Source organism: Trichosurus vulpecula, chromosome 5, assembly GCF_011100635.1.
Source record: "Trichosurus vulpecula isolate mTriVul1 chromosome 5, mTriVul1.pri, whole genome shotgun sequence".
Taxonomy (NCBI): Eukaryota; Metazoa; Chordata; class Mammalia; order Diprotodontia; family Phalangeridae; genus Trichosurus; species Trichosurus vulpecula.
The window spans coordinates 308334502-308476025 of NC_050577.1; the positions used below are offsets into that span (position 1 = coordinate 308334502).

The 141524-nt window shown below is 53.4% G+C and overlaps 1 protein-coding gene across 5 annotated transcripts; it reads right to left on the reverse strand.

Moving 5' to 3' along the window:
* Nucleotides 1–18031: 18031 nt before the first annotated feature.
* On the reverse strand, nt 18032–106007 carry GRAMD4 (GRAM domain containing 4). 5 transcript variants are annotated; one of them, XM_036760854.1, is made up of 19 exons: nt 105935–106007; nt 64062–64272; nt 57650–57770; nt 41504–41624; nt 37502–37575; nt 36564–36696; nt 35781–35806; nt 34903–34994; nt 31902–31993; nt 30576–30624; nt 29762–29833; nt 28936–28979; nt 28633–28742; nt 27876–28030; nt 25805–25952; nt 25048–25141; nt 23460–23544; nt 22498–22566; nt 18032–21319 (listed from the first exon to the last, which is right to left on the reverse strand). In XM_036760854.1, the coding sequence occupies exons 1-19, from the start codon at nt 105961–105963 to the stop codon at nt 21215–21217; spliced, it is 1830 nt and encodes a 609-aa protein (XP_036616749.1). In that variant the 5' UTR covers nt 105964–106007; the 3' UTR covers nt 18032–21214. The 5 variants fall into 5 exon arrangements, with proteins under 5 accessions (XP_036616749.1, XP_036616752.1, XP_036616747.1 ...); XM_036760857.1 differs by lacking the exon at nt 105935–106007 and adding an exon at nt 96005–96046; XM_036760852.1 differs by lacking the exon at nt 105935–106007 and adding an exon at nt 94375–94441.
* Between the last annotated feature and the right edge of the window lie 35517 nt (nt 106008–141524).

Genomic DNA, 141524 nt, shown 5'->3' on the forward strand with positions numbered 1-141524 from the left:
AGTTATTAGACCATAGTGGGGATAAAAGCAACATCAATAAGCCTTTGAAGAAAAAGACAAAGCAGATGAACAATGCATAGTGCCCAAACTATGCAATACAGTAGGAGAGGAAACCCATTAATATGTGGATCTTGGACAGGCCCTCCAGGTGCCCTTATGGTTTGAAAGAAGTTTTCCTTACAACCCTGTGATAGAGATAGTGTGGGAGTGGTCCAGATTGGAGAGAGCCAAGGGGAAGGGAAGCCCAGAGAAGGAGGGGGCTGGTCATCAGCAGTGAGGAAAAGGAGAAAGCCTAAAGTAGAGGTCAATGATCTTGACCTTGATTCTTGGCCAGATTATAGGATTTATTATTAGGTGGATGTTTACATGGAAGCATTTAGAAAAGAAAGAAGTCTTCCCAGAGAGTTAGCATGGCTTCACCCAGAACAGGTCTTGCCAGACTAGCATCGTGTCCTTTTTTAAAAAACAGATATGCTAGTTTCCTAACCCCAGCAGGTGGGGAGGGCAAGGATTTCCCCATGACCTGCTGAGATCCTTCTGTGTTGACAGGTCTGCTGGTAAACTGCCACACCACCAATATGTATGCAAAGTTTGTGCTGGCTTCCATTCTGGAGGAGGGAAGTATCTTGACTCACTAGAGTCTGTGGGAGAGTCTTCCTTAAAGGAGTGTCAGCAATGTGTTAAGGAGAAGCAAGAAAAAAGGAATGGAGGGAGCAGAGGGGACTCCAAGCACCTGCCTTTGTGTCACCCTATCGCACTGAAGTATTCAGAAGAGTTGGGACTGAGTTAGTGTTTGAGAATGGGATTAGGTTTCTGAGCTATGGCCCCAAGCACAGCAGTGATGGGTCGTTGGCCAGGGTTAGAGTGAACCTGCCTCAGGTCAGCAAAAATATGTTTGCGTAGCAGCATCTACTCAAAAGGGTTTGAAATGAAAATGAAGGCAAGGTGGAGAGGGAGGAATGCTGGAAGGCTGGTACCATGGAGAGCGGCTGAACGGACCAGGAATTTATGCGAGAGGAGGTCCAGCAGTAAAGTCAGGGCCTCTGGTGTCTGCAGAGCAAGGCACCAGGTGTGGCTCACGGGCAGACGGACCCAGGCATCCTACCGGCGCAGGCGTGTGGCGGTTCTGGAAGGGTTGGGACAGGAGACAGGATGGGGACACAGTGTATGTCTAATGAGAGGAGGGGACACGAGAGCCTCCTCTTTGGAGGGTTTCAAGCAGAGCCTGGATGACTGACCACTTGTTGGAAATGTCCCCTTTCAACTCTGGGATTCTGTGTTACCTCCTGGTCTTGTCCTTCGAGGATTTCACAGTCTAATTAAAGACGAATTGAACTGGGCAGAAATAAATTGATTGGCATGGCTCTATAGCAAAATGATTCGAATTGAACCAAATTAATGAAAATGCAAAAGGATGTCACGGGGAAATGAGATTAGCCCCAGTCTGCTCAGCCCCAGAAGGCAGAAGTGCTGACAATGGGCACACGCCAGGGTTTAATATTAAGAGGAATGAAATCAAGTGAACCGAGTGCCTCGGCTCAGCAGGAACACTCCTCCAAGGAAGGAGCAGTGGTACTGAGGTTTCTGACGGCTCACAATCTGCAAGTCCTCTGAAACAGGGGAAGCGGGAGTAGATTCCTTTACAACCTGTTGCAGCGCTGAATTCTGATCCTATGAAGTGCTTTCCCTAAAACACCCTGGAGAAGGGAGGTTATGCAGGTCGAGGCGCTTTTGTTTGTTTTCATTTTTGTTATTCCGAACTAGAAAAACACCAACAAACGCAAACATTTCCACATTAGAAAAAGGATTGTTTATGACACCACAAATTTCTTTTACCCTGTTACTTTTTTTAAAGGCATGTAGTCAATTCGTTAGGTTGGATGAGCGAACGAAGAAACTTTGTGTTAAGGACAACGCTAAGTGCTGAGGGTTCACATAGGGTAAAGAAAAAAAAAAAGAAATCCCTGCCCTCCCACACCTTACTACCTTCGAACAGGGAAGACAAGACGTGTGGGGCATAGTGGCCGGTGAAGGGTTTTTGGGTGAAGGTGGAAGGCAGGAGTGTGCTGGGTGGATGTCGGTGCAGAATGGGAAGCCGGTGGAGGGTCTGGTGTCTAGGGGCAGCCAGTAGATTCAGTGGGCTAAGTGGTTAGTTTGAATCCCTGCTGGGCTGAGCTGAGCCCCTAGGATGGAAACCCCAAAGGTGAGTGTTAAACCTGGCTTGGACTCTGGTTTGTACTCAGGGAGGCCAAGGGGAGGTCCGGTGTCCAGGTAGAGAAGAGCAAGGCGGTGGCAGCAGGCCGATGGTGGAACGGCCAGGGAGGAGGAGGGCTGAGGGGGATGTGAGGCCCCAGAGACAATCTGCTTCACGTCCCCCTTCTGTGCACCTTGGCCATGTTAGGGGAATCTCTCTGGGCTGTACCGAGTCCCTTGCTTCTCCTGAGTCGGGAAGTGGGCAGCCTGCGTCCTCCTCCGTCCTGGTCAATGTGTTGTCCGGCTGTGCAGACGTTGTTAGCCCTTTGTAGAGTAGGAAACCGAGTCCGAAAAGAGCTGAAGTGACCTACCCACAGTCATTCAGCTAGCTTTGGAGCGAGGACGCGATCCCTCTTCCCACTGCACCCCCCTCCTCCGGTAATGGAGAACAGAATGAAGGCCTTCTCTTAGGAGTGGGTGGGCTCTGTCCTTGGGCTGCTATGTCCCCCATCCATGAGGCGCCCCCTGGTCCATCAGGTCCTCTCACAGCCCTCCGTGGAGCTGCCAGATTGGGCCAGTGCGTAGCTGGTCAGCCCGGATAGAGCAGCCTCACTGCTTCCCTTCTCATTCCTCCCTCCTTTTCTCCAAACTGTCTGACATCTCGTTCCCTTTCTTCCTCTTAAATCACGGCTGCACATTAGGTGTCTTCCTTAAACTGTCCACAATGATTCCTAAATCTTCTTAAGTTACAGCAGCGCACATGGGAGTGGTGAGTTCTTCCTCTCAGAGGAGCATTGGCCCAGATTTCCTCAGCCTTGAAGTCATTTGGTGTTATTCAGTGTAATGATGGCGGCTCCTCCCGCGGTCAGCTTCCCCCTCAGCACCACCCTGCTGTGGAGGGGACCCGGGACCTCGGAAGGTTCTGCCGGCCCGAGGTCTTGCGCAGGTACTTCAGCAAGGAACGGAACCGTGTGTGGGGGCTGGAGCCGGCCTGGTGAAATTCACCGTCTGTCTTCAGACGGCCGCCGCTTCTCGAAGATGATGTCCTCTGTCTACGGTGGAGGCCACCAACACAGAGCGCAACCCACCTCCTTGAAGGGCTGAATACTGAGCCCTGCTTGAGGCCTGCCCGAGCTCACACTGGTGGAGGGCACGGCAGAGTCACGGAGAGCTGTGGTATGAAGCATCACACGGGAAGGACATGGGTTGAGCCCGGGAGGATGAATCCACCCACCCTGCTGCCGAGGGTGCCCAGTGATGGGCCGTGGGATCTCGCCAGGAGCCCCAGCTCCCTCATTGGGTGCCCCTCTTCCTCCAGTCCCTGCGCTGGGGGTTGGGGCTGCAGCCGTCTCCCTCCTCCTCCCAGCATCCAGCTCCAGGCTCCTAAATCAAGCAGCCTCAGCAGCTGCTGAATCGTCCCCTCACTCTATTTACACAACTCCGACCTGTTTTAGGCCCTCCCCCCTCCCTCCAGATTATTCAAAGAGCCCCTTAATTGGTCTTGATGCCTCCAGTCTCTGCCCACTGGCCACTGCCAAAGCCATCTTCCGTACATGCAGATCTAAAGGTCACCCTGGGCTCCCCAACTCCCCTGTTCTCAGGCCCCTCCCAGCCCTGACATCCCCTGTTCTAAGGCCCCTCTCGGATGTTATAAGCTTCCTTCTAGCTCCACCATTTTATTGTTTTCTGGAAGGTTCTCTATGCAGAAAAATCACTAGGCTAGAGAACCAGAGATGGGCCCCTGGAGGAAGCACCTCCCAGTACAGAGGAGGGTGCTGGATTTTAAGTCTGGTGACCCTGGACGAGTCACTGAGGCTGCCTGCACTTCCTCATCTGTAAAATGACTGTGTGTCTTCTCTGCTCTAAATCTATCCCTTTCCCCTCTGCTCTGCCTCACTTTCCTTTTCTGTGAGGTGAGGCACATGGAAGAGGAAGACCCCATCACCCTCCAGTCCGGAGGAGTCGCGGTGGGTGTTGGGAGGCTCCCAGGGTCTGTCCTGGAACACCCTCTGCTGAGAGCAGCTCAGGTCTCTGCATCTCCTGGGTCCAGACTGGAGGAGGGGGCTGGTCTGGGCCCGAGTGCACCTTACTTCCCTGAGGGACTTTGTGTCCAGGCTCAGTCACTTCAGCTGGGATGGGGGGGGAGGGGGTAGGTCTTCCTCTCTGTCACGCCCTTCTGGACTTTCTGAAGCCTCTGATGTTAGGGCTGGAAGGACCCTGGAATCATCCGTGCAGAAGGGAGGGAGTGGCGGCCTGGAGGACCAGACCCTCCTCCTCACTGACCCTCCACCCCAGGCACACAAGCCCGCCTCAGGAGATGGCCCAACCCTATGGGTGAATCTGATGCATCAGAAGTTTGATTCTGAGCAAGGGTCCCTGAGCTCCCCCATAATGTTTGTGTCACACTTGGCGGATCCTTACAATGGCCCTGGAAAGTCCGTGCTGTTAATGTCCTCATTTTACAGAGGAGGAAACTGAGGAAACGGGCTTAAGTGATCCCATACAATGAGTAAGCGCTTGAGGCTGGGTTTGAACTCAGGCTTTCCTGACTCCAGGGCTAGCGCTCTGACCTCTGCACTAGCCGCTGCCCATTCTAGGGAGAGCACAGAGGCCCCCTCTGGCTGACCAAGTGACAAAGTGGGGCTCCACGCGCCTCTTCCCTCCCAGGGCCATGGTGAGGGTGGGGTGAGGCCATCAAGGTGAGATGCTTTGCCAGTAGAAACCTTGGCCACGGTTGTATTGGCAGAGATTGGGGCCAGCCTTGAGCTGGGGCCCATGTGAGAGTCTCGGAGCACCACCTGGTGGCCGTGGCTGAGACTGCAGCCTGAGCGGCCTTCCCGACCAGGCCTCCTGGGGGGCCTCCCTGTTAGGGGCAGGTGCCTCCAGCAGGAGAAAAAGTGGCTTGTAACCACGGCAACCCGTGTTTCCAGGAAGCGAAGCAATCATGCTAACGATGCTCTGAGCCCCTCAAATTTCTGTCCTTTGGGCAAAGACATGAGAAGCGCTGGGGGTCCTGGAGCCCCCTCAGAGCCCCCTCCCGAGCTCTAAGACAGGTCCTTGTGCCCCCTCATCATGAGGCTCCAAGTGGAGGGTCTTGGATCGCCCTGAGTCTGGAGGGGGCAGCCACCTCCCTAGCTGTAAAAGGGGTCCTTGTGCCACCCGTCAGGAGGCTCCAGGCCGTTGTGGACAGCCTTCTGCCTTCCCAGTTTGTGGCTGACCATAAATCAGCGGGAGCTCTGCTGCTGTTCCCCCGGCGTGGCCCAGGCTGGTCCTCTCCCCTCCGCGCAGGGGCATTTCCAAGAATGCTGCCATGGCCACTTGGCCGGGGAGCAGGCGATCTCCCGGGGCTGGACTCTCCCGGGGGCAGGGAGAGGCTTGGGGAGGCGTTCTGTCTGCTATCGATCAGGGAGGTCCCGTAACCTACGTGTCTGATCGCGGCCAGGACCCCTCTAGCCCTGCTCTCTGTGCTCCCCCGCGTGCCTGAGGCTCCCGTGTGTATCAGGCACCCTGCCGCCCCCCTCCTTTACCTGCCGCTGTAAGGAGACCCTCCTTCACGTCTTCAGCGTCTTATGGGTTTGAGGTCTCACCTCAAATCCAGCTTCAGACACTCCCTCCCTCTGTGATCCTAGGAAAGTTATTCAACCTCTCTCTGACTCAGTTTCCTCAACTGTACAATGGAGGCTTTCTGCTAGGATCAAGTGAGATAATAATTGTAAAGTGCCTGGCATGTAGAAGGCCCTTAAACGTTTGTTGACCGACTATAAATACCGATCTTTATCTGTCACCTCTCTTCTGTCTTTGACCTCCACACCTATGCGTCTCGTAGTCAAGCGCTAGGTACAGTTCAGCGACTTTTCTAAATCTATTTCCAAATCATTTTCCCGAATGGTCGGACTAATCCACAGCTCCACCAGCAGGGTATGAGTGCTCCTGCCTTGCACCGCCCCTCCACCATTGGCCCTTTTCGTGGTCATTTCTGCAACCTTGGGGGGTGGGAGGCGGACCCTCCGAGTTGCTTTGGTTTGCGTCTCTCACAGTCCGTGGTTGGGAGCATTCTTCCCGATAGCTGTCTTGAAGGTTTGTAAGCCTCGTTAGAATTGTTCATTCCTTTCCTGTGACCACTTAGGAAGGGGGCGCGGCTCTTTTTCCCATTTCATGGTTACCTGGGCAGCATCTGGGCCGTCCACCTGCTGCTCCTGCTCTCCATCCGGGAGCTGCCCACCTCTTCCCCTGGTCATCCGTTTTCCCAGCCCTCTCTCACCTCCCAGCAGCACCCTTTGGGCCACCGATAACCTCCTTTTCTTCAGAGATCGTGACCGCACAGAATCGTCTCGAGCACAAATGTTCGACTGAGAAGGAGGGGCTTATGCTGGGGAGCAGCTTGGGGTCATTAAGAGGCCGGCGAGTTCCTCGGGGGAGCGGGCGGCTTCCATCCGCCTGTGGAGTCCCAGACCCAACTGCCGGGCCATCTGCAATGCCTGTCCCAGCGCCGCGTCCAGATGGACCAGTTCAGCCAGCTGACTCCTCGGTTGAGTGTCGTAATGGGGACAAAATCGGCATTTTCCATCCCTCTCTCGTCTTCTCTATGAAGTAGGATGAACGTGTGGTACTCTGGAAAGAGTATTGGACTCAGAGCACCCGAGTTCCAATTCTGACAGCACTGTGAGTGTGACGTGGACAAGTCACTTCGCTTCCCCCAGCCCCCTTTTCCATCCGTAAAATGGGAGGAAAGGGATATTGGCTGTCCGAAGTCCCTGCTAGCTAGTGATTCAGCGATGGTTGTGCTGATCTCGTTCCGGTCCACCCAGCTGAGGACGGGCAGTGCTCTGGGACCTGAGACCGTCCACATTCAGGGATCAAACACCCCTCTCCTATTCTGAGCCTCCTCCAGGATGGGGCGAGAGAAGCGCCGACGAATGAACGAATGAGAAGCGGGCACCTCGCTGCCTGATGCATTGTCTGGTCGTTGAACAAAGCTGGGCATCTACCGATGCGTGGGCTCTTCACGTACGCGAGGCTGGTTAAACATGGGGGTTCTTGCCACGGGCCTGGCTCTGCTCTTGTGAACCCCGGCATGCTCAATGAAATGGTCCTGCCAGTGTATGCCTGGAAAGGGACCTGGCCGGACAAAGCCTCCCCCACTGTCAGAGGCCAATGGCACGGAAGTATTTTCTGTGCCCAAGACCTCGGGCAGCAAACAGCCCAGCCCGATGCCCAAGCCAGGCACTCGGGGGAGAGCCAGCTGGTCAGGGAATGAAGTCACTGGGCCCCAACGCCGTTTCACAACATGGACGGCTTCACGCCAACGCAGGGGCCCGGCTTCTTTCTGCTGCCTCAAGTAGCTGGCGAATGGACAAGAGGCCGGTGCCTGCCTCGCTCCCCCTCCCACAATGCTCTGCCTTCCTGACTGTTCTAACGGGGGTGACTTGGGGGAGGCCCGGAACCTGCGAGCTGCCCTTTCCTCATCGGCAAAACGAGACCATCGGACTCAAGCATCTCTAGTCTCCTTCCCATTTCTCAGTCCCATGGGCGACTTATGACTCAACTTCAGAGTTTCTTAGGAGGTCATTAGCATCCATTCTGTTCCAACTAGCGCACCTTCAGGTGTGACCCAATTAGAGTTACTAAAAAAGCCGACCTCCCATCTAGGATAACGCTCCCTGGGGAATCTGTCCCCTACACTCTCCTCCTCCCCGATAAACCTTCCTGCCAGTGGCCGCCCAAGGGCTGCCCTCGTGTGCCCTCTGGCTGCAGCGGGTCTCCTCTCCTGCTCTTCAAGTTGGTGGGGGCTCGTTGAAATGTCCTATTTGAATGTTGGGTCAATTAAAAATTAGGTATCAATACAAGAACTGGCCGAAGTTGGACCAGCTTCCTTGGGAGATCTGTTTTCACAGGCAAATTGAGCTGCGAGATTTAATAATATTAGGATATTAAGATATTAAGGTGCTGGGGGAGGAGTTTTTAAAATGGAAAAATCTGAATTGAATAAATTCCAAGTAAAATGAGCATTTTTGTATACACAGTGGAATAGAAAAGAGGATTATATACAAAATAGAGTTCTCCATTATATACTGCTTGCTTTTCTGTTATGATACATAATACATTCATCATGTAACTTTCCAAGCTATCTAGCTTGTCTCTGATTCTTTTTGTCCTTCTTTCTGTTCTTTTCTATGAATTTTTAAAAAGTGCCTCAATGGCATTCTTCTTTCCCTTCCTTCCTCCTTCTCTTGCTTTCTTTCTGCCTTCCTTCCCCTTCCCCTTCCTCCCTCCCTCCCTCTTTCTTTTCTTTCTCTTCCTTCCTTATCTTCCTTCTTCCTTCTCTTTCTTTCTTTCCCTATCCCTAGTTCTCTTCTCCTCACCCTCTCAAATATAAAAAAAAAACCCTTGTAACAAACACCCACCTTAGCCACGTCCAGAAATGTCTGCCTCATTCTGACCCCTGAGCCCATCCTCTCTCAGGAGGGGGTCACTCCCTTCATCCTGAGTCCCCTGGCATTGTGCTTGGTCACTGCACTGATCAGACTTCTTGAGCTTATCTGTCTGATTCTGTTTTTGCGGTGGCCGTTATTTTCCTGATTCTGTTCCCTTCCTCTGCCTCTGTTCATATGCATCTCCTGGGCTTCTCTTCAGCCAACCCGTCCATCAGTTTTCACCGCACAAGAATAATTCATTCATTTGGGGGAGGATTTTAAGTGCCCCACTTTTTCTTCCTGTTGGCTATCACTTTGAGGCTCTGTTGATATTAATCGGCAGATGGAATCATTTTGTCTGTTTCTTCCCAGGGCCCATTCCTCTCCATCCTTTCTTCAGATCATTGATGTGAGAAAGGTGAACTTGGGGGAAGCCATTCAGCTCTTCAGAGCCCAGCTCTGGAGGAAGAAGCAGTGAACAGGATAGGACATGCTGTTTCCTCCCACTAGACCAGAAGCTGATTAAGGGCAGGACTGTCTCACTTTTGTCTTTGTGTCCCCAGCGCCTTGACTAGCCCTTGGCACAATAGTTAAGTGCTTAATGAATGCTTCTTCATTCATTTGTTCCAATTACATATAATGAATACATGTTCATACATAATATATAAACATTTGTAAAACAGAATCCTAGATTTTCCTGGGAGAGGACTCGGAGGTCACTTAAACAGATGGCCTAATTTTAAAGAGAAGGAAACCATGGCCCAGAGAACTAATTTACAAGGTCCTCAAACAGCTAGTAAGAGGCAGAGCTGGGATTGTGACTTTAGATTCTGAGGAAGGATGCGGCTTGCCCAAGGTCACCCTAAGTGATGAGGCTGAAAAATGAACCCCAGGCAGGCTGGGCTTTGTCCAGTGCAGCCCCCGGGGCGTCTGAGCTGAGAAGGAGACTGGCTGAGCCAGAGGAGCTCTCTGTGTCCTCTCTGTTGCACCGCCCCCCCCCCCCCCCCCCCTCCCGCCAGTCCTACCCACCTGCCTTCCTATTCATGTATCTACCAAGATGGTGACCTTTGTGTCCCAACCATCAGGAATGTATTAGGCTGCAATTAGCACCGACATCTGGTCAATTAAGGAAAGATGAAGAATTAATTAGTTCTAGGATTTTGACTTCATGGCCACCTTCCACCGAGTTGCTGTTCCCTGGCCATTCCTGGTAAGCATTTGCTCTGCGTCCTTCTGGGGGTAAAAATGTGACTGCTGTGATTTCTATGATCGTCATTAGAAGCCGTCTCCCAGCGGGACTGTTCAGAGCCTTTTCACGAATGTCATCCTAGCTAGGAGAAGGAGGCGGGCGACGTGAAAATGTCCTGGATTGGGAGCCAGAATCCCCGGGTCGTTGTGTGACCTTGAGAAGGTCATTTCCTTCTGGGACTCTCACTTTATCCACATACAAAATGAAGGAGTCGACTCCAGTCGAAGGAAGAGGAAAAGGATCCATAGGGACAGAAATATCAATAGCGGCTCTTTTTGTGGTGACAAAAAACTGTTAGATGAGGGGGTGCTTGCCCATTGGGGAGCGAATGTGCTGGAACGCCAAGCCTGGGGCTGCACGAGAAGCCTGAGAAGATGCATATGAAACAACACGGGGGAGGGCGAGGGACCAGGAGGACAACAGAGGCTAGCCATGTTGGAAAGACAAGCGTGACGGAGGGGAGGACTCAGGGCACATGACGACAGATTGCTTGGATGTGCTTGAGACTCGGCTGTTGATACTAAAGAGAAGAGTTTGAGGTTCTCCAGGGTCCCTTCCGAGTCCAAATCTGACCATCCTATGGTCATTATCCTTGTCTGAGACCCTGACAGATGAAGTACATGCAAGTCTGGGACTGAGCCATGACAGGACTAAGTCTCCGGTGACAACTAGTCCTCCTCACGGCAGGAAAGGCTAGCCTGGAGACCTGGCAGTCTGACAGATGGTGGGAGGAGGCAGAGGCGGCAGCCCTGCTGGGGGGGGCGGAGATGCAGGTGGTCATCTGACCCCTGCCTGAGACTCCGCCTCAAGACCTCTGACCCACAGGTAACACCAGGCTGCTCTCAGTGCTACCGGGTTGGGTTCCTCATCTGATGGGCGAGAGTAAAGAAAGGCCTGGCTGTCTATTAATTCTGCCCTTAGGAGTGGTAGTCATGAAACCTCAGAGCGACTTATGGTTGTGCTCCCAGTGAGAGAGAGACAGAGACCCCGCAGGTGGGGGCCAGAGATGGAAGGGAGATATGATGGAGGAGAGACAGAGACCCCAGAGGTGGGGGACAGAGACGGAGGGGAGAGATGATAGAGGAGAGACAGAGACCCCGCAGGTGGGGGACAGAGACGGAGGGGAGAGATGATAGAGGAGAGACAGAGACCCTGCAGGTGGGGGACAGAGACGGAGGGGAGAGATGATAGAGGAGAGACAGAGACCCCGGAGGTGGGGGACAGAGACGGAGGGGAGAGATGATAGAAGAGAGACAGAGACCCCGGAGGTGGGGACCAGAGATGGAGGGGAGAGATGATAGAGGAGAGACAGAAACCCCGGAGGTGGGGGCCAGAGATGGAAGGGAGATATGATAGAGGAGAGACAGAAACCCCAGAGGTGGGGGCCAGAGATGGAAGGGAGATATGATAGAGGAGAGACAGAGACCCCACAGGTGGGGGCCAGAGATGGAGGGGAGAGATGTGATAGAGGAGAGACAGAGACCCCACAGGTGGGGGCCAGAGATGGAAGGGAGAGATGATAGAGGAGAGACAGAGACCCTGGAGGTGAGGGACAGAGACGGAAGGGAGATGTGATAGAGGAGAGACAGAGGGACAGAGGCAGAAGAGGAGAGAGAAAGGAAGAAGAGTCATGCCACTGGCCTGGGGCTGGGCTTGCTGCCTTCTCTGCTGGCTGTCACCCTCATTCCTCCCACAAAGAGATGTGAGGACACTCGCAGTGGAGTCAACCACAGGCTGTCGATTTGTGTAATAATCCACATTAAACGTAAAAATAGTAAAAGAGAAAGAGCATAACAGCAACTTGTCCTCAGGTTATTTCTGTCTAAAAAGGAAGGAAGGAAGGAAGGAAGGGAGGGAGGAAGGAAGAAAGAAAGAAAGAAAGAAAGAGAGAAAGAAAGAGAGAAAGAAAGACAAAAAGAAAGGAAGGAAGGGAGGGAGGGAGGAAGGAAGGGAGGAAGGAAGGAAGGAAAGGAGGAAGGAAGAAAGGAAGGAAGGAAGGAAAGGAGGAAGGAAGGAAGGAAGGAAGGAAGGAAGGAAGGAAGGAAGGAAGGAAGGAAGGAAGGAAGGTAGGAAGGAAGGAAGGAAGGGAGGAAGGAAGGAAGGAAAGGAGGAAGGAAGGAAGGAGGAAGGAGGGAAGGAAGGAAGGAAGGAAGAAGGAAGGAAGGAGGAAGGAAAGAGGAAGGAAGGAGGAAGGAAAGGAGGAAGGAAGGAAGGAAGGAAGGAAGGAAGGAAGGAAGGAAGGAAGGAAGGAAGGAAGGAAAGAGGAAGGAAGGAAGGAAGGAAGGAAGGAAGGGAGGAAGGAAAGGAGGAAGGGAGGAAGGAAAGGAGGAAGGAAGGCAAAAAGAAGGGAAGGAAGGAAAGAAGAAAGGAAGGAAGGAAGGAAGGAAGGAAGAAGGAAGGAAGGAAGGAAGGAAGGAAGGAAGGAAGGAAAGGAGGAAGGAAGGAAGGAAGGAAGGAAGGAAGGAAGGAAGGAAGGAAGGAAGGAAAGGAGGAAGGAAGGAAGGAAGGAAAAGAGGAAGGAAGGAAGGAAGGGAGGAAGGAAAGGAGGAAGGAAGGATGCACGAGACCACGTAGCAATAATGATAGCAAACATGCCACTTTCATGTTTGGAAAACCCCACAGAAACAGCCCTTTCCATCCCCGGGCACTCTGGCACAGTCTTTGCCCCAGCCTGGGTGCTTGGGGCATTGTGCTGCCCAAGGGGGAAGGGCCTGGGACCACCAGCCCTTCCACCCCTCCCATGTCTCACACCTGCCATCCTCTCCCTCTCCAGACTCCCTGGAGGCTGGTCAGGGTTTGAAGCAGGAGCTGCTCAGTGCCTGCGACCAGCTTTGCTCTGTCAGTGGCTGGGGGACCTGCTGCGGCTGACCTGGATCTACCTCTTCTCTCTTTTCCTGGGCTTTTTAGCCCCGACCCAGACCTAAACCATGCAAACTCCAAATCCCAGAAGTCTCTGAGGGTCCAGGCTCTCATGACAAAGTTTCACCCGGGACAGGGAGCTCCATCCTTCAGGGCCTGGTCCCTTAGGAGACCCAGAGAGGGAAACTCAGGGAAGATTTCCTGGAGGAGGCAGGCTGGAGGCCCATGCGGAGGCTCTGAGCATTCAGAGAACTCATCCCGGGAGGCTCACAGGGCAGTCTTGGTGGGCAGAGGGGAGGGAGGCCAAGCTTTAACACTATTTCGCAGGCTCAGACACATCTAAGCTTCAGTTCCTGGTCAGGGTAGCCTGGCTTTAATTGGGCTGCAAAGGCTGTCCCTGGGGCTGTGCTCCCACTGCCCTGACTGGTGAGGACCAACCAATCCTCCTGCTCTGGAACCCTAATCCAATCCTCATGAGGCTCAGGCAGCTCTGCTCGGCTTCCCCTTCCCTCCCCATTGAGCTGTGAGGCCATGGAGTCCAGCCCCAGAGGTGGGGATTTGCCCAGGGCATTCGGCTAGTATCTGAGGAAAGATTCTCACTCAGGTCTTTCTCTACACTCTGTTGACTCAAAGATGTCTCTGAGGTCTCTTCTGGCTTGTGTCTCTGAGTCTTCCCACAACGCCTGGGTCCAGCCTTCCAGACAACAAACAGTTCAAGTCCCCAGCTCCGAGTTGTTAGAAGGAGCAGTCCTGGGAGTCCTTTGAGTCCACACACGAGTCAGGTAGTCCCAGAGGGGGCTGTAGAGCCTAAGACCCTGGCCCACTCTGGCCAGGCTGGCAAGGGGATGGAACCTCCTTCAGCCTAACCCGGCTCAGGACAGCAGAGGCTCAGCTGTGCTCACAGCATCCTGGCCCAGGTACAGAGGTAGGACAAGGGAGCCCCTTGGGGCTCTCCCTCTGGGCTGGTCAGCTCCGTGCCAGCCCCTCCCCAGCTGCTGGTGAGTCCATAGGTGTTTGCCTGGAGTCTTGCCCTTAGATGGTGAGCCCCTTGAGGGCAGAGAACAGCTTTACCTTTCTGGAATCCCCAGTGCCTGGCACACAGTGGGTGCCTCATAAATGCTCTGTCCTTCATTATTCTTTACCTGCTCTGAATAACCTTCTCCCACTAAGACGAAGTAAACCACCTTTCATTAATAGTCAGACTTGCCTCAACTGCCTCACTTCATTCCAGCAAGAATTGTGATTGTTTACACATGGAGTCTTCCTATCATTAAAGCAGGGCTAGAAAGCTCCCTGGCTGGCTGCCCTGCCTCCTCCTTGGGCACCCAGAGGACCTCGGCCACTCCTGGGCTCTCTGGCGGCATCCCAGCCCAGACAGGCCATAGCCAGGTGAAAGGTTGGCCATCTGCTGGGCACCCAGAGGACCCTGGTCACTCCTGGGCTCTCCGGCAGTGCCACAGCCCAGACAAGCCATAGCTGGGCGAGGGGTTGGCTGTCTGGTGTCTGGACTCCAGAGTGGCTCCTTGCATGGGCCCGGCCTCCAGGGCAGATTGTGAGCCCCCACTGATGAAGTCCCAGCACCAAGCAAACACCACCATCCTCCCGGCTTCCAAGTGATGTACAGAGCACGGCAGTTATCTAAAAACTGATTGAGAGCTGAGTGATGGGCTTCCGGTGCCACCTCATTAGCTGCCCCCACGAGCAAACATCATTTGTCATTTGGCAATTGAGAACAGCTGGGGCTTCCTGATTCCTGGGCCTCCTCTGCAGCCCCTCCATGGCCTTCCTCCTCAGGGAGGCCTAGAATGGGAAGCCCCCGGAACCAAGGGAAGGTCCCTGAGCACCCAGGACTGCTGCTGGGAAGGCGGGTGGACCCTTGCTGACAGCCCCTGCGATTCTCCCCAGCCTTGGCCCGTCTTCCCAAGTGGAAGGGAGCTCCCTCATCGGGCCTGCACTCTCACTTTACAGTGGCCTCTGCCCACGTCTTGTAGCTCTGACACTCTACAGAAGAGGAAATGGACTCGGGTGAAGTGACCAGGATTTAAGGGCTGGGTCTTGCCTGTCCTGTCTGTCACAGGGTGGTGGCCCAATGGCCATCTAGCTTCCTTAGCCCCTGATCCTCAAGGTCACACCTTTGGGTCTCTCATTCCCAACCTCCAGCCACCCTGAGCTCTGAGCCTATCCCACCTCCTACCTGCACCTCCCACCCCCCCCAGCTCTGCCCTTGGGGCCAAGTGGAGCCCCATGGTCTGGTCCCTTTGGAGACTACACCATGGCCCCCCAACTCTTCTCTCCCTCAGCAGATCCTGGGAGCTTCCCGAGGGCAGGGAGGGCTTCTCTTTGGCCTCAAGCATCCTCAGGGCTTAGCACAGTGCCTGGCACATAGTAGGTGCTCCATGCGTGCTTGTCTATATGACTTTGTCTTGGGTCCCCCTCCTCTGCAGGCATTTTGTCTTATTGCCATCTTTCTGAAAATGTGAGGTCAAGAAACGAACAAATCAATCCTCTGTCTGCAGGGTCTGGCCAGGCCATGGACAGCAGAAACATGGTAGCAGAGCAGGCCCATCACCCTTACGACACAAGCCAGCCCCCAGCCTGGCAGCCCCCCTGGGAGGCCTGATTCAAGGCAGCGGAAGTACCAAACCCCAGGTTGGCTCAGCCCCGGCCTCCCCAGCCCTGGCACCGGCTGGCACCATGGTGGCCGGGCCTGGGGCAGCCCAGGGCAGTGGGGGGAGAGGAGGGTCTGGAGGCAGGGGACCCGGCTCTAGAGCCTTAAATGCTTGTTGACTGGTTTTCCCTGAGCCTCGGTCCAGCCCCTCTCAACTGGAAGTCATTAGAAACCTTGTAAAGTGATTGGCCTCAAGGCTCCAGAACCCTTAGCTAAGGGCCTGGGGAGATTCCCAACTGTCGGTGGTACACTGGATGGAGGGGCCCAGAGTCAAAAAAACCTGGGTTCAAATCTGGCCCGACACACACCGGTTGTGTGGCCCTGGCCATGTCACTTAACCGCTGCTTGCCCCAGTTTCCTCGTCTGTAGAATGGGGACAATAGAAGGCCCTCCTTCCCAGGGTTGGTTGTTGTGAGGATCAGACGAGGTTGTTGTAAAAGGCCCGGCACATAGTAAGCACCAGATGAGTCCTGGCTATTATTTTTGTCTCTAAGGTTACCTCTCCCATGAAGCCTTCCATGATTTCCCTGGTTGGTAACAACGTTCACCCCCGATCTCCCAGCATCTTCTGTTGCTCTTCTCTGGCACATTTTGTGTGTCCCTGGCCCTCCCCTCCTCCCCGGGCCTGCTCAGGTACCAACACCTACATCCATCCGCTCCCCCAGGAGGGGATAGGCTGCCTCCCCCAATCTGCCTAGAGCACTGCCTGGCCCTCTCCTTCCTTCTCCCCACCTCTTCCGTCTTGTGGCGATTCCTCTTGTGGTGTGCCCTCGTATCTTCTCTATTAGACTGGAAAGCTCCTTGAGGGCAGGGGCTGCCTTCAAAACAATAGACACTTCCTTGTCTTTGTAACTGAGGACACAGTGGGTGCTTAATGTTTGCTGAATCACTTGGAACCCTGCTGGCAGCTCACCTGCCTCTCTACTTCAAGACTGCCCAAGGGCAGAGGTGGCAGCAGCCCGAGTCACACCTTCCCAGGGGGGTCAGAGGCCTCTCTGCCCTCTAACGGCTTTTGCTGTTTGCCACCACAACATGGGGCAGCCCAGACTCGGGCACAGGGCCGGGCAGTCTCTGGGAAGGTTGGGGCATTGAAGGGATCCCGTTCTGAGGTTTTGGGGTGGGGGTGCTACCCAGGCCAGTGTGGGCACTCAGTGGAGGGCAGTGACAAGCATTTACCTCCTCCTAACACAGCCAGGGCAGTGCCCAGGACTGTGCCTTCACCATGGCTCTCCAGGGGCAAGATGCATGGAGGTGGCCAGGGCAGGGTTAGCAGGACAGGCCTGGGAAACAGCAGACCGGGCCCTGGGACTGGCTGGGCTCCTAACTTGCTGTGCCAGAAGGACCCCTAGACTCCACCCTGTCCAACCCTCTCCTTTTAGACAAGAAAACAGGTCCTGGGCCTTGGCCAAGGTCACACAGGTGGGAGCAAGCATCAGAGAAGGATGTGAACCCAGGTCCTCTGATTTCGGGGGCATTTGTCCAGTTGTCCCCCTCACTGCGTCTGTGCCTGTGCCTCCTCCTGAATTGTTGAGACCAGGTGTTTCCCGATGCCCCTTTCAGCTAGGCTGAAACTCCAAAGGCTCTGTCTCTCCAAGATCACTAAAGATGCAATCCCGTCTGGGGCTCAAAGCCCTTCTGAGCCTGGCAGCCCAGCCACGCTGCTCACCTCTTCTCACCCCCCACATAGCTTGGGAGCAGGGACACTGGTCTCCCAGCTGCCGCTGGCACCCAACACTCCATCTCCTGGCCCTGACAATCTTCTCTGACGGTCCCCATGCCTAGAATCCCTCCTCCTCTTCATCTCATGACGTCCTGGCTCCCCTCTAAAGTCCCATCCTCCCCATGAAGCCCTTCCCGACCCTCCTTAGTGCCACAGCCTCCCCTGGCTGGATTATTTCCTGTTTATCCTGTCGCTCGCTTGTACACAGTTGTTTGCATGTTGTCCACACACACACACACACACACACACACACACACACACACACACACACACGGCATCCCCAGTTATTAATAAATGCTTCTTGACTGACTGGGCTCCAGTGACATTGCCCAGCAGGGGACAATTAGGAGGTTAAGGGCTTTGAGATCATGCCATATGAGGGTGGGTCGAAGGAGCTGGGAATGCCTATTCTGGGGAGGGAGGGGGAGAGTCTCTGATTAGACTCTAGAACCAGGCCTGGTTTGGGAGATTAGAACGCCATCTATTCCAAATCCCTCCATCCAAAGATGAGGGACTCTCCCAAAGCCACCCAGATGCCACATGTCAGAGAAGGGACATAGGCCCAGGTTCGGGCTCCAAAGTCCTGTGTTTGGCCTCAAGGAGCTCCCTAGGAGTATTGCGGGGGCACCAAGATGTCTTAGAGTGAGGGTCTGTCCACCCATGGAAGGATCTGCTGTGGTGGAAGGGAAGAGATAGGGGTTTGGAAGAGCCCCTTGGTTGGGTCCCTGGCTCTGCGCATCGGTGCTTCTGTGAGCCTGAACTGCTCCCCACCTTGGGAAGACTGAGCAGATACAAATGCAAATCAGTCATTCCCACTCTTTGCACCAAGGGAGCATCATGTGCCAAGAGACTCTGGCCTTGCCGATACTGCCCACTGGAGGGAGCTGCGTCACCCCATATAGCAGCACAATGAAAGCTTTGGGCCGGGCTTGTTAGCACAAAGCATTTTAAGTTTATTTAAATAAAAATTATAATTTATACAAGACTTTTTCTTTAAACAAACAAGGTTTTCTTAAAAAATGTCACAGGGCAATTTCGTTTCCATCAGTTCTTCATACAATTGCTTCGTTGAACAAAGCGACTTCAGGAACGATTATTTACAGGTTCAGAATCGACTCCGACTTCAGCTGTGAAACGTGAGCGGCCGACTCGGCCTCAGGGATGAGCCACAGACACCAGGCGCCTGCCCCGGCTCACCGAGTCGGCAAGAGCGATGAGATGCCAGGAGGAGTCCATGCCTCATCTTTTGCTCATGGTCTTCACGGACGTGGACAGTAGGTTTGGCTGCTGGCTAATTGTGCGGCCGGGGCCCTGGAGAGGCAAATGGCTCCCCTCCCAGCGGGGCAGAAACAGAAGAGGAGGGAAGAGACCGCAGCTTCATGGGCATTGAATATCAAAGCCAATCCACCGGGCATCAGCGTGGTCAGTTTTCATCTCCCTTGCTCCTTAGAAGGAATTCCAACTCAACCACCCCACTTCTCTTAAAGAAGCAGAATCCAACGCTGCCGGGAATGTCTCAGCAGCCGGCCCCACCAGGCCTGGGCTTTATGAGGTTGGACAGCAGCAAATACCACAGCCAATGGTCACGTCCGTCTCTGGCTGTTGGGGCCTGAGGTCCCCCACTATTTCCTGACAATACCCTACCAAAGCCAGCAGGAAAAGATCTGGAGTGGTCACGTGCTGGTGTCTTAGCCACAGGAACCCCCCCCCCCAACATCTGAAGTCCTTCTGCTTCCAGGCACGTCTTTGCAGCGAGGGTCAGGTTGAGGCCAGAAGAGCATCGAGAGAAGACAAGGGATTCACCGCAGGTCCTAAGGCCAGCGAGAAGCACAACTGGGATTCTTAGCCCCAAGGATGGGGAGGCCTTTGAAAAAGAAGACCAGAGGAATGAGTGCCAGCTGTGGTGAGGCCCCTAAGAAATCCAGCCCCCGGTGCTGATGGACTGTGGGTAAGTCTAGGTCACCGGTCACTAGTGGTCGTGGGCGTTTCTGGCTGGCACATCATCGGGCAGTGCCAAGGAGCCCTGTTCTGTGGACGAGTGCTTGTTCCCCTAATCCAGTAACCAGCCAAGCCTGGGGGAGCCCAGGTGCCCCGTACCACCTGGGCTGGCTCTGGGTGCAAAATGAACCAGACTCAAAGCTTCTTTCCCTTTCCGAATCCCCAGAGGAGATGGCAACACCACAGAGGATCAGTGGGGCTGGGAAAGGGAGGTAAGGAGGGCTGCTTTCCGATTCCTTCTCCAAACCAGCAAATGCTGATCAGAGCAAAGATAAAAATGCCATCTGAAAATGATACAAAAATAAGAAAAAGCAGCTTGCTCTCTGTAAAAAATAGAATCTGTTTCTTCAAAAGACAACTCTCACAAACATCCAGGGGACCCAGGGCGAGCTGGATGGGCTGGGGTTGGGGCCGGAGCCTTGGTGGGACGTGAAGGTGGCGTGTTTCTTGGTCTGTCGCTGCTTCCTGAGACTCCCCCTGACGTGGAAGGCCAAGAAGGCGACTTCAGAGCAACGTTTCATGCATCCTCCTCGCCCGGAGCACACTGGCTCACGTCCTTGTGTTCTAAACCATTCACACTGGCCAGGACTGCTCCTACCGAGGGAGAAGCTTCCCACCAGCCAGACCCAACTCTTGGCCGAGGTCTTCACCGACTAAAGGTGTGTCCTGGTCCTCTGAGCTTCTCTCCACCCCTACTTTCTTGTGCTGTGTGGACAAACACAGCACTTGAATGTGCATGGGGAAGAGGGACCAAGAGGAGGTGGGGGGGCAGGTCAAGGGGACGCCGGCTCTATCGGGTCCCTGGGCCTAATCACATACTAGTCAAACACTGCAAACATGACCTAGGAACACTGTCAAAGTGAGAGGGCTCTGCCCAATGCCACCACACTCCAAAAGCAGGTGTGCCCTGGGGGCATGGACTGGCATGATGGGTTTGCCAGTGAGTGTGTCTAGAGAACCCCGAAGAGCTCGGCCACCCCAGCTTGCTGATCAAGCTGTTGTCAGACTAATTTTAACTACCCTATACTAACTACCCAGCACTTTCAGTGTTGCCATAGGAACCAAGGAGCCCAGAAGGCCCCTCCGCCCCTCTGTGGCATCTTCTGATGGGGGCTGACAGAGGTGGGCTGGGGCACTGGGACGATTCCCAGTCCTGACTTGGGCAAATTCCATCGGCCCAGCCCTCAAGCCAGGCTTCCTGGGGCGAGCCCCAGCACAGGCACTGAAGAGAAGGCCAACATGGAGCTGGGGTAAGGGGGAGGGGGAAGCAAGGAGAGGCCAGAGAAGGGGGCGCTTTTCAGGGGTCACACCCCTGCAGGGCCTTCCACGAAATGCCCCTTCAAGGCACCCCAGCACAGAAGGAGGCAGCAGCTGCAACTAAGTCAGGAGGAAATGCTTCTGTGTCTCCTGGACCGGATCCACACGTAACCCCAAAGCCAAGGAGTGGGAGGAGACCCTCAAGTGGCATTTCAGACTCATCCCTCACCCACATCTTCTCCTCCATCGACCTCAGTGAAGGAGAACCAAAAAGGATCTGTATTCCATGGTTATGCCCTGAACCAGTGGAAGGGGCCTTTCAGCATCACAGACACCAGCTCCTGAGGGCCCCATGGGCCGGGAGCCAGCCAAGGCGAGCAGAGGACCGGGCCATCAGGCCTCCAGCTGCTCTGTGCAAGTGGGACCTGATGGAGCCACGTGCGGTGACTGAGACAACATGCCCCATTCATCCTGAGTGGGCGCCGGCGACCTTCCTGCTCTGTTCATCCCAAGTGGGCGCTGGCAACTTTCCTGTCCCATTCATCCCGAGCGGGCACCGGCGACCCCCTTGCCCCATCCACCCCGAGTGGGCCACCAGGGACCTCCCTGCCTTTTCACATCCCATGAGTAAACATGAAGAGTGTTCACTGTCCAAGGGTGTGGCCAACGTGCCTTCACTGCCTCTCAAAGAATCACCGCAGCAAACATGGAGGCCTAGAGGAAAGAGGGTTGGGATGTGGAACCCAACCCACGGGACCAGGTGTGTTATTGCCAAGGAGATCATGAGATGACCGATTGTTTTCACTGCCAGAGTCGTTTAGAAAAGAGAGAAGGTCCCGGCGGCCCGGGGGTCACTACTAGCTGTCACTGCTGGACGCTGCTGCTGACGTGATCTTCACGTACTGGCTGAAGATGGTCTCGAACGCTTCATCCCTGTGGACCATGGCACCAAACACAAGAGGCTGGCAAGAAAAGCAACCAGTCAGAACAAGTGGCCACCAGCCCCCAGCCAGAGGGGAAATGTCTCCATCATGCTGGGAGGCCCAGGCCTAGATCTGTCCTAAGCCAGGCTCCACCCGGCCCCTGCCCCCCTCCCCACCATCCCACCCTGAGCCTGGGAGAATAGAAGAGCAAGAGGAAAACCCGCTTTCCGAGGTCTCCCCCGTCTTGGCCCAGCTGGGCCGTTCTCATTCAAATGCTCCTCAGAGGCCTTGGAGCGAGCACTCCATTGTCAGCTGTGGGAAGCAGGTCTCAGAGACCCTGGGCGCTGGCTGGGAGTCAGGAGGGCTGGGCCTGGTCCTGCCTCTCTCACAGACTCAGGGCCTCGGGGGCTCCTCCTCAGTACAAAGGAAGGGCCTGGACCAGGAGGCTGCTGGCCATCCTCTGGCAACGACGTAGCCTAGCTGCTAATAACTATGGCGAGTGTTCCCACGGTGCCCTGGACTGTGCAAAGCACTTCCCAAATGGGACCTCACTGGATCCTCACGACAACCCTGGGGGGATGTTGAGGTTATCCCCATTTCACAGATAAAACAGAGGGAGAGGAAGGTGAAGTGACCTAGCCAGGGTCATCCAGTTAGGAAGGGTCTCAGCTCCTCTGGTCTATTTCTGAGCTCCTCGTTCTCAGGCCCCTCCCAGCTCTGACATCCCCTGTCCTAAGGCCCCTCCCAGCCCTGACATCTGTTGTTCTAGGTTCCCTCCCAGCCCTGACATCCCCTGTCCTAAGGCCCCTCCAGCCCTGACATCTGTTGTTCTAGGTTCCCTCCCAGCCCTGACATCCCCTGTCCTAAGGCCCCTCCAGCCCTGACATCTGTTGTTCTAGGTTCCCTCCCAGCCCTGACATCCCCTGTTCTAAGCTCCCTCCCAACCCTGACATCCCCTGTTCTAAGGCCCCTCCCAGCTCTCACATTCCCTGTTCTAGGTTCCCTCAGAGCCCTGCTGCTCTAGGAGTCTACCATCTGAGGAACTTGGAGGGCTTATCAAATTCTCTTTCCTGAGCCTGAGTCTGCTGGGTCATGGGAGCTTAAGCTTCTGGATTGTGACAGAAATGGTGATTAGAAGGGCCCTTTCTAATCCAAGGAATCCAGAACCCAAGAAGGAGAAGGGGCCATCATCACAGCTGCCCAGGCCGGGTCCTCACCTTCTGGGTGGATGGCGTCGATACTGCAATCCCCATGCCCGATCCCGGGAGGACAGAGAGGACTTTGTACTGTAAGACACAGAGCGTCTCATGAGGGGCTGCACCCAGATACACAGGCTTGTGCGCTGACATCACAGGAGAAGCTCCTCAGGGGCAGGAACAGCAGAGATGGGGATGTTAGAGGGGGCCTTGGATATGTCCAGGTGGAGGGCCAGAAAGGCACTGGGCAATGGGGTGCCCAGGGGGAGAGCTCAGGGCTGAAAGGTGCCTGCATCGCCGTGGGAAGCTGGCCCTTGGGAGCTTGGAGGTGTCCCCGAGAGAGAGCACATAGGGAGAGCAGGGGGCTGTGGATAGGGCCAGGAAGCACCCAGAGAAGCGGAGCATGTGACATGGGGGAGCACTCAGCAAAGCAGACTGAGATGGGGCCTGGAGGATGGAAGACGAGCCGCAGGGAGGCCGAGCATCATTCTGAAGGAGAGGAGCTGAATGAGCAATGGGGGCAGAAGCCGGGGTGCAAAGAGCTAAGAAAGAAGTGAGAGGGGAAACTGAGGCAGTGAGGACAGAGGACGGGGAAAGAAAAGGGAGCAGAGATGAAGGCCAGTCATTGGAGAGGATGGTGGGCTGCCGGTTGTGGGGAAGGAGCCCCAGATGGGGAAGGAGGACACTAGAGGTTGGGGGGACACCCTCATGACAAACAGCTTCCACCTTCTCAGCGAGCTTTTGAAAGCCATTTCAGGAGAGCAGGTGGGTGAAGAGCCAGCCCCCCAAGGGCTGGGTGGGGCATGGGAGAAAGAGAGAATGACTATGATCCTCCCCCCCAGCCAAGCATGGGGCATCCTCCCCACTGCCACCCCTGCCTTCCTCCTCACAGCCTCACAGCAGAAGGAGACCTCCTGCCAATGGCCAAGCCTTGGCCTGGCCCCCAATGCCCACAGAGAAACCCCAAGGACAGATGGACAGACCTTTTGAATATCTGTGATGTCCATTAGCTTGATGACCTTGTTCCTCTTGGAGGAGCCAGACTTGGAGCTCTCAAAGCATAAATAACTGAAAGGGAAGAAGGAAGGTAGAGGAGACCCCCGGAAGATGGGGAGTAGAAGCTCCTCCACTCTGAGTGGGGCCAAGTTCCTTCCCCCGCACAGCTTCCTCATGTTGGCCTCTACCTTGTCCCCTCAGACTCGCAGCCTCTTCCTGGAAGCCCCCTTGGATTCCCCTCATCCTAGAAAGGTCCAGACCCTACTGCCATGGGTGTTTTTGTTTTCTCCTTCCAGGGCTCACGAGCAGCCAGAAATCCTAGCTCTGTGACCTTGGGCCTGGCTCTTTCCCTCTCTGAGACTCGATTTTCTCATCTGTGAAATGGGGCTAATGATGCCTGCTTCAGCTCTATAGTCAGAAGACCTGGGTTCAAAGACCACTGAAGACATTCACTAGCTGTCTGACCCTGGCTGAGTCAATTAACCTCTGTCTGCCTCCATTTCCTTATCTGTTAAACGGGGGATCGTAAGAGCGCTGCCCCCAGGGTGGTGGTGAGGGCTCGGTAAGACCTGCAGCTCTATGGAGAGAAGATTCATTATCACTCCGCTTCCCTTTGCTCATTCCCTGGGACCCTGGGCCTCTGGCTCTAAGCCTACACAGTGAGGTGACAGACCTTGTGCCCGCTCTGGGCAGGGGGCTTAGCCTGGGCCAGGGGAGCATCTGAGAGGTTTCACACGCTCTGCCTCCCCACACCTGGCTTCCTGCGCCAGCCTTTGCAAACCCTGCTTCTGAGAAGTGCCTGGGGCAGGGGGGGTCCTGGGCTTGGCTCCCTGGCCCGCTGACCTCATGGGCTTGAGTGGAGCCTAGGACCATGCCCTCCTCAGTCCCTCCCCCAGGGATTGGCACAACAAAGGCGCCCAAAGAAAGGAGTCTCCTCTTGCCTCAAACCTCCAGCCCTTGGGTCCCCATCTCAGAAACACCAGAGGCTGCATGGCTGGCAACCCACCCAAGCGAGTGAGCATAGGCTGGCAGCCCCAGCTGGGCCAGTCCTTGCTCTGTGGTCCTTCCCCCAAGCCCATTCCGTGCTCTCCCCATGCCCACTCAGCAGGGGCAGGGAAGCTGGGCTGGGTGGGGGGGTGCACATGCATGGTGGGGGGAGCCGTCTGCACTGTGCCCATGCCGCCTCGGCCGTCTCCAGCAGCACCCTGGCTCTCCCTGCTCCAATGCTGACACGCTGCCATGTGTCTCCTCTGCCAGAGATCCCAACTGACCGGGAACATCAGGCTCAAAGGCCACCTTCTCCATCCCTCCCTGTCCGCGCCATGGTCTGCCCACGTCACGCGGTACATCAGCCAGCTCTCTGGGGAGGCCTCACCCCCAGGGGCTGGCAGAGCAAGGCTGGCACCAGCCCGGTGCCCAGCCTCACGTTTTCACAGCAGGCATGTGCATCAGACCCATGGCCGAGGGCATGAGGATACGGAGATGCCTGTGCCCAGGGCCATGGCGGTACCCTGCTGCCTGGGCCAGGCTATGCCCAGGGGAGCTTCCCAGAGGTGGCTGAACAGGGCTACTCACTTCTCTGTCACGTAGAGGACCCCATTCCGGATGTAGTCTGTTGGCATCTTCCGATCTCTGTTGATCAGGCAGCATCGCCAGCCATTCTCACACACTGACCAGGAAACAGAGCCCATTCATTAGGCCCCTACTATGTGCCAAGCACCCTACTTAGTGCCGGGAAGATCCCTGCCCTTGGGAGCCTCAAGGAAGAGCCGCTCTGGCTCCACTTTAAGATGAGGCAGAATTCGTATTTCCTCTCTGGCCTCAGTTTCCTCATTGGCCCAATGAGGACATTGGACTAGATCACTCTGAGTCCTCCTTCTGCCCCCTAGAGTCGTTAGGGCGCCTTGGGAGTGGAGCCCTGAGACCAGGCCATGGCTGTGCGGTTACCGCTAAGGGCCTCATGGGCACAGAGGGAGGGTGCAAACGTGGGCACCTGCAGTGTTGGGGGGATGGAGATACTTGTGTAGGAGGGGCCCTTGGCCTCTGTGGCACAGCTAAGTCCCCAGACAGGCCTCCTTCTGGACTGGCCTCCTCCCCGCACTGGCCTCCTCCCCACCCTGGCCTCCTCCCCGCACTGGCCTCCTCCCCACCCTGGCCTCCTCTCCACCCTGGCCTCCTCCCCACCCTGGCCTCCTCCCCGCCCTGGCCTCCTCCCCGCCCTGGCCTCCTCCCTGCACTGGCCTCCTCCCTGGAAGGGCCCTGTCTAGCCATGTCTGCACCCACTGATGCCCAAACTGTTCTTTCGGAAGATGAATGACAAAGAGGGAAGTACCTGCCAGTGGCCGCTCGTTTTCTGTCAAGTTAAAGATTTCATGGAAGTTTCCCTTTTTAGTGCCATGAAAGCGCCCAGTGTCTTCATCTCTGCTCACACCAGCTGGAGTGCTGGCACCCACGTAGCTCCTGGAGGACGTGGTCTGGAGCTGTAAAGGAGGCAGGCGGGCACTCCATCAGTGAGACAGTCACTCCCCCGGTCACAGCCTCTCTCCCACTGCATGCTTCTGCCCACAAGGCTCTTCCGGAGGGGACCCCAGAGTCTCAAAGGCTGTGCTCACATGGGGCCCAAAAGGCCACCAGGATGGCCAGCGATGGAAGCTCTGCCTGTGCCAGGCACTGGCCTGGAAGAAGGCCATAGGCATCTGCCCCCAAGGGGCTGGCCGCTTCCCAAGATCACACAGGGTCCCCTCTGGCCGCAGGTCAGAGTGGCCAAAACGTTGTGGGCAGGACGAGGCCGGGTCCTCCCTGCCCCAGCCCTGGCTGGAGATGTCTCTGAGCCTGTCTGTCCTGGCCCTGCCCAGCAGGGAGGGAGGAGCCAGAGTCAGCTCCGTCTTGTCCGGCACAGACACAGCCCAAGACTGGCCCCCGGCGGCATCTGCCAGGGGCAGGGGAGCGTCCAGTTCAGCTCTGGGGTGTCAAATGCCGGCTGTGCAGTGACGGACAAGCTGCAAGCAGCTTTTAGGGGGAAAGAGGAGAGGAGGGGGCACAGGGAGCCAGCCCAGGAGGAGAGAACGGCCAAGGCCCACACTCAGGTCCCTACCTTGTCATGCCCTGATAGCTGGCGGGAAGGAAACAGACACATGGTGACACTGACGAACACAAAGGAAAGGATGTCACTGATTTTGGGGCCACCGGGACCACGGACGCACAGGGGGCCCCAGGACCACGGACACATGGTGGGCCCCAGGACCACAGCAGCCCCACGGGCCCCAGGACTGCGGACGCACAGCGGGCAAGCGGCTTTGTGGGGCTGAGTGGCTGCTGAGCCTGCCCCCTAACTCTGGGCAAAGGGTGTCTGGGCGGCCGACGGCCCACCCTGGGAACTCCCACAGATCTTCGTTCTCAGTTAGAACAGCGGTCTGCTCCAGGGCACCCCCACGACATTGATGCAGGGTGCCCGGCCCCCTGATGCCTCTGGCTCTGTGACACGGAAGCCCCAGATCTCTGAGAAGGCAGTCGGAGAGTGGGGGTCCAAGACTTAGGTCCAACTCATGGATCAGATTTAGAGAAAGAGCTGAGGCCTAGAGATCCTACATGGCCCCTGCACTCCATAAAGGAGACTCCAGCATTTTACAGATGAAGAAACTGAGGCAATCCTTGTACCTCCCACCTGGCCATGGGAGGAGACATGAGGTAAGGAATGAGGGCTCTGGGCCACGCATAGCCCAAGGTCTCCAAGGCAGCCCCTGCTGCTGCTAAGGACACTCACAAGGCCCCAGGAAGCGGGGCTGTGCCTCCTCCTCCTGCACGGGGCCTTTGGGGTGGCACCAGAGGGGAGGCTGACTGACTGCCCCCTGGCCCAGGCCGCTGGGAGGCTGGAGAAGGCCTGGCTCCCTTTCCCTTGGGACTTTCTGTCTTCAGTGGAGGCCCCTCAGACTAGACCGGGGGTGAGGAGCCTGTGGCCCCCTGGGTCCTCAAGTACAGCCCTCTGACTGAATCCAAACTCAACAGAACAAATACCCTCCATAAGAGAATTTGTTCCGCAAAATGTGGGCTCAGTCAAAAGGCCACACCCGAGGACCTAGAGGCCCACATGTGGCCTTGAGTTGTCCACCCCTGGACTGGACTGACAAAGTCTTAGCCCCTGCATTGCTCTAAAGGCTATCTCTACATCCTTGGGCAAATCGCCTCAGCTCCCCAGCCTTAGTTTCCACTCATGTACAACAGGGAGAATGCTCCTCGCCCTGCCACCCTGCCAGGGAGGCCACCTGTTGTCTGCATAAGCCATAAGTGTAGGGCGATGTGGGCGCTGGCCGTCGGTCCTGGGGCCCGAGCTGGGTCACCTCCCAGGCTACCAGCCTGACTCCCGAGGGGAGGGGGGCTCCCCCAGACCACCCGTACTCACGCACCCTCCTGGTCACGGTGGCAGCCGAGCGCTCCTTGAGCTGGGGATCTGTGGGCAGGTTGGTCCAGATGATGTAGGGGGTGTCGTACTTGGCTCGGAGACGGGGGCAGCGTTTGAAGATAAAGTCGATGAGGAAAAACTTGATGCCAGCATAGAGGCCTGGAAAGGTCAGAGAGGCAGCGGTCAGCGGTGGGCCTGGGCGGAGTCCAGCCTGTGTGGCAGGGCTCCCCTCCTCAGGGCCTCACGGTAGCCTTCAGGAGGAATGGAGTCGGCCAGGTCCAGAGGCCTGTCTGGCTGAGGCCACCAGGCATTGTGGAGCGAGGTCGCATGTTTAGGGTTGTGTGTGTGAGCATATGAGTGCACGCCAGTGTACATGTCTGAGTGTGTACATGTGCACGAGCACACACATGTATTGTGTGAGTAATCCAGGGCTTAGCATGATGCCTGGCATCTTTATTGATTGGCCCAAAAGGAAAAGAAAAAGCCCTTGGCATCACCCCCATGAGCGGGCTGTGACAGCCAACTTCCTCATCTGAGAAATGGGGCCAGTGGCCGCTACAGTGTCCCGGGGGGAGGGAGGGGCAGCATGTGCCCTTCCACCTGCTGCTGTCCCAGCTGGCGACAAAGAAGTTGGGCAGAGCCTGGGAACCCCAGCTGTTCCCTGCAGCTCTGACGAGGGCCCTGACAGCAGTGACCCCCAGCTGTGGCTGGTCCCGCCTCCATTCTAATGGCCCTCGAGGGCAGAGGGAGCCTTGACTTACCCATCATGAGCCCCACAATCCTGTAGGGGAAGAAGCAGGAGGCAAGAAACGCTGCCCAGAGTGCGATGTAGAGCTTCTGGGTGATCTCGGGCTGGACCCACATGAACAAGCTAGAGGAAGGAGGAGAGGGAGGCGTCTGGATGGCCTTTCTCCCTCTATGTCCTCCCTCCTCCTCCTTGGACCTCCCTCCCCCATCCTCTTGTCTTCCCATCCTCCGTCTGTCCTCATCCCTCCTCCTTCTATGGTCCTCCCCCCTCCCCCTCCCTCCTTCGTCCTCCCTCTCCCATCCTCCATCGCACTCACTTCTTAATCTTCTCCAAGATGTCCGCCATCTTCCCAAACAGATTCTAAAAATAAAGAACAGGAAGGAGTCACATGTGGATGGCCTCTGGGAGGACCTGGTGTGAGCACCCGGGGCTCCTGAGCCGTTGGTACCATCGGCCGCCGCCGTTATGGCCGTCACCAAACTCTCCCAGGATCCTGGAAAGATGCCCCTCGACCCAGACTCTGCCCCAGAAATGGTCTGGTGAGTTCAGAATTACTTGTGGTGACTGATCAGATGTCCCGGGAGCCTCCCCACCATGAGGGGTGCCTCCGGAGATGAAGGAGGAGCTCAACATACGAATGCTGCCAAGGGAGGCCTGTCCTAAGTGGGTCACAGATGTGGGTCCAAGAGCACGGGAAGGGCCCTCGCCCTTTGGTGGTCTGGGGGTCCCTTCCAGGGCAGGGCAATTTCCCCTGGGACTCTGCGTCCCCAGCGCCCAGCACGTGGCAGGTGCGGAGAGTGATGGCGGCGTCAATATGGCGCTTTTGTGTATTTCCACCCGCCATCTCACGGGAGCCCCAGGCCGGCCCATGTACGATCAGGGAGCCTACTTGTGCCACCAGAGAGAAGCCACCTACAGGCCGCAAACGACCAGCCCCTGGACGTGAGGGATGGCGGTCAGTGAAAGCTGCCCTGGACCGTTCCTGTTCACATCTGCTCTTGGGCTGCCATTGTCATCTGAAGGAAGGGCTCCCAGAGGAGGCCGTGAGGCCAGGGTGGACAAGGAGGTCGGAGGCACCCAGCCAATCCTACCACCTTCCTGTCCTTAGCAGCAAAGAGACAAAGCGAGGGAGGGAGCGGTACCTGGGCCTTCTGGGCCACATCCAGCACAAGCTGAAACTTTTCTGATACTGTCAAGTCTTCCTTTGGAGGCTCCTGAGGGTGCAATGGGGGTGATGGAAGGGGAGGGGACAGAGACGGGAGGGAAAGGGGGGGAGGGAGAGAGAGGAGAGAGAAGGAAGAGGGGGGGAGAGGGGGAAGAGGGAGAGGGGGGGGAGAGAGAGAGAGAGAGAGAGAGAGAGAGAGAGAGAGAGAGAGAGAGAGAGAGAGAGAGAGAGAACGGGGCAGGTGAGTCCACGACCTTCCAGGATGAGAAGGCTACCCCGCTGGGTCACCACTGCCCTCATGACTCTGAACTCTCCCTCAGAGAAAGCCAGTCATGTTACTCTGCTGCTCACAGATTTCCAGGGGCACATTACTGCTCGCTGAGAAGAGGCTGAGCTCTGACCATCTCTGCTCTAAGGCCCCTCCCAACTTGGACATCCCCTGTTCCCAGGCCCCTCCTAGGTCTGATCATCTCTACTCTAAGCCCCTCTCAGCTCTGCCATCACCTGTTCTAAGGCCCCTCCCAGCCCTGATCTTCCATGACCCTTCCCACAGTTACAGGGGAGCTGAATGTGTGATTCCCCAAGACAGAGGAGAGTGCCCATGTCTGAGGGAACAGAGGAAGGACCCTCCCCCCCACCATCCCATCCTCTGCAGTGGCTGGGCAGGGCTGAGCCCAGTCGAGGCCTGGGGATGAGCTAAGCCACGGCAGGGGTAAACTAGCCTGGGCCCGGAGTGGGCCCTGGCCGAGCAGCGGACAGGCAGAGCCAGCCCGTAGCCATAGGAAACTTACCACAACCTCGGAGACTTCAGGCACAATGCTCCACTGGATCCGCCAGCCCCTTTCAAGACACAAAGAGGAGGAAAAGCCCATTAGCGTCAGAGCCTTCACAACCCCAGGCAACTGGGGTAAGAACCAACAGACTGACTGTGCCTGGTCTCTAATCTGGAAGACAGGAAACCCTGGTGGAGGCCCTGATGGGCAAGGTCCTCGCCTGGTCCTGCCTCAGGCTTGTCATCTGTGGAATGGCCCTCTCAGGTCGATCCCGGGTGGTCTCTCTGGCCCCTTCCATGATGTTCCATGTTCTAAGCCCTCTTCCAGCTCTGAGGGTCTCTGTTCTAAGGCCTCTCATCTCTCATATGCTATATTTGAAGGCTCCTCCTGGCTCTGACATTAAAGGCTTCTTGGAATCCGTGGACCCTGGCAAGAACAAAGCTTCCCTTCTGGACTCTAGAAATCCAGACTCCTGATGTACTGGGCAGGTTGGATGGCGTGGTCTGGGCCGTCCCTCTCAGCCCCGAAAATGCTGAGATTCTGTTCTAAGACCCAAGATTCCCCCACAGCTTTCTCTGCCAGAAGCTCTGAGCCGCCTCCCACCCCATCACAGGAACCAAGGTCATTCCTGTCCTTCCCCAAGGTCAAGGAGCCCTGGGCTGGCTCAGAAAGAGCCTGGGGAACTGGGAGAAGCCTGAGAGTGGAACACAGGCCTCAGGACTTCCACAGCCAGCCTCTCAACTTCAGTATTGTCAGCAGTTCGGCCCTGGACGGGCACAGCTGGCAGCCTCATCCCCAAGCCTAGGGAGGCCTCCTCCCTCCCCCAGGCCTGTCCCCTCCCCTCTCCTCATCACAAAATCCCCGTGTGGCTGGGAGAGGACAGAGGGGCAGGACCCAGTGTCCGGGACTCTGCTGCTGCCCAAACAGACCCTCACCCTCTGATCCGAGGGAAGGGACAAAGTCACAGAGCCACAAACCAAGTGAGTGTCAGAGCCTTAAGCTGTAGGATGGGAAGTGGGGAAGCCCAGCCCCAACCCCCTCTCTGGCCCTGGGCTAAGTCACAGGCCTCTGGGTCTCCATTTCCTCATCACGACCCTCCCACAGGCCACCTTGGTAGAGCCACTGAAAGCTGAGGGGGCCCCACGGAGGAGGGAGGGGCTGGTCGGATGAGCCTCCCAGAGCACGGCAATGGGGTCCCCAGGAGGCCTTTATGTGGGGCCCTGGGCCTGGGGGAGTTTGTGGGCTGGATGCCTCTTCCACTCGGCTTAATGCTGGCACAATTCACCGGCTTTGGACAACTAGGCTGGGGATGGGACCTGGGGAAATGAGCCATGGCGGGAGTACCTGGCGATGAGGTAATTGAGTGACAGCCTCAGGATGGCTAAAAACAAGAACATGGGGATGGCCCAGCCATGCCACACGGCATTCATGTAGACCTGTGGAGAGAGCACAGAAGACACAGTGGTCATGGACCTGCCGGGGGCTCCTGGGCCTCAGGCCAGGGGTCAACACAGGGGACCTAACTGCAGCCCACTGCCCAAGTGTCAGGGCAGAGAGGGGTCCATGGCCTCAGGCTAGGGGTCAGCATGGGGGGCCCACCCCGAGTGTCAGGGCAGAGGGGGCAGGGGCCAGGGGTCAGCATGGGGATGTGCAGCCAAAGCCCTCCTCAACCTGCTCCAGTGCCCTGGCAAAACCAGAGCCCCCAGCTAGGGATAAGATGAACCAGGAATCAGAGAAGGACTGATGGACTGTCCACTACTTCCCAGGCCTCCATAAGATGCTACCCCAAAGACACACAAGAAGCAGACCCTGCCTGTCCTGAAGGAGCTGATAGGGAAGCAAGATGAAGATACTCAGTCCAGGACAATGACCAAATGTGAGAGCTGAGAGGGGACCTAGCACCGGGAGTGTCAGAGGTAGGAGGGAACCTAGAATAGAGAATGTCAGAGCCTGGAGGGGACCTAGCACCAGGACTGTCAGAGCTAGGAGGGAACCTAGAACAGGAGGTATCAGAGCTGGGACGGAACCTGGAACAAGGAATGTCAGACGTGGGAGGGAACCTAGAACAGTGAGTGTCAGAGCTGGAAGGGAGTTTAGAACAGGGAATGTCCAGTGGGGAGGGGCCTTAGAACAGGGAATGTCAAAGTTGGGAGGCAACCAAGAACAGAAAAGTTCAGAGAGCTGGGAGGGGCCTAGAACAGGGAATATCCAATGGGGAAGGGTCTTAGGACAGAGAAGGTTAGCCCTGGGCAGGTCCTTAGAACGCAGAATGTCAGAGCCGGGAGGGAACCTAGAACAGGGACTGTCAAAGGAGAGGGAACCTAGAACAAGGAATGTCAGAACTGGGAGGGAACCTAGAACAAGGACTGTCAGAGCTGGGAAGAGCCTCAGAACACTGAACATTAGCGCCGGAAGAGAGAACACAGAATTCCTAGCTGGCTGGATCCTCAGGCCAGAGAACGCCTCCAGGGAAAGTACTGCTTAGTCTTCCTCTCTGAATCCCCTAAGAAATACTTCCTAATGCAACAGTGTTGATCCAGGTGGGCCCATGTGCAGGGTCTGCCACCCAACATGTCCCTGGCCTCCTTGGTGCATCCCCCTTGCAGGCAGCACTAGGGACCCCTTGTGCTCTGCACAGACATTAGCTCAGTAAACAGCAGAGCCTCTAAGGTCACGTTCTCATTAAGGAACGTGATCCCTTTGAGAAGATTACATGCTTGTGTTCCTCATATAGTTTCTAGTTTTCCCGAAATGCAGACCAGGAAGGCCAGGGAGTGGCCTGCCAAGAGTCTCGGCTGCCTTTCTGGTCTGTGGGCCCCCTCACCCCCTGGACTGGGGCAGTGGCCATTAGCCAAGGGCTGTCAGTGGGAGGTGGGTGCCCCCCTACTCCTGCCATGCTGCTTCGAGGGGGCCCCCAGTGAGCCTGGGGACGGACCCCAGCCTTGTTTCCAAGTGTCCCCATTGTGAAGGCCTGTTGGGGAGGGGAGGGCTCAAACTTCTGCAGAGCACAAGTACCGGGGGTGAACCAAGAACATTGGGGTGAGGTCTCCATCTCTGCCAGCCTTTAGCCAGAAGCCCGGGGATCACCCATCAGAGAAAACAGAGGAGTTTCCTGCATGAAAGGAGATCTCCGGTGGAGTGCCCCCGGACCCTGCCTCGGCCCTGATGGATACTTTAGTCTATGCCTTGGACGTCATGAAGTTGGGAGGGCCAGCCAACTTATCAGATGACAGTCAGGACGCCAGCACAGCCCAGAACCAGAGACCCAGCTGGCAAGAGAGAGGGGATGAATCCAGTGAAATTAAGTTGAATAGCAATACATGGAGAGTTCTAACTTGTGATTAAAAAAAGAAGCCTAGGATGAGGAGAAGTGGGGAGGCGTGGGGAGGCCCAGTCCACGGAGAGATGGCTTCCACTGGCAGAAGAGATCAAGCCAGGAGCTAGAAGAGGAGGCCGACGTCAGCAGAGTGCAGCATCTGGGCCCGGGGAGGTGACCGTCCTGCTGTCTGCAGTGGTGCAGGGCATCAGCTGAGGAAAGACGGGGAAGCTGGCAGGCAGTGAGGGGACCATGGCGGCCACAGTGGCAGGGCCCAAGAGGATGTCTTCTGCAGACTGGCTGATGGCCACAAGAACTTGGAATGCTGTCCAGCGGAAGAGGGAAGAGATGCTCCTGCTGGGCCCCAGTGAGCAGAATGAGGAGTAGGAGCAGGGGGAGCTCCAGGGAAGCTGACTTCTGCTCCGTGAGGAAGAGCTTCCCAGAACTGAGAGTGGTCCCAATGTGGAACGCCTCGGAGCCTGAAAGGTGCCAAGCAGGGGCCACACATGCATTTCTGGAGAGGCTGGAGAGGGCCAGGCTGGCTCTTGCCTCTGAGGCCCCTCAGAGCTCAGGGATCCTGGCTACAGACTCAGCTCTAAGTTATAAACCATGGTGTGGAACCCTCGGAAGAAATGCTAGAGATACGGGGAATATAAAAGAACCAAGCCACCCCCACAGTGTCTGATCAGTGTTAGGCACACGTTCAAGAAACGCCGGTGAAATGATGAGACGGACGGACAGACGAACAAATGGTGGGACAGATGAATCGATGGATGGATGGATGGAGGGAGGATCGGATGGACAGATGGAGGACTAGAGGACTGGCTGGATGGCATGGGTAACTCAACGTATGGATCGGTGAATCGGCAGGAATAAAAAAATTAACAAAGGAATGATCCTTGCTCCATGCCCGAAGGCCCTGGCCTATGGAAGTTCCCTGGATGACCCCAAATGGAATTGGTAAGGCACCCCAAATACTTCGAGGATGGTGACATCCCCTAGGGTACCTCCCCCAGAAAACCCACTTACGATGAAGGCAATGGCAGAGGTGTACACAGAATACCAATCAGATAAGGCAGAGAGATTCTTCACAAAGCTTGTGACAGGCTTGGCACCACGTTCTGGAAAGAAAGCACAAGTGCCCTCCCCTGTCAGGCTGGCGGCTCCCCGTCCCCCACTTCCCACAGAAGCTTGTCAAAGGACACAGTCAGCTTTGGTCAAAGATCCCCAGCCTTAGCAGCTGAGGGATGGAAAAGAACGTCAGGCTGGGCTTGGGACCTCCTCCCACTGCCACCCCGTGGGGCCTGGTCTGGTGCCCAGGGGCTGCCCCTTCTCTTTCCTTCCCCATGTGCATGGAGATGGGGCTCTGCTGGAGGCTCCCAGCTCTGCCACTGCCCCCCAGCTCTGGTCAGTAATCAGTAATGTTCAGGGGGGATGGTAGCATGATGCTGCACTGACCAGAGTGTGGAACTGAGGATCAGAACCCGGGGTTCTAGTCCAGGCCCTGGCCCTCCAGTTGTGTGGCATTGGGCAAGTCATAAAAAAAAACCTCTGTGCCTCAGTTCCCCCCTTTAAGTGGGTGAGGGATGGTTAATCCCCCAGGAAAGCTCGGAGGAAAGTGCCCTTGTGATTCACAGAAATGGGCTCTTCCTGGTGTCACCCAGGCAGTGGGGGAGCCCCTGAGGGGCTCGGATCCCAGAAGCAGCACTCTTGGCCCCTCCCGATCTGGGCAGGGCCCTGGGGGGGGCTGGAGCCTGCAGAGAACGCCAGGGCCTTGGCCACATACGCAGCTCAGTTCCCAGCTGTGAAGAGCTGGCCCGAGGCCGCCGTGGGACCCGCTCATTCTCAGAAGCTACAAGGGGGGAGGGGCTCGCTTTTGGTCAGGAAGAGAGTGGCCCGGCACTTACTCAGCCTCCTCATGTTTTCAGTTAACCTAGAAGAGAGAGAACGCTATTCAGTCCAGGCAGGGTACCCAGGAACTACTCACTGAGGGCTCCAGGCCCCTGCCCTCAGCCAGCAGGGCCAAGCAGCTTTCTGGATTCAGACGGGGGCGAGGCTAGGGCTGGAAGGGCGCCCCCAGCACACACCACAGCCCACTCCTCAGGAGGCTGACACAGCCCTTGGTGGTTCATTCCTAGTAGAGGCTGCATGCTGTAGTGGAGGGAGCCAGGAGACCTGGGTTCGAGTCCCACATCTGACCTGTCCTGGCTGGATGACCAGGTGAACCTTGGACCCTCCCCATGCCTCAGGATGAAGCCAAGCTGCAGGGGAGGGGGCGACTGACACAGGGGAGGGCTACCCCGCTCCAAGTCCTAGGAGGCCACGAAGCTGCTCTCAGCCATCGAATAGCCGTCTTCGGGGAAGAGAGCCCTGGAGGATGCCGGGAAGCCTGAGGGAGGGGCAGGGCAGCCTCTGGAGAAGCCCTAGACTGGCACTTAGGGCCCTGAGCTCAAACCCCAGGCTTGCCACTCTACTTCTGCCTTCTCACTCACTCTAGGCCTCAGTTTCCTCACCTATAAAAAGAGGGGATTGGCCTAGAGGGTCCTGAAAGACCCTTCCAGCTCTAGCCCTATGACCCCTCAATAGAGAAAAAGTAGAGGATTCCTCCTGAGGTCCAAGGGGCTCCAGCAGCGCCAGGGGAGGCCGCCCACTGCAGCACCCATGGCAGCACGGGTGTAGGGGTGGGGTACCTCCGGGCACTCAGAGGCTCCTCGGTCTCCACTGTGCTTTCTTCAGGCTGAAACCGGAAATCTTCCACGTATTCCCCAAATCTATCATAGAACCACTTCTGAACTCGAGAGCACATCGTGTGGCTGCGTTTATCTGGGAGGAAGACAGGAAAATAATGAAGGGCAAAGGTGGGGCCAAACCAGGGTGGGGCAGCTCTCTCTAGGGACCAAGGCACAAATATGTGCTGGGGTGAGGGAGAGAGTGTGTGTGTGTGTGTGTGTGTGTGTGTGTGTGTGTGTGTGTGTGTAAGAGGGGAAAGAGGAGAGGGAGAGAGAGGGAGAGGGAGGGGGAGAGGGAAGGGGGAGGAGAGAGACAGAGAGCGCAGATAGGAAAGGGGAACGTGGCAGAAGAATGAAAGGTGGGCAGCTAAGAAGCCGGCATTTCGAGCACTGGCAGAGCCTCATGGGGGAACCTTCCTGAAGTGTAGCACCCCCAGGGAACCAGAATGCGATTTTAAGGGCCTACCCAGAGACGCTCAGACTCAGGGGAACAGATGCATGCTAAGCAGACTCACAAGACTAAAGGATCAACCAGAATGGTGAATTATTAATTTACAGAGAGGCTCTCTCCTTTGTAAAACCAGGCAGTTGGACTAGATAATGAGGGGCCTTCCCATCTCTCCTATCTTTCCTGTTTAGCTCTGACATTCCCTGTTCTGAGGCCCCTCCCTGCTCTGAGATTCTTCAAAGCTCCAATCTTCTGTGGTTAGGTGCCACTCGGTCAATGAGGAAGCCTGAGGGATGGTGCTTTGGCTTATCTGGGTCACACCCCTGGCTATGGGGGAGGGGAGGGAGAGGTGCCCTGGGCCTGGGCATGAACCCTGAAGCCCACCAGCCCTGTGTACTGACACAGGTACAGACAGGATGTCTGTTCGGGGAAGGGCCAGGCCGACACGCACCTGAGCCGTGGTTGGCTTGTGTTGTCGCCGCCGCCTGTCCCTTGGGAGGCTGCTGGGGGGGTGGCTCCTCGGCCCTGTTGTGGGGGGGAGAGAAAGAGCGCTTAGTAGGAGGCTGCAGCAGCTTCTCATCACTTGAAGGCTAACACCACGACCACCCACCGACGAACACTGCGGGCAAGGTCCCTTCCCTGGGGGCGCTTCCTCATCGGTAGAAAGAGCAGGTGGCCTCAGTGCCCTTCCCACTTCCATCTCTGATCCATGCCCTGCTCAGACCCAGTGGGGACAGCAGCGTCTTTGTTACACAGAGATTTTGCGGTAAAGGCAGCAGTGCCTAGCAGCCGTCACTTAATGAGGAGTCAGCTCTCAATCAGAACTTGAGAGGCAGTGAGGGTGTGGCAGCGGGGGCAAAGGCATTTATTGAGCACCTACTAGGTGCCAAGGCACTGTGCTAAGCATTTAACAGACTGCCAGGACTGCGGTCACAGTCCTGGGGTCAAGACTGGTCAGTGGCAAGGCGGTGGACGGGTCTCTGAACCCCAGGACCCTTAGTTCCCCAAACCCACTTACAAACAAGGGGCCGGGGGAATCTCCCCTGCCCTGCCCCACCTGAGGGGAAAGGGATTCCTGGACCACCGGGGCCATGGAAAGAAACCCCTCCCCCACCCTCACCCCTCATCTCTCCTTCCCCCCAGGGCTTTCCCTGCCTTTCACTTCTGCCTTATTAACAAGGCTCAATATGTGGGAAAGGAAGTGGTAGGACTGAGGGTCACTGCCAGCTGGCACCACTGCCCGGGCACATTCACCCCCCAAGACCCTGAGCCCACCAGGGGAGGGGAGCCAGAGGAGTCCACTGGGGGAGGGAGCCAGAGGGGACCCACTACAGGAGGGAAGCTGGAGGACCCCACCAGGGGAGGGGAGCCAGAGGAACCCACTGGGGAGCAACTGAAACCCCAGCCAATCAGCAGGGCCTCCTCATTCCTGGGCACAGAATATGAGCTGCATCCAGGTCAGCCCAGATCAGAGCAAGGACCCCTTCAAGAACATCCGTGGCCTTTGCAAAAACACAGCAACCAAACAAGCACCAAACAGACGCCGGGTGCCTACTGTGTGCCAGGCTGGTCTAAGCACCAGGGATACAAAGAAAAGCACAACCTTGGACCCTGCCCTCCAGGAGCTTCCGATCTGACAGAGGACACGGTCAATTGAAGTCCCACAAGGCCTAGATGCCAGGTCACCTTAGAGCATTAGCAGCTGGGGAATGGAAAGGGACTTTCCTATGGTCACAGAGCATAAGAAAGGAGCAAGGCCAGGATCTGAACCCAGCTCTTCAGAGTCACCCAGGCTCTTACCCAGGCAAGGCTGCTTCCTTAGGCCAGGACCTTTAGCTGCTTTCCTCACCCCTCACCCAAACTACCCACCAGGCCATGGGAGAAGGCAGAATTTCAGTCTGTTAGGATGTGTTCTGGGTGGCCACTGCACCAGCCCAGATAGCCACTCCTGCTAATGAGGCAGCTTGGGCTGAAGCCCAGCATTGTCCTCAGCCTCTTTGAGCCTAACAAGGTGGGTCCTCAGGCTCCTCTCTTTTCTAAGTTCTCCACTCCCAGTGGGAGGCAGCTGTGGGAAAACCCGAAAAGGGCCCCCCCACTCCCGACCTTGGACTGGTGGTCAGCATCCTCTGAGCTCATCTCGGTCCCACCCACTGAACCCGGAGATAAACAAAGGCCAAGCCTGCTTCAGGGCTGTTGGGGAGGGGGCATGCTGAGAGCTTCCCCCTGCTAATGAGCACCTAGCTCCATATCCATAAAACATGAGCTGTGCCTTCGGGGAGGCCTGGCAGCTGGCCAGGAGATTTTCTCCTTAAACAGAAAAGATTCTGTAAAAATATAATTACTGGGTTTATCTCCCCCTCTGCCATGGCAGGAATGCTTAGGGCTCTGCCCCAGCACTGGGGATGGGGGCCACTGTGGGGGGGGGGGTCCCACATGTGACCCCCACCCTAAGGCCTCCATCCGTTCCCAGAGCAGCTCAGTGCAGATGGCAGAATGCTGGGCTCAGGGGCAGAGGCTCCGGCCCAGCTGTTCCTTGTCTAGGCCTCAGTTTCTCTCCCGGGTTGGGCAACATGATCCAGCCCCACCATTCCATGAACAGAGCAAGCCTTTACTAAACACTTCGAGTGGGAGACAAAGCCAGGAGATTCGGCCCTTGTCCTCAGGGGGATTCTAGGTTAACACAGGCGGACAGAGCCCAGAGAGGTTCTTGGCTGTGGATCTGTGGCCTTGGTTTGGCAGTGACTGTACTGGGCATCTCTCACAATAGCTACTTTCCTTCAGAATCCGGGCAGGGTTCCCTGGACCCTGTCAGGCTGCCACCCAAAGCGGGCCAGGACTCTGAATTAAAGCAGAATGCAATGTTTCCCTCCCTACCTTTCCTCTCCCACTGCCAAAAAAGAACAACTCTTGTAAGAAATCTGCACAGTCAAGCAAAGTCCTTCAAACAGCGTCTCATTTGGGGGCAGCCTGGCAGTGTGGTGAGTTCAAATCTGGCCTCAGACACTTCCTAACTGTGTGACCCTGGCCAAGTCACTTCCCCTCTGTCTGCCCAGAAAGTGGGGATAACAACAACACCCCACCCAGGGTTGTTGTGAGGATCCAACTAGGTACTACTGGGAGGCGCTTGGCCCAATGCCTGGCACACAGTAGGTGCTGCGTGATGATTGTATCCCTGCATCGATGCAGGAGCGTGAACGCTGGACCTGGACTGAGGAGGCCGGCCCAGCCCACCTCCTCTCAGCCCTCTGGGCCACGCTCAGCAAAGGGCCCACAAACAAGGCCATCAGGTCCCAGCCTGTGCATGTGTGGACGCACAAACGTACAGACAAAGGGCACAAACGTTTGGGGCCGGAAGGCCCTGCCTGCACAGATTTTTGAGGCTGTTCCTTTTATTCTTCTTTTAGATGTGGGCACCAAAACACTTTTTTAAAAGTGAAAATTAAGCCACCTGTGAAATGTCTCCTTAGCAAATGTGAAGAAAAGGAGCCAGATTAATCTGGCAGAAGCAGCCCCGGACTCAGATGGCACCACTGCCCCCAGAGCTCTGGTTCAGTTAAGCCTCTGGCCAGTGTCTCTTGCTCCGCAACAGGCCCAAAGGGAAGGGGCTTCCCACCCAATGCCAACTCTACAGGAATTTCTGGATGGTTTCTAGTGTGCCCGCCTCCCACAGGATGGTGATGGAGGCAGAGGTTCAGGGCAGGGCAGGTGCCTGGGCCAGGTCTGACTGCAAAGCCGGGGTTATCCCCTCTGTCACTGGGCACACAGCATCCAGGGTTTTCTAAAATGAAAGCAACAGACCGGGGGTGCTGGGCTTTGGGTCTGAGCTTCCTTGGGAGCTGTTGTGTCCAAGTCTGGGCCCAGGCTAGGGCAAACAAGTGTGAGCTGAGTCAGCACCAGTGCCGGGGACAGTGCCAGGTGGTGGCCACTGAGCTGGCCCGGGCTGCTATGAAGGCTGCCTTGGGCTGCGCTGGGGCTGGGCTGAGGATTGAAGGGAAAGCACTGAGCTAAGCTTTTATAAAGCCCCTACTATGTGCTAGGCTCTGTGCTGAGCACTTTTTACAAACATATCTCATTGGCTCCTCCCCTCCTGCCAGGTAGGCGCTGGTATCTCCTTTTGGCAGTTGAGGGAGCTGAGCTTAAATGACTGGGCCAGGGTCACACAGACAGTGTCTGGGGCTGGATTTGTTCAGGTCTTCCTGACTGTAGGCCCGGCACTTTACCCACTAAGGAAGAAGGGTGGCTCTCAACACTGGAGAAATGCCCAGGTTGCTTCTGTAGGGGAGGAGCGGCTCCTTCCCAGGCAGGTCTGGGGAAGACTGGGGGAGTCGTCTGGACGTCCGAGGGGCCTCCTTCCGTGTTTCCAAGGCTGCTCATCCCTGGGGGCCTCTAGCTCCTGCTCCCAGTGTCCCCCACACCTTCCTGGCCCTCCCTCAGCTCCTCGCTGGGCCCTTGCCTGGTTTTCAGGATCTCCTGGAACTTCTGCTCCAGCTCTAGTCGACGCTGTCGCTCCTTCTCCAGCTCCTGCTTCAGCATCTCGGCGTTGGTCTCCTCCCTCAACTTCCGCAGCTCCTCTTCTGTTGGCAGAGAGGGAGAGAGTGAGCTCCCGCTGGCCTGCAGAACCTCCCCTTCCCCCAGGAGCATCCTGGGACTGGGGCAGCGCCCCCCATACAGGACCCCCAAATGTGATCTGGGAGCCCCTGTCATTTCATGTGCCCCAATACTCTGGGGAGCCCAGAGTGCATTCACTAAATATTCCAATGTGCCAACATGAACCCATCACCACCCTACCAGACAGACAATGGCATCCCTAAAAACCCCCTCCCTTGTCCCATGCGGTCCTGTGCCTTTCTGACACTAGGGGCTGGGCTTCCTAGAACAGACATGGAGCAGGCTCTGGCTTCCTGGCCCCTGGGGCTGGGACCTGCCAGGGTTACACTCACTGAGCAAACCCTCTCTGAGCCCTGCTACTCACACCCGTGGTGAGTTCCCTGTACACGGTGGAAGGACTGAAGACCACAGAGGCCATCGAGTCCTTCATTTATGCTTTCCCACACTCGCTAAGGGCCAGTGGGCCAGGCAGGTGTTTGTGGGGGTGGAAGCTGGGGGTAGGCCATGGGGAGCCCAAGGCTTTCACCCAGTGGCCACAGTCATTGGACAAGTGCAAGAGGGCACAACAACAGAAAGTGTTTGGAACTGGAGGGCCTGGGTTTGAGGCTCGCCTCAGAAGCTGACACCCTGCCCTCCTTGGACCTTGGTTCCCCTCTGTTGGACTCAAAATTCCCTCTGAGCACTTGTGATCAAAGTGTCTGCTCTGGGTCAAGGAGGGAGAGTGACTGAAACATGGCAGTACAACCTGATGAGGGTGGCCCACCTACCAGGAGCCCTGGCACTGCCTCTGAGCCCAGCTGGGATTTGAACCTGGGTCTTCTGGCTTCTCTCTCTCCCCTAGGGCAAAGGGCCAAGAGCTGGACTCAAGCCATGGAGCCCTGCTACTATGAGCATCAGTTTTCTCATCTGCAAAATGGAACAGCAGTCTCTAGGCCAGGGATAGGCCATATTGGCAGAGCTGGCCAGTGCTGCCCTGGGAGCAGCCCCCCTACACTGGCAGGCCTCAGTCCCCAAGGGCCCCCCCCCCCGTCTGCCTGCACAGCCATGCTGTGGCCTCTCTCTTCCCTGACCAGGGACCTACGAGGGAATGCTCTCCCTTGCAGAGCCCCAGCAAGCAACTGGGACATGGACCGTTTCTCCCCAAGCTGGGTGGGCCTGGATCTGGATGCCATGGGCTGGTGCACAAGGGGAAACGGGACCTTCTCTCAGAGTTGATACTGAGGACAGGAGGCCCTTCCTGGTCCCCAGCCCAACCATCACTGGCTCTCCAGATGGTAGAACTCAAAACCAAATCCCCAGCAAGTACTGGGGTGCAGCCAAGCCAGCGTGGGGAGGCAGCTGGGCCAAGGCTGAGCTGGGGGTGGGGGGGACGGCAGGGGCTTAGGATGGCCTGAGGACCCCTCTGTCGAGGGGCTGTGGTGAGGAAGGTGCTTTACAAACGTCTGCTCTGAATAACAAGATAACGTGAAAAATAAACTAGGCCAAGGCTGGCTGGGGAGGCCTCACGTCTATCTCACGTGTAGTTCTGCTCTTTTGAAATCCTCGTCCAGAATGCCTGGGTGAGCCTGGGCATGGTACCCTACCCCGTGCCTCAGTCTCCCCAGGTAAGGAAGCAGAGGCCCAGCCCAGGGGTGGTGAAGGGGATGTCCTGGGTTTCCATTCTCCCTTCCTCATTCACATCTAGGCTTCCCAAGATGAGCTAGCCATTGGGAATGGTACAACCTCCAGAGTGAGCAAGCTGGGAAATGGAGATTATTTTCAGAGTAAACAGGCCTCCCTCCCAGCCCCCAATGAGTAAGCACCAACTGCTCCAGCTACTCAGGCCTGTCAGGATCCACATGAGTGAACCAAGGAAACCAGCCCATAAGCCTTTGGACTTCATGCCAGGGCTGCCAGCAGCGTTCCCAGGGAGCCCCAGCCCCCCTGGGCACCCAGGGGTCAGGGCAGCAAGCCAGGTTTCCACATCAGCATCCGAGAAAGCCCTGCCTGGGAAAATAAGCCCCATTGGCTTCCAGGAGACAGGAGCTCAGGGAACAATGTTCTCTGACACAATTGTGGAAGCAGAGGTTAGAACAGGCCAAGCCCCTCTCTGGCAGTGGAGGATGCTGAGACCCAGGCCAGGTCACCCATCTCAGAAGCGCTGGCACTGCCAGGTCTTCTGCTCCCCAACCCAGGGATTCTTCCTTGGCCTGCGTGCCCCCCCAATAGTGATACCCCTGAATCCTGCTTCTGCAGAGCCCTCATTCCTGGGCTGCTCCTCCTGACTCACTGTCCTTGCCTGCATCACCCCACATTCCTGGGCCACACTGAGGCACCAGCTGTAAATGTCTCTCTTAGGCCTCCTCTTCCCCCAGCCCCTCTGCCCATGTCTCCTCCCCCTGTGCCTGTGCCCCTCACTCTCATGGGGGCAGGAAGGCACGGCCCCTCTGCCCCCTCGGTGGGTGGTCTGTGGCCTGGGTCTCAGAGGGCCTTCCCTCCACACTTGGGGCAGTGAATGAGGTCTTGGTGCCTAAATTCAGCACCCCAGGTTTTCAGGACAGCTCCTAGCCTCCTTCGATGGCCAGCCCCTCAGGAAGCCAAGCCTTCCCGTTCCCCAATGACTCTGCTGTAATGGTTTTAAACCCGGGTTTTGATTGACATCTCTGGTGTCCATGTGCTGTCCTACCCCACACGGGAGACTCCCTTTCAATGTTGTTCTCCAGTTAAGTGGCAAAGGGGCCTCCCTGGGTCTGACCCCGTGGTTCTCTGCCCCTCCCCCCATCCCAGATCACAGGCAGGGTATCTGCCTGCCCCTTCTGTTTGAATGAAAACAGGTTGGGGGGAGGGGCAACCCTGAGCTGGGGAAAGGCAGGATGGGGGAGGGTCAGGGCTAAGGTATCGGTACAGATCGGACTAGATCCCCTTGGAGGCCCTTCCAGGTCTGACTTTCTGTGATAGCAGCCAAAGTGGACTGATGTGGGGGAGGTTTTTATGAAGGTGATGAGAAGATTTTAGGAAATACATCTCCCTAAAATTATAGGTTGTCTGAGCTGGGAGGGGTTTTAGGACAGGGAATGTTAGGATGGGGGAGGGGGGCTCAGAACTGAGAAGGTGAGCCGTAGGGGCCAGCAGGTGTGGGATGCTGAATATGCTGTGCAGTGGCTGCTTCTGCCTTTCCCCTCTTTTTAGGTCTGTTACAAGGGATGGCTCACTGTAGGGGGTGTGTGCTGTGTCTGCAAATGACGGGATTTAAAAAGATAAGTTGTCAATACAAACCAGGAAAGACTCAGCTTCTGGCCTGGCTGGGCCACTCTCACTGGGGCCTCCACAGGACTCCCCGGGGTGGGGGGGGGGGGGGCACTGACTTTCCCAGCCCTCCTCCAGCTCGGCTCCATCCCACTTCTCCATTCCACTCCCTGCCCCCATCATCCCAGGGACTCTTGGACAGCCAGGATCATTGGAAAAGGGAATGAGACTCAGGAAGAAGACCGGCTCCCTGCAGAGCCATGTTGGGGGTGGGGGGCTCCACAGCCACAATCAGACCTTAATGGCTGTAAAGTGCCCTGTGAACCCCAAAGCCTGGCCAGGCAGGGACTCTCAGGCCCCCCTCCCCCATGCCAGCCTGCCCCACACAGGGCATGTGCAGAAGCAGAACAGAGACCCCTTGGGGTAGCAGCTGCGAGGCTTGTCAGCACATTTTACAGATAGGAAACTGAGGCTCCAATAGGCTGTGACTTTCCTAAGGTTGCGGCTCATAAGTGGCAGAGCCAGGCCATGAACCCGGGACTCCTGGTGTATGCAGCCAAAAAGCTGTGTGACCAGGCCCCATCCCAGCCTCCCCTGAGAGAGAAGAAAAGGATCCCAGGTCCCCCAGTGGCTCCTGCTCAGGCCACAGTCAAGTCCAAGATCATTAGCCACCACCCAGGCCTTTGTTTGGGCCCCTGCAATGGGCTCCCCCGCCCCCAGCCCCACCAGGCCACCCACAGTGCTGTGCTCCCACCCGGAACAAAGCTCCAAGCTCAGCCCCCTGCCCCCATCCCCTGTCCACAGGGTACCAGGCAGCCTCAGGAGGAACGGGAGCTTCCCAGTCCTGGACACACTGGGGCGCCTCCTAGCTTGCCCACTTGTCCCCTTCCCCAGCAGAATGTCAGCTCCTTGAAGGCAGGGCTGTTCTCATCTTTCCTTGGATTCTGAACACTAGCCCAGGCCCTGACCCACAGCAGGTGCTTAAGAGATGACTGATGTAATAAGGGAGGAACCTCCCTGCAATTTCTCACCCACTAAAAGAATCCCATTAAATCAGGCTCATCCAGCCCCTGCTTGAACACTTTTCACAACAGGGATCTCACTACCTCAGATCTAGCATTAGGAAGTTTTCCCTTAAATTGTGATACCTGAGTAGCCAGCTATTGCTAGAAAAATCCTGCCCCCCAGCCCCTAACTGCAAACCCCAGTCTGCATAAAAAAAAAAAAAACAGACTGAGTTCCTGCCGTTTGGTGAGTGTCCTGGGCCCCTAAGACATTTCCAAGGAATGTAAGCTAATTACCAGGAAAGCCTAACGATCTTCCTTTGTCTAACTGAGTGGGCTGAGAGACAACTCTATCTCTTGTCTCAACAAACCCAGCTGGAGCATCATTCGGTCTGCCTATGGCCTTGAAGGATGAAAGCCTCAGCCCCAGATATTCTTTTGAATTATATGACTTCTGCCTTATCTTGAGCCTTCCTTGTTGTGGGAGTTATGGCAAGATGGACACAGGGATCCTGGGCTGTAATTCCAATTGACACTTTGTCAGCTATCTGATGTGTTGTATTCACAATCTATTCAGGAGGTTCATAAAAAGTGAAATAACACAGGCTTGCTGAGTCTGCAAAGTAACATACGTAAACTTCAAGAGATAATTAAGCACTGAATCCTGTACTGTCTATATAAACTACCCTCTCGCTTCAAACGTGCTCATTTGATTTGGGATAATTTCCCCGAATGACCGCCGGCTAATAAACTTCTCCATTCAAACTTCTACTCTGTGGCGTGTCTCCCTGGCTTCTGGTAGAACAGAATGGAGCTGAGACCGTTGCTGCTCTCCCCCCACCCCACCATTCTGGTGTCTGTCTTGGGCCAAACAATACAGATCTGCTCCCTCTCCCCATCGCACACTTGAAGACGTGTGTTCAGCCCAAGTCAGCCACAAGCCCCCTCCTCCCCATTCCTGTCCCCCTGCACTGGACCCCCCATTTGTAAGCGCCCCTCTTATGGCTTGCCCCCTCAGGGAGCTCTGGCTGGTGCAGAGGCTGGGCACTGGGCCTCTCCAAGCCCCCTCCTCCCCATTCCTGTCCCCCTGCACTGGACCCCCCATTTCTAAGCGCCCCTCTTATGGCTTGCCCCCTCAGGGAGCTCTGGCTGGTGCAGAGGCTGGGCACTAGGCCCCTCCAAGCCCCCTCCTCCCCATTCCTGTCCCCCTGCACTGGACCCCCCATTTCTAAGCGCCCCTCTTATGGCTTGCCCCCTCAGGGAGCTCTGGCTGGTGCACAGGCTGGGCACTGGGCCCCTCCAAGCCCCTCCCTCCTCCCCATGGGGGTCTGACAGCCCAGCCCCGCAGCAGCAGATGGGGCTCCCCTGGAGGCTGGCCCTGGCTCCAGCTCTGCCTGGAGGGATGATTACACCCCCATCCCCATCCCCATCACTGCTGAGATGGGCCATTAACAGCTTCTCTCCTCCCCCCCAGTGACAGATTGAGGTCAATTACAGCCCCAAGCGCATCCCCTGCTTTGCACAGGACAAAGGCAGCCAAAGTCCCCAGTCATCGACTTCCCTCTCTCCCATCACGGGAGGGAAAGAGATGGGGCGGCCAATTTTCAGACAATTGGAGAGAAGAGAAGTGGGTGTTTCCAATGAAAACCTTATCTCTCCAGGCCCCAGCCTGAGCCCAGGGATGACTATCGGCATGCAGAACGTGTCTCCCTCCAGACTCTGCAGGACCGCCAGTGTCCCTCCCGCCCCTGGTCCTCGAATGCCACTCTGAACTTAAGCCTGCCCCCACCCGCTGCCCCCTCCTCCCCTTCCAGGCTGCTCTGCCAACGCTGCCCCCCCAGCTCCAGTAGGTCATGTCTGCCCCTGAGCTGGGCCACTACTAGCAAGGAATTTCAAATCTGTCCTGTTAACCCCCGGCTCTGGCTTGGACCTGGCTGTTTGCATCTTGTTTTCCTCGTCATAACGGGCTGTATTCAGACTTCAGGAAATTGCCCTCGGCTCCTCTGACTTCATTTCTCTTAGCTCACCACTAAGCTTGGACAGCAGCTCCCGGAAGGTGGTCCTTGAGGTTGAGACCATTTGCATAACAATATAAAGATGTTTTAATTTCTGATCTAGTAAATACCAGCAGATAGAACTCCCATAAATAGAAGCTCCTTAATAATTTTAAAGTGTTTAACAGGGTCCCAAGACAAAGTCAGAGCACCCAGGTACTGCAGAGCTTGGTTAGACACTCCCTAAGTGCTTGAGATCTTTGCTACCAGAAAAGCGGGGCTCTCACTATTTGGGGGTGTGGAGCTGTGAAAATATTTTGTTTTGACCTCCTTGGGGTCTGTATCTAGCAGTGGAATCTCCAGACAGAGGGACACAGACATTTTTGTCATTTGATTTGCCTAATTACAAACTATTTTCCAAAACGCTCACCTTGCAGCTCCACTAATAATGCATCGGCGTGCCTAGCTTTCCACAACCTGTCCAGCATTGACAGCATACCTGTCTTTTGTCATCTCTGCTAATTTTCAAGGGAAAGCCTCAGGCTTGTTTGGATGTGCACTTCTCTTCTATTATTAGTGCTGGGGAGCATTCTTGTTTATAATTTTTGTGCACACTTTTCTGGATCCTTTGAGGACTCCCCTACTCAGCTTTACCTACTGCTCTGGGCATGAGAGTTTCTGCTAGTTGCCCATGTAGCACGGATGTCGGCTGAGCAGAGATCCTCACGAGGAGGACTTCTTTCTCTCTGGCTCCAATCTCAGCTTCAGGGTCCACCCTGACAACGCTTCTCTCCTCGGTGTCTCCAGCTGTCTCTGAGACCACTCTGCCTTCTGAGTACAAAGCAGACACCTTCTAGCTCACCACCTCCTTCCTGTGAGGCTTAGCTAAGGGGCTGGAAGCATTCTCTTGATGGGGAGCCAAGGAAGCCTCAGGCCTTACACTGTCTGATTGTCTCTGAGGCTTGGCGGGTAATGTTGCACAGTAGCATGATCTATGTTGGTGTCACGGCCCTCTCGTGGGGCCAGGGATCCGAGGATCCCGGAGCTCTGGAGCTCAGAAGCCAAGACTAAAGCCTGGGAAGGAGAAGGGATCTGCCCTGGGTCCCACAGGCCGTAAGATGATTTGAACCCAGGCCCAACTGCCTGCAGCCAGCTCCATCTCTAGAACCTACCCCCCTCCCCAAACTGGCCTTGTGCTGGGAAGTCTGAGGCCATGGGGTCTCTGAGGCCTCCTTCCCCTCTTCATTCCCCGCAATGATGCTGCCTTGATAAGAGAGTAATTGGGAGTGAATGGAGATAGAGCTCCTGGCTATTTTTAAAGCCGTTAAAGGCAGACTCTCCCGAAGGAATCCTCTTGGCGCAGGACTCAACATGCCCAGCTCCAGCCAAAAATAAAAGTCAAGTGATAAATTCTGAAACAAAATGCCTTTCTTCTAGGCCCACAGGGGAGCTGGGGTGGGGCTCAGTCTGGCGGTCCAAGGGCCCATCCAGGGCAGGTGAGGGAGCCCCGGGCAGGTGAGGGAGCCCCTGCCAGGTGCCTCCCCTGTCCTCCGGAGCCCTGCCCCAGTGCCCAGCCTGATCACCTCCCCCCAGCAAAAGGTCTGCTGATTCTAGGGGGAACAAGCCTTGTTTCCTCCCATGGGCCCAGTGCTGCTATCTCCCACAAGAGAATGGATGGAAACTCTCAGAGGGTGGAGACAGGAGCACCCACCTATTCTGCCAAAGCAGGTGACTAAGAAGTGCTTGCAGTCACTGACTGAGAAGGGCACTCGCTGACACCCCAGCCTGCCCTTGTGGGGAGAGCCAAGGCTTCTAATCCAGCTTTCCCAACCAGTAGGGCTTTGGCCAAACTGGACACCTCTCTGCCCCTATGTCCTCTCCATGCTTGGCATGCCTGCCCACCCCACACCTGGCACGCCCGCCCATTCCATGCCTGGCACGCCAGCCTACCCCGCATCTGGTCTACCTGCCTACCCCATGCCTGGCACCCCAGGGTCAGCCACCAAGGAATGCCCCAGGGAGAGCAGAGAAGAATGTGGGGCACAAGGTGACTTTAGAACAAAGAAAGTCCCCTGTGGGAGGGACCTTACAAACAGGGAATGTCAGCTGGGAGGGGCCTTAGAACTGGGGATGGCAGAGCTGGGAGGGGCCTTAGAACTCGGGATGGCAGAGCTGAGAGGGGCCTGATAATTCATCCAGGCAATCTTCCCCATCTGATCACCCAGATTACAGATCTGGAAGCTGAGTGGGGAATCACCTTGGCCACAGTCAGGTAATTCTATTCAATGGGCATCTGGTAACTGATCCCTAAAGGGAGGGTAACCCAAATCTCCAGCTCTTCCTGCACCCCCACCAAATGGTGGCTGCCTGAGGCAGGCTGGCACCTGAAGCATGGTGGCAGGCAGGTTTTTGGGGCCAGCCTGCCCAGCTCCTAGCACTGGGTGATCCCAGGGACAAAGTCTGAGCAGGTTTATTAATACAGGCCAGTGACCCAGGCCCAGGAATCCCAACACCTATGCTCTGCCTGATATTCTCTTGAGGACCACTGCATCAGGAAGCTTTGCTTCTTTTCTCCCCCAAGAGAAATTAATGCTTTACTCCCAATCTGGCCACCATTTGGGTTTCCATGTTCTTGTAAAGGCCAGTCACAGGAAGCCAGTGCCCCGAGGCTACATGCATAGAAAATTGAGGCATATAGTCTCAGGTTCCTACTGGCCTCCATGGACCCTGAGCTTCCTTTGGTGACCCTACTCCATGTCCATACCCTGCCCCGGCCCTCTCCCTCACTTTCCCTCCCCTTCTCTTTCTTCTTCTTTCCCTACATCAGCTTCTATGCACATGATTCCTAGATCTACATATCATCGGCCCCAACCTCTGCCCAGAGCTCCAGGCCTCCTTACCAAAGGAACACTGAACATCTCAGGATGTCCAAAACAGAATTCATTATCGTTTCTCCAAAACCCTCCCCCATTCCCAACTTTCCTATATCCTGTGGAGGATCCTCAGGCTTGAGGCCTCGGTGTCACTGCTACCTCCCCTTTCCTGCCCCCAACAAATCTATCTCCAAGTCAGGCAAATTCCCCCTTCAGCCTGTGACCCTGCCCTGACTCCACCTGGATTACTACATGCCTGCCCCGCCCCCAACCCATTTCCCCATTCAGCTCTTCCTTAGGCGCAGGTATGACCCTGTCCTTCCCCCTCCTCCAGTGACCAAATCCTGGACCCAGCATTCACACTGTAGAGCTCCAGATGGCTGCTCCAGGCCCACTACAGACCATGACTCTCCCTCACAGGTACAACCTCCCAGCCCGTGGGCCGACCTGCTCTTTCTCTTCCACCGAGTTCTATCCCCACCTTTTCTCCCATAGGCACCAATTATAAATCTCGGCTTTGGCCTTTAACCTTCATAAGCGGTGGACAGGGGCTGCGGAGTGACATCAAGAACATGAGGTTTTCTGGGAAGATTTGTATGAACTGATGCAACATGGAGTGAGCAGGACCAAGAGCACAGCGTACACGGTAACAGCAACATTGTAACAATGATCAGCTGGGAATGACTTAGCTCTTCTAATTGAGACAATGATCCTGATGGGGCGCCTGCGCTCGGACCCTAATTCTAACATCACATTTCCCCTTAGCCTCTGCTTGGGTGCCTGTGCCTGGACCCCAGTTCTAAAATCACATCTCTCCCTAGCTTCAAAGCATTGGCCCTAACAGTCTCTCTCCAGTTCATGGGCAGTACGCCTTAGCAAAACACTTATCTCTCCTCCCGATCCTGCGGCCAGCTGCACACATAGAATTTATTAGTTTGGACTCCCTGTGTATTGCTAATTGGCAGTGCCCTGGGACGTAACAATATTTAATACTTATTGACCTTCCTGATATGTATCCTAGACGTAGTCAAATGTATCCTCCCTTACACTCATCTTATCTAACAAGACATTTGATGGAAGCAACCTGGATATTCCCAGTCAGCCCTGACCTTTGGTTGACTAAGTGATATTTCACAGTCAAAACCACATCTCCAGGTAGCCCCCCTTGGGCTATTTCCCAGTGAACTCTGGGTAAGATAGCTGTGCAGTAGATACAAAAAGTACATATTCTTTTAAGAACTGACCACCCCTTAACCACTCCCTAATCCCACCCCAAAACACCTAATTGAAAGGTTTCACCCCCAAATCTCATATTTAAACTTTCCCTGTAGCCCTGTAAGGTTTTAGGTTCCCTAAGAACTCTTGTCCACTATAAAGCGTAATGAATCTTTGCCACCTTGACTTAAAGAATGTTTGAGATCGTGAATTCATTCCAGAGGGCTCAACCCTCTCTAGTACTCAGGTCTTTGAGGGACACTCCCTCTCAATGACCCTGTCTGGGAACTCCAGTCTTGGGGCTCCTGGACCTCGTCTCCCTCAACCCTCAACAATCCTAAGGACCCACGATGAAAAATGTTCTCCCCCTCCAGAGTCTGAACACAGCTCAAAGCAGACTGTTTTTACTTTCTTTTTTTTTTTTTTGGTCTGCATTTTCTTCCACAACATGGCTAATAGGGAAAACTGTTTTGCCTGATGTCAGACCAAAAACTTGTATCAAATTGCTTGCCTTTTCAAGGAAGGGGAAGGCAGAGAGGGAGGGAGAGAATTTGGAACTCAAAATTTTTAAAAATGAATGTTAAATTTTTTTACAAGCAATTGAGAAAAATTAAAATTAAAAAACCAACAACAGTGGGTTATGAATCCGGGGACCTGGTTTCAGATCTCAGCACTGCCATTTCTTATGTGTATAACCACAGCTGAATCTCTCTGGCCTCAGTCTCGAGGCTGGGCTTCATCTCCAAGGTCCCTTCTGGCTCCAAACCCAGGAGGCCAGTAGCTTTGGGGGCTCAGGCCCATCAGGACACCTGGAAGCCTGTTTCACTGGGGGATGGCTCTCATGGCCAGCAAGCTGCTCCTTACCCAGATCTGAGACCATCTGTAGCAAGTTCTGCTGAATGCTTCTCATTCTGCCCTCTGAAGCCAAGCAGAGGGGAATGGGCTGGTTGAGGGCCACCGCCGCCCCCCATCACTCTTGGGCATTTTAAAACCCAACAGCCCTGGCTGCCTTTCCCGATGCACTTGAACCTGCCAAGAATTATCCCTGCTTTAGATCCTGGAAGAACCACACACCGAATATGGAGGCAATTCAAAGGGTGACAACCTGGTGATCTCAACATCCATGATCTCCAGCACACACTGTTCCCAATGAGATAGCAATGGTGTGCAGATAACAGCCACTGCCATGCCTGACCTCCTGCCTGCTCCAGCTTGGGGAGGGATGGCCTGTCTGCCCATCAGATACAAAGAAGGATGAGATGTTGAATGACCTTCCCTGTTCTGAGGCCCCTCCCAGCCCTGACATTCCCTGTTCTAAGGTCCTTCCCAGCTCTGACATCCCCTGTTCTCAGGCCCCTCCCAGCTCTGACCTTCCCTGTTCTCATCTGGTCACTCCCACCCTCATCTGTGGCACTATCCCCTATGGCTTGCACTGTCCCTCCCCCAACTCCATGCCCACTCACACACATTCTCTACCTCTAGCCTGCCAGCCTTGTCCAGAACATTACTGACTGGTTTCAGGCCCAGTGAGGTTCTAAGCTTGTTCTGTATCTCCCCTGCCCCACCACTGTCACCATCATGAGTCTTTCACTGAATGGAGCTTCTGATGTAATAAATAAATGGACCAAGTCACAGCCAAGTCCCCGAGCTCACCTGCTAGAACTGGGGCAGAAGCAGAGGGCAGCTGAGTGGCACAGTGGATACAGCCTGAGTTCTAATCCATCCTCAGGCACCCTGAGAAAGTCACTTCACTGCCCTCTGCCTCAGTTTCTTCATCTGTATAATGGGGACAGTCACAGCCCGTATTTCCCAGGTTGTGAGATTGCGCATGTACACAAAGTGCTCTAGGAATGTCAGCCGAATGTCAAGTGACTCTTCCCCAAGGCTGCTGCTCAAAGCTCCTGATGGAGGAAAGGGGCAAAGTAGGATGGCTGGCGGGGAGGGATCCGTCTCAGTGGGCTGGCTCCAGGGGACCTGGCTCCTCCAAAGGAAGACCCTCATGAGCCCAAGCAGGACCTCAGGTCCTGGGTGCTGAGCTGTGGAGCCAGGCTGCTTGCTGGGAATTCTGGGGAGTGGGATTTGAGAGGCCAAAGTGCCTTCCCACATCCACCTGATTCTCCCAGCACTCTGGTGAAGCAGATGGCGATCTGCTTATTCTCGAGGGAGCTGGTGGTGTTTGCTGAGCAGGGGAGAGATGTGGTCAGCCCCACCTTTAGGAAAGGCCATAACAGATTTTGGGAGGGTGGATTGGGAGGAAGACTCTGGGGCCAGACAGACTCATTGGGAAGTCAGGGCGGTAAGGGAGTCAGCACCCACTGCCTCTCAGCCTCACTTCACAGATGGGGCCCTGAGGGTCCAAGGGTAGTCCCATGGCTGTGATGTGTGGGAGGGAGGGTTCACTCATTCAATGATCTTTTAGGATCATAGGGGCCTGGGTAGGAGCCTTCTGATGGGGGAGTGGAAGGAGATGCCTAGGCCAAGGAGATTTGGCCAAACCCAGGACAGTGAGGAGTGGCGTGACACAGCCCGGGAGATGGGGGCGGGGGCAGGCAACAGGCCTGGGACAGCAGGTATGGGACATCGGATAAGCCCCCACCTGGCTTCTCTCCTCTGTCACATGAGGAAGTTGGAATAGGTGCCTTCCAAGGTTAGACCCTGCTCTGCAAAGTTCTCTGGGTCTATGAAATTGGACAGAAAGCCCACCCTGAGCCTCTCTCCTGGGGCCTCACCCTGGGCCACCAAAGCCCATGTCCTGGCACATAATGCCAAAACAGCACAGCCTGGGAGGGACGTGGCTCTTCCCTTCGCAAGCAGCCCAGCCAGGGCTGGGCCAGGGGGAGAACCCGATTCAGCCTGTGCTAGACGGTAAGAGGAGCCCACCTTCCGACATCATCCCAAGCCAAGGGTGGGGGGGGTCTCAAGACAAATGTGGCGCTCACAATCGAGACAGGGGGACAGCCTCTGGGCCCTGGGAGGGGGCCACGGGCCTGATGACTTCACCGGAATATTCCTGAGCCCCCGTCACCTGCTTAGGGGACCATTTGTACTCTTAAATATTTAATAAGAGAAGAAAAAGCATCTTCAGGCCTGTAAGCTATTATCTCTTCTCCCTGAAAGGCAGTGAGCTAATCGACTTCCTGAAGGAGGGGTGGGGGACATGACAGAAGAGAACATCAGAGGCCTGAGAACAGGGAGCATCAGGAACAGAAGGAGAGAACCTTGGAACAGGGAAGGTCAGAGCTGGGAGGGGCCAAGAGCCTGCTGAGCCTCAAAGCCCCCTGGGGGACGGGTTTTATTAAGTGGGTCTTAATCCTGGGGTTCCCTTTAAACAGCTCTGGCTCCCAGCCACAGCCGCTCTTGGGGAAACTGAGTCACACATCCCTGAAATGTCTGTGCTCAGCTCTTCTCCTCCCCATGTGCTGCCCTCACATCCTCCTTACTAGAGCCCCCAGGTGGGCACAACTCTGCCCAGCTGATGACTGAGGAAGGGGTGAGCTGTGAACTCACACCCCCTGTGGATTACGCCCTCCAGGGCTGCGAAAGAGAAACACCTTCCAGCTTCTCCCATCCCAGTCCAACCCTGGTCCATCAAAGAGGAAGACAGAGACCCTGAGCCAACCTGCTGAGCTCACGGTGGCAACCACCTCCGCCTGCACCTTGCCCACAGCCAAATACACACTCAGGTCCTGAGCCCCAGGAGTATGGACCAGACCATGGCAGGCCGGAGCTTCCCAGCTGGCCCTGCTGCCCTGGCCCCACTGCCCTGGCCCTCACCAGGCTGCCCTGGCCCCACTGCCCTGGCCCTAGGTGCTGCTTAGATAGAGACAAAAACAAAGAGGTGCTTATGCTCTGCTGGAGAATATGCCTAGAGACCAGGCCCTGTGAGGGCCACCAGAGGCCCTGGGACATCCTGTATACGGGGGCAGGGATGCCCACCCGGGGAGAGGGGGAGCAGACTAACTTCGTCTGGTCTCAAGGCAGAACTACAAGTCACAGAGAGGGCCACTGAGGCAGTCCCAGCAAGGGGTGCCTAAAGTCTTTATAATAACTTCTAGAATGTGTTAAGGTTTGCAAAGCGCTTTACACACATTCTCTCATGTGATCCTTACAACCACCCTGGGAGGTGGGGGGCTGTTACTAGGCCCATTTTACAGGTTCAGTGACCTGGGTCCAGCGTTGCAGAGATGGTAAACGTCTGAGGCAGGCCTCCACCCACTGAGCCACCCAGCCGCCTCTGGGGAGAGAGGAGGCGTGGGTGCACCCACACTGGCCTGGTAGCCCAGGGCCGGGCTCTGTCCCTGCTTGGTCATCAGCCTAGCTGCATCTGACCCCACTTGTGAAGGGCGGGGGAACTGAGGAGTGTGATCACTGCAGGCCCTGAGGTGTCTGCTCCGAGCCCCCTCCCTTCTGCTTACACTTCTGTCTACACCACAGACACAGACTCAGCCTAGGGCGGCCCCTCCAGGGAACCAGGCTCCCGTCCTTGCTTCCTAATCAAAGGTAGGGGTGACTTGGTCTGAATGAGGCGGCATGACCACCCCTCGAGGCCAGCCCACCCACCAATGGGGACTGCCTGACTGCCAGTGTCAGGCCCGTCACAGGGAAGACACAGCTAGATCGGAAAGGCCCTGTTGGACCTCGCTTTGGGTCATGGAGAGAGGCCAATGACCCCATCTGTCGGTTCCTTCCAGCCTAACCAATAAATTGATTGGTTGTGCTCAGAACTTTGTCTCTCAGAACCCCTATCAGGATGCCCTTCCTTTGTTATTGTGTAACATGCCTCTATTAAGAAATGATCTTGTGTGTGGAGAAATGCCTCAGTTTACCCTTTTGATAAACTTCATTCACTATAATTTCCAAAGTGTGTCCCCCCAACTCTGCTGTTGGACAGCTCTTCCATGTGAGATAGTGAGCTGTGCAAGCAGAAGGCAGGGATCTTATGGAGAGGATTCTTATTTCTGGAAGCAGTTGATCCAAATGACTTGGGGGGGTGTCCCCTGTTATGGAATCCTTTGGTTGTACAGTTCCATCACTGTGTCACCAGTAGGAGCGGACCTCCCACTGTGTGCCTAGGCCTGGCATTTATGAGACATTCAGACAGGCCAAGCTCTGGGCTTAGCCAGTCAGTGAGGCCTGAGGCCTGGCAGGCCCTCCCTGGCTGTCCTGGATCAGCCTGCAGAGGACAGAGAGACTCAGAATAGACTTGGGCTAAACCTTGGGGCCAGGATTTGCTCACCCCCTTGGAGAAGGGAGGCCAGAATCCCAGCATCCCAGGGTCCCAGACCCTGAAGGGAGGCCTCTGCCCGAGGCCAGGACACCTGAAGAATGCTGCCCTCCAAGGTTCTGAAGCTGCTCATGCCTGGCTGCAGGATCCCCCTAGGGCCAGCTTCTTGAGGACCAGACACAGACTTGCAACAGATACCTGCCAGCCTCCCCTGCCTGCCATCTGTCTTGAGCTGTCTCAGTGGGACTAGAAGCTTTCTCCTTAAGCAGCCCCTCCTCTGAGCTGAAGCCCTGGAGGCCCCGGAGAGTACTCGCACTAAGGGGCTCCTCACCCAAAGAGGGCCTGCTCTCTCCCAGCTATGGCAGGCTCCATGTCACCACTGATGGGCACCCCCAGCACGCAGCTCCAGCTTAAAGCCCCTGCCCCACCCACCCCAGGCCCTTTTCTGAGACTTACGCAAGAAGTGTTTTTCCAGTAAGGCAATTTCCAGGTGCCCTTTGATTTCATTTAGTCGATCAAATTCTGTCCGGTTATAATCCTGGACCCCAGCAGCCATGATGAGAGTGCCCGGGCCAGCCTGGAGGAACAAAGGCAGTGCAGAGTTTGAGGAGGAGGCCTTCTCCCCCAACCAGGCTCCCCCTCCCAAGCTGGGCCACCACAGAGGACCAGCCTCTGGGTAGTGGGCTTCTGGAACCCACCAGGCTAGGGTCCCCCTGCCCCCAGCCCAGGCTTCTCCTGACAGCTCTGCTGCCCTCAGAGGCTCCGCCACAGCCCACTGGGTTCAAAGCCCCGGAGCCCAGGCCAGGGAAGGGAAGAACCAGCTGAAGACAGCCTGCCGAGCCCTCCCGGCCTTCCTGGTGGGAAGCAGCAAAATCCTTCCAATGGAGCCAAGGCCTACTCCCAGCTGCTGACTGGCAGGCAGGGCTCAGCGAACCACCCGGAGCGAGAGGAGGGTGGAGAGGCTGGGCCAGACCCAGCGGACCCAGCGAGCCCACCTCCTGGCCCTCTCCAGCCTCGGGCAGATCATGTGTGCTCCCTGGGGGAGCTGCGGGGGAGGCCAATGGGGAAGGCTGCCAGGGGGGCCCAGAAAAAGCCCCTAAGGAAACAGATGACAGCCTGTGGGAGAGCCCGGCACTGGCCCAGGAGGAACGGGTGCTCTGATCCCAGGAGACACCAAGGCCTGCAGACAGCCACTTAAAAATATCTTCTGCTGTCAGGGCGGGGGAAGGGGCAGGCTGGAGCCACAACAGAGGCTGCCACCAACGGCCGCCAGGTTGGGGCTGCCCTACTTTCTAGAGGCTGGCCAAGGGGAGAAGGCGCCTCTTAGCACATCCCAGGCGTTTCTGCATACGGGGTGTAAGTGAGAAGTCAGGCTACAACAGGAGCAATGAGTCTGTTTGACCTGGAGAAATCCAACCCCACGGCGCCTGGCACGAGCGGCACCTGGCACAAGCGGTCTGAGAGGCTGCGGGAAATGATGGAGGAAAGAGGGACGCCCTGCCCTCACTGGGCTTATATTCTGGGCAGGAGCGGGGGCAGGGGAACACCAAGAAAGACCTGGAATACACAGACAGTCAGGAGGAGGAAGAGGAGACAGGGTCTTAGGGCCAGGTCTAGAGCTGGATGGGACCTTCAAGGCCCCGCCAGCTCCCCCACCCCCCTCCCCCGGCCATGTTTAAAGAGGAAGAAATTAAGGCCCAGGTTGGTGATTGTGCCTTGTTCTTAACCAGGGGCCAAAGACTCCCAGGGGCCTGAATCTCCATTTATTCTATCTCATAATTGGTCACACTCTTCATCACCGTCACTCAGTGCAGTGCTTGGCACACAGTGGGCGCTTTCTCAGACAGCTCACACTCTTCACCACCATCACTCAGTGCAGTGCTTGGCACACAGTGGGTGCTTTCTCAGACAGCTCACACTCTTTATCACCATCACTTCGCACACTGCCTGGCACACAGTAGGCACTTTCTCAGCAGCTCATGCTCTTCGTCACTGTCACTTAGCCCAGTGCCTGGCACATGGTCTCCTCTCATCCTCCACACAGCGGCCAAACTGTCTGACCACATCACCGCCACCCTACCTCTAAAACCTTCAATGGCTCGCTACTGCCTCCAGGAGCAAACAGCCAAACCTCAGCCTGGCATTTACAGACTGCCACAATCTGCCTCCGCCCACCTCCCTTTCCGGCTTTCTCTCTGGGGACTCCCTTTTCCCCACTTTCCATGCCAGGCATACTGGCCTGGCACCTGTTTCTCACGAGCACTTCTCGCTCCCTTTCTCTGTCTCTGTCTCTCCCGCGCCCTCCTGCCCTTCTCTCTGCCTTTGGACACACGGTAATATATTTAACTGGCATTTACTGGTGCCTGATACATGCTGGTGACAGAGCTGGGTTCTGAGGATACTGAGGCCAAAACAAAACAGTCCCTGCCCTCAGAGGGTTTACATTTGACCAAGGGGAAACACCAAAAATTAACTGTATGAAGTACGAAGCCATTTCAAAGTACAAAATTGTATTAAATACAAAGTCACGTCAACAGGGAGAGGCCCTGTGATATGACGGAGAGAGAGCTAGCCTCAGATTATGTGAAAGGTCATGGAAAGCAGGAGAAGGACCGAGAGCTTGGAAAAAGGCAAATGTCCTGTTTAAAAAAGAGAAGGGAACGGAGCGTCAGAAGTCGAGGCCAACGAGCCTGCCTCTGATTCCTGAAGAGACAGCTGGCATGCGTGGAAAAAGCCAAGTAGCCGGTCCAAAGAGCCAGCCTAGCTGCATCAAGCACAGGTCTTGCCAGACTAACCTAATTTTCTCCGTTGACAGGACTAGTGAATTAGGAGATGAGGGGACGGCTACACACAGCTAAATCTTAGCAAAGCTTCTGATAAAATATCCTTATGGATTTTGTGGAAAAGATGGAAGAGCTGGATTCAAGAGGATTCAGTAAAACGAGTTCAGAACAGGCCGGCTAGTCGGCTTCAGAACTGCGGGGCGGCCTTCTGAACAGAAGCAGGGGGAGCCCCTCCCTATATCATGTGGTTTGGAGCTGGCTGGAGAAGGGGGTCTACTTGGCACAGCAGGCAGGGAACAAGGACACAGGGACTTATGAATGGCCTACTGCGTGCCAGGCACATGTTTACAAAACACCTTCCTTGCCAACTGTCAAAGTACTATTCCACTTTACAGCTGAGGCAACTGATGCTCTGAGCCACTGAGGGCCTTGTCCACAATCGTCTCAGGGCTTGAGGCAGAATGTAGGACCCGGTAGCCTGGCCTCTCAGCCCAATATTCCTCCTGATGCCCTACCCTGGTCAGACCCAGGCACTAGAAAGCTCATTTTGGCAGGTGAGGGAAAGGCAGACTGGAGAGGGGAAAAACTGAAGGTATTAGTGTGTACTTGTGTGTGGGGGGGGAGGTGGGATTGAGATGAGAAAGCCACTACAATAAAGGACAGGGATGTGGGCCCGCACCAGGGGAGTGGCCACATTCGTGCGGGAGAGGCCCTAGAGGACTCCACGACTCCACCGGACACGTCCATGCCACCGGAGGGGAGTTTTCAAGGTCGAAGGGATGGAAGGCTGGTGGTACCAGGGAAACCGGGAGGCGGGCTGGGTTTGTTGGGGAAGGCGATGAGGTTAGTCTTGGCCGTGCTGACTTTGAGTTTTGGCAAGACGGCCAGATGGCGATGTATAGCGGGCAGGACAGGAGCTGGGATGTAGATCAACTGGGGAATCACCTGCAGAAAAGTGGAAATTGGAACTACAGAGAGGCTTTGGGGGGAGAGGAGGAGAGAGCCTTGGGAGATGGCCACATGTGGGAGCAGAGGCAGCACCACCAAGAAAGAACGATCCCACATGCAGAAGGCGCTGAGAAGCAAGAAAGAGAGTGGACGAGAGGGAGACGGCCCTCAGGCCTGGGCTCGGGGTCGCCATCTCTGCTCTGACAAGGACGTCCCCCACCTCAGCCTGGACCTGACCCTTCCCTTGGTTCCCCCAGCCCAAGCCCCGAGGTCTCTCCTCCTGTACAGGCTGAGCCCCAGAAGGAAGACGTCCCAGCCTAGCTTTCCAGACTCACTTGGCCATTCTTGGATCCAGTCAAATCGGACTTCTCTCTGTTCTTCTCCCACCTCTATGCTTTTGCCCTGGTCATGCCCTCATGCCTACAATGCACTCCCTCCTCCCCTCAGTCTCACAGATTCCCCCCTTTCCTTCAAGATCCCAATCAGGCACCATCTTCTGCACAAAGCCTTTCCTAACACCTCCCCCCCACACACACCCTCCCAGAATCCCTGGGTCTGTGGACCTCCTCAGGCCAGAGGCAGCATTGCTCCTCCCCTTCAGCCCCAAAGCTGCCCCAGCTTCCCCTGCTCTCTCCCCCTGAGACTAATGGGATTGGTGGACAAGAGCCAGCAAGCTGAAGCCATGTCTAGCTTTTACTAAAAATCCCAAGTAAATTATTAATTACAGCCAGAAGCAAATGTGCAGACACTGTCCCATTATAAAAGATTAACATTATCAAAAAACTGCTCCCAGAAAATTACCAGTGCCTGCCACGTGGAGCCTGCTTGGAGCACACCTGCCTAGCAGGAGTGACGAGCAAACGCCCAGGGGAGGCATCCCAGCCGCTCATCTGCCTTGAGGAGAGCAGTCTCCCGTTCGGCCTCTTGCTCAGGTTGTCTTTATCCAAAGGCACGTGGGCCTCAGCCCGGCTAGCCAGGAATCTGGCCTCTGACCATGACACACAGCACAACTAATGGGCCCACTGGGAACCCAGGCCAGGCCTCGGCCCTCTTAGAGCAGGAGCTGGGCCAAAGGAAGATGGGAGGCAGGACAGTGAAGGCACACCCTCAGGGGCCACGCCACTCAGCAGGTGATGGAGAATCCAATAATAGTCACTGGCATGGGACCAGGGAGCCTCATGCTTCAGGATGCCAGGCCACTTATACCAGCCTGCCCTTGGTAAACAGAAGGTGGACACACCCTGCTGCTCTTGGTAAAGGGGCACATCAGACATAGCTAACAGGTTGACTTGTTTTGTTTCACAGTGATTTATTGCCTGGGAAGGAAGGTTTCTAGTTGTGAGTGGACCTCACCTCTTCCTTGGACACCCTGGTAGAAATTAAGCTGGAGAGGTAGCCTGGGGCCTTGTTTTCCTATCTGTAAAATGGAGCTAGCAGCCTTCCCATTGCCTACTGAACAGGAACATACTCTAGGAAACAGAGAGCGCGGGGAAGAGGGCCCTTTGTTGTATTCAGTGCCCTGTGGAGGTGGGCCAGGCTGGGCAGGGCCGCTGGGCCCTTGGGCCCATCACCTGAAGGACAGGGATTAATGCTCAGAGAAGACAAGATGGTGGACCCTGCCTGGGTGTCACTGCGGGGAGCCAGAGCCCTGATCTGCTCCGTCCATGGCGCTGGAGCTGCAGAACCCAGCCCCAGAGCATGGGATCGCAGGGAAGGGGCCTTACTTAGTAAGGGTCCAGCTCAGGCCCTCTGACGAGGCACAGCCTGCTGGCCACTGCTGCCCAAGGACACAGAACAAGCGAACCCCAGAGCTGGGCCTGCCTGCCTGCCTGCCATGGTTGGCCCACTACGTGCAGACAGAGACCCCTAAGGAAGAAATCCTTCCTCCCCTCACACTGCAGAGTGGGTAGGGGGCCTCTTGATGGCAAAAGCTGTGCCTCCTCAGCTAGTTTAGGGTGCTGGCTTCCTCATGGGATCAGGGTCAAAAAGGGGCTTTGTAGATATGGAAGTTCTCTATTGTGACTTGTTCATTTCTTGTCTAGGTCTGGCTCCTTCAGTGACAAGGTCTATTCTGGAACAAGGCTCTGATTCCACTCCCAGATCTGACAATGACGCTGTTACTGCAGGTAAGTCTCAACCTCTCTGGGCCTCAGCTGCCCTATTAGCTAAGTGGGGTGTCTTTCTCCGGAAAGCACTCTGAAAGGTGATCGGAATTGTCTTCGCATTCTTCCAAAGCAGCTCTTCACTGGGGGTCCGTAAACTTTTAAAAACATTTTGAAAAAGATATTTTTATAATTTCATGTATTCTGATTTATGCATTTAAAACCATAATTCTGAGAAGAGGTCCATAGGCTTCCCCAGATTGCCCAGGAGGCCTTGGCACACGAGAAGGTGAGAACCACAGTTTTACAACACTCGTAAACACTAGTCAAGTTAAAAGAACTCACTAAAAAAAGGAAAAACAAAAGGTTAATTGTCACTTGGAAAAGAATGCTACACATCAGTAACAATACATGATTCTGATGAACCACCTCACGCTCATCAAACTGGCAAAAAATATCAAAAAGCACCAAAGTCCACTGCTGGTGGGGATGAAGAGAACTGGGCGCACTCATTCACCACGGGTAGAATCGCTCCCTTCAAGCGTCTTTTTGGAGAGCAATGTGGCAGGACACAGTAAAAGTTACCAAAAGGACCACACCCTCTGTTCCACTGTTAGGAAAATGCCCTGAAAGCATCATTCTAAACACACAAGAATTCCCTGGCCAAAGCAGCATTATCTGCAATCAGAGAGAATTGGGAGCACCCTCAGTGTCCATCGACTGGAGAAGGTCTAAATGGGTTGGATTCCGGACCAACAGGTATGAGGAATACCAGGAGATCTGGACAGATCTTTCTGAGATAATGCAAAGGAAAACCCGCAGAACCAGAGGAACCATGTACGACTAGCTATGACCGTCTAGATGGGGAAGTGAATGAGTCTGAGCAAAAGGGCCCCTCACAGGGGACACCGAGAGAGCGACTGGACGCTGTGCTGGCTCAGTAATAAAAGTGGAAGCAAGCAGAAAGCAAGCCTCATCCCAGCAATGCTCCTCCTTCCCCATCAAGTTTACAAGAAATCCTCCCAGGCAACTCACAGGGTCTCGCAGCTCCTCGCTGTCTCGGGCTGACGTCCGAGGGATCTTCACGGGGATCTCATCGCCACACTCTGTGTCGGATGCATTGGGTGACTCGGCTAAATCGAGGAACTCATCTCTCTTGTGACCTCTGAACCTGATTTTGTCGAACCTTTTAAGCATGTTCAGCACAGAGCTTCGAGGCTTCACCTTAACATGATGGTCAGAGTCCCTGGAAGAGAAGGAATGGGGGAAAGACAGAGGTTACTACCACCATCTGGCCCGGCAGCAGCATCTCTCTCAATTAGGAGGTGACCATCTCCTAGGTAAATATGAAAACTACCACATGGTTAAAAAGCCAACAACAACAGGCCCAAAACAACCAACTGCAGGCCAGTGATCCCACTCCTGGAGAGCTGAGGCTGGTGCCGCAGTCAACATTTATTAGGCACCTACTATGTGCCAGGCACTGCCCTAAGTACTGGATTGTTTGAACTCAGGAGTTCTGAGCTGTGCTAGGGCCAGCCTGATGAGGAGCCCACAGTAAGTTCTGCACCAATATGGCAGCTTTCAAGAGTAGGGGGCTCCAGGATGCCCAAGGAGGGGCAAACCAGCCTGGGTTAGAAAGAGTAGGCCAAGGCTTCTGTGTCAGCCAGTGGTGGGATCAGGCCCATGAATGACCCCCACACTTCCAACCCAGGCAAGAGAGGAAGACCCAGTCTCCAAAAACCCAAACCAACTGCCGTACTATGGAGTGGGTAACAAGGCTAGACTGGAACATGATGGAAAATGATCTGGGGGTTACAGTGGAGACAAGACTCAGGGTAATACTGGAATCCAAAATCATTAATGAGGTCTTAGGTTGCATCAGGAGAGAGACAATGTACCTACATCTGGAAGGACCATCCAGTCCAACCGCCTTATTTTCTAACCAAGGAAACTGAGGACCAGGGAACTGGAGGTCATGCAGGTAGTGAGCCCCAGGGCAGGACCTGAGCCAATGCTCTTTCCACTGGGCCCTAAGTCCAGGTCTGGGGAGGTGTGGGTGCCTCTGTATTCTGCCCTTCTCAGACCACAGGGAGAGTCCAGAAGCCACATGCTGGGAGGACATTTGTGTCTAGAAGATGTGGCCTGAGATGTAGGGAAGATCTTAGGAGATGGGTCACACGAGGAACGAGGGAAGGAGCAGACTGTTATGATGCCAGTATTCTAAGGGCCATCCTGGGATAAAGGGGTAAGCTCTGGCCTGCTTAGCCCTGAGGTCAGAATGAAAAGCTGCACGGAGGGAGTTACAGAAAAGGCTGCCCAACTCTGCACAGCCCCATCTGAGAGGTGTGGGCAGCTTCAGGAGGAAGTGAGCGCCCCTCCTTGGAGGCCCGGGAGGCAGCCCAGGCAACGGCCAAGGTCCCTCCTTGCTGCCTGGAAGCACTGCCTAGCTTTATACCCCCTACCCAAGCCCTTTCTTGCCCATGGCTGTGGCACCTAGTGCTGCTGACAGTCACAAAGCAGACACCAATATAGTGACCAGCCTTACAGGCAGGGTGAGACGCTGGATCTGAAGCCTGAAGACCTGGTGGGGGTCATTTAAGGGGGAGCCTTTTCCGGCCACACCCACCTGCCACCTCTGAATGCTGCCCAGCACCGTGCCAGGGATGACCCTCTGGTCACCTCTTGGGCCAACCTTATTATAGAGGGAGCTTGGGCTTGAGCCCTACCTCTCGGCCCTCAGCTAGGTGGCCATGGCCTGAGCTTGGAAGCGTTTCTGACGCTGGGCCTCCAGGGTCCCCAGGAAGAAGAATTTGTCATACCCTCTACCCTTTCCCATTCAGCAGAGGCTGCAGGAGCTGCCCGCAGGGTTGGCGGGCCCTGCCCAGCCAGCTCTTCCTCTGTGGTCTGGGGACTTCCTCCCTCTCTCCCTCCTGCTGCTCCAGTGAACCAGGCACCTCCCAGGAGAGTGTGCTGCCAGATTGCTGTCTGTGGGCAGTCTTGTGGGCTAGGAAGGATGGATGGTATAATGGAACCTCAGCAGCCTCCCCGTCCTGGGCTTTGTGGGAGACCCACTGGCAGAGGCTGGGGGTGCAGTCTGGAGCTGAGAAGACCTGGGTGGCAAGGAGACCTTAGCCTTTATCTTCCTAGCACTTCCTAGGAGCCGTGATGGGATCACAGTCTTCAAGTGTCTTAGGGGAGAGGGATTCGCTTTGCTCTACTTGATACTGACCGGCAGAATTCAGAGCCCAGAGGAGAAGCGGGAGGGCGGCCGGCTGAGGCTGGGCATCAGGAAAGCCTTCCTACCAGTGCCAGGGTGGGAATAGGCTGCCTTGGGAGGTAGTGAGCTCCCCATTGCTAGAGATAACCAAGCAGAGGTTATATGACCAATCGTGTGGCATGTTGGATGAGGGACTCAGCTGATACATGAGGCCTAGAGAGGCAGCAGATGGAGTGCCAGCCCTGGAGTCAGAAGGCCCTGAATTCAAATCCTGACTCACTCATTAGATGCATGACCCTGCACAAGTCACTTTACCCCAACTGCCTCCAAAAGCGGGGGGGCAGGGGGGCTGGGCTGGGAGGAAGGAGACTTGGGTTCCCATCCTGCCCCCCTGACTTCCTGCCTTCTCAAGCCCTCCCACCATGGGAGGGGGTCAGGCCCGCTCTCTGCAGCTGTAGAACCCACTGCCTCTGGCCTTCCGGCCCTTTCTGACTTTCAGACCAAGTTCCTACACTACGGTGACCTACAGATGAGCTGCTGTAATGATACTTATGACTGTCATCAGGAAGCAATGGCCTGGAAGTCCCGAGCCCCGGGCTCCCTTCCATCCCCACCTGGCCACGAGCCAGCTGCAACTCAAATGCCTTCCTCCCCAGCTCCACATCAGCCCCTTCCCCGGGCAAGAGAAAAAGGAGAGGAGGGCAGGGAAGAGGCTGCCGGGGTAGGGCCTGGCCACCAGCCAGCCTCCCTAAGGGCAGTGCATACCACTGGTGCTTCATCAGTGTTTACCATTCACTGAAGTCTGTAAACTGGTGGGCAAGCATTTGGAAACACACCTGGGGGCTGTGGGGGGAGGGGCTGCTGGAGACCTGGGCTTGAGGATGAGGTGGGGACCCTGGTCATATCCTGCAGCCCCCAGCCCCAGGACTGCAAGGGGCACTTCACACCCTCTCTCCTCCGACCCCCAGGAGGGACCAGCGGTGTGCCCGATTTACAGATGAGGGAACTGGAGGTGCCGAGAGAGTCCCTGGGGCCTGCTTGGCTACAACCCAGACGGAGTAAAGAAGCACAGCTGGTCATCAACTCTGCCGGGTTAGCCTTGGAGGCCTGGGAGTCTGCAGACGGTCCTCAATTGTTTCCGTAGACACTTAAGCCCATCTAAGCGAGGCTCCAGCTGCCATTCCAGGCTGATTACACACGGCTGCTCTCACTCACCAACTCTGTGTCTGAGCCAAAGTGGCCAACTTCCTCCTGCCCACGTGCCACCTCCACGCCTCTGCACAGGCTGTGCCTCCTGCCTGGAAATCCATCCCCGCTCACCTCCACCTTCTTGGAACCGATGCCTGGTTTCCCTTGAGTCTCATTCCCTGCTCCTAGTGCCCCACCCCAATTAATCACCAGATATTTACTTTGTCTAGAGTGGCCATTTACTGATCTGAAATGACACTTTATTTATTCTGTGTTTGCTATTTGCTAAGCCGAGTCAGCTGTGTGGGGGGGAGGGGGCAGTGCAGGGAGAGTTTACCTTTTATTTTCCTATTCCCAGGACCTGACACAGGGACAGGCACACAGCAGGTGCTCAATAACTGTGCTGAGTGAAGCTTTCAGATAAGACAGATGGACTTTAAGGCTTTCCCCACAAGTTCTTCTTTGTCTCTTGAGAAGGTTTTCTGTTTCACTGAGTTTTAAAAATCATTTTACTACCTGCCCACTCACATCATCCCCCTCACCTGAGAAGCCCAGGCCCCTCCCCAGCAGCCCTGTCGGGTCAGGCTGGGGGTCCTAGCATCGAGCCGGTTGGCCCCTGGTTCTGCCCTGTGAGGCCGCCCAGAGCCAGGCTCGCCCGACTGCCACGTGCCAGCCCAGCCAGCACCTGGCACAGCCCCGAGCCTTCTCTTCCAAGTGAATGTGCCCACTTCCTCCAACTGATTCTCAGATGAGTGGACGCCGGGCTCTTCCCCACCCTGCCTGTCCGGCTGCCCTCCGGGTCCTGGGGCGGCCCAGCCCTCTCACGGAGCTCGGCACAGGGCAGCCCTGGGGGCCCCTCTTGCCACAGGCCTGCCCAGACCGCTCTCCCAGCCGCCCCCCCCACTCCCCTCCAGACTCAGTGAGGAGCCTTTTGGGCCTGGCCATCCTGCCCCCTGCCCCCCAGGCAGCAGAGCCTCCCAAAATCACTTGGCATTTCTTTACCTGGGTCTGTGCTGCTCCTGCCCCTTCCCCAATCTCACCTGTGTCTGCAGCCTGGAACTGAGTCGGTGCCTAACTGAGACCTGTGGCTCGCCCAGGGTCCCACGGGAACCTCGGCAGAGGCAGCGGCTGTGTGCCCTTGGCCCGGTCAGCCTTCAGGGCCCCTGCCTCCTCCTCCAATGCACACTCCACCCCCAGCGCTGCCGCCTCCACACCTGAGAGCCCGGCACAGCCACCTTCCTGACTCCTGGAGGCCAGGGCAGGGCTCTGGATGAAAAAGGGGTGGGTGGGTGGGTGTGTGTGTCTGTGTGTGTGTGTGTCTGTGTGTGTCTGTGTGTGTGTGTGAGATAGAGAGAGAGAGATGGTAACAGAGGCAAAGGGAGGGGGAGACAGAGAGACAGAGGCAAACACAGAGAGGAAAGGGGAGAGGGAGAGAGAGAGATGGGGGGGGCACAGAGTGGGGGCAGAGAGAGGAAACAGAAGAGGGAGCAAGAGGAGGAGGAAGAGGAGGAGGGGGAGGGGGAGGGGGGAGAAGGAGGGGGAGGAGGGCCAAATGCAGCCACCCCGGCTAGGCGACCAAGCCTCTACCTGCCTCCCAACAATCCCCAGCTCGGCCATTCAAAGCTCTATAAGCCCACTCTACCTCCCTCCTGAGTGACAGCAGGATGGTCCCCTCCCCCCATCCGAAGCACTCTCTTCTCTTCCTCTTCCTCCCCAGTGCCCAGTCTCTCTACCCCCCCCATCACTTTCTCTGATCTCCAAGCCCGGAAGCTGGCGCAGCCGAGCACTAGCCTTGGAGTTAGGAGGCCTGTGCTCATGTCCCACTCGGATGCCTACTGCTTGTGAGAGCCAGGTCAATTCCTGTCTCTAAGACTCAGTTTCCCTCTCTGTACAATAGAAGTTTGGCCACAGTGGCCTCGAAGGTCCTCTCTGGCCCCCTAGCCATCTCTCTGACTGCTTAGCCCCACCCAAGCCTCTGCAGGCCTGCCCTGACCCTCTCCCCCGGGCCTCCTTGACCACAGCAGGACAACCATGGAGACCAAGAGTGCATCTGGAAAGGGCTCTGAGCTCAGGCTCTCTGGGGGCCCATCAGGACATCGGCCCAGACCTGAAATTTTGTGGGGCTCACAAAATACAGACAAGCAGGGTCTGTAGGGCTCGAGGACCCTGGGGGCACAGGTTCTAGATCTCTGGCTGGAGGGATCTCAGGTTATCAAAACTCTCCCCAGCCCACTTTACAGGTGAGCAAAGTGAAGCCCAGAGAGGCGGTGACTTGTCCAGGGTCACAGGGACCAAAGTCTTCCCAACACCAAATTCAGCAGGGTGCCGGGCCCTTGCCACTCCAGGCCTAAGTGTCCTCATTTGGGGAGGGGCTAGATAATTTCCACGTCCTTCTGGCTCTTCCCCAGGGCTTTTTCCATGACACAACACAACTTGACGGGTCAGGAGACACCTGGGCCAAGCCTCTCTCCTTAACTTGCTGCTGCTTCAGCTGGTAGCTCCCCCTGGGCTGAGCTGCCATCCCTGGGAAGTCTGGGGGAATCACCAGCACTCACTATGAGACCCCAGATGGCTGGCTGGGGCAACGTGGGAGGGGATGGGAAGCATCCCCTGGAGGAAGGCCCGGCTCTCATGGGGATGGCAGCCTTCCTAACTCAATTCCAGAAAGCAAACAGTCCAGATGTTTAGTGGGTGAGAACAGAGACCCTGGGGGAAGCCGCCGGCCCGGCTGGCAAGCTGGCTACCTCTGGCATTCCACGGCAGGGCCACCAACGCTCTGCAGCCAGGAACGTGGCCAGTGCAGGGAGTGGCCTGCCCGAGATCTCCCCACAGGGCTCCACGAGGCACCAGATGGGCCCCCTGGGAGGAAAGCCCAGCCAGGAGACAGGGAAGGAGGCTTCAGCTCAAACCGCAGCAGCAGGGGAAAGGAGGTGGAGGTGACAGCGGCAGCAGGGCGGCAGTGGCTTCCTGCCAGCCTGGCCCACCCCCAGCCCCCACCCACAACCGAGCACTCAGAATGTTCCCCTCTCAATCAATTAAACACCGAGCGTGTGGCCTCCAACAGTTGACTTCACTGCGTTGGCCTTGATTTCCTCTCCAGAAAACCTCTAGGGTCCAGTCCTCCCAGCTTGAGGCCTGGGGTCTGACCATCTTAGGAGTGTCCCCAAGACCGTGCCGCTGGCTGCAGGGAGCCATGGCTCCACCTCCAGTCTGAGGGAGGGCTTGGGGACCCCCTGGCCCTGGCTGGGAGGCTCATCACCAAAGCCACCACTTGGCAGGCTCTGCTCTCAGGGCACCCTCAGGACAGGGCGAGCCACCTCTGAGCAGTCCTTCCTGCGATGGTTGGTCCACGGTCCTTCCCTGCCTCACCCCACCCAGCTGACAGCAAGGAGCTCATGCCTCATCAAAGCCTCAGCTTCCTCTCCGTGAGGCAGGGCCTCTGTTCCCCCCACTCATAAAAGATGGAGGGGGACAGGGACCAGTGCCAAGAGCCCGGGGGGCAGGGGCCTGAGAGCAGGTAGGGGACGGCCCTTACGCTCACCCCTCACCACAGGCTTTGGAGCAGGTTGGGGCTTCGCAGGCCCCCAAACCAAACTTCCTGCTCGATGAGAAGGCCCAAGTGGGGAGCTCTAGCCCAGAAAGAATTCCAGGAGCACTCAGGGCCCTTAGGGGAAACAGGCCCAGAGAGGCTCAGGGGACCCCAGGTAGGGGCCTGAGAGTGTACCCCACTTCATTTTATACAAACAGCGGCAACTCAGTGGTGCAGTGGACAGAGTCAGGAAGGCCTGAGTTCAAATTTGGCCTGAGACACTTGTTAGCTGTGTGATCCTGTGTTTGCCTCAGTTTCCCTTTCTGTCAAACAGGGAAAATAATAGGACCTGTCTCCCAGAGTTGTTGTGAGAACCAATGAGATGACTGGAAGGTACCTGGCACAGTGCTTAATCAAGCACCACATTCTAGGAGGCCCCAGACTGACTTGGGCAGAAAAGGAATCCTGTAGCTGCTGCCACTACCCCAGGTCAGAGCTCCCTCCTGGTCAGGAGCTCCCACGGCTGCTCGAGTGAGAGCTGCCCCGTCCATGGCACCGCCCTGCTCCAGAAGCTCTGATGGCTCCCTGTGACCCCTGCGACCAGACTATTCACTCCTTTGCTCGGCATTCAAAACCTCCCCTATCCAGCCCTGTAAGCAGCCGGCCCTCACTGCCCTGCAGACCAGCCCGCCTCTCCCCACCCTGTCACCTCCCTGGCTTCCTAAGAAATCAAGCTCTAAAACCTCATGTGACAGGTGACCTTTCCTGGCTGCACCCCAAGGTTAAGGCCCACCCCCCAAAATTGTCTGGTGGTCATGCCTCCGCCCAGCTCCGAGAGAGACAGCTGGTCCCAGTCTGGCATTGGGGTCCTTGCCTGGCTCAGCCCCTCTCCCTGGCCTCTGTTTCCACCCCAACAAGATGAGGTCAGACTCGGTGTCTCGAAGGCGCCTACAAGTGCTGCCATTCAGCAGAAGTGAAGACCTTGCTAGAGGATCACAGGGTTCGGGGGCTGGGAGGCCCCTCAATCCAACCCAGGAGTTTAATGACTTGTCCAAGGTCACACTGGCCGTAAACATCAGAGGCAGGCCTTGAACCCACATCCTGTAACCCCAGAGCCCGCTGCCGCCCTGTCCTGGCATCAAAATATTCCCAACAGCTTCCCCCTGGGCTTGTGAATGATATTGAATAAGGGCCGAAGCCTGCACTAGTCAAGCACAAGAAGCACCCTGGGCCTAACAGACATGCTCTTCTGAGTGAACCCAGAGACTGCCCCTTCCTGTGCCACCAACTCCAAGGCCAGATGAAGCCAAGAGCCTTGCTCTCTTGAGGGTGAGGCACCTTAACCCAAGACACTACCTTGAAAATTGGACTTTTCTTATCGAAGTATTTCACGGATGTATGCTATGTCCAGAACACATGGACACATGTTGCGTTGTTAATGGTAAAGGAAACACACACATCCTGGGCTGGAATTTCAATTGACGCTTTGTCAACTCTCTTATTGTATTTACAACCTACTCAATTACAAAAATTCCCTTCTCATGCAACGGTTAAACACATATGGAGATCATAAATGTGAGGGACACAGATTGCTCTAAAATGCAGGTAAGCCTTCTCTTTCTTTTTATCAGGCAGTGAGAACCAGAGCTCTGGCTCCACGTATACATGTATTAACTAGCTTTAAGGGAACAAACAGTCTGAATTCATATACCACCGAGTCTGTTTGCCTCTTTTAACCAAACTTTCAGGTTGATGTGAGGATTCAGACTCAGGCCCCTCCAGCTTGAGCCAAAGCCTAGAAGCTCCAGAGGCTGCCTTGGAAGACTGAATGTCTGTGGTGGGTTTGGAAGGCTGTAGTGCCCCCCATATCCTCCGTGGCTCCCTAGTACCTGCAGGGGACCAGTGGGAACTGGGCTGTCTGACTCAAAGCACTTCACAGCTGCCCCTTCTTCCTTTCCAGACTTTTTATGACTCACTTCCCCTCCCTCCCACTCATATGAAAACAACTAAAACATTTCATTGTGGGCAGGCAAGGAAGGTGGGACAGCCGTGCCCCCAGCAAGCACCCCACCCACACCCGGTGGGAGCAGGGCACTTCCTGCTAAGGGAGTCAAGGACAGGTTCCTTTGGTTTGCTGCCCTGGGTCTGGTGGGCGGCCACCCAGAGAAGCTGCATCCTGCCCAGGCTGCCCCACCCCAAGGCTCTCCTGGCCAGGTCTCCAGCAGACACCTGGGAGGCTGCCTCCAGGTTCCAGCTGAATGAGGAGGTGCTAACCACGACCTGGGGGATTCCTCTGCCACAGCCTCCTTCTGTAAGAGCAAAAGTGGCTTTTGTGCCGTTAATCAACAACATGGAAAACAGTGCTCATCCTTTACATAATTCTTCTTTTGGGTCTCTTTGGTGACATCCACACGTGTCATTTCTGAGTACGCACAGACAGACAGACAGACACACACACACACACACACAATTGGGGTGCATGTGATCACAGCCCCTGAGGGCCTGGATGCAAGGCCCAGAGGGGCCATTTATTACACAAGGGACCTTTAGCAAGTCCCATCCCATCCCCATGTCTCCAGTCCTCATGGATAAAATGCAGGTGGGACTCCATGGCAGCTGAGTCACCTTCCAATGAATGATGAACTGTCTCCTCCACCAAAGGAAGCGGGTCTGCTGTAGGTCTGCAGGTCTGCTTCCTCACCCACGATCATGTATCTTCCAGCAGGGAATCCCAAGAGGTGCTCATTGGGCACAGCGGTTAAGGAAGGTCTGACTTTGAGCCCTGCTTTTGGTCCACACTGGCCCTGTGAACCTGGGATCGCCCCTCGCCTGCTCAGGGCCCTCAGAAACTCTAGGGGGCACAGCCACAGCCCGTCCCCACTGATGGAAGCCCCCTTGCTCTGGTCCCTATGCCTATCCTGGGGACAGGCTGAGGGATACTTGTCTTCTCCCCACAGTCCCTGACACCGAGTAGGGAGTTTAATGAATGAATGAAAGAGCAGGGCAAAAGACCCAGGCCCAGCCGGCAAAAGACTCAGGCCCAGCCCACAGAGGTGAAAGTCTCTCTCTTCCTGTCCAACCAAAGAAACAGCTGGGAGCAGGCCAGTCTGAGCTGGACAGCACCCTCCACCCAGATGTTGGGGGTGGGATGGAGTGGGGAGGGAGATTGGGGGGGGTGACTAAAAAAATGTCTCTGAAAGCGATACCACCTCATTGCTGGCTGGGAGAGCATCCAGAAGGGCCTGGCTTCACCTCATCCTTCAGAGCGGAAAAAGGGCCCTCTCTTCTTTCTCATCTGCTCCAGGCTGAGGAAGCTAAAGGACTCCAAGGAAGCCTTGCAGACTTCTTGTGACAGGCCTGCCTACTCTTCCCCTACGGGTGGGGAATCCATCTCATGACCACCACCATGGATCCCCTACAAAGACCCAGTTTCAGTCAAGATGGAAACAGCAGCGTCAAGGCCGGCGGCTCTGGAGTCAAGGGGGCCTGGCTAAGAGTGACCTTGAGCAAGTCACTTCACTTTTCTGGGCCTTCGTTTCCCCCTCTTTAGCAGTCCTTAGAGGTGGCTGTGACAGCAGAAGCGGCAGCTTCAGGAGGCCAGATACGGTAAACCTCAGACAACTGGTCAGAAAGAGACTACAGGGGAGGCTTTGCTGGCATGAGGTGCAGGACCTTGTTGCGTGGTCCATATGTGATCTCAGGTCAAAGTTTCAGGGCCAATAGGGGCACTAGCATTTGTGGCTGGGGGGCAAGGTCTCTTCCCGGGTAAAGACTCAAGCAGGCCAGGAGAGCAGGGGCCACACCTCTCCTAACATCCTGCCACTGTGAAAATACCGAAGACTTACAGATGCCCAGAACTATCTCTGACAGCAGCAGAAACCCAAAGCCTAGGACAGCGCCCCCTCCAGCCCAAGAGCAGAGCCCAACTTTGACATAATGTTTAAAGTCAAGAAATAGGATGGAAAAATGAGCATACAACCAAAAAAGAAGGTGACCATAAAAAGCTATTCTGGTGACAGGGAAGATCAAGATACAAACTCAGAAGATACTGCTGTCAAGACGGCTACAAAGCCTCGAAGATAAACGTGATTAGGACACATGCCCAACAAGAGTTCCTGAGAGAGCTTAAGAGGGATTTTAAAAATTAAAGAAGAAAAGTTGGGGAATAATTGGAAAAAAATGAGAGTGATGCAAGAAAACTATCAAAGGAGGCACAAAAATACTGAAGAAAAAAACACCTTAGAAAACAGAATTGGCAAAATGGTAAGAGGTACAAAAGCTCACAGAATTAGAGCTAGAATTGAGGAAGTGGAAGCCAATGACTCCATAAACATCAAGAAACAATAAACAAAGGAAAAAGAATAGAAAAAAGAAGAAGAAAATAAGAGCTATCTCATGGAGGGTAGGGGGGATGACCTGGAAAAATAGATCAAGGAGAGATTATTTAAGAATTATTGGCCTACCTGAAAACCATGATATAAAAAAAGAGCCTAGACTTCATCTTTCAAGAAATTATCAAGGAAAGCTATCCTGATATCCTAGAACCAGAAGATAAAATAGAAATAGAAAGAATCCGCCAAGTGCCTTCTAAAAGAGATCTCAAAATGAAAACTCCCAGGAATATCTATAGCCAAATTTCAGAGCTCCCAGGTCAAAGAGAAAATACTTCAAGGATCCAGAAAGAAACAATTCAAATGTTGTGGAGCCACAATCAGGATCACACAAGGTTTAGCAGCTTCCACATTAAAGGAGCAGAGGGCTTGGAATATGATGTTCCAAAACACAAAGGAGCTAGGAATATGACCAAGGAAAGCCTACCCAGGACAACAAAGTATAATCCTTCAAAGCTTAAAATGGATATTTAATGAAATAGAGGACTTTCAAGCATTCCTGACGAAAAGAGCAAAGCCAAATAGAAAATCTGACATTCAAACATAAGACTCAAGAGAAGCATAAAAAGGTAAATATGAAAGAGAAATCATAAGAGATTTAATATGGTCAAACTGTATATGTTCCTATATGAGAAGATGATACTTGAAACTCCTAAGAACTTTATGATTACTAGGGCAGTCAGAAGGTATATACAAAGACAGAGGGCATGGGTGTGAGCTGACCATGAAGGGATGATTTCCCTCCAACCCCAAAAAAATAAGGGGTAAGAAAAAGATGCCCTGGGAGATAAGGGAAGGGAGAGGTAAAAGGGGGAAATTTTCTTACATGAAATAGATATAAGGAGGAGTTTTTACAATGGAGGGGAAAATGGGGGAGGGGGAGGGATAGCGTGCAAAGCTCGAACATCAGTCTCATCAGGGTTGATTCAAAGAGGGAATAACATACATACTCAATTGGGTATAGGAATATAGCTCACCCAACAGGTGAGTAGGAGGGAACAGTATAAGAGAAGTGGAAGGGGGCTGATAGAAGGAAGGGAAGATTAAAGGAGGCAATTGTCAGAAGCAAAACAGACTTTTGAGGAGGGACAGGGTAAAAAGAGAAAGAAAAAGATAAATGAGGGAAAAATAGGATGGAGGGGAATATATAATTAGGCATCATAACTGTGAATGTGAATGGGTTGAATTCACCCATAAAACAGAAGCAGATAGAAGAATGGATTAGAAACCAGAATCCAACAGTATGTTGTTTCCAAGAAATACATTTGAAACGGAGAGATAAACACAGAGTAAAAATAAGGGGCTCGAGCAGAATCTGTTATGCTTCAGCTGAAGTAAAAAAAGACAGGGGTAACAATCATGATCTCAGACAAAGCAAAAGCAAAAACAGACCTAGTTAAAAGAGATAAACAGGGAAACTGCATTTTCTGAAATGATACCATAGACAATGAAGTAATATCAATACTAAACATATATTCACCATATGGCATAGCATCCAAACTCTTAAAAGAAAAGTTAAAGGAGGAAATAGTAAAACTATATTAGTGTGAAACTTCAACTTTCCCCTTTTAGAGCTAGATAAATCTAACCATAAAATAAATAAAAAAGAAGTTAAGGAGAAAAGTAGAATTTTAGAATAGTTAGATATGATAGATCTCTGGAGAAAATTGAATGGCAATAGAAAAGAGCTTACCTTTTTCTCAGCTGTATGTCATGCCATCACAAAAATTGACCATGTATTAGGGCATTAAAAAACTCATAAACAAATGCAAAAAACCAAACAAACCAGAAACACTAAATACATCCTTTTCAGACCATAATGCAATAAAAATTACCTTCAATAAAGGGCTATGGAAACAGATTAAAAATTAACTGGAAACTAAATAATCTAATCCTAAAGAATGAGTGGGTCAAAGAATAAATCATAGAAATTATAAATAATTTCATTAAAGAGAATGACAACAATGAGCCAAATATCAAAATTTGTGGGATGTAGCCAAAGCAGTACTTGGGGGAAAACTTATATCTCTAAACACTTACATCAATAAAATAGAGAAAGAACAGATCAACAAATCTCGCATGCAATTTTAAAAACTAGGAAAAGAACAAATTTTAAATTCCTAATAAAACACCAAATGGGAAATCCTGAAAATCAAAGGAGAGGTTAATAAAATTGAAAATAAAAAAAGAATCCACTAAACTAGTAAATAGAACAAGGAGCTGGTTTTTTTTTGGGGGGGGGGGAGAAACAATAAAGTAGATAAATCATTGGCTAATTTGATTTAAAAACATAAAGAAAACCAAATTACCAGTATCAAAAATAAAAAGGGTAAATGCATCACCAAGGATAATGAAATTAAAGCAATTTTAAAAAACTAAAGCAATTTGTAGAAGCTATTTTGCCCAATTATACGCCAATAAATCTGATGATCTAAGTGAAATGGAAGCATAGATTAACAGAGGAAAGAGAATACTTAAAATGACCCTATCTTGTAAAAAGAAATGGAACAAACCATAAATGAGCTCCCTAACAAAAAATCCCCAGCACCAGATGGATTCACAAGTGGATCCTACCAAACATTTACAGAACAATTAATTCCAATACTATATAAACTATTTGGAAAAATGGGCAAAGACAGAGCCCTATCAAATTCCTTTATGACACAAATATGGTGCTGATACCTAAACCAAGAAGAGTAAAAACACAGAAAGAAAACTATGGACCAATTTCCCTAATGAACATTGATGCAAAAATTAAAAAAAAATGCTAGCAAGGAGATTACAGTAATATATCACAAAGATCATACACTATCACCTGGTGAGATTTATACCAGGAATGCCCAGGAATGGTTCAATATTAGGAAAACTGTAAGCATAACTGACCATATCAATAACAAAAACAAGAAATCATACAATCACCTCAAAAGATTCAGAGAAAGTTTTTGACAAAATACATTATTCATTCCTATTTAAAAACACACACACACTAGAAAGCATATGAATAAATGGAGCTTTCCTTAAAATGGTAAGGAATATCTATCTAAAACCAACAGCAAGCATTATCTGTAATGGAGATAAGTTAGACACCTTCCCAGTAAGATCAGGGATGAAGCAAAGAAGCCTATTATCACAACTATTGTTGAATATTGTACCAGAAATGCTAGCTATGGCAGTAAGAGAAGAAAAAGAAATTGAAGGAATTAGAATGGGCAAGGAGGAAACAAAACTATCGTGCTTTGCATACAATATGATAGTGTACTTGGAGAATCCAGAGAATCAACTAAAAAAACTCAGAAATACTTAACCACTTTAGCAAGGCTGCAGGATACAAAATAAACCTATACACATATCAGCATTTCTATATATTGCCAAGACAGGAAGAGATAGAGAAATTCCATTTAAAATAACTGCGGACAATATAAAATACTTGAGAGTACCTGCCAAGACAAACCCAGGAACTATCTGAACACAAACACTTAACACTTTTCATAAAAATAAAGACAGAGAAATGTTCGTTGCTCATAGTTAGCCCAAGCCAATATAACAAAAATGGCAATTCTATCTAAATTAATTTACTTATTCAGTGCCATGCCAATCAAAATACTAAAAAACATTTTATAGCGCTAGGAAAAATACGCGAAGCATGATAGTTTTGTTTCCTCCTTGCCTATTCTCATTCCTTCAATTTCTTTTTCTTCTCTTACTGCCATAGCTAGCAAAGTTGACCTGGAAGAACAAAAGGTCCAGAATATCAAGAGAATTAATGAAAAAAATGTGAAGGGAGGTGGCCTTGTTGTGCCGGATCTCTTATTACAAGTAGTAATCATGAAAACAAATCGGTACTGACTAGGAAATAGAAAGGCTGATCAGTGGAACAGATTAGGTTCACAATCATACTAGTAAATGACCATAGTAATCTAGTGTTTGGTAAATCCAAAGATCCAAGTTTTCGGAACAAGATCTCAACATGTGATAAAAATTGCTGGGGAAACTGGAAAGCAGTTTGGAAGAAATTAGGCATAGAACAACATCTCACACCATATACCAAAATATGGTCAAAACAGATATGTGATTTAGACATGAAGGGCGATATTATAACAAATTATGGGAGCATGGAAAATTTTACTTGTCAGATCTATTAAGGGAAGAATTTTTGACCAAACAAGAGACAGTATCACGGGAATTAAAGTGGATAATTTTAATTACATTAAATTAAAAACAACCAATGCAGTCAAGATTAGAAGGAAAGGAGAAAGCTGGGAATTTTTACCACAAGCACTTCTGATAAAGGCCTCATTTCTCAAATATATAGGGAACTAAGTCAAATTTATAAGAACATGAGTTAATCCCCAATTGATAAGTAGTCAAAGGATATGAACCGGTAGTTACAAACAGTTTTCAGAAGAAGAAATCAAAGCTACCTATAGTCATATGAAAAATGATCTAAATCACTATTCATTAGAGAAATGCACATTAAAACTACATCTAACAGATTGGCTAATATGGCGAAAAAGGAAAATGACAAGTGTTGGAGGGAACATGGGGGAATTGGGACACTAATACACGGCTGGTGGAGCTGTGAACTGATCCAACCATTCTGGAAAGCAATTTGGCACTAAGCCCAAAGGGCTATAAAACTGTGCATACCCTTTGACCCAGCCATACCACTACTACGTCTGTATCCCAAAGAGATCAAAGAAAAAGGGAAAAGACCACTATGTACAAAAATATTTATAGCAGCTCTTTTTGTGTTGGCAAAAAACTAGAAATTGAGAGGATGCCCATCCATTGGAGAATGGCTGAACAAGCTGTGGTACATGATTGTGATGGTATATTATTGTGCCAGAAGAAATGACAAGCAGGATGATTTCAGAAAAACCTTGGAAGACTTTCATGAACCGATGCAAAGCGAAGTGAGGAGAACGTTGTACACAGTAACAGCAACACTGTACGATGAACAACTGCGAATGGCTCAGCTCTTCTCAGAAAGAAAATGGTCTAAGACAGTTCTGAAGGACTTAGGATGAAAAACGCTCGACTGACCTCTCGAGAGAACTGATGGAGTCTGAGTGCAGATTAAAGCATAATTTTTTCACTTTATTTTTCTTGTGTTTTTTTAATAACATGGCTAATGAGGATATGTTTTGCATAATTTCATACATATAAGTGATATATTTCTTGCCTTCACAATGGGTAGGGGAAGGTTGGGGGACAGGGAAAGAATTCAGAACTCGAAATTTGTAAGAAATGAATGTTAAAAAATAAATAAGAAAAAAATTTAAAATGCATTAACTTGGTGAAAGAAATAGCAAAACTGAACCCCCGTGGTTTTTTCCACATGGATAATATCCAATTTTATTGACACAATGTGGACAGGGGCTGAGTCAGGCAGAAGGGGTGGTCTCTGGTTCCCTCCCACTCTGTCCCTCTTACAACTGCCTTAGGTAACTTTGCTCCCACTTCTACCAGTTGCAGCCTCTGGCCTCTGACTCTTGGCAGTCCAGCCCCAAAGCCAGACAAGGTCTAACTAATCTAACTCCCACAATTTACAGCTATGGAAAGGGCAGGAGCCCCAGAGTGGGAAAGTGACTTCCCTCAAGCCGCCCAGGCAGGAAGCATCAGGGCCAGGATTCCTGGTCAGGCCCCATGACCCAGAGTCCTCCTTTCCACCATCACCAGGCTAGTTGTCATATGGATGAGGAAAGATGGCAAAAAACTTAGGTAAGCTCACACAGTGGGGAATGTGAGGAGGCAGAATTGCAGGCCAGCTCATCTAACCTCAAATGTTTTCTCTCCCAGACTCCACAGATTCTCCATCATCCTGATGGGGAGAGAGGCCACAGTCTGGGGCAGAGCCAGTCTAGACTCCGAGCCTGCTGCCTCCCAAGCCCAGGCTTGTCTGCCAAGTGCCCCACACCAGTGGCCAGGCCATAAAGGGAAATGATCCTTTTTTCCATTGACCCTTGGTCCTGACACAGGAACAGCTTTCCTTCTAAAGTCCACCCCTCATTCCCTGAGTTAAATCCAGTGGTCCTGCTGCTGTCCTGGGGATCTGCTACCTGTACAGCCCCTAAAAACAGACTGGGCATGCATAAGCATGCTTTGCAAATGTCCAAGTGACTTCACCCAGCACTGACCATGCCCCCCTCTGTACCCACCCATTCACCCAGCACTGACCTTGCCCCCTCTGCATTTCTTTATTCACTAAACAAATATTTCTGGACCTACTGTGAGCAGGGCGCCTGCTAAGAGCACACCACTCCTTCCCACCTCAATAGCTCCTCTCTTTGGGAGTCCTTAACTCTAAACCCCATCACTCTGACACTGCTAATTCTGACTCGGTCCTGCTGCTGTGCCCAGGGGCCCCATTGGCCCTCTGCAGATCGATGAGAAAGGGACTGCCCAGCAAATTCACTGCACACCCAAGGTGACCTTACCCAGCACCAGCGAGCACAGCAGCAGAAACAAGCTCGCCAGGTGGCACCGGGCTGAATCGGACCCCAGCTCTCATCAACGTCTCCTTCCCTAGGGATGAGGGTGGGGTGCGGTGGGGAGGAAAGGGGTCCAGTCAGAGCCAGACCAATACAATCCCACAACACCAAAGAGCAGGGCTGCCTGCACCTCAGCCTCCACTGGCCTCTCTCTACCAAAAGCCCCCCCAGACTCTGTTTCCTCTTCTGTAACACAGGGCTCATTTATTCATCCAACAGACCCACAGCTATTGTGCCTGGAGCCCCTCCCGGGATCAGATCAGAGTCTACCAGGGCATGCAGTCGGGTCACACCCAGCGATACCCTTCCCATGCCTCTGTGCCAAATGACAACAAAAGAATGACAGACAGCGCTGATGCAGCTGGAAGGTTTGTAGAGAAGGTTTACAAACAGGCTCTCACTGGATCCTCACAAGACCGTGGGAGGTGGGAGCTATTATTACCCCATTTTACGAATGAGAAAACTGAGGCAGGCAAAGGTGAACTATGGTGCCAAAGCTAGGTGGCTGAGGGCGCATTTGAACTCAGGTCTTGCTTTCCCTCTAAACCCAGGAACACTTTCACTTTAGCCAGACGACCTTGTTGGAGGTGGCGCTGCAGGGCTCCATCCTGTCCAGATAAGGACGCCGAGGAGATTAAGAGAGCAGAAGGAGCAAGCGTCCAAGGTGGCCTCTCGCCCATCCTAGCGCTTGCTCCTCTGATGCCCAAATGGCCTCCCCGGATGACTGGTCATCAGCTCCATTCACCTGAGCTGATCCCACACTGCGCAGGGACTTCTGTGTTCACTTTGGAGTTGGACTAGAATGTGTGGAGTCCTCCGGGATTGTTCTTATCTGTTCGTTAAAGCAGATTCACTAAGATCCAACTCAATCCAGCGACATCTACTCAGTCACAGAAACAAAGGAAGCCGTCCCTGGCCTCACAGACAGGCCAGCTCCCAGGGGCCAGGGAGAAGGTGACAGAGCTGGGAGGTGAAGGGGGGCAGCAGGCAGGAGAGCATGCCCCGCAGGGATGGGGCAGAGCTCTGGTGCCCGCCGAGAGAGACGTGAAGGGCTGTAAGTGGCAAACTGAGGAGTTTCTATTTTATCACTGAAGCAACAGGGATGCATGGGAGGGTCCTGAGCAGCCCCTAGTCGGGACAGCCCTGCAGGAAAACCCCTTTGGGAGCCGAAAGAAGAATGGAGTGGAGAGAGGCTGGAGGCTGGAGACATGAGGAGAAGCCCAATACAGTCGTCCAGCTGGGAGGTGATGGCCAAGAACTGGGGCAGTGGCTATGTAAGGGAAGAGAAAGGGACGAAGGCAAGAGCTGCAAAGTCAGCACCAGCAAGACTTGGCAACAGGCTGGATCTGGGATGCTGGGCACACCCGAGCCTCCTGCTCTGGCATTCTGGCCAGCTCTTTCCATGATATGCCACACAGACAGGACACAAAACAGAGGGCTGGAAACGACAAAATCCTAGACTCTCGGGGCTAGTCCCTCTGAGGGAGCTCACAGGGCACCCAGGGTTAACTGAAAAATCCCATGGGTGCCATCCTGACTGGCGATCAGCGAGACACTCCTTGAAGACCTCTAGAGATGGGGAGCTCATCACCAATCCTTAGGAAGGAGGCCTGGTATGACTCCTATGTGGACTTGGCCCACTTTTCATTTCTCAAACACATTACATACCCACCATGCACCTATAATAGTCTCTGATCTGTATTCCAAGGCCCCTCCAGCTCTGACCTTCCCTGTTCTAAAGTCTCTCTCTTCCCTGGAATTTCATGGTCTAAGGTTCCCCCCAGCTCTGACAAACCCTGTTCCAAGCTCCCTCCCAGCTCTGACAACCCCTATTCTAAGCTCCCTCCCAGCACTGACATCCCCTGTTCTGAGCTCCCTCTCAGCTCTGACATCCCCTGTTCTAAGCTCCCTCCCAGCTCTGACAACCCCTATTCTAAGCTCCCTCCCAGCACTGACATCCCCTGTTCTGAGCTCCCTCCCAGCTCTGACAACCCCTATTCTAAGCTCCCTCCCAGCACTGACAACCCCTATTCTAAGCTCCCTCCCAGCTCTGACATCCCCTGTTCCAAGCTCCCTCCCAGCTCTGACATCCCCTGTTCCAAGCTCCCTCCCAGCTCTGACATCCCCTGTTCCAAGCTCCCTCCCAGCTCTGACATCCCCTGTTCTAAGCTCCCTCCCAGCTCTGACAACCCCTATTCTAAGCTCCCTCCCAGCACTGACATCCCCTGTTCTGAGCTCCCTCTCAGCTCTGACATCCCCTGTTCTGAGCTCCCTCCCAGCTCTGACAACCCCTATTCTAAGCTCCCTCCCAGCTCTGACATTCCCTGTTCTAAGACACCTCTAGCTCTGACCTTCTCTGTTCTAAAGTCTCACTCTTCTCTGACATCCCCTGTTCTAAGCTCCTTCCCAACTCTGACATCCCCTGTTCCAAGCTCCCTCCCAGCTCTGACATCCCCTGTTCTGAGCTCCCTCCCAGCTCTGACATCCCCTGTTCTAAGCTCCCTCCCATCTCTGACATCCCCTGTTCTAAGCTCCCTCCCAGCTCTGACATCTCCTGTTCTAAGCTCCCTCCCAGCTCTGACAAACCCTGTTCCAAGCTCCCTCCCATCTCTGACATCCCCTGTTCTAAGCTCCCTCCCAGCTCTGACAACCCCTATTCTAAGCTCCCTCCCAGCTCTGACATTCCCTGTTCTAAGACACCTCTAGCTCTGACCTTCTCTGTTCTAAAGTCTCACTCTTCTCTGACATCCCCTGTTCTAAGCTCCTTCCCAACTCTGACATCCCCTGTTCCAAGCTCCCTCCCAGCTCTGACATCCCCTGTTCTGAGCTCCCTCCCAGCTCTGACATCCCCTGTTCTAAGCTCCCTCCCATCTCTGACATCCCCTGTTCTAAGCTCCCTCCCAGCTCTGACATCTCCTGTTCTAAGCTCCCTCCCAGCTCTGACATCCCCTGTTCAAAGGCCCTCCCAGCTCTGACATCCCCTGTTCTGAGCTCCCTCCCAGCTCTGACATCCCCTGTTCTAAAGCCTCTCTCTTCTTTGGCATTTCATGTTCTAAGGTTCTTCCCAGCTTGGACATTCTGTGTTCTTTGTTCTAAGGTCTTTCTCCCTCCTGCCCCAGCTCTGACTCCAGATCACAGGGTAGGACTCAGTCCACTCCAAGCTGCCCAGAAGCCCCAAGTCCTACTTATGCATAGTGCTAAACTAGAGGCGATGAAAACAGCCCTAGTTAGAACAGCAGCAGCAGTAACAGCAGCTGACATGTACATAGCATGTCCCATGTGCCAGGCACTGTGCTGAGCATTTTATAATTATGAATCTCATTTGATGGCAGAAGAACTAGAAAGCCTTCCACAGAATTCCCGGCTGCGATTTCCTCCCTGGGCCTGGGGGTGGGGGGGGTAAGGCTCTTGTCCTCTAGGACTGGAGGGAGGCTTCCTAGGAGCTCTCCAAGGTCCTCCAGCTTGAACTCTAGCCAAGACAGACAGCCTCTCCCCCATGGTCTAGGCCTGCTCCTCCCTGGACATCCGCTTCCCTTGAGCCGCCCCCTTCTCTCCTTGGGCAGGCAGGGGTACCCCCGGCCCATGGGTGTGAAGCAGTACCAGCTTCTCCTTTGGCTGGCTCGAGTTGGGGGCCAGCCAGGCTGCCCTCCCCTGCTCTCCTCCTCTGCCATTATCTGCACATGCCCACCTGGCAGGCGGGGGTCTGTGCTGGGCCCAGGCAAGGTCTCCGTGTCCCTCGTCCGCTCACATTATCCAATTCCCCCGAGCTGTCTCCATGGCTCATTCCAGTCCAAGATTTAACATGGGAAAAAATCATATCAGAGAGCTTCTTCACTCTAGACTCTACTCTCCCCTTCATCTGTCCACGCAATGCTATCTGAAGGCTTGGTTTTCAGCAGAGACTCTAATAGCAGGTACACACACACACACACACACACAGCCTCTGCTGGGCAGGCCAGGATGGGGACCCTGGGGTCAGCTCCTTCCACAGGACTGCAGAGCAGAGTCCATCTTGATTTTTCAAGCTCTCTCTCCCCCTCCCTTTCTCCTCCTCCCCTCTCTCTGGCCTGCCTTGATCTTCCACTCCTCCTTCTTCCAGAACAGCCATCCTGGAAACAGAAAGAGGCCTCCCACCACACCTGGGCCTGAAGGTCTCCACCTGGGCAGCAGTTTGCTTGATCTTCATTTAAAGTCAGTTTGAATCCCTGCTCTGACACTTAGAAGCTGGAGGGCCATGAGCAAGCCGTTGGCCTCACCCATCTCTGTTTCATCGTCTGTGAAATAAGGGTGTTGGACCAGATGGTTTCCGAGACCCTTCCGGGCTGGGTCCTGTGCTCTCTGGACCTTAGAGACGGGCCTACTTCAGCCCCCTGGGAGGAGGGCTGGGATTCAAACCCAGGTCCCTTGGCCCCAAATCCAGCATCCTTCCCATTGCACCATTCTGCCTGGCAGACCAACTGTCCACACCTTCCATGGCAGACTTCTGAATAACGAAACCCGAGGCTCAGCTCGACGACCCGAGAAGAATAAAGGCCAACAAACACCTCCCACTTCGATCATGTTTTAAGGAGGAAAAAGGCCATTTTCTGATATTGGAAACACCCCCATTTTACAGATGAGGAAACTGAGGCTCAGAGAGGGCCAGTGACTTGTTAAAAGTGATGCAGCAGGTCAGAGGCAGAGCTGGGATTCCAGCCCAGAGCTCCTGATGACCAGGGTGGCATCAGCTGCCTAATGCGCTGTCTCTAGAATCAACAGTCCTTCAGATTGTATGGACTTACTACAGAAAGCAAACAAGCTCAGGCCTTTCCAAGTATCTTCAGCTGAACTTCCCCCTCAGCCACACCAGCAGAGCATTAGAGAAATAGCCCTTCTGCCTCTTCCCTGAGCCCTCCGTTATCTGATACTTCCCCCAGAGCCCACCTGTGAGTTCCAGACACAATACTAAGCAAACCTGGGGCACTGAGGGGCCCCTGGAGGCAGCAAGGACCCCCTGAAGGCACTGAGGACTCCCAGAGGCAGCAAGTGCCCCCGAGGCAGCGAGGCCCCCCAGGTAGGGAGGAACCCCTGGAGGCATAGAAGGACCCCTGAAGCAGTAAAGGCCCCTCAAAAGCTGCACCTTGCACACAAACCCCAACTCAGGCCAGGAAAGAAAGGCTACACACCATTGGATCCTGAATATTTAAACATTAAGTAAAAGCCGCAGAGAGAATCCCTTCAACACTGCCTTTCCTGCTGATACACACAAAGCTCCACTTACCACATCCTCTGTGTCCACAGTCGATGGTTTTCAGCTCCCAGTCTCCCAGTGACAGCCCAGTCTTTTAAACATTAAACTAAGGCAAACCGGCTGGAAATAGTCATACCTGGGAGCCAGTTACCACAAGCTGATTGAGTAATAGTTGCTTGGAGGGCCAAAGGCCGGACCCTGAGAAGCAGGTGGGCACAGCCTGCCGGGGCCCTGACCTCCAACATCAAAGGTGCTCTCAACAGGCCCATCCCAGAGCCAGGCACCAAAATAGAGTCACAGAACAGGACGGGGCCACCTCCTGGCCTACCTGGCTCGACCAGACTAACAGGTTGGTGGGCAGAGGGAAGGGTGGTTCCTAGGCCTCTTTCCACATGGATGCTGGCCCTTATTTTGGCAACCAAAATTTGATGAAGGGAGAGAGAGCTGCCTGGCTGACCGGAAGGCCACAGGAGTCTCTGTAGATGAGTAATGGAATCTCCAAATACCTAAAGGAAATGGAAATTCCAGCAACTTGGGCCAAATATCAGGGTGGAACAACCCCCGCCTCAAGCAAACAATGTCAGCCCTGGTACTATTTTTCCTCCCTCCTGGGGCGGGGGGGGGGGGGGGGGGGGGGGGGAGGGTGGGTGGGCAGGACGGTTTTGGACACCCTATTCACACTGCCCTTCCCACTCATGGGCTATGGCCCTGGTCGGGCCTTCACTCTCTTTCTTCTCAGTCATTCCTCCCCTCTCCAGCCCATCCTCCACACAGCTGCCCAAATCGCCTTTTAAAGGCACAGATGTGCCCATGTGGCTCCCCTGCTCACAACAGTTCCAAGGCTTTCTACTACGGGTAGGATGAAAAACAAGCTTCTTCAGCATGGTACTGAAGGCCTGCCACAGTCTCCTTCTAAGTCACCCTCTGATCTAGGTACTGCCTCCTCTCTTATCTCCAGCTTCAGAAATCCTTCCACTGAGAGTGGCCCCACCTAGGGGGCCTTGCCTCATTCACCTCCCCACATTCTAGACCATTTGGTCTAGCTCTGTCCTGGGCCTCAATCACATCTGACCTTCCATTAATGGACATGCCATGGCCTCACTTCTAGACTGTAAGGCCCTTGGGGCAGGGGCTGGATGAGTTTTCATTTTTGTGCCCCAGCCCCCTACATGGAGCAGCCAGCCCAGGCACATATTGGGCATTTGGCAAAGGCTTATTTAGTGAATTATTCCTCTTGTGACACCTTTAATTCAATGACACACATGGAGAAAACGAAGGTGGGGTGCCTGGCATTGTGGCCAGGACCTGTGGGTGATGGCCCTCCCCAGTGCTCTAGCACTAGGGAAGGCTCCTAGAACCCTGACCTCCCAACAGCTCTGGAAGGCTGGCAATGTCTGTGAGCCCCACTTTAGAAAGGAGGAAACAGGCTGGAGAAGGGGGCCACAGCTAGCAAACATCGGTGTCTGTGGTCTCCAAGATGGAGGAGGTGCTCTTTTCACTCGGACAGGGAGGGGTCTTGTTAAATATGAAATAATAACCAGCTGAGATTCAGATGGATCCAACAAGCGTGTACTGAGTGCCTACACACACCAGGTGCTGAGGACACCACAGACAAAAAATCAGTATGTAAACAAGCACCTTACTCTCTGCTGGGCGGGCATGACACATGTACACGGAAGTCACTACAAAGACATCCCGAGGAAGATGGGGAGAAGAGCTACCCAATGAGCACCGCGAGTTCCTTCAACATCCAGTTATCAAACACTCAGCGACAGTCTGGGCAGAGCAAGGCACACTGGGGGAAAGACCTAAAGAGAGGGATCTAAGTCAAGGACCCTTTCTGGACTGTGCCCCTGGGATTCTCAGTCATTGTTAGCAGACCACCATTTGGTGACATTAACACAGAGAGATTACTTTGTATCTCTTTTCTGTTTTCTTATTTGTGTGCCCGCTCTCTCCTCTGGAAGCTCCTTGGGGGCAGGGGTGGATGTGGGGGAGTGGGGGGGGTTCAATTTTGCCTTTTTACCTCCAGCGCCAGGCACATAGTAGGCTCCCCCGCCCAAAAAATGCTTGTTGATTGATTTTGACTAAATATATGCACAAGAAAGCTTATTTGGGCAGCGATGTGAAGGGCACATTGGAAGCCAGAGCTGTGAGGAGTCTGTTGGCCTGGGCTAGGTGGGTGGCAGAGGGCTGCTAAGAGGGTGGTAGCTGCGAGAAGAAAGAGGGGGGACAGACTGGAAAAACATCTCAAAGGTGCTATGACAGGCCTTGGTGACTCATCAGATATGACAGGTGAGATCTAATTAGATATGAGAGGTGAGAGTCAAAGGACTGAAGGACAGTGGAAATAGTGACGGGGGGTCAGGCATGGTGTGGGGGAGGGGGCCGGGCATGGTGTGAGGTAGGAGATAAGGAAGTCAGTTCGGGATATGCTGAGGGCCTAGAGCTCTGCCACAGGTGACCTCTGCACTTCCTGCCCCAGTGTGTAAACAGTCTTTCAATAAAAAGGGCTCCTGATTTCTGACAAGCCGTTTTCCTGGCATTTTGGATGCAATGAAGAAAAAAATCAATGAGATTTTGTTGGTACTGTTGTTACATCTTGAATTCCTGTGTTAATGTACGATTCCATTCAAAACTCAATGCAAAGTCCTGGAGAGGTAACTGAGCAGAGATGATGCTTGAGGCAGAAGTGAGAAAGGAGGGCATTCTAGGCAGGGGGCAGCTTGGGCAAAGCCATGGAAGCAGGAGATGAAGCATCAGGCACAAGGAACAACAAATAGGTCAGTCTGGCTCCATCAAGTAGTGTGTGAAGGGTAATTAGCATGGTGAGACTGGAAGGGCAAGCTGTCATCAGACGGTGAAGGGAGGGCATTTGTAGGGGAGTTCAGAGGCTGCTGAGGCAGGGAGGTTCCAGCTGTGCTTTGGGAATGACCACCAGGCAGCCATGTGGAGCATGGACTGGAGCAAGGAAGAAGGAAGACGACACAGGTCATCTGACTCTGTTAGAGCAGCCTTTTTACTACCTAGCACTACTCTAACAGAAAATCATCCTTCCTTCTTCATCCAAACACATCTCCAGGGCAAAAGCTGGCAGGGCCTTCCAGCCCACAACCAGCGCATGCTGTCAGGGCAGTTACTGGAAAGTTTAAAAACAGCCTTTCTTCAACACCACCCTCTGGGGCACACCCATCACGGATTCAGAGTTTGGCCTTCTGCCAGTTAAGAATCACACACACTTCCTTACCTAGGTAGAGAAATGTGTCCAGCCACGTCACACACTGGATCACCATGGACCCAATGGAGACCGATGGAGAGGCTTTGAAAGAGGACACTGTGCACAACTCACGTGTTGTCTCACTGGATGCTTGTCACCCTGAGAGAGAAGGAAGGATGACTCGTCACAGTATGAGCTCCATTGTATAGATGAGAAAACTGAGTCTCAGAGAGATCATGATTGGCCCAAGCTCACTCAGGTGGGAAGAAACAAAGCCAGGATTCTAGACTCCAAGACCAGTGTTCTTTCCACTACACCCTTTACTTGGGTGTTAAGGGTAGATCCCATGGCAAAGTTGGCAAACAACCTAGCTATAGCACAGGTTAACCTGAGGTCATATAGAAGTGTTTCCTCACAGCTCTGATATCCCCTGTTCAGTCAGTCAATAGACATTCATTAAGTGCCTTAGGCACTGTGCTAAGCACGAGGGATACAAAGAGGCAAAAGACAGTCCCTGCGCTCAAGAAGCTCACTATCTAATGGGAAAGATAATCAGCAAGCAAAAATGTACAAACAAGCAGGATAAAGGGGAAATAATTAATAGAATTAGATTAAGAATTAAATAATTAATAAAGAATTAAGAGGGGTTGGGGAAGGCTTCCTGTAGTGTAGAGGATGGGATTTTAGTTGGGACTTGAAGGAAGCCAAAGAAGTCAGGAGGCAGGATGAGGAGGGAGAGAACTCCAGGCAGGGGGATGGCCAGAGAAAACACCCAGAAGGTTTGGAGGGTCTTGTTGGTGGCACAGCCAGGAGGCCTGGGTCACGGGGTTGAAGAGTATGTGGCAGGATATGAGGCGTAAAAAGACAGGAAAGGCAGGAGAGGGCAGGTTATAAAGGCTTTGAATGCCCAACATTTGATTCTTGAGGTGATAGGGAGCCACTGAAGTTTATTGAGGGGTGTATACAACATGAACAGATTTACAATTTAGGAAAATCACTTTCGTGAATGAATGGGGGATGGACTGCAATGGAGAGAGACTTGAGGCAGGCAAACCATGCTTCGTCTCCCATCCCAGCAGCTACTGCAGTAGTGAGGTGACAGTGTTGGTAACGGGATGAAGGTCTGCACCAGGGTGGGGGTCAGAGGAAAGACAGGAGAATATAGAGGAAATGCTGCAGAGGTGAAATTGACAAGAGATGCTGCAGAGGTGAAATTGACAAGAGATGCTGCAGAGGTGAACTTGACAAGAGATGCTGCAGAGGTGAAATTGACAAGAGATGCTGCAGAGGTGAAATCCACAAGCCTTGGCAACAGCTTGGATGTGGAGATCCAGAGATAGTGAGGAATCCAGGATAACTTCTAGGGTGGGAGCCTGGAGGACTGAGAGGAAGGTAGGAAGGTTTAGGGGGAAAGACAGTGAGTTCAGTTTGGGACATGTTGAGTTTAAGATATCTACTGGACATCCCAGCAGCTAGGTGGCAAAGTGGATAGAGTCAGAAGGACCTGAATTCAAATCCTGCCTCAGACACTTATTAGCTGTGTGACTCTGGACAAGTCATTTCACTGTTTGCCTCAGTTTCCTCATCTGTAAAAGGAGCTAGAGAAAGAAATGGCAAGCCGCTCCAATATCTCTGCCAAATGGGGTCATGGAGAGTTGGACATGACTCATGAACTAAACAACAACTGGACATCTGGTTCAAAATGTCTGAGAGGCAGTTGGAGATGGAAGATTGGAGGTCCGCAGATTTAAGAGTAGTCAGCATAAAGATGATAATTAAATCCATGGGGGATAATGACCTCACCAACTGAGTAGTCTAGGGGGAGAAGAGCAGAGGGCCCAGGTAGACCCCTGGGGGACACCTCTGGTTAGAGGTTGTGACCTGAAGGAGCCTTCAGAAAGGTAGGAGGAGAACCAGGAGAGGAGAAAGTAACAAGGAGAAGAGAGTGACCAACTAGCACTGAAGACTGCAAGAGATGCCAAGGAGAATGAGGATTGAGAAAAGACAATCTGATTTGGCAACTAAGATATCGTTGGCCACTTTGGAGAGCGCAGTTGTGGTGCAATGGTAAGGTTGGGAGCCAGACTGTAAGGGGTTAAGAAGGGAATGAGAGGAGAGGAAGTGGAGGCTCTGATTGGAGTTTAGCTACAAAGGGCAGAAAAGATATAGGACAATAGTTAGTGGGGATGGAGGGGTCAAGGGAGAGATGTCTGAGGATGGCGGAGTCATAGGTACATCTTAGGGCAGTGTCTGGCACATGACAGGCACTTCGGTGTTCATTTATTATTGATGTCTGCAGGCAGCAGGGAAGGAGCCGGGAGAGATTCAAAATAAGGGGCAGAGTGGGGATGACAAAAGGACGAGCTACCGGAGACAGGCATGAGGGGACGCTTCCAAGTGCCCTCCCAGCCATTTTCTGTTTTAAGGCCCCTCCAGATGAAACATTCTAAGCTTCTCTTAATACGCCACCACGGCACACTAGGAACAGCCCAGCTGAGCTCTGGCACTGGATGGAACCTCAGAGATCGTTTGGTCCAAGCCCTTCCTCTTTCAGAGGAGGCAAGTGAAGTTGGGAAATCGAGTTGTCTAAGGTTACACAGATAGGAAATAGCAAAGCCAGGACTCACCCCACACCCTCTTCATGCAAACCGAAAGCTCTTTGATCCGCTGCCTCATGCTGCTTCCCCTTCTCTCTCTCCCCCCCTCCCTCTCTCTCCCTCCCTCTCCTCTCTCTCACCCTCCCTCTCCTCTCTCCCTCTCCCTCCCTCCCTCCCTCTCTCTCTCTCTCTCTCCCTCTCTCTCTCCCTCCCCCTCCCTCCCCTCTCTCTCCCCCCTCTCCCTTCCCCCATCTCTCTCCCCTCTCCTTCTCCTCTCCCCTCTATCTCTGTCTCTTCCCCCTACCCCATGTATGTTCCCTTGGCCAGATAAGATCAGCCCCTCAAGCCTGGTATCCCCAAATCTGAGATTCCAGGTACCTCAGAGGTACCTAGTCCAACTCACATCTGAGCTGAAGTCCTCTCTAAAACATACCCAAATTAGAGTCATCTACCTTCTCTTTAAAAGATCTGAGCTGACAAGGTCCTCACTAGGACTGGACTGCTAAAAGAAGGGTCCCTGAGTCATTTGTCTAGAATTCCAACTCCCTGTGGGCTCATCACCCAAGCTGCCTGGGCCTCAGTTCCCCTCTCTGTAAAATGAAGAAGTTGGACCAGGCCCGCCTACTCTAAAATGCAGAATAAAAAGGTCTGGGTCCCAAACCAGCCAAGCTGCCCCTGACTTCCAGGTCACTCACTAACTGTTCTGTCACATATCCTGCGCTGTGGCTCATGGGGCAGAGCCTGGAGTCTCCAGCCAAGGTGGCTCAGCTGTGTGCTCAGACACACCTTGGTCGTTCAGGACTCCACAAGACCGATCCGGGATGCTGGAGTTAGAATGGGGGGCAGAAGGAGCCCTTGGGTGGGACAAAGGCAAGAAGAGGCCACAGAGTCAGCTTTGCAGACAGAGTGGCAGAGACTAAGTGGACACAGAAGGCTGCATGTAGGAGAGGGAGAGAGGAGTGGGTGGGTTTATGTCTTCGTCTCCTCCCCACCTGAAGTCCACCCCCCCCCAGGAATGCCAGTATCAGGGGCTGTGATGAGATGCCCTAGTCTAAGCCTAGCCACCTCAACAGCAGATTGCTGAGCGCCCTGAGGTCTCCACTGATGAGCAGTAAGAGCCCAAAGGGGCTCAGGGCCTGCGTGAGTGACTGGGTCCATGCATGGTGCCATGCTCAGGACTCTACACCAGCCATCTCAGATACAAAGTTGGCCGACCAGAGCCCTGGACACTTGTTGCAACAATTGGGCTAGCAGCTGCTGTCGGGGTGAAAGACCAACACAAGCCCAACAAGGACGCTGCCAGCACAGATTCTTTTGATCTGCTTTACTAAAGGAAGTAACCTTATGGAGTTAACAATCTTACTTCAATCCAACATACAAATATCATTCACTTAGTTCAGGGGGAAAAGCCAACACCCTGAACTTCAGAGCAAATACAAATTACAAACATAGATTATAAACAGACCAAATACAATTCATAATTACCAAGAAACCATCAACATCTGGGTGAGGCGGGAGGCTCTTACAGCAGATGCCCAGAGTCCCATGCCAACACTCCTCCAGCAGTGAGAGCCTCAAGGGAGAACTCCAAACTCTGGGTTTATATATCTTGTTCAGGGTCAAAGGTGAGTCACACATGTGACTCACCCACATGACTTAAAAGCCTCTGATGTCACAAACATGTCACTCAAACCCATGTAAACTAGGCTTTCCCTTGAGGCAAGGAGGTTATCAAGGTCTCCTAATTTAATCAAGGAAACAAAGGCCAAACTCTTCAAGGGCTCTAGATTGAATAAGTGCTAAAAGCCCTCCTTAATTACCAATACAACGCTCAAGAGGTGGACAGAGCCTCAGAAGCTACCTTGGGAACCCCCCAATCACTTGTACCCTTGCCAATATCCTAACAGATGGTCGGTCAATCAGCTTCTTCTCCAAGACTCGAATGACAGGAAGCTCACCACCTCTACACTAGCCCTTTGGACTGCGCCAAAGTCTGCCTCCCTGACAATTCTTCTTCCCAGTGCCTAGTGGGTCTGAGCCCTGCCCACTAAGGCCAGAAGAGGGGCCTTCAAATATTTGGAGGTAATCATCTCCACGGATCCTGCATGGGGAATGGTTCCTAGGCCCCTCCCCAGCCCTTTGGGAAGACAGTTAGCTGCAATATCCAGCTTTTATTTTTTTGAGCTTTTAAACTGACTTGCCCATAAATTAAACTATTATCACAAGCAGAAGTAAAACATCTTTTAAACCTGCCCAATTCCAGCATCTTCTACCAGGAGGTCATGCAACAGTATCATTCCCACTTCACAGGTGAACAAAAGGAGGCCTGCAAGAATGCAGGCCCTTGGAGGGCAGGGATTGTTCCCTTCTTGGCCGTAACCCCGGGTCCCTGTGGCCAGTATCCATCCATGACTGCTGACCCAGATTCCAGCTGTCTATAGTTTAGTAGAGATGCCTGTGAGAGATCCCTGAGATTCCTAAAGATCAGGCCAGCTGGCAAGTGTCAGGGGCAGGCCTTGAGTCTGGGTCTTTGTGACTCCCAGGAGAATGGCAGGCCCCTGGCTCTAAGCCCAGGGACCTCCCCACACACCAAAGGAGCCCAGGAACCAGCCCAAGGCTGAGCCTCCCCGGGCAGAGGGAGGAGGCTTCCCAGGTTCTTGGAGAGACATCCCCTCTGGACAGGGGTGTTGTTAGAAGCAGTCAGACCCTTACCCTCTGACAGAGACACCAAACATGCATGTACAGCTTCATGCAAGAAATGCGCCGGCCAACGAGGCACCGGGGGATGGGAGGCTGCTAGAGAGGAGAGATGCAGCAAGGCCTGGGCCTGGCCAGGTGAACAGAACCAAGAGGAGAAGGCTTGGCCTTTTAGGGCCCATCGTAGCCCAGCTCTTCCCCTCCCCCCCCCCACTCCAGCCCAAGCCTGTTTTCCTCATCTGCTGCTGGGTCTGGGCAGGAGATAAGCAGGCAGATCCAGTGACTGTCCTCGGCCTTGGCTGCCCTTGGAATCGGATCTGCTGGCTTCAATATCCCAGCCCAGCAGGCCTAGGGCAGGCCAGGACACTGGCCTGCTCTCCAGCAAGGAGCCCGCTGAGTCACAGGAGAGAGGCCTCACCTGGCAACACCTTCTGGCCTTGGACGCCTCCTGAGGCAGTAGGCGCTTCCACGAGGTCTGGGGGAACAGCCTGGGAGGTTGGCCAAGTGTCCGCTGCTAGCCTCCTTGTCTTCAGGCTCCGAGAAAACAGAAGAATACTCACATGCTCTCTGTGGGGGACGTGTGTGGGAAAGCCACTGGGCTGGGGGAAGGAGCCCAGACAGACCAGGGTGTCAAAGCTCAGAGCCTGGGCCTGGTGGAGAGAGCCCCAACTGCACAGGCCAGGCAGCTGGTCTCCCCTCTGCACCTACGGCTCTCATCAAGGACCAGCAGGTTCCATCCAAGATATAGCAGCTAGTTCTCTCTGCCACCCGGTGTTTCACAGGAGCAAAGAATTAGAGCTGGAGAGGACCATATAGAGAGCGGAATCCAAGGCCCTCATTTTACGGAGAAGGCCGGGTGTTGTGTCCAGGGTCACCTGGGATCCTATTCTGTGTACTCCTCATAGCTATGGGGAGAGGATGAATTCCCAGCCAAACAAGGGGTGGAGGCAATTAATACAAAAGATTAAATAGATAATTCTGACCTCACGAAGTTGGAAAGCTTGTATACAGAGAAAATGAACACATCTGGCGTAAGAAGGAAGGGAGGCGATCACCTCGGGGAACAGCTTTGTAGCAAATATCTCTGATCAAGGTCTGGCTTTCCAGATACATAAGCAAACAGGAGAAACACATGAGACCAAAGGCCATTTCCCAAAAGAGATGGAGTCAACAAATACGAACAGTTCTCAAGTGAATGCCAACCTTAGGATAGAATGTGCCACATCACGAAGAGGAGAAATGCGCAGCAGAGCAAGCCTCAGGTTTCACTTCCCACCAGAAAACTGGCACCAGGGACAAAAGACAGGAATGGTCAATGTTGGTGGGGCTGGGGGAAGCTAGGCACACCATTGTGTTGTCAGTGAAATCCTGAATCAGTGAAAATGATTCTGGGAAAATGCAAATCAAGTAACTAAAATGTACATACCCTTTGACCCCGAGATTCTCCAGCTAGGCACATATCCCAAGGAGGCCACGGACCAAAAGAAAGGGTTCCTAGACACCAAAAATATTGATAGCACCACTTTCTGTCACAGCAAAGAATTGGAAACAAGGTAGATGCTCCTTGACTGGGGAATGGCTAGCAAACTGTGGTCCATGAATGTAACAGACTATTCCTGCGCTGTAAGAAACAACCAGCAAGATGAACACAGAAGAGCACAAGAATGTCATGAACTGATGCAAAGTACAGTCGGAGGCAGGAAAACAATCAATGAAGTAACTAATGGGGGGAGGGCAGGGGGAAGTGATCACCACTGCTATGAAACAATCCAAACAACGTTGGGAAAATGTATCGACGAAGCTTGGCCCCAAAAAGAGACACGAGAAGGCATCAACGTCGCCCCCACCCCCGAAGCAAGCAGAGGCCCAAGGAAACAAAATGTTACGTATAAAGCCAGATGTTTTTAAGGTGTTCATTGGTTTTACTGAATTTTTTTTCTCTTCTTCCTCTTAAAAAATGATTTGCCATAATGGAAGGGAGGGGGAACAGAATCAGGGAAGTGTAGGCAATGTCAAAATAAAAAATGGCAGTACAAATCCATCAGGAAGCTCCAGAACAAGACAGGTCCTCAACATACGGCAGCTGGATGGAGTTCTGGCCAATCTTTACACATCCCCGGTTCGGGCAGTCAGTGTAGGTTTGGTGGGAAAGCCCGGAGAAGAATTCTATAGCCTCGGGAAAGTCATCTGGGACCCTGGCCTGGGTCTCCTCATCTGTAAAATGACAGGGCTGGTAGTATCGTCCAGCTTTCTCCCTGGGAGCTGAGGTGTGCTTCCTCCAGCGCCTTCTCCGTCTGTAACCTGAGGATAGCAGCACTGGACCTCCAGATGTCACTGGGTCATTGGGACTGAAGGGCCTTGTAGGCCTTGAAGCTGTGCTGATGACTATCCCCAATGAGAAGCACTTGCAGAGCTTAGCTAGGCTGAGGTTTAAAAGCCCCCCGCCCCCCACATCTGAAATAGATGCTCTATCGATAGCAGTATGAACACTCGCCCTTGGCCCCGGCACTCCAGGGACCTGCTAGAAACCGGTGCTTCTCCATCGAGTAAATATAGTGCATGGATTAAAACTGGTGAGGCCCTTTCTTTCATCCACTTAAAGTCCTGCAAGCAGGCTTCCTATATGCCAGGACTGAGCTGTCTCAAGGCTCTCAGCCTTAATGTCTAATTAGGAGAGAGATTCCTTGAACGAGTCTTAACAACCCAACAGAAAACTCTGTGAGCAAAAAATAGCCCAGGATGAGGAATCTAGCTTCCAAAATGATTGAAAGGGGATGCACTGCCAGACCTTCCACAAGCCCTTTCTGCCTCAGTTTCCTCTTCTGTAAAATGGAGGTGTCAGACTGGATGGTTTCTAATTCGGGCCCCAGGTCTAAACCCTAGGATACCCAGATCCCTCAGGGGCCAAATTGTTCAGAATCATTAGGTAAGCCATTCTGACTAGGAAGCATGAAGGCTCATTCCAACTGTTTTTAATGTGGCAGCTCAGCATAATAGAAAGAAGACTGAACTGACCACTCTGTTCCTCAGTTTCCCCATCTGCAAAATGAAGGAAAAGTCTAGATAATCTCCAAGGTCTCAGCCAGCTCAAAAACTATGGACCCATAGGCCACTTACTCTCTCCGGGCCTCTGGTTCCACGTCTGTAAAATGAGAGGAGCAGACTCGATAATCTCTCAGGTGCCTCCTCTCTGATCCTACATCCTAATTAATTAGAGACCCTGGGTTCAAATTTTAATTCTGCCCCATAGACTAGCTATCTTACCTTGAGTGATGGCTCTCTCATCCATCAGACGGCCATTACAAAGCCTGGCCCAACCTCCCTCTCAAAGTTGTTGTGCTTCTGAGTCATAGGAAGTTTGGCATCAGGTGAGAGTTTGGGCCAGGTCTCTGATTTCACTGAGAAAGTGAACCCCAGCTCCCAAGGGAGCTTGGCCCCTAAGGTCAGGAGAGTCCCCTGGTGCACAGAGGGGGTTCCCACGGCCAGGAGGAGCCAGACAGACAGAGGAAGCCCTTGGACCCAGGCCTCCCAGGCTCTGAGGCCCTCCCTCTCACAGCCTCTTTAATGAGTATTGTAACTTGTGTTCCATCGACAAATGGCCATCTCTGCCTTGTGAGAAGTTCGTACAACCCACCTCTTCTTGGTCATCTGACTCCATGTCAGTGGCCACAAGCTATGCTGCTAGTAACAAAGTCAACGCTCACCACAGCACCTGGTTCACAGAAGGCGCTTCATAAATGCTTGCTGCCTGGACCAGCATCTAGAAGAACTCTTCTTTGCCGAGCTGAAATCTCTAAAGGGAGGTGGAAGCCGGGACCAAAGTTCCCAAGCTCCAAGCACAGTGCTTCCGGGGACCCTGGGGAAGCCCAAGTCTCTGACTCAGAAGGTGCTCCCAGTATGGAACAAGCCCTTCCTCCATGGGGTGGAGGGGCAGCCCCTCCTGGCTTTGCTTCTGGCTGGCTTTCAGATTCGGCCATTGGGCCTCCATGGCAGGCTCGCCCCAGGACCTCTTCGGGGCTGCCTCTCTTCCCCCATGGCTTCTTCCTTCTGGGGCCTCCGTCTTGAGGAGGGGCCCAGGCCCACCCAGCTCTGCTCTCTGCCTTCCAGCCAGGCCTTTGCCCTGGCACCTGGCCCATCCCCACCCCCAGCCCTTCTGGGCATTCTCTTCCCTCCAACTTGCTTTTGTTTGTGATCAAACGCCCAGTGCCCGGCACAGGCTGGCACACAGTCAGTGCTTAATAATGCTTCTTTCCTCACCTTCTCTTGGAAGCTGGAAGGGGCCTACAAGGTTATCTATCCCAACCCCCTACATTTTACAGATGAAGTAGTGGCAGAGCTGAGATTCAGCCAGGGCCTCTGACTCCAGCCCCAGGGCTTTTTCCCCTACATCATGCTGCCTCCTACCTGAAGCATCCCATGAAGGGGAAGACCTCTAATGATGGGGAGCTCACTCCCTCCCTAGAGACCCTGTTCCACCTTGGGACACACCTAATGGCTACAAAACTTCTCCTGGCACCCAGCCTGATTGGCCTCTGGGCCTGCTCAGGCCAGCACTCCCTTCTGGGCCTCTGCCCCCATCACTCCAGTCTTGTCCTTGGGGCCAAGCAGGAGGAGGCTGCCTAGCCCATCCTCAAAGGAGCCTGCCTGCTCAGGCTGAAGCTCTCCTCTGGGGCCCTGCCCCCATCACTCCAGTCCTGTCCTTGGGGCCAAGCAGGATGAGGCTGCCTGGCCCATCCTCAAAGGGGCTGCCTGCTCAGGCCGATGCTCTTCTCTGGGCCAGTAAGATCTCATGCTGAGATAAAAAACCTTCCTCCCTCTCACTTCCACCCCCTTTGTAAGCTGCTGATTTTCCTTTGGTCTGCAAGGCTCCCAGCCTCCCTCAGAGCCACTTCAAAGGGTCTGTACAATGTTCTCGTCCAGGAGAATAGAACTTGGTCAGTAGTTGCAGCCCAGGAAAGCCGAGGCCTCGGTCCTAGAAGCTGCCTTCTGTATCATCTGGCTGGTGCCCTCCATGCATCCCCCGCTGGGGAGAAGCCCACCCAGCCATTCCTCAGGGCCACAGGCTCAGCTCTGCCTGGCCTAGGAGGAGTGGCCTCAGTGGCCCTGCAGTCCTAGGTCAGGTCCAGGAGGACACAGTCTGCACCAGCTCCCTCCCTTCTCCCTGGCAGAATTCATGGGAAGCTCCCTAAGCCCATTCCTAGCCCCACCAGCCTCCCAGTCATCCCTGCCCGAAAACTTGGAGATGCTGTTATCCCTGGGGCATGAAGATACCTAGCCCTGCCCCCAGGCCCGGAGTCCAGACCACAGAGACAGCAGCTGCTCTGCTGTCCTCTGCTTCAGCTCTCCCTAAGAGGGGAAACACCCCTCAGTTTACAGTCAGAGAGATGGGTAAGAGATCTTGGTTCAGCTTTCTTCTTCATTCAAAGCTTGTCTCAGTCGGCAAAGAAGCCTGTCACTGAGTCATCATATCAGACCCCTCAGCACCAAACCCCCAAAAAGCTGCAGCTGAGCATCGCAGGAAGGCCGGACTGAGAGATAAGGAAAAGCTGAGCTCCAGCCAGGCCCTGGAAGGGGAGCTGCAGGAGGGAGAACTGACCTGCTGCCTAGCTGTGTGGCCTTTGGGCTGACCAGTCTGCCTCTCTGGGCCTCAAACTCTCCGAGAAGGCTGCACCAGAGGGTCTCTAAGGCCCCTCCCAGCCCTCACATCCCCTGTTCTCAGGCCCTTCCAAGCCCTGACATCCCCTGTTCTCAGGCCCCTCTAGCGCTGACATCCCCTGTTCTAAGGCCTCTCCCAGCTCTGACATTCCTTGTACTCAGGCCCTTCCAGCTCTGACAGTCACCATTCTAGGGTCCCTTCTGGGCCCCTTTGGTCCTTCCTGCCACTGGCAGTGTTTCAGGTTGCTCCTAAAAAAAGTGGCTGGGGACACTGTGGACCTCTCATGGTGGCCATGAGAAGAGCTTCCTGGGAGGGAGAAGCAGGCCGGCCCAGCCTCCTCCCGACCTCTCTTAGGCAGAGGTTCTCTACTCTGACAAATGAGGGGCTTGGGCTCCAATGATACCTCAGGTCCCTCGGCTCCAACTCTCTAGTCCCATGAAGCCTTCCCAGGCCCCCTGGGGGGAGGGGCCGCAGCTGAAAGTGATCTGTCCCTTCTCAGCTTTCTCCCTCTCCCCTTGTGACCCTCACTAGACTGGAAGCTCCATGCACTAGGGGCTGGGGCTTCTCTGTCTGTCCACCAAGCACCAGCCCTGGGCCTGCACCACACGAGGCTCTGAGGAGGCCTGAGTCATGAGGAAAGGGAGGAAAGGGTCAGACAGGGTGGCCACTCCTCCCTTCCCCACTGGGCCAGCCGCTGTAAGCTATGGGATGCAGTCAGAGTGGGTAAGCAGCTTCCCCATGGCCACACAGCCAGTCACTGTGAGAAGCAGGATTCAAAGTTGAGTGTCTCCTGACTCTAGGGCCAGTGCCCTACCCACTAAATCACAGTGTCTCTTATAGCAATCCTGAGAAGCAGACAACAAAAGCATTCCTATCCCCGTTTTCCAGATAAAGAAACTGTCAGAGAAGGGTAGAAATAAAAAAGAATGCCCTCTCTGCCCTTAGAGCCAGCACCTTCTAGGAAGGTTTGGGCTGCCTCCAGGTACTGGCTAACCCCTGGGGATACTGGGAAGAATCGAGCCAGGCCCTGCCCTCCAGGAGCTCCCAGGCTGATGAAGGGCACAAGACACTGACTGCTATGTCCATGCCAGACAGAGACAAGGTGGCTGGAGGAATGTTGGGGGGCTCCCCCATCAGAGTGCGGCACCTCCTCCTCTCCTCCCAGGTTCAGAGCCCCCATGAGCCCTGAGGAGGTCTGTGACTGGCCCAGGGTCACCCAGGCAGAAGCTCCCCACCCCATGCTGCCCTGGGTAGAAAGACCACACTGTTCCTCATCCCCACGGACACCGACAATTTCTTTTTACATTCTCCTCACAAGATAACACATTCTCCCCTGACCCCAGAAACCATAACCTGGAGAGGGAAAGCACGCTTCTAAGGCAGCAGCGCAAGAAGCTTTTATGTTTGTCCACTCTAAGGCAACATCCCATGAGACGTCATGATGTGGTTGTAACAGCTGCACACCACAGAGGCTGGGGCAGTCACTGTCACAGGCAAGCCACCTCCCCCTCCCCCACAAGCACCTGCTCTCCAGATTTTCCCATTTTCGGACAACAGACCCTGCACCAACTCCCAGGACATTCCTCAGTGAAACTCACAGCACTGGGAAAGAAATGAGTCTCACCATCCACACAGGACAAACAAATGGGATGAGAAACATAGAGCCCAAACTAAGATGAGCTGCTAGATGGACAGCCTGTCAAACAAGGCCTCCACCATTCGGAACAGGTCCTACAGACAAACAAATGATATGCTCGGTGACCTGAGGAAGGAGGGAAAGAATGTGAGAAGGCTTCCTAGCAGCCCCTGAGCTGAGGAGGGAGCCCCCCTCCCCAGCCTGGCACAACTGTTCCAACACAGAAGAGGGAGTGCCAAATTCAGAGAACCGCCAGTGGCCCAATTTCACTATACAAAAGGGTGAGAAAGGTGAGCTAAGGGAGGAAAGGTAGAAGCAAGGTTGGAGCAGGCAGAGGGAATTGCATTTTCTCCTGGAGGCAACAGGGAGCCATAGAAGATTGTGGAAGGGACAGCTTCAGAGAAATAGAGCCAAGATTCGTGGCATGAACAGAACCAGGTGAACCATTTACACTCCAGCAACAAATGCTTCTAAAGCACTAGCCAGAACTCGGACCGATCTCATTATTGGTAAGCCACGCTCCCAACCTCCTGACAGAGAGCTGATGAAGAGACATTTGGGGATGCGGCCAAGGCAAGAATTCGTCTGCTTTGACTGTGCATATTTATTACAAGAATTTTCTCTTTTTTGAGGGTGAGGAATAGAAGGGAGAGAAAAACAATATTTGTTCACTGAAAAAACCGGACTTTAAAAATGCCTTTATCAAGGCTATTTATGCCTAGAGAAGGAGTTGGAGCAGTTCTATGTTGAGCATGGGTGGCATCCCAAAGGCCAAGGGGAAGGCTCCCAGGGCTCTGGGCAGACTATGTGCAAGGCACAGGACAACACTGATCAGAATTTCCCTGGATGAAGAAAGGAGGAGGGTCCGTTCCAGCCAGCGGAGGAGGCAGATGCCCACATTTAGGAAATCATGTATCTACCGAAGTCAAAAGGAAGGCTGGCAGATCACTTTGTAACAATGAGTGTCCCACAGCCTCAGAGATAAGGCCTGCCGCTGCCCCTCTCTGCGCCCAGGGGCTGTTCATCCCCATTTGAGGATCGCCCCTCCGCCTCCCCGGGCAGAGACCCACCGTGAAAGGTCCTCGGTGGGTCTGAGAGCACTTCAGAAACTGGGACTGATGACGACTCAAAGTGGAGGAGTCAGCTGGGGGCCAGGGATCCATCTTTGTTCAGCCCTTTCCCATTGAGTGACCTTGGGCAAGTCCCATGACCTCTCCTGGCCTCAGTTTTCCCATCTGTAAGTAAGAACATTGGACCAGAAGGCCCTGAAGGTCCCTTCCGAGCTCCACCATCTCCCTGTTCCTAGAACGTTTCCACTGGTCTCTGCAAAGCCATCAGGCCCAGGGCTTCGGCGAGGCCACACGGGCATCTTTCCCTGCCTCCATCTGACCCTGTTTCCATCTCTCCGAGGAGCCTCAGCCCCCCATGGGCAGCGTCCAGGGTGGGATGTGAAAGTCTCAGGCCTGGCTCTATCCCGGCTCCCTTGGGGACTCCGGCCTCTGCTCCCTCCTCAGGAGCCCGAAGAAGACAAGAGCCTTGGCCTGCTTCCCCCTCCCAGCTCTGTGGCCAGGCTCACCCAAGAGGAAGCTGTGGAGGGCTCTATGAGTTCCTGGCAGCTGGGATGGGAGTGCTCTCACCCCGTGGTCTCAGGCTGCTAAGAGGCCCCAGGCTGTCTGTCACCTGTGCCCTGGGGCTTGCCCTGGCCCCTGCTCCCCAGCCCTGCCTGGCCTCAGGGTCAGCCATCACCTTCTCACTCAAAAGGGTTGTGATTCTTCTCTAAATGACTTAGAAAGGGCCTAGGACCCTCCTCCACTTCCTAACCCTGGCCTCCTTCTAGCAGGGTGCTCACCGCTCTGCCTGGCCTGGGGGCAGGGCCCCATCTACACCTCTCCCTGTGCCCAGAATGCCTGGCTGTCCTGCCTCCAGGCTCTGCCCTGACCTGGAACATTCCCCTCCCACTGAAGACCAGCCCAAAGGCCGCCTCTTTCAGGATGCCTGCCCAGACTCCTTTGTCTGAAAGAACCTCCCCACTCCCCTCACAGGGAGAGGAGGGAAACCAAAAGCTAATACGTTCAACCTAAAGGCAGCCTAACAGGCACAGAGAACCAGCCTGGGTTCGAGAGCTGCCTCTGATGCGGCCTGGGCAAGCCACTCACCCTCCTCTGCGTGCTCCTGCCTGGCACACAGCTGGTGCCTAATAAATGCTTACTGACTCCTGGGGATTCACTCCAAAATTCCGAGCCTCAGAGCAGGTACCCGGCGCAATGGCAAAGTCGGGAAGGCCGCCAACCCAAGGAAATCGGGGCTGAGGACCACAACCCCCTTGGTCCTGCATCTGAGCTCCCGGGGCCCGCACCTCGCCCCCGAGTCTCCCCAAAAGCACCCCCTTCATGCGGGCCTCCCGGGACCCGAGCCGCTGTCCGGCCACCTGCGCCCTCGGATAACCGGAGCTACGGGACCCCGGGGAAGCGGGTAGCTGTCCAGCCTGGGGACAGAGCCCAGGAAACAGCAGACGCGTAATCATTGCTCCTGCCTCAGTTCTTCCTAATGAGCCCCCCTCACTTGGCCGGCTGCCCCTTCTCCGGCCCAGGTTGCGGGGTCCGTCAGGGAGGGGGGGGGGCCTGGCCGGGGGGGGGGGAAGGGGAGTGTGCTGGCGGGGGCGGGGTCCTGGGCCAGGAGAGTCCGGGGGGGGGGGGTCCTGGAAGGCCCCTGGCCAGAACAGCTGCCAGCCCGGCCCGATCCCGGCCCCTCGGCCTCAGCCCCGGCGCACAAGGGTCTCGGGGGCCCGGGGAGGGCAGCGCTGGGGCCCCCCGGGGTTCCTTGACCCCCCCCCGGGGTAGTGTTCGAGGCTGGGAGCCCTGCGCGCACACCCGGGGAGCAGGGCAGAGCCTGTGGCCCCCCAAGGCGGGCTTGCGCCCTCCCGCCTGCTCCGGGCCGAGGCCCCTCCATCCACGCGTGTGCCCACGTGCGTGCCCGTGGGGGAGGGGCCGGACCCCCGTGGGCCGGGCTGGGAGCGGCGGGGACGGAGGGCCTGGCGGGGGGCGGCGCGGACTTACCCTGCGCAGTGATCGGAGCCAACTTTCATTCACGCGCGGCGGCGGCGGCGGCGGCTGCGGGGAGGGGGGTGCTGGGGGGCGGGGCGGGGGCCCCCCCCGAGCCAAGCAGAGCCGAGCCCGCGGCCCCGGCGCCCCCGCTCCCCGCACGGCCCCGCGCCCGCCGCCGCCGCCGCCGCCCCGCAGCAGCAGCCTCAGCAGCAGCAGCCGAGGAGAGTAGCCGCGCCCGCGCCGCCTTCCGCGCTCTTGCCCAGGCCGGGCCCAGCCCCGCGTGCCAGCAGGGTCCCCGCGGACTCGTCGCTGCGCCCAGCCCGTCCGCTCGCCCGCCCCGCGGCCTCCAGCTGCCCGGCCCGGCCCGGCTCGAGCCGCGCAGCCGCCGCCCCGCCCCCTGGCCCGCCCCCGCCGCCTCTCCTTAAAGGGGCCGCGCCCGGCGAGCCCAGGGGAAGGGGGGAGGAACCGCCCCTGCCCGGGACCGCCCCACCTGTCCCGGGCCCAGCCCTCCAGTCCGCCGGCCCCGCCTCTCGTGGTCGGGCCGGGGGCGGGGCGGCGCAGGCGCGTTGGGGCCGAGGGTGCGCCCCGCCCCCTTCGTGTTCGCAGCTCCCCCATCAGTCTCCCGCTTCTCGGAGGGGTCGGGCGCGCACGCGCGCACGCGCTCCCCCGCCCCCCCCCCCCCCCGTGGGCCCCAGCGAGCCCGGGGCAAAGGCTGCCCGAGGGTCCGGGGGAGGAGACCAGAAGGAGAGCCCGGGCCCCCCTGCGTGCCACGGGAGGCCCCACCACCCTCGCAGGCCTGGAGACCCCCCCAGGCAAGGATGTTAATGGGCACCCACGCAGCCGGGCAGGACTGTCCCCCGAGACCCAGGCTTTCCCGACCCCCCCCAGTGCGCCCCCAAACCCAGGCTCGCCCGACATCGCCCTGCTCCCCCCAGATCTGAGCCTTGTTTCTCGTCTAGCCCGGCCTGGGGGGAGGGGGGAGGGGCGGGAGCTCTCCAAGGTACCCCTCCTTGGAAGCCCTGCTCCTGCCCCCGGGGATCGGGAGCCGAAGCCGCGATGACGAGATCGGGCCTCCCAGGAGACAGCCTGCCCTGACTTTTCCACTACTCAGTGACCAAGGATTTAGCAAGGCTAAGCTTGGGGAGCCCCCAGACACCCCGAAGCACTGGTGGCTACCAGAAGCTTGACTGGGGGTTTCACAGAGACAGAAGTAAAATTCTTGGGTTCTCCTACCTGGAATCCTAGAACCCTGGGGACCAGCTCAGCCAGGCCAATCCCTATTTCCATCACTGGTACAGAGAACCCTGCTCAAAAGTCCAGCCCCATCTCCCCCTCTCCCCAGCTCCCTAGTCAGCCACCAGACCACGGGTCTGGGCTCTTCTGTCACGGTCCTTGGAACCTCAGCTCTCCCTCCTCTGGGTTCCTCTTGCCCCCAGACTCTCCTCATGAACCCCCCTTCGCTTTGGTGGTGGCTTTCTGACCAGCCTCCCTGTTCTGGGCCTCTCCCCTTCTGAGCATCTCCAGGCTAGGCGGACCTCAGAGAGGCCTTCACCGAAGAGAGGAACTTCCCACCAGCCCCCACTGAGCCTGAATCTCTCCACTGCTTCTGGTGGTACCTCTGGGCCCAACCAGAACAGGAGGTGAGATAATCGCCCCTCAAAGACTCTCAGGCCTTCCCAGCTCCCCTTCCCCTCCCTCCCAGTCTCTTCATATCCAGGCTGATCAGCCCTGCTTCCTTCTGGAAGCCCTGACTCTCAGTTAAGGAATGCTGTTAATTTGGGGGCAGCCCTAGCATACTGTCGGCTCTTATCCACCTGAAGAAGTCTGTGGAACCCCCTAAGATCTCTGTTATGTGAACTGCTGTCCCTCTGTATTTCCCTCATCCTGTCCTCACAGAACTGATTCTTGTAACTCAAAAGTGGAATCTTACATTCATTCCTATTAAATACGGTCTTTAGAGACAGCCCAGTCTTCTCACCTGTTGAGATCTTTCTGAGTCCTGGCTCCTTCATCCAAGACATTTGTTATCCCTCCAGCCACAGCGTTACCCACAACTGTGAAAGGCATGCTGTCTATACCTTTGTCCAAATCTTTGAGGTAAACACTCACCAGTTTGGGGCCAAGGACGGATCCCTGGGGGGCTCCACTAGAGACTACCATGGGTTCTACTAAATAATTCATTGTTGTACTCTTTGGGACTCTGTCTTAGCTCTGATGGTATCTCTGCCCCAAGGCAGAGCCCTCCACTTCCTGGCCTCTGCTGACCTTTCCTGACTCCCCACACCCCATCCACAGATGGGCTCAAGTGGACTGCTCTGTTTGCTGGCCCTCCTCCTTCTGCTTCCTTTGCTGGATCCTCCCCACCTCCACCCCATCCCAGCTCCCTCCTCTGCAAGGCCCAGCCCAAAACCATCAGTGCATCCCTGGTGCCTCCACCAGCCTTCCTTCTATCTCTCCACAGATACACTCACCAGAGACAGCCTTCGAGTAGCCTCCTCATCAGGTGCCTTACCTCCCCTGCTTGCCTGGGAGCAGGTCGAGGAGGGGACCAGGTGGTTTCTTATTCATATTTATGTGATTGTGTGACCTTGGTTGGGATGCTTGCTATTTGTGAACTTCCTCTTCTGTAAAATGGGACTAGCAAGGCTGCAGGAGTTGGGAGGAAAGTGCTTTGGGAGTGAAAGGCCCCTCCATGCCATGGGAGATGGTCTTTCAGGGGTTCCTGTGGCTAAAAAACTCACCACATAGTGTCAGCCTTCTGGGGACAAGCCTCCATGTATTCAGCTGTACTGGCTCTTGGGAGACCTTCCCAGGTGAACCCAGGCCTCACCTCAAGCCATTCTAGCCTGGCAGGGTTGCTCAGAGCTTGTGTACTCAGCTGGCAGAGACTGGGATGCCAAGGTCTTGGCTATGAGAAGAGGAGGTCCCCTGGGTGGGACTTAGTGGCACATAAGATGTGCACATAAGTGGCACAAAAGATCTGCCTCTGGAGTACCAGAGAGCTGCAAAGAGGCTGATGCTGCCTCTGGCCACATCTCTGGGCTCTGCCACTCTCTCTTTTGAGCTCCCTCCCAGCTCTGACATTCTTTGTTCTCAGCTTTCTTCCAGAGTGGACATTTCTGTGTTGAAAGAAGTCTTCCAGTTCTGCTACATGTGTTCTGTGTTCTAATGTTCCTTCCCTCTCTGACATCCTATGTTCTAGGCCCAAAGTTCCTCCTAGCTCTGATCTTCTGTGTTCTGTGGTCTGTTCACATTCTGACATTCTGTTTTCTCTGTTCTAAAGTCCTTCCCAGTTCCAAATCCTTTTTGAGTGTGTTCTAAGAACCTGTCAGTCTCCGAAGTTCTGTGTCTTATGCTCTAAGGTCCCTCCTTGCTCTCACCCGCTGTCGGTTCCCAGGGGTCAGGCAGCATTTAGATAACAGGACAAAGGTCAGAGGCATCTGCTCAGCTCTAGCTCCATCTCATCACCAGGGGTGACTCCGAGCATCTGGCTGAAAGGCTCTGGAGGCTTCCAAGTCTGATGGCTGCCAACCTGGGCAAACAGTGTTTTCAGCAGCTCTTCCAATTAGCTGCTTCCTTCACTGCCTTCACTGTCTCCCCTCAGTGGGCATGAGGGCTCCAGGTCAGGGATAGCTAGCAGAGAAATGGAGAAAAAGAGACAAATTATTAAAAAATGGAAACCACCAGGGAATCCCTAAATTATTCTAACGTGAAACTTGCCAGGGCATTGACAGCAAGTTTGGGCACCTTATTCAAATTATATGCAAATGATCCATGCAGTGACTTTCAGGGCTGCTGATTTTTCTCCACCTAGATGTGTCCTGGACCTGTGGGGAAGGGGGGAAGGAGGGGAAGGAGTGATAACAGGAGAGAGAGGGAGGGAGTAAAGGAAGGAAGGGGAGAGAGAAAGGAGAGAGAAGAAGGGAGAGAGGAAAGGAGGAAGGGAAAGCAGAAAGGAGAGAGGGAGGGAGGGAAGGAGAGAGAGAGAGAGGAATATGGAAAGGATGAAAGGAGAGAGTGGGGTAGAGAGGGAAGGACAGAAGAAAGGGAAGGGGAGAGAGAGAGGAAGAGAGGGAAGGAGAGAGAAAGAGCTCTTCCTTCCTCTGAGAATCTAGGAAGTACTGGGTCCAGCAGCCCCAGATTCCCTTAGGGGAGTGTGGTCAGTAAGTGCCTCTGACTTCAGGAAATGTGTGGGAGAATTCATATTGCCCTATAAAACCAAGGAATCCTAAGATGGTTGAGCTGGCAAGGGGCCTCACAGATTGTCTAAAAACTACATTTTACTTAGTAGGCAAAGGGAAACTCCAGTAGGATTTGGGGCAGAGAAGGGGTTAGGGTCTCCATTTGACAGATGGAAAGACTGAGGTTTGGAACTGTGAAGTGGCTTGCCCATGGCCACAGAGCCAGCAAGTGTCAGAGCTGAGCTTGGCACCCAAACCTTTCTATCTCTTCCACCAGGCTGCCTCTTGTGTGAGGCTGTACCACCCTGCTCCAAACCCATTTATCTATGAAATAAAGTTCAGACTTTGCCGCCTGGCATTCAAAGCCTCCCCAAATCTGGCACTGCCCTTCCTTTCCAGCTTTATTTCTCATTACTCCTCTCTAAGCATACACTCTTCCAAAGGGACAATTGTCTGGGCCCTGTATTCTCTTGCCTTCAGGCTTTTACTCAAGCTGTGCCCTGAGTTTGGAATATCCTCCTCTGGCTAGGTGGTGCAGTGGATAGAGCTCTAGGCCTGTAGTCAGGAAGATTGGGGTTCAGATCCTGCCTCAGACACTTACTAGCTGTATAATCTGAGAGGCAGCCTCCAAGTCAGCAAGCCCTGGGTCTTCTCAAGGTCTGACACCCACCTTCCCTAGCTAGGTGAACCTGGGCAAGTCACTCGTCCCTTCAGAGCCTCTGACAATGAGTTCAGACACTTACTAGCTGTGTGACTTCGAGTGAATCACTTAACTGCCACTGCCTCAGTTTCCTCCTGTGTAAATTGGGGCATGGCACCCACCTGCCAGGGTTGTTGGGACGGCCAAGCGAGATCCTATTTGTAACATGCATTGCAAACCTTTGCGTGCCATCCAAACACGCACTACCGTTACTACGAGCTGCAATCTCAGTACTGATCAGTCTTGGGGGAAGGAGTTTTCTCTCCAGAGAGTGCCACACACCTGTGAAATCACACTCCCAGATCAAAAAATAAAAAAGACATCAGTCAGTCGGGATGTGTAAGACATGGTTGCTAAATAAAGACCCAAGTGGATATGTTAGGTGTGCCTGGGAAATAATTCTTCAGGGGCTTACGGCCCACAAGTGGGGACCCCAGCACCTCTCTGAGAAAGGGGATGGGGGGGGAAGAGACAGAGAGAAGAGACCACAGGGGCTCCTCCCCCTCCATTTTCCACAGGAGGTGACTGAGGCTGAGGTTAGACATCTCAGTGGCCCCTTGTTAGAGGGTGAACTTCATGAAGACAGAGCTCATGGGGTCTTCCCTGTATCTCCCCTAGTACCCATCACTGAGCTGTGCTGGGTGCTGACGAACACAGAGTATATAGAAGGTGCTTCATAAATGCTTAAGGCATTCGATTCAGTGAAATGGAACAGAACAATCTCTCCCCCTCCTGGCCTCCCTCAGCGCTCACTGGCTGCACCAAACCCACCTGGATCTGCAGAAGACCCCAGCTCCCTCTCGTTCCCTCCTGTCCTTTCTTGTTCATTTAATGAGTGACTATCTTCTCTTTGCAGTGGGCCTGTGAGCTCTGTCTCCCTTCCTGGGTTCTGAGTAAGAAGCCAGTGGATGTTTAACAGGACTCATGGAGTCCTGGAGCCTGTACCTGGGGCCGAGGAATCCTTCAGCATCCTCAGTCACCCAAAGAGCCACGGACCCCCCCCAGGGGCCCCAGGAGGCTGGGTCACTCCCTTCAGGCTTGGGATTCTTTGCTGTTTTCAGCTGAAACCTTGGACCTCTGTCACCTCTTCTCCCAGGTTTGGCCGTGACTCTGCCCAGCTGCTTCCTCTGTTTCATGGGAACTCTAGTCCTGGGCTACTCCAACTTCCCATCAGAGATGGGAGCCCTAAAAATAGCCATGGGCTGCCCGTTGGCCTGACCCTCCCATTCGCCACCTCTCATAGAAGGTTGTACAATTTTAGACCTGGACAGTATTCTGAAAATCATCTACATGAAAAACAGCCTCAGAGAGGCAGTGACTCAGCCAAGGTCCCACATCTCAGGGATTCATTTTCCATGGGATTGTAAATACAAAAAAATCATAGAAAGACAGCAGGACATTGCATAAAGATCCTTCCTGGGTCTGGGGTCAGAGGTCATGGCCTCGAACCCTGGCCCTACAACGAGGTGGCCTTGGGCCAAGTCATTGGACTCCCCTTCACCTCAGTTCCCTTTCCTGTAAAAGGAGTGGATAGGATGCCATTAGAGTTCTAAGTGGCCATTTTTGCACCTAGACCTAGAACAGGGGAGAAACTTGCCTGGAATGTGCTCAGAGTGGGGAGGGAAGGCCCGAGGGAACCTGCTTCCTGTTTTCATCATTCATCTTGCCAGCTCTGCGCTGTCTCTAAGCTGAAGGCCTGGGACAAAGTCCAGTTTATCCCACCTTAGTTCTGTCTCTGTGAGAAATTCCCTCATATCCCCAACATTCATCTCCAAGTCACTGCAGATGCCTTGTGGACAAAGAATGTTCTTCGGGGTCAAAAGCCAGAGTCTCAGAGTTGGAAGGCCACGTACTCTAACACATACACAGGCAGAAATCCCCTCTACAACACCCTCACAAATGGGCATTTACCTTGACTTGAAGACCTCCCATGGTGGGAATGCACCTCTTCCCACATCAAGCCAAAATCCACCACCCTGTAACTTGCATTCACGATTTCTATTTCTGCTGCTGGGGCCGAGCTGAACATGGCTGATCTTTACAGATACTTAGAGACAGCATATAGATATATAGCATACAGATATATAATGTACAGGCAGCATATAGATAGCATAAAGATAGATAATATACAGATAGTATACATAATATAGAGATGGCATATGTGATATGTAGATAGCATATGGTATACAATAGGCAGCATATCGATATATAATACTCATACATAGGAATCCCAGATCTCCTGAGTCTTCTCTTCTTCAGGGTAAACACTCAGTCCCTTCAGCTGACCATGAGCCCCTGCCCTGGCTCGGTCACCAGCTAGCTCTGTGACTCTGAGTGAGTCAGTTGAGTGATGCAGGCTCCTCCTCCTTCACAGGGCTGTTGTCAGGATCTGATACGGTCTTTTATAGTGAATAATTTGTAAACTACAACATGTTATGCAAGTTAATGTTTTTCTTTAAGTGGAATGAGTATGAATATTTGATTGTTTGGCCAGGTCCATTTCCGCTCATTCTCCTACATTGAGAAGACAGGAAATTGAGGAAAGAGAAGTACAATGACTTAGGGCAAAGATATCAAACATGCATGTGGCTCTCCAGGCTCCTGAGTGCCACCAGGACCAGATTAAAATGTAATTGGGGAACATTTAACAACATAAATAAAAATACGATACAGCACAGATAACATTATGTTTTAAAACTGAGTCAATATGTGGCCCATAGGGATTCTTATGTGTGGTTTAATGGCCCTGTTTCTTTTTGAGTTTGATATCACCAACTTGGAAGGGTAAGGATTTGCCAGCTGAAGTGAATTCGAGGCTCTTTGGGTCTCCTCATTGTGGTGACCAATTTACATAGCCTAAACTTCCTTAGGAAATGGGGATAGTCTATGTCAATGTCTGCTCCTTTTTCAGAATCAGAAGTATTTTTGAATAGGTCAGGTTGGAGTTGCCTCATTTGCTTGCCAAGCTTCCCATTTTCATTCTTCCTCTTATTTTGGTCTTGATATTGATCTCTAGAGCTGATTCAGACATGACTTCCCCATCCAAACCAGTAGGATTCAGTTCATCAAAACGTAACCATGTTCATTTTATTTTAAGAGCTAGAAAAGTCATCAAGTCCAATGCCTTCATTTTACAAAGGAGAAGCATGGGCCTCAGAGAAGACTTACCAGGGTCACACAGGTAATAAGTGTCTGAGGCAGGTTTTGACCCCCACCCTTTTAGACTTAGTTCCATGCTCCCCCTGACTTGCAGTCCTGCCATCCAGAGCTTGTCCTGCCTAGGACCTCCAATCTCCTTTTGAAGAAAGTATTCAAGATACTTGGGCACATCTTCTTCCTGGTCCACAAATTGACCTTTCTCATTTCTTTTGCCTGAACAGTCTCCAAAGAATTAAAGTAGGGCACCCCCAGGAGGACAATTTGAGGGACCCCTGCTGGGCGTGAAAGGGCTGTCACAAATGAATCTTACCTTCCACTGTGTTAGATGGCAAGGTGAGGGAGTTGTACTGTATCCTATGCTGGTGTAAACCTCTCTACCTTGGCCACTCTGTGAAAACTAAGAGAGGCATTTCTGAGACTTGTTCGCTGCTGTTGGAAGACTGGCAAGGTCTTGGCATCACCTCTGACACAGTCCTCCATGGCTGGTGGGTAGCATTGGAGGTTGTGAAGGACACACCAGCTTGAAATAATTCATCAGCAAAGTCTGCTTTGTCCTTAAGGGTCTTGGAGTATGGGAGCACAGCAGGGGCAAATTGACATTTAACCTTGATGCTGTGGTGATGGGATTGGCAGCCTCCATGTCTCTAGTCAGCTGGTCAATTAGACTGACAGTAGCTGCTGTCCCAAGGTTTATCTAACCCCTTGATTTTCTCACTTAGCCCCATCACTGATTTTGCAAGCCTGAGCTTAGAGACTAAAGGGCTTGCACTAAGTTTTGGGGGCATAATTGCAACACAAAACTTGAATTTGAAAGACAAACAATGAAAATAACCAACAAATGCCTGGGAAAGTCTCTGGTCCATGACTGTAGGGTGAACAAGACCAGGGAAGCGCCCAGTAGGACACCAGCTGCTCCACAAGCTTATGCATTGTAACTCTCATTTTTTTTCCTCTACTGCCCATAGCCACAAATGTACTCAAGTACCACCATGAAAGTGAAAATAAGGTTACTAAAAAATCATGCCAATGCTTGAAGTCGGGAAAGTCAAACTTGCAAATGTTGAGGATTGACTGTACAAAGTTGACACAAAGCAATATGAGGTGGGGGGGGAGAAAGAGAGAGAGAGAGAGACAGAGAGAGAGAGAGAGAGAGAGGAGGGAGGGAGAGAAGGCAGAGAAGAAGAGATGAGAGGGGGAGGAAAAGATGGAAGGAGGAAGAGAGAGGGAGGGAGGAAGAAAGAGGGAGGGAGGGAGAGAGAGAAGGAGGCAGAGAGGGAGACAGAAAGATAATTCTGTATTCTAAGGTCCATTCAGCTCAGATATTCCCTGTTCAAAGGCCCCCTCCCAACTCCAACAATCTAAGCTCTCCATCTAGGATCCTTCCCAGCTCTGACATTCCATGTTTTAAAACTCATCCCAGTCTTGACATTCTATGGGAGTCCTTGTCTCACCCACAACGCAGGACCTGAGACCCCAAGAGCACCTTAGTTGGCTATTTCACTGATTGATACAAAAGCAGCCTGGTGGGTAAGATTGTAGGCAGGGAGGCCCCAACAGAGACCCTGAGCTATTCTTGCTGGCCCCAGAACCACCAGAGCATGCTGGGGAGTCAAAGGCAATCGGCAGCCTGAGGATTCCAGGCTTTGGTGTATCTTTTAATGCTGGCCTCCTAATGCTGGAACAATGAACTTGGAGAAGCCCCAGATTCCAGTGGTGGCTCCATCCTTTAGGGCTGCCTCGGTCCCAGCCAGCTGCCTGATGAGGCGTCTTGCTACTTAAGTCAGAATTATGTGGTGAGGAGGTTTGCTTATAGCAAATAATGGAAGGGAAAGCTAAATATTGATGCATTCATTAGGTAGACGGAGGAGCTCGTTGGCCTGAAGTCCATCGTGTGCTCAGAGGGAGGCAGATGCACTCCCGGATGGATGGTGAGCTCATCTGGGAAGCAGCTGGAGAGATGGAGGCTCGCTACCCTACTGACTCTTCATGTGTCTGATCTCCTGCCACCATGCCTTTGCAAGGCTAGCCTTCTTCTTGAGGATGCCTGCCCCTTAGAATTCTTATATTCCCTAAAGATGGAGAACCAGGCAAGTGAGTGGGGGAGGAGAGAGACATTCTTCCCACTCCCATCCCCAGCCCTACCATGAACCCTGTAAGCTGGGAACCTGGACAGACAGAGGTCCCGAGCCTCAGACCTTCCTGCATATACATAGATACATACAAAGAAACATTTTCTCTCCTCCATGCTTTTAGAAATCTATCTTGGTGGGAGGGGTCCAGGGGAAGATCTGTCACCCACTCCTCCTTTCCAAAGGGACTTGGGCTGAGGAAGAAAGGGGCTCTTGGCTGGCCAGTTGCACTTGAACCAGTGAGAGGGGTTACTTCCCTCCTCACCTGGGTTTCTGGGACACTCAAATTTTGCTGAGATACCAATGTTTCTGCTATGACTTTCCTCACACTTTTCCACAGGAAGAAGTCCAGGATTGTATCTACTCATAACCAGGCACCCAAAGGAAACAGTCTCTCTCTGTACCAGCTTCAAAACCTTTGGCAGAGATGTAGTTAGGGAATGAGCAGAAGCTACCTCCTCCTGCTTCGATCCAAATAGATCCTATCAAGGTCCATAGCAAGTCCATAGCCCAAGAATTCCCTCTTCCATGCCATTTGAGCTGCCTTATGACTCCAGGTCAGCTGTGTCTGTGGGCATTTGGGGGAGAGGTCAGTTACTGCCAACTCAGCAGTTATGTTCCTGCTGCCACCTCCCAGGGACAAAAGACCAGTGCAGACAAACTCTTCACTGGTCATTGCTACTAAGAGTATCCATCTAATTGGCACAAGGCGGCTGGACTGGTCTTTGTATGCTCGGAGCACAGGTACAAGGCTGCCCCCATCTTGGGCCAGCTGGAGCTGCCTCTTACTAGGGAGAAGATTCCTTTTGACCTAGATTTCAGAAGCCCACCATATGAATCTTTCACGGCTACCCCTCACCACACACACACACACACCAAGAGGGGCTTCCCCTTGGGTAATCTGGGGCCCTCGACATTTACAAGGACCCACTGGAGAAATTCTTCATCCTTCATCGCCTCCTCATCTTCTGTACTTATTGGATACCCTAATTTTCAGGAATCCACTAAGTGAAAGATAATAGCATTTTTAATTAGAGAACCTTTCTTGTGGCATGTTTCCTCCTAAGTCAGACCAGTTTTTCGAGCTCTGCTTTGCTGGTCTGAATGCTTAGTTTCTGCCTGCAGCGAGCCAGTTGTTCACCTACCTATTTAACTGCAAACTGCTCAGAAGGGGTCGTTTTCCTTCTTTGCCGGGTCTAAGCAGACCCAGAGCACTTGCCTTCTTGGCCCTGACTTCAGACTTCAGACTTTCTGAGGTCTCATAGACCAGAAGTCCAGCAGATTAGTCTGCTGGCCCAGAACCCCTTCTTTAGCAGTTTCATTGCTTATTGCCTTTTAGGGGGTCTTGTCCCTCTTTGGGGCTTTTCTGAATTTGTTTTTTAAAGTTAACCTGCTTATCCTAGTGAGGGAAGAGTTACAAACTCCATCGGATTCCTCTGAGCATTGGTAGGGATTGTTTGGGGAGAATTCGAATGCCCTATAGTGAAAAGATCCTGACAAATTTTTTGCCTGACCCTCCGGGGGTTGCCGTATGTGGGAATGTGCAGTTATATAGCACCTACTATATACTAGGCACTGTGCTAAGTGCTTTCCCCCCTATTCCACTCTCCTTTGATCTTTACAACAACCCTGGGAGGTAGGTTCTGTTGTGATCCCTATTTTACAGTGGTGGAAACTGAGGCCAACAGGGTTAAGTGACTTGCCCTGTAGTGACAGCTAGTAAATGTATGAGGCAGGATTTGAGAACTCAGGTCTCCTTGCCTCCTGGACCAGTGTTCTATCCACTGTGGCACCAGCTGCCTTTGAGGGAAAGATTGGGTGTGCCTGAAGTGGAAAGGTTTTGCCCAGGCATCCAGTGCTGAAGGGCATCGAAGGGGGCTTTTCACTCAGAATAGCTTGGCTCTTCCCCTGAGAGGGAGGGGGTGACCACCAGCCCACTCAGGTCCCTAAATCCCATAGAGAGAGGACCAGCCTTTCCCTCCATGGGGGAGGCTTGCTTTTCTTCCCCTCATTCTTTTTGTAATTATCTTTAGATTGCGGGCACCGATTACCTATGACATTCCTGTGTCATGCTCTCTGTCGGTTAACGTGTTTGATCCAGACTTTGGAAGCACAGAGGAATTCCCATTCCTCTTTAGTACAAGGCACTAGAAAAGGCCAATGTCTGAACCTCCCCAGCCTCACCAGAGAGCTCTGCAGGCTATGGGAGAGGGGACTTTGCCAAAAACCTTTGGACTGGATAGCTGACCACACCAAATGTTTAACAACAACAAAAGACCCAGGCAGATGGACTGAACCAATGAATTGAAAGTGCAGCATATTGAGACTTAGCCCTCCCTCAGTGTGAGAGAATAAAGTGAGTGGTGCAGAGGGCAGATGATGCCGCCCAAGGAAAGACCTTGGGATTGGCTGACAGCATCAGACTCCCAGCGCCCTGCCCTTCGCCCCTTGTCTAGCCAGTCTGGAATTGGCCAGTCTAGTGGGAGAGGAACTTTAGCCAAGCACCTGAGAGGAATCATTTAGAGAGGAGGGTGAGAGAAATTCTCCTCACTGTCCTCCAAGTTCACATCTCCAACTGCCCAGACAGCTCAAGCTACGTGCCCTGTAGAGGCAACAGGTCCAAAACTGAACTCAGCTTTCCCCCTCATTCCTCTTGCTAGCTTCCTTTTTACTGTTAAGGGCTCCACCCTCTTCCCATCCCTTGTCCTCACCGCCTGCCCAGGAATCATCCTGGACTCCTCACTCTCCCACCCCCCATATCCAACCTGTTGCCAGGGTCTGTCCATGTCACCTCTGTAGTGGCTCCCCAATATGCCCCCTTCTCTCCTCTGACACTACCCCCCGCTGGGACAGACCCTCATCACCTCAGTCTACTGAGGTGGAGGGGGCAGTCCTGCCTGCCTCGGGTCTCTCCTCTCTCTAGGTAATCCTCCATTCAGCCACTAAAGGGATCTCCCTAAAGCCCTGATCTGACCACATCACACATCACCCCCCACCTTAGTAAATTCCAGGGGCTCCCTATTACCTCTACGAGCAAATACAAAAACCTCCATTTGTCATTCAAAACCCCCTCCCAACCCTCCAGCTTTTTTACATTTTACTGCCCTCGGAGCCCTGGGAGATCCAGTGACAGCAGCCTCAGGGCCGGCTCCCACAAGACACTCCATCTCCTCCCTCACTCTTGTGCCCCGGCCCTTCTCCCCCCTCCCCTTCCTTCTGGGATCACCTCCCACTTATCCTGCATAGATCTTGCTTGTATGTGGTTTCCCCTCTTAGACGGTGAGCTCCCTGAGGGCAGAGAGAGTGGTTTTGGCCTTTTCTGTATTCCCAGAACTTAGCGCAATGCCTGCTTATTGAGTGGAGGAAGGACAGAGGGTTCAGCACATTCCTCTCTGGAAGGGCTGTCTGCATCAGAAGCTGGAGCGAAATGACAAGATGCCAGCTTATTGTGAGCATTATGGAGAGAAAGCCAGCCAGTTATCCGTGCCAGATTAGGGCCCCTCCTAGGCACCCCTGAGGGAAGACCCTGCCAGGTCCCAGGACAGGGGCCATGATGTCCCTCATCCCAGAAGTCAGCTCCCCTACTCTGGGACACCACACCTTCCTCCCTCCTCCCCCCTCCCCCTGCACCCCCCAGGAAATGCATTATTGGGAAATCTCATCATGCTGCAAAATTGAATCCTTGAAGGCCTCATCAGCCCCCTCTGCCCCTCTGATTGGGCCTTCTGACTGAGGGTGGGGCCATAGGCTGGGGGGGGAGGGCTCCATTTAAGGAGGAGGCTCAGGATGGTTTTCTTCCATGTATCCCAGCAGGCTTGGGAACTTCTCCATCATGTGCCCCCTGTAACTGTGCCTTACCCCCTTTTTGCTTCTTTTTGTACATCGTCTTCCCTATTAGATTACAGGCTCCTTGGGGTCAGGAACTGTCTTTGTTTTTATTTGTATTTGCATTCCCAGCTTAGCACAGTGCCTGGCACAAAGTACATGCTTAATAAATGTTTACTGACCTGAATTTTCTTCACTTTAGACTGAAAAAACTGAGATTCTCAAAGGGACATGACATCCCCAAGGCCACCTGGCCAGGACCATCAATGGTGGGGACAGGTTGGCCCTTGGCTCGTTCACCTCCAGGTCTGGCAGCCTTCCTATTATACCATGCAGCAAACATGGCACAATGCTGGAGGAGAACAGGGATCTATCTCCCAGGCCAGGCACCTTTCCCAATATGAGGCTGCCCCCTGAGAGATCTCCTAGGGAAGTTAGCCCCTCTGGCTTCATGACAAATTACCATCATCAATAATAATGATCCCTCACATCAGCAAGGAACATTTTGGCTTTTAGAGAATTCTCTTATTGGCTCAAGTCTATGTCATTCCCCAGCTCAAAGCCCTTCCATGGCTCCCCACTGCCTCTGGACCAAATACAAGGCTTTGTCTGTTGAGCATATAAAGCCCTTCTGTAAAATTCTTGGGGATACAGTGGAATAGAGGATTGCGAGAAATTCTCCCACAAGCTCGACAAAAAATTCAGGATTTTCCCACCCCTACTAATAAGAAAGAGGCCCAAAAGTTCATAGGACTATTTGGTTATTGGAGACACCACATCCCACATTTAGGACAGATTTTAAAACCGTTGTATAAAGTCACCAGAAAGAAATATGAATTTGATTGGGGCCTTGAACAAAGTAGAGCATTTGAGGAAGCAAAGGCTGCTATACAATTAGCTCTGGACTTATGGCCTATGCAAAATGGGCCAGTGGAGTTACAAGTGACTGTACAAGATGACTATGCAAATTGGAGTCTGTGGCAAAAACAACAGAGCCGGAGTGTACCTTTAGGCTTTTGGTCAAGGAAACTGCCCTCATCTGGAGTACAGTATACACCTTTTGAGAAGCAGCTGTTAGCTGCATATTGGGCTTTAGTAGAAACTGAGCAACTAACTCTGGGTCATGAAGTGATATTAAGGCCTGGAATTCCAATTATGACTTGGGTAATGAGTACCCCGGCTTCTCACAGAATTGGACATGCACAAGAGGCAAGCATAATCAAATGGAAGTGGTATATTCAGAATAGGTCCAGAGCAGGCAAAAGTGGAGTTTCTGCTTTACATGAATCGGTGGCAAACATTGGCACTGAGAGAAATAAAAAAACCCTTGAATCTAAGCAGCAGATGGTGCCATCCTTAGTGAAATGGAATAATGGGTATGATGGACTAAATGTAGAACAGAAGAAACACGCTTGGTTTACTGACGGGACAGCAAAATATTTAGGACAGAAGAGACATTGGAAAGCAGTAGCCTATAACCCCTGTACTAGGCGAACTCTGGAAAGTTCTGGGATAGGGGGAAGTAGCCAATATGCTGAACTGATGGCAGTACATCAGGCCATCAGAATAGAGAAGGGAGGACAGTGTCATATATTTACTGATTCATGGGCGGTAGCTAATGGATTAGCTATTTGGATGCCTATATGGAGGAATCAGAATTGGGAGATTCATGGCAAACAAGTTTGGGGTAAAGAGTTATGGGAAAATATATGGGACATGTCTTTGGTTACGGATTTGTCAGTTTTTCATGTTGATGCTCACGTGACCCTGACCACACCAGAGCATGAGTACAATGCACACGCAGATTGACTAGCAAAGATTGCCACTGAATGTATTGTCCCTACTCCAACTCCAACTGATGACTCAACCTTAGCAAGATGGGTCCACCAGACCACCGGCCATTTAGGGGTCCAGGTCACCCACAGATGGGCACAGGATTGGGGTATCAGTATCTCTCATGCGTTGTTAAAATAAATAATAGAAGAGTGTTGTATATGCCAGTTAGAAAAAGAACGAACTCTTCCTAGGATAGTAACTGGAGAAATAGAGAGGGGAAAAGTTCTAGCCCAAATTTGGCAGATAGATTATATTGGCCCACTACCCCAGGATAAAGGATGTAAATATGTATGTATGTGTGTTGACACCTATTCAGGTATACTAGTGGCTTGTCCTTATAAGGACGCAACTCAGAAAAACACCTGTAAAACCCTAGATATTGTCAGTTTATACTATGGAACCCCAATGCAGATTCAAAGTGACAATGGGTCACATTTCAAGGGCAAAGAAGTGAAAAGATATTGCATGTTGAATAATATAGAATGGATATATCATATTCCATATTACCCACAAGCATCTGGACTGATTGAAAGAATGAACAGATTGTTGAAAGAACAGCTGAGAAAATTAAGCTCTAATAATTCATATCGACATTGGAAGGATAATTTGTCTATTGCCTTACGTAATTTGAATAATAGGCCCTTAGGGGGAGTACACCTCTAGCCAGAATGATGACCCCAAATTTGCAGATTAGAGAACAGCAAACACGTGAGATCCAAAATATTGAATTTTGGACTGTGAGGGAAGATGTCCCCGTACCATGTCCAGGAACACCTGGTTTGGCAGGATATGATTTACATTGTATAGAGAATTTTAGGTTGAATAGGAAAGAGATAAGAAAAACCCCTACTGGAGTATGTATGAGAATCCCCAAGAATCATTTTGGACGGATATTACCTAAACCAGGATTAGCAGCTCAAGGAGTACATGTATTGGCTGGAGTGATAGATTTAAATTATCAAAAAGAAATTGTTGTGACACTCCAGAATTTGGGCGAAAAACCTATACAATTTGGTAGGAATGATAGGATAGTTCAAGTGATTATTATCCCCTGTGAAAAAATACCCTTTGTGAAAACTGACCCTCCTCCCAAAATAACTACTAGAGGGGCAAAAGGGGCTTGCTCCATTGATAGAATAAAGTTGGGAGCTAAGGTATGGGTAAAACAGAAGCCAGATGATATTCCAAAGGCTACAGAAGTCATAGCCCATGGGAAGAACAACACTGTAACAGTTGTCTATTCAGGGGAAGATAATTACCAAATCGTACCCCTGAACCATATATTTTACCATGAATAGGGCTATATTAGATTCACAAACTCCACAGGTATGGCTGATGCTGGTAATTGCCACAAGCCACTCAGAGGGAAGGTGACTTTGTGTGATTAACGGATGAAAGCTTGTACATCTGGGGAAAGGCTGGGAGGACAATCCTAGTCTCCATTTAGGGTGGGATCCTCTTGGCTTAGTTTCCTCATTGTGTTCCGTTTTAAAAGAAACATTTCCCTTCTGAGTTTGGCTCTGATATTGGATCTCTGCATAACTGAAATCTCAACCAAACTGGAGATGATTTTATTTGAAGGATAATAGCCCATACTTGCCTACTTCTTTTTTTTTGTTCTTTGAGATGATTTTATTTAAAGAATGATAGCCGATACTTGCCTACTCTTTTTGTTCTTTGTTTTGGTTAACTTTGTTGCTAGTTCTGTCTCCTTTAGGCTTAAGTACCCTGAACTTTCTGGTGACTGCCTAAGCATGTAGCTTCTTGGAATTCCTGCCAGCTCGCTGAAAGAACTGACCTCTGGAATGGGACTCTTTGGGGCAGGCACAGCTCTACATCCAATTTCAGCATGAAGAAGCTATGGAAAATGAGACCTTCACCCCTTACCCCAAGATTTTGAGGGGGGGGGAATGATGATAGTGTTCTGAGTACTTATTTTGTGTTATCCTTGCTATATTTTTTATTGTTATGATGTTATTGATCCTATGTAATGGATACAAAGATCTAAGGGTGGACATTTGAATTATTAATAATTTTTTTGGGGATGATTGATTGAAGAGATTATCTTGCTGGGATCTAGGGGTGGATCACATTTGAATCGTAAACCAATGTTTGGGAATGTCACTGAATGATATGTTTTGCTTTACTGTGAATGATATGTTTTAGTTTCCTGCATAATTAGATCACAATGTTCTAGGATATATAATTTAATTTAAATTATGATTGGATTGTGCATCCTAGAACATTGTGAGGGGTGGAGTGTAACCAGAATGGCCTTTGTTTTCTTTGAATGACTCAGCTTACCTCATTGAGCCTCTGGACACTGTGGCTTGCTCTTCCGGGGCAGGAAGCCCAAAGAGCATGCCAGGAAGCAGACAACTTCCTGTGTGATGAGTCATGGGGCTGGCTGAGGGGAGGTGTTAGCTCCAGAACCTGGTCTACGCTAGGGGGAGGGGCCAAGTCAAGAACCAATCGGCCCTGGTCATTCAGGCAGCGCTTGATGATGTCAAAAACTCTATAAGAGGGGAGAGGACAGCTTGAAGATCCCTTTTTCCTTTTCCGGTTGAAGCCAGAGACACTGGACGTTCTGCTCTCTCTAGCCAAGCTGCCTTTCTTGCTGTTCCCCAACCTTTACTTCCCATCCCCTGCTGCCTTTGTACAGGCTGTGTCTCAATTGTACCCCTTCCTCACCTCTGCCTCTCAGGTCCCTCCCTTCCTTTCAGGCTCAGGTTGGGTGCCATCTTCCCTGGGAAGCCTTCTCCAAGCCTCCCAGTGTTAACATTTCCTTCCTCCTCTAGTGACCTTAGAACTTGTTACACCTCCACCCCCAATAGAATTGGAGATCCTCAAAGGCAGGGATTGGTCTTGCCTCTATCTTCCCCACACCCAGCGCAGCGCCTGCCCCTCTGTGGGCACTCGGTGGCCATCCCCACACCCAGCACAGCGCCTGCCCCTCTGTGGGCACTGGATGGCCACCAACCCATCCCCTGTGTATCACCCCCCACCCATACACAGTCTTAGAAGATGAAGCAGGCTCAGGGAGGAGAAGAGACTTTGCCAGGGTCACATAGGAGTGGGAGGGGGAGCAGAGCTGGCTCAGAACCCAGGGTTCCTGACTCTCAGTCTGGGAGGGACCCCCTCTCCCTCATTTTTGCTGCCACTGAGGATGTTGCGCTTAAGGATGGAGCCCAGCTCGTTGACTCCTCTCTCAGGCTCACCACTCCACACGCACAGGGCACTGGGTTGGGGGGGTGTGTTACTGAACCAGGCTGGCCCCAGCCTGGCAGCTGTAATGGTCAAGGCCCATGTTCTGCGTGCCCACACATTGGCGGCTTCTGTAGCTTAAAGAACAGCCCCACCTGGTGGCCATCACAGGGAGACCCGCATCCCCAAGAATGAGGGGTGAGGTGGGCTGGAGAACATGTCTCCATCTGGCTGGCACAGGGGGTGAGGGAACATTTGCTGGGCATCCTGGGGAAGCTGAGCGGGACAAGGAGAGAGGAGAAAACAGCCAAGGTTCTTGGGGACCCAGGTGGGCTGGGAGGGCCAAGCTCCCTCGGCCAGTGGAAAGTCATGAAGGCAAAGAAGGGGGGCAGAATGTCAAACATCAACCTGAGCCCAAACCCCCACCACAAAGCAGAAGGGAGCTGACCATACAGGGACGGGGTGCTCACTACCTTCCAGCCCAGACAAGTGAAGGAAGAGAAGATGGAAGGGTGGGGAAAGAGACCACACACACACACACAGACACACAAGGCTTGGCTCGTGTCAGGCAAGGAGAGTAGCCCTTTCCATTTGGGGATCCCCATTCTGGAGGTCTGGCCTATAGCACCTGTTTCTCCCTCTGCAGGACAAAGTGGAATCTTCTGAATGACTGTCCTTCAGAGTCAGCAAGCATTTATTAAGCACCTACTATGTGCCAGGCCCTGTAGGTAGAAAGAAAGGCCCAAACAGTCCCCGTTCTCAGAGGGCTCACAATCTTACCAGGGAGACAACATGCAAACACCTCTGTACTTACAGGCTATTAACAGGGTAGATGGCAAGTGGCCTCAGGGGGAAAGCACCAGCTCCTGGGAGGTGCGGTTGGGGTGGGGGCTGGAACAGGCCCCCTGCAAAGTGGGCTTTGGGCTGAGTCTTGAAGGAAGCCAGGGAAGCTATGGAGCCAAAGTGGGGTGGGGCTGGCACTCCTGGCAGGAGGCACAGCCAATACAAAGGAGACAGAGGATCTCATTGGCAGAACAGCAATGACCTTGGAGGTCATTGATTCTGGCCCCTTCCCCCATTTTATAGCTGAATCCCAGGCAAATTAAATGATTTGACTAGGAGCACATGGACAGTGAGACTGGCAAGCACCTAAGGCAGGGTTAGACCAGGGTTCCTGACTCCACATCCAGCATTCTGTCCATGTACCACACTGCCACTGAGGTGGAGGTGGGGAGGAGTCCTGGGGGGGGGATTAAAGACAGGTGCCTGCCCCTAAGAGGAAGTGAGGAGGGATGCCTCCCTCCGGGGGAAGGAGAGAAAGGATGTCTGCCTTTAAGGAGAGGTGAGGAGGGGTGCCAGCCTCTAAGGGGAGGTGAGGAGGGGTGCCTGCCTCCAGTGGAGAGGTGAGGGGGAGGAGCACCTGCCTCTAAGGGGAGGTCAGGAGGGATGCCTGCCTCCGGGGGGAGGAGAGGAAGGATGTCTGCCTTTAAGGAGAGGTGAGGAGGGTTGCCTGCCTCTAAGGGGAGGTGAGGAGGGGTGCCAGCCTCTAAGGGAAGGTGAAGAAGGGTGCCTGCCTCCGGGAGAGGGGGGAGGGGTGCATGCCTAAGTGAAGGGGATGACAGCCAGTCAAAGCTGCGTGTCTCTTTCTCTGTGCCCCAATTTCTTCACCAAAATGTTCGTGATAATAACATCTTATGTTTCCATCACACTTTACACCCCCCTCCTCCTGGCTCCTCTTTTCTGACCTGCAGTGCCGGGAGAAAGGGGGGCGGGGGTGGGGTGGGGGGGGGGGTAGGCGCTGATAGAGAGGCCTCAGGGGCAGGAACACCTGGGTTCTAGCCCTGCCTCTTCTGCCTGCAGGCTGTGTGACCCCGGCCACGTCATTTTAACCTGGAGGGGCTCCAGGCTGCTCTGCGACTTCTAAGTTTCAGAGCAGGTAGGAGCTGGCATTGGTAGAGGCCTTCCCCCATTGGGGGCTCTCTATAACAATGAAATCATTGGTCTGGAACAATCCAAGCCCCAACTCAAAGCTGCTGGTTTGAGCGGGTTAGACCAGTCCTCCTGCCCCAGGGAGGCCCTTCAGGGAGAGCCAGCTTGGAAGCAGGAGGGTGATTTATTATGGGAGAGCCTGACCCCAAAGGCACTCTGCCAACCCTAGGGCTGGGCCAGGCCTTCCTCACCTACCCAGGAAGATGGATGGAGATACCCTTACCTAGAGTGGGGCATCCAAAAGAGGTTCCATGCCCTCGGGCCCCCCTCAGCATAATCCCCAACCACCCAACAGCTCCAGGCCACCGAGAGTCAGGTCCTTGCCTGCTAAGGGAGCCAGGAGCCTTGACGAAGGAGGTAGGCAGCTTTGTTTATCCAAAATGCACCAAAGGAGCCCCCAGAAGCTAAGGTGTCTTGTCGCTGTCTCCTAGGAGGGAGGAGGTTCAAGACAACAAACAGTTACCAAGGCCCTACCTCTTCCAAGGCCCTGTCCCCTGAACTGGCTTTTCAGGCCATCCCTACAGCACCCATGAGCTCCCTAGTTAGGGTCAGGGTTTATCTGAATTGGTGGAAGACCCTCCACCTCTCAGCTCTGGGCCCTTTCTCTGGCTATCCCCCTGCCTGGAAGGTTCCCCCTTCTAATATCTGCCTCCTGACGTCCCTGGAAGTTCCCACCAAAAATCCCACCTCCTCCAGGGAGCCTTCCTCATCCCCTCCTCATTCCAGTGCTTTCCCTCTGTTGCTGCCTTCCTATTTAGCCCTGCCTAGAGTTTTCTGTACAGGTTTGCTTGATCCTCGTCTCTCCCAGCAGATGTGAGCTCCTTCAGGGCAGGGACTGTCTCTTGCCTCTTTTTGTATACCTAGGACTTAGCACAGTACCTGGCACACAGCAGGTGCTTAATAAATGTTTAGTAACTGATTGATAAGCTGAGGTCCATAGCTTGTCTGTGGTACAAGGTGAGTGTAAAGAAGTGCAGCTGACAGCAAGTTTTTGGATCTGAAAACTCTGAGTTTTGGTGTTTTTCTCCAGAAGCCTCAGCTTCCCCCTCTGAAAAATGAGAGGAATGGACTAAATGATTCCTGAGGCCCACGCCAGCTCTGGCTCCAGGATCCCAGGTTGAATTCTCATGTTCTCTACCTCAGTGCCATGGCAGGCACTTTTCTGTCCCCGCCGTCTGCTCCTCCTGGAATCTTCCTGGACAAATGTTCCTCTGGGGGCTCTAAGTTTCCCGGGAGCCTGGCACCCTCCCTGGCCCCTTGGCCTCTCTTCCCAAGGAGCCTGGCCCCACAGCTCCATGCCTGGGAGCCTCCCTGTCTATGGAGCTGGGGTAGGCATGTACCTGCTTGATAGGACCCAGCACCCAGCCACAGATGAGATGGAAAGGGAGGGGTTGGCTCCTCATCCGAGCTCTGTTGGCTGACTGCTGAACCTGAAGAATGACAACTCCCAGCCCCAAAGCTCCACAAAACAACCCTGGGGCAAAACAGATAATAAATTTTGCAGGTAGAGAAACTGATAGTAATCAGATCTGGTTACCAGTACCGATCTCAAACTATATAAGTAATCCTCAAAGCAATTTGTTACTGGGTAAGAAATACAGCCGAATCATCAGAACAGATTAGGGGCACAATATGCAGAAACAAATGAACACAGTGATCTGGTGTTGGACAAACCCAAAAAACCCAGCTGCTGGAGCAAGAACTCACTATCTGACAAAAACTGTAGGGAAAACTGGAAAGAAACCTGGCAGAAACTAGGTGTGGATCAACTTCTCACTCCTATACCAAGGTAAATTCAAAATGCGTACTCTGTCCCCTCTCTGCTTCCTCTTTAAATATTTAATTAAATTCTTTAAGCTGAAGAGGAAATATCATGATGGCCTTAAGGTTTCTCTATTTAATGGAGTTTTATGTAAGACCCAAAAAATTACTAATACAATCACAATAACTCAGAGCCCCCAGTTAGGAATATTCCTAACATTTTGGATCTCTGGTCTGATTTCGATTTTTGTGTACCTCTAGCTAACCCCTCACCACTTCATGTTTGAAGCAAAAATCAGGAAAAAGGCCATTTTTAGGTAAAAGAAATGAGCAGAATATATTACAGCATCTGTTATTGGACAGACACAAGGAAAGGAAACTGGGGGAAGAGGTGGTCTTTTGGGGGAAACTTCCTTGAAGAGGTGAGTACCACTGGTAGCTTCCTTCCTAGTTTTGTTCTGAGATGCTGAAGGGTCTAATGACCCACCCTCATCTCTCCCTTTTCTGATGTGTCTTAATCCCCCTCCCAATTGTCACCCTTGTGTCAGATGCTGGGGTCATCTGATATGACACTATATGATTCCAGGCACCAATTGTACCACATCTGATTTTTCAAGCGTCTTCAACATTCCAAGGAGACTCTGTCTCTGGAAGATGGTAACTTTTAAGGACTCAAGGCCATATCCAAGCTCAAAAATCATCATGATTCCGAATCATCCTCAGGGCTGAAGAGGGAATGCGTGGCTCTGTGAATGACAAATCCCAGGACGGCAATCGGTTCTCTAAGCCCTGTTACATTCCTCCCTGAACTTGGAACGTTGAAGATGCTTGAAAAATCAGTTGTGGTGCAATTGGTGCCTGGAATCATGTGGCATAGCATCAGATGACACCAGCATCTGACACAAGAGGGATGATTAACCTAGCATACTAGGTAATCACCTTTGGGCACCACTGAGCAAAAATTTCTATCGATAATCCATGAAGTAGGCCTAACACCATGTGGAGCATCTCTGGGCAGACTGCCTCAGTGACTACAGAGCTAAACTGCACGTAGGACAGATTATGCGCATATGTCTCAGCAGTACATCTGTATCTATACCAATAACCTATCTATCTAAAAGCAAGTAAAATCGAAGCACTGATAACTTTGGGAGGCTATCACAAAAGACAGATATGTGCACACAGCTAACAGTAAAGCAAAGAATGTTAACAAAGTGTACAAAATGTGTATGATATGAATCCAAGGCAAACGACTATAAAATGAGAGAAAAAAGCACCCCAACTGGGGACATATGGCATAGTAGTTATCACGTGCATTAATAAACGTGTTGTTACATGCAAGGTACACATGCGAGGGCAAGCACTGGCCTGTGTGTCTGGCTTCATGTGGAGTGACTTTCCCAGGCTCCCACAGCACAGCCTCTGGTAGTCTGGTTGCTGGTCGTCTAGTCCATGATCACTCACTCTCCTGTGCCCTGCTGATCTCTCTGCCCCATCCTGATGTCTGGCGAGGAGCTGGGCTGATCCCAATCCTCACGAAAGCCATCATCCTGCCTTCCTAAACCTGACCTTGAAGGTCACCCCGGGCCAAGGCAGCAGCCCTCAGCTACCCGGCGCTTCCTAGGGGAGGTCTGTGGCAGAAAAACCATCCCCTCTGGGTTCGGTGCCCTCCCGTCGTGGAAGCCGACTGTGAGTGGACAGAGTGCAGTCAGGCGGATCCTGCACAGATAGCACTTAGAGTGGAGGGAGATGAGCCTTCCTCACTCTCACCTTGCTCCTCAAGGAGTCCAGCTAACTCCCTGATTGGCGTTGTGATTGCAGATTGTTTTCACTGGTCCTCTACATGCCTCTGGGACTGCCTTTGAGGGTGGCCACCTGGAGTCAGCAAGACCTGGGTGCAAATCCTGACTCATGCATTTACTACTTGTGGCCCTGGGCAAGTCAGTCAGCCAACAAGCATTTATTATGTGCCTGCTGTGTACCAGGCATCATGCTGCACTGGCCTCCAAAGGCACTGTGGATGCAAAGAGAGGTGAGAGACAGCGCCTGCTCCCAGGGAGCTCCTGGTCCGTGTGGGAGACAAGAAGTGAACGGCCCTGCATGTAGAAGACATGGGGCCGATAGAGGTGAGTTCAGAGGGAGGGCACTGACTGGGGGGAGCCAGAAAGGGCCCCTTGGAGAAAGGAGTCTGAGGAAGCTGAGGATGCCTACAACTGGAGCCTCGAGGCATGGCTGGGCATGGCAGAGGAAAAGGCTGGGAGACAGGAGACACAGCAAGAGCCTCTTACCCCCTCTCAGCCTCACTTTCCTCACCCGTGAAATGGGCATGGTCATAGCACCGACCTCCCACGACTATTGTGACTCTCAACCTCAGATGGCCACATAATTGTTACCTATTGTTATCGATAACAGCTAGCATATTAATAATAATTTCCATTTCTACAGCAGTTTAAGATATTCGAGACGCCGCCTTCATCACAACCTTATCGCCTCTGTGACCTTGGGCACTTAACCTTCCTGGTCCTCAGTTTCTCCAGCTGTAAGATGAGGAAGGTAAACTCCACGGCCTCGGAGCTCCCTTCCAATTTTTTATCTGGGCTCGTCTATGTAGATGGTACAAGAACGATGCCCCCATTTCACAGAGGAGCAAATTGAGGTTTATGGAGGGGAAGTGATTTGTCTAAGGTCACACAGTCCACAAGCTAGGATTTGAATCCAGATCTTCTGTCTCCAGACCCTGGGCTTTTCTCCTTTTCTTTATGCCTTTCTCACAGAGGGCTTTGTCCATGAGGATGAGCAGGTGCTGGCTGAAGGCCAGGGATGATGTCACTGGCTGGCACTGAGGATAGGCAGAACCATGACCAACTTCCCCCTTTGGGTTGTGATGCACAGGACAGGGTGCCAAGTGGCCTGCTTACCTGATTCCGGCAACAGCAGTCCCAGAGGCCTCCTGAAGCCGAGTCCTCCTCCCACAGGGATAGTGAGGAAAATATGATGGGGATGAGGGTCCTCCCTGCCTCCCTCTACCACAGGCCCCACCTGCTCCTGCCTGTCTCCCATCTCTGATCCTGGGAACATTCTCAGGGCCTCTGGGAGTGTCTCTGCTACAGGAGGGTGAGCATTTCTCTGAGGGAAGCCCCACCTACCCCAGGTCACGGTGGCTGAGCCCCTCCTTCATCCTGACAGTCTGGGAGTCACAGAAAGGAAGGGCTGAGTCCCATAGGACTCAGACACTGCTGACAGAGGCTTTTCTTCCCTGGCCTCCTAAGTGGCTAGGTGGTTTGGGGCAGGGCCCTTCCCCTCTGATTCCTTGGAGGCCTCCTCTGTAAGATGAGGTGGTTGAAGGATCTGCCTTCCAAGGTCCAGCCCAGAGCTGACATCCCAAGAGCATCTCTGAGGGAGATGTAAGGAGATGCAGCCGGGCTACAATCCTTGTCCTACTGTCCCTGAGCTATCGGCCAAGTGATTTGACTTCTCAGAGGCTCCATTTCCTCATCTGAAATATGGAGGGTTCACAGAGAGCTGAGGGGTTGTGGCATCCAATCCCCTCCCTTGGAAGATGAAGCACCTGAGGCAGAGTTGGGGAGTGACTTAGGGTCACACAGAGGAAGGAGCAGAGCTAGGAACAATTCCCACTAATACAGGCTGCCCAGGAGGGAGGGTGGGAGTGAGTTCCCTTTCCCCGGAGGTCTTCAAGCTGAGGTCAGCTGACTCCTTGTTAGGGACGTTGGGGTTGGTACTCGTGTTTTAGGTTAGACTAGATGGCCAGGCACTGAATGCTGGGCTGGTGCTGGACCCATGAAGCCCTAAGTCTTATGGATGTACATGGAAATCGACACCTGCCAAGGGGGGTCGTATTCCTGACCCTGCCATGGGACCTACTGAAAACATAATGGTGGCCCCTGAGGATTCCACTTCAGTATTCTATTAGGTCCTTGGTCTTGTCCATGGACTGCCTCCCCTCCCCAGAGCCTTCTCCTTCCTGGACTATTCCGATCCATGGAGAATTCCTCTCTCTGGTCTCATCACAGGTCTTTTGACTTTGCAGGAGGACCGGGCTGCCTCTCCAGCTGTCCAGCTGTGGCCTCTCCCCCTTTCTATATGACCAATCCCCTCCCTTTCTGGGGACACACATCCCTGGTGCCATCTTTCAGACAACATCTTCCTTGAAGGTCACTGGGGGTGACATACTGCAGTTACTAGCTGACCTGTGCCAGCTGTTGATGGCTCCACTGCCCCTGGATCCCTCACCTTTGTGGTTGTGTGGGTGTGACCTGGCATGCAGAATCCCTGGCAAAAGAGATGGCTTGAGCCACCTCTGCTCCCGGCCTCAAACGCCCTATCACCCCTCCTCTATTGTGGCCTCCCCTGGAGCTGTGATCACCCCCAGCTCGGAAGACACTTCCTTCTAAAAGGTGAATTGTGTGCCTTCTATGCCCAGCCCTGGAATCAAAGCCCCACATTCATTCAAGAAACCTTTGCTGATCATCCCCAGAGCCCTGCCCTTGGTGCTGGGGAAGCCTAGAGTCGTGTCTGCCAGTGGGGAGCAGTCTTTGTTCACAAAGGAGCAAGAGTATCCAGAGACTGCCCTGCTGCACTTTGCTGGGGTTCCACAAATAACACCTCATGTTTGCAGGACGCCGTCAGGTTTGCCAAATCCTTTCATCCTAATGACGCACTGAGGTAGGTAGCATGAGTATTCTTATCCCCGTTTTGCCAATAAGTAAACTGAGGCTCAAAGGAGGGAGGGACAAGGGATCTTGCTCCTCATCCCTCACTTTACAGAGGCAGCCCAGAGAGGGGGAGGCTTGCCTAAGGTCACGCAGCCAGAAAGTGTCTGAGGCCAGACTTGAACAGAGGAAGATGAGTCTGCAGGAGAAGGCTGCCTTCAGCTATCATCCCAGAAGCTTGAAGGTCTCCAGGCTCCTGCATCTTGATGCTGTATGATTCGAAGCTCTGAGGGACGGCCATGGAGGGTGGGCTAGGGGCACCTGTGGGATCCTTCGAGCACTTAGTGTGAAAGTCCTTGGAAGGAAGCCTCCTGTCGGGGCAGGAAGGCGGCTGGGCAGGGCAGGGCGGGGTCAGGCCCGAAGCCCACTGAGCCAGGGTTCAGATCTGGAGGGCATTTTCTTGTTTCTTCAGGGTTGTGTCCTAGACTACTAGTTCCATTTTATAGATAAGGAGACCGAGGCTCACTAGTTGAAGTGACTGCCTCGGTCACGGATCTGTTACTGAGGCCCAGAATTAAGGGCCTCAGGTCCACCACAGATGGCCAGACTTGTTGACAGAGAGGAGGATTGGAAGTGGCCTCTGGAAGCAGACCAGCTGAAGGGTTAGCTCCACCTTGTGGGAGGGGAAGGTAGAGAGGGAGCAGGTGGGATAGTTCAGGAAGCATTGTGCTGCTGCGCAGAGACAGCAGGAGCTGGAACACCCCAAAGAATCCCAGAATTTCAAAGCTGGGACCGCCTCCAGAGGCATCCCTGACCAAATCTCCCCTCAAGCCATATTTGAAGACCCCCAAGGATGGAGAGCTCACTACCCCTCCCACTCTGGGACTGCTCTCCCCACACCTAGCCTGAATCAGCCTACTTCCCACCTCCCCACATAGTCCTTTGTTCTGCCTTCTGGGGAGGAGGCAGGTCACTGGCTTCAGGCAAATAATCAGACTGGCCACCTTGGTGCCTTGGGCTAGTTTGGGTCAGACCCAGGTCCACTGGAGAGACTCAGCAGCTTCCTCCCGGACAGCGTCCCAGATGTTGCCAAGACCACGCTCTTCCCTAGAGCTGCTCAGCAGGCAGGAGAAAGCCTGTGTCTACACGTCCTCCTGTCCCTCCCCCAGCACAGATCTCATGTCCTGAGGCAGGACTCGACCCTTCCCAAGTCCATGATGAGAGGCTCTTTCCAGAATCCCCTGGCTGGAATGGTCCTTGCCCCCACTACAGCCTCCCTGGGCAGTGTCCTCCTGGAATGTGGTGCTGCCCAGCCCAAATGGCCTTCATGTCTTTGCACTCGATGCCCCCCATTCTGGGCTGGAACCCCCAACTGCCCCACCTCCCTCTCTCAGGATCTGGAGTTCCCTTCAAGCCCCTCCTTCTACCTGAACCTTCCCCTAATCCCTCTCTCCCAATAGCTAACACCCTCCTCTCCCTCCAAATCACTCTGTATCTTTGTATACATGAGCATCCTGCCTGCTGCAATATGGCCAACAAGTGGCCCAGCCTTCCCTTGAAGACCTGATGGGGAGCTTACCACCTCCATTTCTGTACAGCTCTAGCCCAGGCTGCATTTTAGAGAGAGAGACTGTCCCAGAGCTGTGCCCTCTCCTTTTAAGGGCCTACTTCACTGCTTCAGATGTAACCTAGAGGGGAGTTTGTGAACGTTGAAATCTATCAACCAGCAAGTATTATTAAGCACCTACTGGGTGCCAGGCACTGGGCTACTACAAAGAAATCTGTCTGCCATCCAGAACAAATATCTAGGAGAGGGTGTGGGAGAGGAGAGGAGGGGAGGGGAGGGAGAGAAGAGGGGAAGGCAGGGGAGGAGGAGGGGAGGGAGAGAAGAGGGGAAGGCAGGGGAGGGGGAGGGAGGAGGGGAGGCAGTCCACGCCCAGGTCCCTCCGGGCTTTCCTCACCTGTCTGAGATAATGGATGGGGTACTTACTCCATTAGGTTCTGTCTTAACAGATGCGTTCTGTTGGGCTTTTGCAGAAAAGCCATGACTCATTGGCAGCCACCCCAAGCCTCCACCCACCTGCCCACCGCTGCAGCTTGGGGTGTTATAACTTGTTGGGCTTTGAGGCTGAGCCCCCAGGAAGGTACTAAGGAAGTGATTCTGGACGGCCTGCAGTGCCATGGGCACCGCTCTGGTAGCCCTCATACCATCTCCCCAGATCTGGGTTACTAAGCCAGACCCACCAGCGAGCTCTTCTTCATGTTAAAAAGACCCTGAAGGATTGCCTCTTAAAATAGTATCACAGCCCTTCTCTGCTTGGTGGGGTCCTGGGGATCACTTAGTCCAATCTGTGGTTCCCAGACTTCCCTCAGGAGCCCCCCAACTAGTGGCCATCCAGCCTCTCTGAGACCTGCAGTGACAGAGAACTCACTACCTGCCCAAACATCTCATTCTCCCTTGAGACTAAATCTATCTCTGCCTACTCAGCTTTCCCCCAAGGCTTCTGGATCTGTTCCCTGGGGTCAAACAGAATGAGCACATTCCTCTTGAAGATGATAAGACAGCTAAGACAAGATAAAGGCACACCTTTGAAGATAGCCCAGCCTTGTGCTGAGTCTTCTGTTCTGCAGGCTAAACAGCCTGTGTTCTTTCCGCAATCCCCCACATCGTAGCTCCGGGCACCCACCATCCAGGTCCCTGGCTTCTGGACATTCTTCTATGCATTCTCTAGATTCTCACTGTCTTTTCCAAAATGTGTCCCTGGCCTAGACCAGCTCTACAGATGGAGCCTCTCTTGGCCAGGGCACAGTCCAGCATGGTCATCATTTCCCTTCTGCTGGACAGTGTGTGTTTGGCTACCAGGGCACACTGCTGATTCATAATGAACTTATGGTCCACTAAGACTCTCAAATCTTTTTCAGACAAACCATGTACAGCCCCCTCCCCCCATCTTATATGTAGGCATCTCAAAGGGGCTTGGGCTACCTCAGCAAGGGGTGAGTGCTCCCTTCTTGGAGGTCTTCGAGTGGAGACTGGACAGTTACTTGCTGGTGAAGTGGAAGGAGGGGTCGCACCAGAGTGCCCTGATATTGACTTCCAGCTTTAAGATTCCCAGATCAAGTAAGAGGAAACAAAGGCTGAAGTTTCCAAGTTACACGCCTCTGTGTTTAACTGTTCCTGTCTTCCTGCCACCAAATTATAACTGAGACTGAGTTAATTCAACAGCAGTGGGATCTATTGAATGGGCTAATAACCAGGTTTAAAATCAGCTTAATTGTGGGAGCCTCACCCAGCAAAATCACACACATGCACACCTGAAACCCAAGCCTCCCAACAAAAGTTTCCTTTCAGGTTACTTTCCTGGGCTTCCTCCCAATGCCCATTGAATGGCTCCCCTTGCCAAGGGAGATGCCCTCTGACCAAACTGCACGCAAGTCCCTTTGCTTCAGACTCCGCTTACCAAAGAGGAAGTCACAGCTTGGGGGATGTGGGCTAACCCAGCCAGCAAGGCCCAGAAATCCTGACAAAGGCCTCACCAGGTGGGGCAAGACAGCATGACTCAGGAGGACCTCAGCCAGGCTGGAAATAGTTAGCCTGCCCCACCAATGTCTACAACCCCCCCAGCATCATTTCCCAGCCAGGCCTCAGGTGTGAAAAGTTTAGGTGGATGCTTGGACATTAAAAACAAAAACAATGGCTTCATTTCATTTTAAATGTTCTTCTTTAACAAAAAACAAACCACACAACTAAAGATGAGGTGGCAAAATCCTTCAAGTTCACACTCAGCATTTTGGTCCCCCTCCTCCACCCCAGTGTCTTCCTCTGTGAAATGCGTGTAACTTCTTATACTCCCCACGTTGTTGGGGGAGCACATGGTAAGCCTGGAAGTGCTACAGAAACGAGACTTGGTCTTTGAGCAGGCATGGCCAAGGTGGACAACAGAACAGATTTCCCTCCTGGGAGTGCTGGGGCCAGAACAATCGCCCCTTAGCATCAGTCTCCAAGATTCCATTTCCCATGAGAACCTGTGCTCCGGCGGCTGGATACTCGTATCATAAGCAGGTGCCTGATGTGGAGAGAGAATGGTTCAGAGTGGCGGTCCTCAGCCGCTCTTCTTCTTCTTGCTTTGGCTGTTGCTGTTCAGTCATTTCCGTCATCACTGACTCTTGTGACCCCCTTTGGGGTTTTCTAGGCAAAGATACTGGACTGCTTTGCTGTTTCCTTTCATGGCTCATTTTACAGACGAGGAAACTGAGGAAAGCAGGGTGACGTGACTTGCCGAGGTTCACACAGCTAATAAGTGTCTGAAGCCAGGTTTGAACTCAGGAAAATGAGTCTTCCTGACTCCAGGCCCTGCACTCTATCCACTGCACCACCTACCATTTATTAAATACCTACTATGTGCCAGTTATTGTGTTAAGCGCCAGGCATACAAAGAAAGGCAAAAATAAGGTTAAAACAAACACCAGTGGGGGAGACAATGTGCAAGCAACTCTGTACCGACAAGATGTAGACAAGGAAACTTGGGGTTAGCCTGATCCCGGCTCTATTTGTGCATGAGTCCTTTCTGGTCTTGGACAGGCATGAGCAGACTTTAGAAACTGTGAGCCCCCAGAGGAGGGGTGAGCTGCTTAAACATGGTATGATTATTAAGAAGTGCACACAGAAATGGAGCCCAGGCCTCCTGGCTCCCAGTCCAATCCTCCATCGCCTGAACGATCCTGTCTCGTGTTGAGTGGGAGGAGAGATCTCAATAAGCGCAGTCAATCTCAATAGGTCTTCTTCCCATGTCAAATCTCACGATGGCAAACACTAACCGACTTTCCCAATTCCCGTTGTTCTAGCAGAGTTATATGGAATTAAACGCTGCCTAAAATAAAGGAGGGATCTACTGGGTCATAAGAAGTTCCCAAGGAAGGAATGGGGCAGTGGGATGAGCCCTACTACTTTAATTGTAATCATCTGCCCCCCACCCCCAACGCTAAAGGTTTGATCCGCGGAGAGGCACAGATGCAGGCTCCCATCTGAACTGGACTGTGGACCTGGCATCCTCAAGCTGTCCAGTCTAATCCAGTCTAGAGCAATGCTTACTTGGTGTCACAATGATTCCGATCCTGAGCTGGGCAGGAGTTTTTCAGCTGACCCCTCTCCAGTCCCCAAACTGGGAAGGGTTCAATCAGAACCATGGACAGCCCTGACCCTGCCACCTTGGGGCAGGGGTGAGGAGGGCAGCCTCATTAAGCTCTCATTAAGCCTGACAGATGTGACCATACGCATTTTACAGATTGGGAGCTCCCTTCAATGTGCCCTGGTGCCCATTTGGCTGACTTTTCCTTGGCCCTCTCCTTAGAGCACGGCTGCCTCCTTGATGCCAGGCTGCATGCCCATTTGCTTCTAAAATGGTGCAGGGAATTTGGCCTGGCTCTGGTCACCGCCCAGCTGTGGGGTCTTGGCCATGTTTATCATCTCTACAGGCTTCAGTGAATTTCAAAGGGGATGGCCAATTGGGAGGCACCCAACAGTATGAGACCAAAGCCTTCCTTGGCAGAAGAGAAAATGAAGCAATCATTCAGCTAGAAAAAAGATGAGCACCTGAGGGGCCAGCAGAGGCAGAAACATCAGGCCCCAGTCCCAGATGGGATGCCCTCCCATGAGTGGCATCAGTTGGTCTGGACTGTACCCCTGATGATACCTCCTTCCCTCCCTGCCCCAGGTACTCCAAGCCCAGGCAGAGAATCAGAATGGAGAGTGCATTGGCACCATAGTCTGAAAACCCTGCCACTTCCTACCTGAGTCACCCTGGGTAGGTCATTTCACCTTTCTGAGCCTCTGCTTCTCTGTCTATAAAATGAAAGAATTGGATTCCATGGCTCTAAAACCAGGATCCTATCACCCTCTGACCCTCTTCCCTAGGGACCCCACTCTCCCTTTTGTGACAACCAATGAATCTGATTTCATTTCCTTAGGAAAGTAGAGGAAATGCAACTTCCTTCTCTTTTGGGCCAGCCTTGATTCCCAAATGGCTCCAGCAGGGGCTTAAGGTAAGAAAATCCCCTCCACCAAAGCAGGTGGACACTGCCTTCATCCACAAACAGTGATTGGACTAAATGATCTCTGAGGCCTTTCCCAGCTTCCAATTCGATGATCCTTTTCTGGCCCTGTAACGAAATCCCAGTACTATAGGCTCATGGCTTTGGAACTGGAAAGGACCTCAGAGGCCATCTCATCTAATGTCTGCATTTTACAGATAGGGAAACTGAGGTTGAGTGAGACCCAAGGTCTCACTGTTGTAGTTGTTGACAGGGCAGAGATCTGAACCTGGGTTGGCTGACTCCTGCCAGCCTTATAAATGTCCCTTCCAATACCTCACCTGGGCTTATGGACTTTTATGCTGACCGCTGTGCCTAGGCTACAACCTGTAGGAACCCTGTGAGACATCAGCTGATGTCACTGCAGACTCAAGGCTGCCTTGCATCATGGGTGCCATCACCTGGGTTTGAGTACTATCTCTGACACTCACTACCAGAAGGGCAGGTCACTTCCCTGTGTCAATGGGCTGGTCCTTCCATTCCCCATCACTGAAGCTATTTGGTCTTAGACTGGATGACCACCTAAAAGCAGTATTGTCCAGGCAATTTCTGTATGGGTGTGCTTTGGACATAGTGACAATCTCTGCGGACCTGTCAAGATTCTGTGAGGCTGCTCCTGGCCTGATGTAAGGAAAACTTTCTTAGTCTTTTGCATTCTCAGGGCTCTCAGAGCTGGAGGGGATTGCAGAGGGTTGCCAGTCCAACCTGAGGAAGACTCCCTTCTTCTACATTCCCAACAAGTCACCAACCTCTGCTTGAAGACCTACAGAAACAAGGAGCTCACCACCTCTCCATTCTCCTTGGGGAAGCTTTGTGGTGAAAGTTCACTCTGGAAAGATTGAAAATCCCACAGGGGATGGCTGGACTTTCTCCACTTTGATTTATGGAGAGGAGAAGCCAGCCGCCCCCTTGCCAGGACATTGGTGTTGGTTGGGATATCCTGTCAGGACAGATCCTAGCCTAAGAAGCAATTTCTGGAGTGCCTCTCCTTGTGCCCAATCATCTGGTCATGCTCCTCCTTAGTCATCTCCTGGGAGAACCCTCTTCCCAGAAAACTGCAGGCTGCCTCCATGCTCAGGGAGGACTGGCACCGCTAAGCCCAGGATCCTGATCAGGGTCACCACACTAGCGTCAGAGGTGGACAGAAACCTGGTCCCCTGATTCCCTTCCGGGCTCTTCCTACCATACCCAGAACCATAACAAACTCTTTCAGAGCCCAGGGCAATCACCACAAAATGTGCAAGCATTGTGAAAGTAGTTCTCCAATCCTCTGCTGGCCAGATTGGCTAAAACCTTGCTTTTAAAGTTTTTATTCTTGCTAAATCAGGGCTGATCTCTGGGATCTCCACCTGCTGCTGAAAGAATCAGGGCCCTTGAAATTTCCTAACCCTTAGGCCAAGCCCTTGCTACTCACCTTCATCACAGATTGAGTACCAGCAGGGAAGGAAAGGCCAGGCATTAAGCATTTAATAGCAAAACCAAGTAAAATGACTGGATTTAGGCTTTCCTCCTTAGACTGGGGTCACCTGATGTGGGAAATAAACATAAGCACAGAGCCCATTTTTAAAAATCACCCAAAGCCTCACAAATCCCTTTGCTCCAAGTCAATGGTTCTTAGCTGGAGCTTCAGCGATGGTAGATTCCAAATGTTCTATGAACTTGGACGGAAAAAAAACCACCTCAATTTTCACTGACCTCTAACTGGAAATGAGCGTTTCCTTCAGTTACATACTGTGAAACGTGATCCTGGTGCGGAGTCGGAGGCTTCACCAGGCCAGGCTGATGAAGGGCTCTACGGCACAAGAAAGGATGAGAAACCCTGCTCCAAATAACCAAACGAGGGAAATGGTGTCGCTATTATGATGGGGCAGCTCGGCAGCAGGGCAGGGGTAGGGGTGGGAGGGGTAGATCACTGGTCCCAGAGTCAGGAAGACCTGGGTTCAAATACTGCCTCAGACCCTTAATATCTGTATGACCAAGGGCGAGTCACTCAACCTTTCTCTGCCTCAGTTTCTTCAACTATAAAATAGTGATGATAATCACACTTGCCTACAAAGG

What these genes read in the sequence shown, in the direction of transcription:
- GRAMD4 (XM_036760852.1), bottom strand. Translation starts at nt 94,436, where the DNA reads ATGGGACTCTGGGCATCTGCTGTAAGAGCCTCCCGCCTCACCCAGATG. An exon ending in TGAAAACATGAGGAGGCTGA is followed by an intron (nt 34,995 to 35,780) that starts GTAAGTGCCGGG and finishes CTTTCTTTCCAG; the next exon opens with AACGTGGTGCCAAGCCTGTC. An exon ending in CGACGCCATCCACCCAGAAG is followed by an intron (nt 21,320 to 22,497) that starts GTGAGGACCCGG and finishes TTTTCTTGCCAG; the next exon opens with CCTCTTGTGTTTGGTGCCAT.